Source organism: Symphalangus syndactylus, chromosome 4 (assembly GCF_028878055.3).
Source record: "Symphalangus syndactylus isolate Jambi chromosome 4, NHGRI_mSymSyn1-v2.1_pri, whole genome shotgun sequence".
NCBI lineage: Eukaryota > Metazoa > Chordata > Mammalia > Primates > Hylobatidae > Symphalangus > Symphalangus syndactylus.
Genome location: NC_072426.2, coordinates 20,636,724 through 20,780,902, shown reverse-complemented (window position 1 = coordinate 20,780,902; position 144,179 = coordinate 20,636,724). Strand labels below are relative to the sequence as shown.

Genomic DNA, 144,179 nt, shown 5'->3' with positions numbered 1-144,179 from the left:
TCCTAAAATAACCTGTCTTCCTATAATTAGAAGCCATTTAGAATGTCCACATTATAGTAATTTCCTAGGGCTGCCATAACAGATTGCCACAAGCTAGGTGGCTTAAAATAATGGAAATTTGTTCTCTCGTAGTTTTGGAGACCAGAAGTCTGAAATCAAAATGTCTTTGTCATGGCCACACTGCTTCTGAAGGCTCCAGGGGAGAATATGTTCCTTGCCACTTCCAGCTCCTGGTGGCTGCTGGCATGCCTTGACTTATGGCCCCATCACTCTAATTGCCAGAGTGATTCATGGTCACATTGCTTCCTCTTCTGTGTCTTTTCCTCTGTGTGTCTCTTTCTGTTCTACCTCTGCCTCTCTTTCTTATAAAGATACATATGCTTGATTTAGGACCCAGCCAGACTATGCAGGATACGTTCTTCCTCGTCAGATCCTTAACTTAATCACATGTTTTACAACTATTCACTCTTTCGTCATACAAGTTAATATTTCCTAATTCTGGGAATTCACACATGGACAAATATTTTGAGGGAGCGCCCTTTAACTTACTAGATACATTTTCCATTCAACTAAAATACTTGAACCCCTTTCTTCCTTCATTCATCTATCTATTCATTCAAAAATATTCATTTAAGGCTTGCTGTATGAAAGACATTGTTCTTTCAAGGTGTTAGGGAAAGAGCAATGAAGAGAAAAGATGACAACTCTGGCTTCATGGTATTCATTATAGTTGAAGAAGCCAAATAATATAAGAAATATGTAAATATATGGAATGTCATCTGGTGATCAATGCTCTGGAAAAAAATAATAAAGCAGAGAAGGGAGAGAAAATGCTGTGGGAGAGTATGGTTGATATTTTAACTGTGACAGTATGGGAAGGCCTTTATGAGAAATGACTGTGGTAGACTGAAAAACATCTTCCCCATAGGAAACAGGTTCAGCCTCAGAACATGTGAATGTTGACATATAGGCAAAGTTTCCTGATGTGATTAAGTTAAAGATTAAGAGACGAGGAGATTATTCTGTATTATCCAGGTAGGTGCTAAATGTTATGGTAGGTACCTTTGTAATAGAGAGGCGGAGATGATTTTATAGAGAGAGAAGAGGAGGCAATGTGACCATAGAGGCAGAGATTGGAATGATGAGGCCGCGAGTCCAGCTTCCACCAGCAGCTAGGAGAGGCAGGGAGCAGATTCCCTGTAGAGCCTCTAGAGGGAGTGTGGCCTTCCCAATACCTTGATTTGAGCCCAGTGAAACATTTCATTCTGCCCTCCAGAACTGTGAGAGAATGGAATTTCTATTGTTTTATGCCACCGAGTTTGTGGTAGTTTGTTATAGCAGCCATGGGAAAATAATACGATGATATTAACACAAATTCCTAAAGGAGGTGAGGGAGCAAGCCACGCATATGTATGAGGGATGGGAACCAGGCAGAGGAAGGCCTCATGTCCAATCCACATTGAGGTGGAAGTGAGTACCTGGCATGATTGAAGAGACATTAAGGCAGCCACTGAGACTCCCTGCTGTGAGCAGGATGAGGGCAGTAGGAGATAGGATCAGAAAGATCAGAGGAATTGAAGACCCAGTCAGATGTTCATTCTTACTTCTGTGAGGTGAGGAGTCACTAAAGGGTTTCATGTACAGGATGATAAGATCTGACCCTTGTTCTGAGCAGTTGTAGATTTCTATCAGAAGGAGGCAGAAACACTGTTTGTGGTATTGATAATAGACTATAGGGGGCTAAGGACAGTAACAGGAAACCAATCAGGAGGCTATTGATTAGGTTTAGTAGGCCACTTATGCTGAGTCTGAAGTTTATAGGAAAGGTCTGGATTGGAGATAAATACTTCTGAGTGTTATGACACTGGAAATGCGCTTTAAACTATTTCAGCATAGAGATAGGAAGTTATGTATGTCTTAATTCAATTTCACTCAAGAGACAGTTAATTTTCCTAATAGGGAATGCTTTATACCCATGAAGGGTAATAACATTTAATCAAAAGGCAACTATAAGTGGTTTAGCTATTATCCCTGATCAACACCAGAGGCTTTGTGAATGGATGTTAGAAGAGGATTTTCACTGGTGAAGTTAGTGGCTTTTTAATGAGAATAATGAAGATGCCTGTAAATTATATGTGGATTTAGTTGTATTCAACATATACAGATCTAACTATGTTAGACTTCCCCCACTGCTTATGTAGGATAATCAAGTCAGGAAAGCATTTTCCTCCTCATCTTTTAGAATGTCACTGAAGGCAGGATTCTAATGTAGTCACAGGTTAGAATATTCCAGCTGGCTGTTTCAAATATTAGGTTAACTGAATCCTGCTTCTAAAATATTTTTGGGCTAGAGAATTTTGTATGCAGGAAGTGGTTGCTTTATCACAAAACCCAGAGAACTGGGACTTTATCAAGCTGACAAAAGCAGGTTGTATAAGTGTTTTTGTGCCTGCTTATTAATAAGAGTTGGGCTTACAAATGGCAGTGTAAGTGGCAGAATTTAGTCTGTAATTTGCTTTTATTTAGAACCTGGCACAGTGATTGTAAGCAAATAGGAATCGTTCGTCTTCCTAATCCTCATCTTTCAGCAGCTTAGGTTCAACAGAATATTTACATTATGGTTTTAGAGCAGAAGTTCCCATGCTCAATATATACAAACTAATTTAATAGAAAGAGGCTCCTCTCTTCAGCTCAAACATGTAGGCTTAGAATTTATTTCCTTTCCCTTGCTACCTACATATTAACTAACATATAATCTATTATCTTTCACAGAGTCACTCTGGTCACCATCTAAATGATTTTTTAACCATATTTTGTGCAAAACTTCAAAAAAAGTGGATTCTTTCTTACTGTAAAGTATCCTTTATACTTTATGGCATGCAAAATATTAGAGCATGGATAAATTTTCCTCATGTCATACATGAAGCAATAACTGTCTAGAATAAATGAATATTATACTCAACATTCTATATTGATTTTATGATACCGTATAAAGAATAAATGTTCTGGAACACCTTTTATCCAGAAAAGTTTTTTTTAAGTTTTGTTACTTATTCATTTATTTTGAAACAATAATGAATTAAATAACAAATATAAAGTCCAGATATATAGAATTATTTTGAATAGTCTCAGATCCCGGAAGAGGTAAATGCTACCCATTCTCTAGTCTTTCTTGCTTTATACATTTGACTCTGAGATAAATGAATGAGGTTGTTGGGAGGATGTGAAAGTAGGCATTCTCTGCACTGTATTCTTACATGCAGAAACATTTCACTACTCATTTTTCACTCTAGCTTGGAGGGTCTTTCTAATTCTAGAAGTTTGCCTTGAGACTCTGTATTATTTGCCATGTGAGGAAACTTGGGTTATGGGTGGATAAATAACTTGCCCAGGTACATGTAGTTAGGAAGTAACAAAGTCAGAACTACAACAGAATTCTCTCTGAGTTGTGTATCTGTGCTCTTTTTATTGTCATACTACTTAAGTACAATAATCCTGAGAATTAGATAGAGAAGTTAATCATATTCATAATCCATACATGGAGAAAGTGAACTTTCTTCTTAAATGACAGAGCTCTTTAATAGTAGAATAGGCCTTTAACCAGACCTCTCTGGGTGGAATTCCCTTGTATGGACCTCTCAGAGGTCCAGTTTATGATGCATACTTTTGCTTTTCTTACCATGTCAAAGTAAGCATCCTGCAAAATTCTCCCTTTAATTCTCACTCCTGAATGCTTATAAATAAAATGACTTTTTAAATCTCTGATTAGATAGGAAAATCTCTATATCACTTTCTTACTCATTTTATTTTCTTATGCCTTGCAAATTTGAGAAAATCCATTAGACAAATACATTGAGTAAAGTCATTTTAATCCAGTTTCTTAAAAAATAATTTCTATTGAACAAAGAAGAGAATTGGCTCCATCAAACTTTTATTTCACTTTATCGTGAAACCTCTAAAAATGTTCCTAATTTCCTTAAGGAAATTGGCTTACAGATGGTTTACTTTTATATATATAAAATCACGAATAGCTAAGAAGATACAGTGGTTTCTTTTCTAGAGAGTAAAAGTAAACTCCATCTCATTTGTAGTGTACAAACATATAATCTACCATGGCATTTCACCAAATGCTCTTTTATGAATAAAAATAAAAACATTAGCCTAATTTTTCATAGTCAAAGATTAAGTCTCTTGCTTTTTGGCAATTTATATAAATTAATTCCGTTTGGTATTTTGTTGATGAAAAGAAGATGAAGCAGGAAAAGGGGAAGGAAAGAAGAAGGAGAAAGAGGAAAAGTACAAATAAAGGAGAAAGACAACTAGAAGGAAAAATAAATCTATAAATATATATATTTACATGTATTATATATACCTACATATGTATGCATAGGCAGGTACAATCTAGTAATATTTTAAACTAAACTAATGTGATATAAATTTGTATAGTTTATGTGTTATATCAATGTATGTGTGCATCTATATGTGTTAACACACTTTTGTATCCTGGGAAATATGGTTGTCTGAAAAGCATCTGTGATTGTGATAGGCAGAATTCTAAGAGGATCTCCAAGATTTCCGGCCTCTGTACTACCCCTTCTCCTTGAGTTTGGGAGCGACTTCTGAACATGATGGGATGTCACAGCTGTGATTAGGTCATGTGATATGGCAAAAGTGATATGATTTTGTGATGTAATTTAGGTCAAATTAGTTGATTTTGAGTTCATCCAAAAGAAGAATATCCTAGGTGAGCCTGATACAATCTTGTTAACGTTCTTAAAAATGGGTCTGGGTGCTGGGAGTGGTGGCTCCCGCCTGTAATCCCAGCACTGTGGGAGGCCGAGGTGGGCAGATCATCCGAGGTCAGGAGTTCGAGACCAGCCTGACCAACACGGAGAAACCCCGTCTCTACTAAAAATTAAAAAAAAAAAAAAATTAGCCAGGTGTGGTGGTGCGCACCTGTAATCCCAGGTACTCAGGAGGCTGAGGCAGGAGAATCTCTTGAACCCGGGAGGCGGAGGTTGCGGTGAGCCGAGATTGCACAACTGCACTCTAGCCTGGGCAACAAGAGTGAAACTCCGTCTCAAAAAAAAAAAAAAAAAAAAAAAAAAAAAAAGTCTGGGCTTTTTCTGGCTTTGATGAAGTAAGGTGCTGTATTGCGAGAGGGTCTGTGAGCAGATCACGTGGTCAGGAGCTGAGATCCAGTCCTGGCCAACATCCAGCAAGAGAGCAGGATCTCGGTCCAACAGCAGTATGGAATGGAACTTAATTCTGACAACCACTTAGGTTGGTGGAAAACTTCGAACTTTAGTAAGAAATGCAGCCCCACTGATATCTCATTTGCAGCCTGTGAGACCCTTAGCAGAGGACCCCGCTAAGTTGTGCCTGGTCTCCTGATTCACAGAAATGTTACAAAAAATTATGATTTTAAGCAACTACGTTTATGGTAACTTATTACACAGCAACAAAAAACAAATGTAATAATTTATTCAGAAGTTAGATATACCACTGATTCTAATAGAACCATACAGACACTTTCTAGAATCTAGGCTTAGGCAGATATATTCCTGGGGCTCTTTCAATTCTAAAACTTTGGGCTCAGGAGGTAAGTTTCATAAACTCAAATGCATTCACAGTTGACATTGTGACATGTAGTGTGAAGTGGTCCTACAGTAAGACAACAGGTCTACACTTGTACCATTGCTACCACCAGAGGCACACTTCCTGTCTAGTTACAGTATTTTAAAACAATCTTCAGACCAAATGAAATGACTAGAAACATTCTATGATCACATAAATTTTATGGCCTGGAGAGTGAGATTCTACTCTAGGATTACCCGTTTAGAAGAATGATTGAGAGATGACTCTTTATATTCTATCTCTCTAAAATAAAATTTAAAACAATATAGTTTTTTGTTCCAAGCAGTTAGGAAATCTGATATACAAATAAGTATCGAATGTATCCTGCATATGGTCACTGTCTAGTTATTGGGAATAAAGATTTGAATAGGTTCTATTCTTCTTCTTTTTAAATTTTTTTTTTTATTTTTCGAGATGGAGTTTTGCTCTTGTCGCCCAGGCTGGAGTACAATGGCGCGGTCTCGGCTCACTGCAACCTCTGCCTCCTGGGTTCAAGCTATTCTCCTGCCTCAGCCTCCCGAGGAGCTGGGATTACAGGCACCTGCCACCACGCCTGGCTAATTTTTTATTTTTAATAGAGATGGGGTTTCACCATGTTGACCATGAATAGGCTCTATTCTAAAGAAACTCACAATATACTAGGTGATAGAGATATTTAAATAAATAATGATTCAGAATAAATGAATGTATGAATTCAAATTCATACCTGTTGTAGAATCCTTTCTATTAGAGAGTAAGATGCTTTGTATTAGGCGTGAAAATAACTTTACATAAATAAAATAGGGCAATGAACCATGTTGTTTAAGGCTGAAATGCAAATGGTTACAAAATTTGTATAGGGAGACTGAAATTCTGAAAATCTATTTACCATTGAAATATTGATCAAGTTATTATAAATGGAAAACAATTGACTAACATCTAAAATTCATAGTTCATTAGCTGTGTTTCTCTCCGTAATTTCAGGGTAGCATCCAAAGAGTGTTAGTGAAGAATGAAATGATTATCTCAATTGGAATCGTGAAGACACTTTCCTTTGCTGAATTCAATTAGCTATTTTTTTCTATCTCCTAGCAACATTTTTATATTGTTTGAATTTATCCTAAACGAGCTAGTGTCTGTCATTTCTAGTATGCAAATGGTTTATTGAAGTTATTTTAATAGAATTAAATCATATTACAGATATCTAGCATTTTTGCCAGAATTCTCACTGATTTTGAGAAAGGGCTGACTTATCATAGAGATGTTGTTACATAGAGAGTGAAAACATATTTTAAAAAGTAGTTTGATCTGAAGTATTTAAGCATTATTGTAGCACTTCATTTATTTTCTAATGTTTAGTAAGTACTAAATTAATATGTGCACAGGACGGAGAGCTAGGCACAGTACATGATAATAATGCATGATTTTCCTCTTTAGTCTCAAATAATTTCTTTTACAGATTCTTGTTCATATATGCACTGTATCCCAAAGACCCTTTATGTTGATTATATTGTGAATGTATTATATATATTACTCTTCTAAGAGGATACTGTTGCCTTAAAATGCAGAAGAACCATTATTTCATTTTTAAAATATAGTCAGGCAATATGATTCTCTATGAAATAAACAGCTTGTACATTTAAAATGTATACAATTATTTTGTATATTTGATTTTCCATTTCTTGGTTTCTTTATTTGGGGTAAGTAGTAGAACTGCTTTGGAATTATTTTCTGGGCTTTATTGCTCAGATACATAATTTTTAGCACCCCCTTCTGTATTAAATGCTTTCTAAATGATTATAAAGAACTCCCAATATTTTACATTCCTTGAATGTAACTTCTCTTCAGCTATTGCCAATAATGATTAAAAAAAAGTGAAAGAAGACACTACAAAATGAAGAGAAAGGCAGAGAAGGGTAAAAATAAATGCAGAAACCAAAAAGAGGTAAATGAAAAACAGTAGTTTAAAGGAGGCCAAGAACAAGTTATGGTAATATAGGAAAAGAAACAGGAAATTGAAGCATGCCATTTATACACATAGTCATAGCACCCCAAGGATGCCTTATGTCTGTATTCTGGGTTTTGCTTAATGAGGTAATATGAGTAGAAATTACTGTCTAACCATAGTATAGACAGATATTCTTTAATAGTCTAAGTCCATGAGTTAGCCCTTGAATCAAATCTTTAAGTTAGATTTGTAAAAACTTGGGAGAGATAAGGAACAGAGTTGTTAGATAATTTAGATAAACACAAGCTTGGTTAAGGTATATGCATAAGTCTTTTACTAAGATAAATGTTATTCTTGAGCCAGAAACCCTATCACACCACTGCCTCTTGAGAGGACTTGAAGGTCATCCCAGTGTTTCTTTATTCCCTGCCACTAAACCCTCAGAACTTAGAGGCTGACAGTTGATGACTATTAAAGATCTGTGCCAAGAATGTAAGTACTGTTCATGACAATCCACTGAGGAACTGTTAACAATTCAGATGCTTGGGCCCCATCTAAACCAACTAAACCTCAGAAGTTCTGAGGATGAATCTAGGGCATCGGCATTTTAAAAAGCTTCTCATGTAATTCTATTCTTTGCCCATAATTGAGAATCAATTGCCCAAGGTGACCCCTGCCTCTCTACCTGCATTTCTTTAGTAACACCTGTCTCTGAAAAGATCACAGCTCCTTTTTTTAGAAATTATAATCTTAGAGAAGGCCCCCGATTAGAACACCTATCACATAGGTCTTTATAAATATATCAATTATTTGGGAAAAATTTTTCCAATGAATCTTTTTCAATCAAGCTGTTGATGGTGACAATTGAAATTGTGAGAATTTTTTTGGCAAAAATGATGGTCAACAATGATGAATATTTGAGTAGACACACTGAAAAATTATGAGATACAGCATGAGCCATTTATGTTCTCAATTTGTTGTTGTAAATGTGTAAAAAGTTTTTCTTCTTCATTAGCAATTGTAGTTTAGTGGCTCAGGCTTCTATAGAAGAAGCATATAATTTTTTAGAGCATGTCAGATAATTCTTATTAGATTACCTTTTAAGAATGCTTTCAACAGGATCATTTCTGTCAGCATACAAACGTGCTGTAATTTCTCCTATCTTAAAGCAAAGCTTTTTCTTGATTCCGCATCATTTATGTCTAGTAACACTCTCATTACTGTAACCCCTCTATAGCAAAACTTCTCTGAAGTTTTTCTAACTCTTCTTCCTGTCTATTTTCTCCTGAACCAACTCACTCTCTCACAACTCTGCTGAAACTGTTCTTACAGAGGTCACCAATGATTTAGTGTTAAATCCAATGACCCTCTAACTGACACATCAACATTTTTAGAGAGAATTGATCTGTATTTCCTCCTTGAAATATTTTCTTCACCTGGCTTCCAAGACTCAATACGTGCTTGCACTTTTTCTCTTACCTCATTAATCACCTTTTCAGTTTCCTTGCTTGTCCCTTTTCTTCAACCTCTGAATGTTGATATGCCTCAGGGCTCGGTACTAGGAGCCCTTCTGTTTGCCCTGTACATTCACACCTTGGTGATTGCATCCAGTGTCCTGGTTTTAAAAACTGTCTTCATTCTGGTGACACCCAAGTTTATCTTTCACACCTGAAGGTCTCCTCATTTAACACCAACAACTAGCTGTGTAATAGTTATGACAAGCATAGTACGTCCCAATCCAAACACTTGCTCTCCCCTCTACTCCTGAACCTAACTCTGCTTCAGTGCACTTTTTTCCCTTTAAATGGCAGTTTTATCCATTTAAAGAGTGGATGCCCAGGTTACCCAGGTAAAAAGAAAAAAAAAAAAAGCTTAGAGTCCTCCTTGATTTCTTCCTCTCTTTCACATCCCACAACCATTCTGTCGGCAAGTCATTTTTGCCTCTACATTATAAATATACCCAGAATATGACTACTTATTACCACCTGCACTTCTGAAATCCTGGTACAAGCCACCATATTCTCTTGCCCCACTATCCTCCTAAGTGATTTTTGTCTCTGCCCTTGCTTTCTGTCTATTCTTAGCCAAGCAAGGAAAGTATTTCTTGAAATCATCGATGAAACCACATCTTTCCTTAACATTTCACTCAGAGTAAAAGCCAATATTTACTAAATGGCTCACAAGGCTCTCATCTCTTATTCTCCACACATTCTTACCCACCCCCATAAGTTCTCACTGGCTCCTTGCTCTTCCTAGTCATACCTCAAGCCTCAAGGCTTTCCACTGCCTACTTCTTTTCCCTGTTTCACAAACATCTGCATGGTTTCAATCGTTGTTCAGTTCACCTTTCCAGTGAAGCCAACCCTGGAAATGATATTAAAGACTATAAACCTACTACTCTCCTCAATATTTTTCCCCTCTCCTGTGTTTTATTTCTCTCCACAGTAATCTCTGTTCTCTGGAATACACACATCTTATGTAACTTATTGTCTATTCTCCTAAGTTAGAATGTTAAGCTCCATAAAGACATGCGTCTTAATTGTATTCATGCTATATCCTTTGCACTTTGGATATTGCCTACCACTTATGAAATGAGTAATAAAATATTTGCTAATGGAGTACATCATTTATGTAGCACCATCACTGGATCACTAGATCCATAACACAGAAATTTTTATTACTTAATTAATCAGAGACTTTACATTGATTTTATATTAGAATTCTTAATCAAATGAAGTAAGATTAAATTCCAAGAACACACAGGTTTTTTTTTTTCTTAGCATTGTCTGCCTGCTGTAATTTCATAGAGACTCCATGTTACCTTCATGCTGTGTTTGCAGTTACACAAAAGTGTTAAGAGTTTACACAGAAATATGCCAACTGTAGCTTTAAAAAGAGTGTGCAATGTCTTTTGAAATCCATAACTCTCGTTTCCTGCTGTGCTTAATTTCAGGACCCAGAGCTATTATTAAATTTTAAAAAGTGTTTTTTCTTTTACCTGAAGACCATATTGTAACATATTTATTTATTTATTTTGTGTATGTGTGTGAAGAAAGTTCTAAAACTTTTTCATCAAGTCATACTCTGGGGATTCTGTTTCTGAGGATTTTTTACCTTGATTCCTGAACTTACCATCAATATGGGAACTAATTAAAAATATTTTTCAGATGGTATTTCCATCAAGCTCCCTAAAGTGACTAGAAGTTCCTAGTACTGTATATTAAGGGTTTTTATGATTCAGACATGGATGATCTAGTTATAATTTGGCTTCTGGGGGCAGTAGGTATAACTAGGAACAAGTTGGTCAATGTCGATTTGCCAGGTGTAAGGAAAACTCTTGTGTTGTTGCTGTTATCAGCATGTTCCCTGATTAGTTACTGCAGTGAGGCTGTATTTAGGTCATAAGGATGGTTTCATGGAGACATTTTTACCTGACTGTGTAAACTTACGCCACTTATTATTGTGTTCACGGGAGTAAGAGGTGGCAAGGTTGAAAGATGTCTTTCATTATAACTCCTGTTCCAGTTGCTCAAAATGTATCAAGTAACCATACGTTTCTTAAGAAACTTTTAATATATATTTTAAGTCTATAAACAGTTTCTGAATGATGAATCTGAAAATTTTTGTGAGTACTTTTTGTTCACAAATCACACACAAACAAATGTGTAAAGACTTGTAAATTTCCCAAATTTATCTACCAAGGGGAAAAAAGGAGAAGGTGACACTATGTTGCTATGTAGCACATGTTTACATGTACTATAATCTGTACAAAAATTAATGACCTGCCTAGCTTCCACTTTTAGCTTTATGAAGTGAGAGAGCAGAGTTATGAAGGTAACATTTTGCTAGCCTCTTCTGAATTATCTATATTTATTGATTCTTTTAACTCATGCTATCTTCTTGATGTCCAAAGATATCTTTCAGGTGCAATGACAGAGGGACCTAGTATAGCTTGATTGAGAGGGTTACCATGAAAATCCTAGCAATTTAACATATAATTCCACAGTGCTCAGTATTTGTAAATTATACTAAGGGATTATTTTGGGATTATTGGAACCTCACAGTAAGTAAGGTGTATTAGCTATGATGGTGCACATAGCTTTGTGCAATTGCAAATTGTCAGAATGGTTTTTATTCATAATATGTACTAACTACAAGGAGTACATTTTAAAAACTCGATCTCAGACAAGGGGGTCTGCCAAAATAAAAATGTACTAATAGGGGCCATTACTCTTCACATTTGAAGGCAAGTCTTGGGCAATGAAAGGAGACTATTGGCAGAGGCAAAAGAGAGTGTAGACTAGAGAAATTTCTGGTGAAAGTATAGGCACTTGAGAGCATATAGTGTAAATTTGTCCACAGTTTGTGGATGCAGCAAGCACACTTAAAGTTCTTCAGACAGTGAAGACACAGTCATGTAATATGCAACTGAAGGACATAGTGTTCCTGGAGTGAAATGGACACTAAAATGTGCAAAAAGTTAGAAAAGAAAATTTTGTCTGTTCTGCAGTTTTGTCCAGAATGTACTAGAAATGACAAGTATTGAGCAAATTTTCTAAACTGAAGTGGAAGCAATTGATGAGATGAGAATAGAATACTTAAAGATACACCAACGATTATCCAAGACTTTTTATATGCATAGTAAAACAACATGTACAAAATTGATTCATTATCTGCCAAATTAAAACCCATGAGATTTAACAAAAATAAAATTAAAGATGCATGCTTATTGTTACATTAACTTCAGTTGGAGAATCATATTTTAGAGATATTTATTGTTAAATTAACTTCAGTTGGAGAATCATATTTTAGAAGAGTCAGCCATAAGATGGAGGCTACATAAAACAAAAAATTTATAGCTCTGCATCGCAAGGGTTCTTATTAAAGCTCTAAAGAGACAGAGGGAGCTTGATGCACTGTATTCCAAATGAATTATCTATGATAACATTGATTTAAATGATTTATCATCCTCAGAAAGAAAAAGCATGTCTTCTGGGTGCATCTTCAAATTATTTATATAAATACACATTTAACGGAATGTCAACATTGTTTGATTACAGATGTGATGTATTTTCACTTTATAACATAAACTTGGCAACTCAAGTATCCTAAATTTCATTTTAATGACTCTAAAATTAATTTGATTTTCTTTATACTTTCTTGTATAACATGGATCAGTGTTTTTCCTTTTTAAAGACAAGATTTTCAGAATTTAATATTACCTAGGTCATAGTTTCTTTTATAACAGCAGAAAACAGCACAATATTCAATTAAACTGAAGTCCAGCACAAGAAAACTGCATTGTGATAAATTCCTCAGTTTCTAAACCATTTAGCTTTGGCTCTTTATGTAAGGTACAATATGGTGATCATAAAGTGTTTCCTTTATTTCAGAACACTCTGTTTTTCACTTCTACCTCTTAGAACTCGGGGGTCAACATCTACCCATCATCTCTCTCAATTTTTAAACCTGGATAATCATTTTAGAAATGGAATTTTAGTCCTTGGCACAGTGGTCATCTCTGCATTTCTTCCCATTCTTGTATTTATGCATTTATCTCTTTTTTTTCTGATCCAAAATGCCTGAACTGAATTAATTTTTCCTTTTGAATTGTTGCTTCCTCTTTACTTTTAAATTTTTATTTGCCTTACTGTCCTCTCTGTTATTTAGGTACAAAACTGTAAAGTTGCTTTGATTCCTGTTGTTTCCATGACCTTCCTCTCTAATTTGTGACCAAATTCATTAAGTATTATTAACTAAACCTCTGAAGGTCCTGTTACAACTCTCTCTGTCTCTAATCTCATTGGCTTTGCCCCTAGTTTGAGTTCCATGACTTTTCATCAAGCCTATTGTAATAGTTTCTAAATTGATCTCTTGTATTTACTTTTTCCCCATCTCCAATTCTTTTTATATCACCGGCTTACCATAGCAGTCATTACTTAAGTATTTCAGTTATTCTCTATATTTTTAAGAAGATGGCATTTATTAATTGAGGTATCAGGTAGCTATGTGTTTCTCCTAGAACCTATAAAAATTTCTCAACACTGATTACTTCTCAGCTCTTAATCTTCTTCACCTAAAATGTGAAACTTCCAAGCACAACTTTCATTCATCTTTAATTAATTTAGTAAAAATATATTTTTTCTGTATTACTAAATACAAAGATATAGTCTAGATGAACAGAATATATAGTTGGATACTTTCTTTGCCCCCAAGAAGCTTATAGCATTCCAGGGAGATTAAATGTATACTTAAGTACCTCTAAAAAATAAAAAATACTATGAATAGATTTCAAAGAAAATTTTATTACATTCAATTTATCTATTTAACAAATATTTATTGAATGCCTACCCTGTGCCTATCACAGGGTTAGGGTTAGGGTGCCTATCACTACGCTGAATGTTGAGGATGTAACAGCAAGCAAGGCAAAGATCTTACCCCAATGGAGCTAATATTTAAAAAGAGTTAAAAATAATACCCAGATTAATAAATAAATTCATACATAGTGTTTTGGAAGATGGACATAAATCATATGGCGGCAAATAAACTAGAATAAAGGAACAAAAAGTAACAATATAGTCAGGAAGGTCTTTTGGGAAGTGCTGTAAAGAAAGTGCTCTCAGAAGATAGGACTGCGTGACAGAGACCTAATGAAATGAGATAGCCGGCCACAGGAGGATATTAAGGAAGAGCATTCCAGGAAAAAGAGCAACAGTTGAAAGGGCCAAAGGGACAGTGAGCCTGGATACCCAAAGGAAATGACGAAGGCACATCCACAGGGAGATAAATGGATTGGAGGGTGGGTGTTAGAAGTCAAATTTGGAAGGCAGGCCCAAAAATAAAGAATATGTGACTTTATAGGCTACTATAAGGGACTTGGGGTTGGATGGCTTTTTAAAATATTGTATATATTTAAGGTATACAACATGATTTTTTAGATACACATAGTGAAATGTTTACTACAATCAAGGAAGTGAACATATCCATAAACTCACATAGTTTAATTTTGAAAGAATTATTCTAGGTGCTCTGTGAAAAAATTTCAAAAAGAAGTGGAATCCAGATTATCTGTGAGAAGGCTCTTGGTGAGATCTAGCCTACAGAAAATAGTTGCTTAGGCTCAGGTGATGGTTGAAAGATGAGAAATGTTCCATCCAATTCACAATTGCGTTTGTAAGACAGAGCTGATGACACTTGCTCAGAGTATATTGTATATGTGGTGTGATGGAAATAGAATAATCAAAAATAATGCCTGATTTTCCTGTCTTTTTAAAAAGAAGAATGAGAGAACGTCACTTGGGAGAAGAATAGTGAAAGTTCTGTTTTGCTCATGTTACATTTGAGATTTCTGTTAATATCCAAGTGTAGATGTAATATAGACAGTTGACTACATCAGAGGAGAGGTCAGTGTTGGACAAAATGGAGCTAACCAATTATAGATGACATAGAAACTTTTGAGACCAGATGAGATCACTTAGAAATGAAGGTAAGAATTGGAAGAGAAGAGGTTCAAACACCAAGACCAGGAGACACTGACACGTTGACATATGGATAAGGAACATCAAAAAAAGTACTGAAATGGCACTCATAGATCTGGGATCAGAGAAAGCTTTATGTAAGAGATGTCATTTAAACCATGACTAAAGTATGGGCAGAATTTTCACAGTAGTGCTGGCAGGAAGAAGTTGAGACACTAAGGAGCTGCACCAGCAAAATCACATGGGCAGCAGCGTGGCATTTGACAAATCATTTAACCACCAGCCAAATTGGAGTAACAATTCTCTAAAAAAGCTCAATACATTTCTTATTATCATTCCTTTGTTTGACATTATGCATCATGATAGTTTTTTTTCTAATGTTTTATTCCTTTTCTATTCAAAGTGTTATGGTGGAAGTAGATTAAAGCCTAGAAACTATGTTATTTCATTACAGTGGACGCAAGCTGCTATTTATTACCACTGACTTTTCACTTTCCAGAGAGGGTTCTTTGCATAGCCATGAAGTGACAGATGGCAATGGTGTACCAATTATAATTAAATAACAAGTGTATCTATAGAATGGAACTCAATATAAATTCATCAAGAAGCCCTGGATATTATCATAGAGGAACTTCCACAATTTTCTGTGCTTTTTATCTTCCAAATTTATAATAAACATACATTTCTCTTGGGATTCTATATAAATTAAGCATTATTCATGCCTGCAAAGCGTTTACCCTCTGGTACAAGGAATATGTAAAGCATATATGTTAACTGTTACGCAAAGCTGACTATGCTTTTAGTATTTTTACCTCTAGCTACTGATTTAATTTTCTAGTGTTCTAAAAGTTTTTAGTTGCTGACATCCTCTTGCCTTGAACAGGCTTACACAGGCAAACACAGGCTCAGAACAAAGTGTCAGTCTCCTGAGATTCTGTTTTCATTTCTCTGTCTAGTACTGCTGTTTCCCACTGAGTGTTGGCGAACACCTACACCTTCTTGTCTTATTTATTTATGTTTGTTTACTTGTTTATGTCATTTTTTGAGATAGGGTCTCGCGCTGTCACTCAGGCCGGAGTGCAGTGGCACCATCTCAGTTTACTGCAATCTCCACCTCCCGGGCTCAAGGGATTCTCCTGCTTCAGCCTCCAGAGGAGCTGGGACTACAGGAGCACACCACCACACCTGGCTAATTTTTGTATTTTTTTGTAGAGACAGGGTTTTGCCATGTTGCCCAGACTGGTCTCAAACTCCTGAATTCAGGTGATCTTCCAGCCGTGGCCTCCCAAAGTGCTGGAATTACAGGCATGATCCACCGTGCCTGGCCCACCTACTGCATTTTAACACTATCTCTAGCACACCTTTTTTCCCCAGTGAATATGGCTCTTTACACACTGCAAATTGCTGGTCAGATATCTGCTTTTCATATACGAATGGCTTGGAAACATTAAACTACCATTGTAACATCAAGTATATCCCCTCATTCTGTCTTGTTTTAACCACACTTGGAATTTCCCGAAACAGCTGTTGTCAATGGGTCTAAGTCTACACAGATGTCACTTATTTTATTACCATGTGTTAATGTAGCTACTGTCCCTCAGGAACAGCCCTGCCGCTGGGTTGGTTTTCCTTTACCTGTCCTGGTCCTGGGTCTTCTTCCTTCTCTCTTTATTGTTGGTTGTGCTGAGGCCCCAGGGTACCTTAATCAAAGCCCATCAAAACTTTGGCAATGATTATCAAAAAAGAAGTACAAAAGTGCTTAATTAAGAGGGGACTACCTGCGCTGAGGTTGTTCATGAAAATTTGGTGTGTTGTCTCTCTGAGTCCCGGAACATGGAGGGCATGAGGAGTGTAGTCATGCCTACTCTTCCTGACTCAGGAAAAGGGAAGCTTTGGATTATGCGGACGAGGGCTAAAGTCTTGTGGTGATGGGAATACTACTTTAGATTCTCCCTTTTGTTTTCAAATGAGATTTTCCTCTTCTGAGTGTGCTGTGAAACCTCACACTGTTGTTTGTTATACAGGGTCCACCAGGAATCAGCCATAAATAGAGTGGTGCCACATGATGTTAGCTCACCATCTGCTTGTTTCCTTCCTTCTTCCATGCCAAGAAGAAAGCCATGAAAATGGCTTATGTCAATCGCTTATGCTAGTTTACTTGATTATACGCAATTTGAATTGGCTATAAATATAATAGCAGTAAGCGTAATTTAATTCCAGCATCTAAGTACTTGCAGCAATATTGTGCTTTTACCACACTATCCCAACATGTACACGTAACACTCTATTTTCAGCTGATCTCAATGCCATCAATTGGATGCTCAAGCTTTTCAGTGTTGCCTGAGGCTCTGCTTCCTACTTCCTACTCCTGCTGTACCTGTTCTTGCATTTCACTGTTATCATAAAATTTGTGGAATGCGATGTCATTATTCCCACTCACTTCCACCATTCTCCAAGAGTTCTTCTCCCCACCCTTTCTTTCTTACTGGTTTTCCAAATAGATTTTTTTTACTTAACTCTTTGATGATTTCTGGAGGAAGCTCATGTTCTTTCTTCTTTCTTTTGTTATTGTCATTTCCCTGGGATCCTGTCTCCACAGGCAAAGCTCATCACATTCTCTAACATAAGGCACTGATGGAGAATGTAGCCCTGGAACTTGGAACTCCAAAGTTAGATAAGATTTCTGCAAATTGAGTTTAAAATGAAGACATTCTGGATGAAAGAAGTGGAAGAAGTACTGTGCTTGCTAGCAAAGCAGTCTCTTACTAGGAGGCACATTTTTTATTGTGGTAAAAACCACATAAACCTCAGATACCTTATTGAAAAAGTTATAAGTGTACAGTACAGTATTGTTAAGTATAAGCCGCAATGTTATACACTAGATATCTAGAACTTTTCATCTTGTGTGACTGGATCTCTATATCTGTATGCATTGAAGAGTACCCCGTTTCTACTTCTCCCAAGCCCCTGGCAACCACCATTTTACTTTGTTTCTATGAGTTTGACTACTTTAGATACCTCATATAAATAGAATCATGCAGTATTTGTCTTTCTGTGACTGGCTTATTTGACTTAATATAATGTCCTTAAGGTTCACACATGTAGCATATGATAGGATTACCTTTGTATAGCTGAATAATATTCCCTTTTATGTACACATAACATTTTCTTTATCCATCAATGGACATTTAGGTTACTCTGGACAAGAGCTACTCTACCTAAATCTTACTCAAAATTATTGCATATGAAATTGTCATTTTCATAGGTCAATGCATTCAAATATCCAGTAATTTAATATGATTCAATATATTATATTTACAGCAACTCAAATGACGAAACATTAGTATGAACTTAAAAGTAAAGTGCAAACCTAAAGCACAGTGTTCTCTGGCAAAGTTGATATCGCTTCCTCATTAGTCAACAATCTTTTAGTGAGCAAAGGCAGTAGTTCCCAAACTTTACTGCACTTTCGATTTATCAAAGGGGATCTATAAAACCAATGCCAAGGTTAGCAACCCAGAAAAAGTAAATCAGAGTGCCTGGAAATGGGTATTTTTTAGCATTCCAAGCTAATCCCAAAATGCATTACTGTTTGCAAACCATGTGACAAGGGAGTTTCTTTCTATAAGGCATTCTTTATATTCTATTAATGAATGTAGGATGAATAGTCATTTCATGTCATCAAATTGGATTATCTTATTATAAATTACATTATTCTTTCTTTGAATTCGCTGTTCTAGAAGGTGTATAGCTAGACATTTATTCACTTATTGTCAGAGAGGATGTAGTCAAAAGACATGCTCACATATTTGGCTCTGGGTCATCTTTTCCTGCCCCTGTAGCCCCTCACTTTCGTCCTGGGAAATAAGAACAACTGTAATAATAATAGATAATATGTTTTCAGTCCATGCTATATAATGCACCCAAATTAACCATTTAATATTCACAAATACTATGAAAGATATGATTACTGTACTCATTTTACAGATAAGAAGACTGGTCAAAGAGGCAAGGGGCAGTTAAGGTGGCGAAGCAATGATTATGACATGGCAATCTGGCCTTAGAGCATGAGCTGGTAACCACTATACTGTCCTGTCTTCTCATCGAATGACTATTTCTCCTCCTTCTCTTCCTTTTTCCTTCCTCCTCCTTCTCCTTTTCTTCCTCCACTTCCTCCTCCTTCTCCTTTTCTTCCTCTACTTCCTCCTCCTCCTACTTTTTGGTCTTCACCTAGCACAACATAAGATCTGCAACTGATGTCAACATCATATAACCTTATAAGTTTCCAAATCCAACCTTCTAATTTCCTCTCATTGCCATACATCATGGCATGAATTCCCTTAATCCAACAGATCATAGTATTCATATTCGTGTTTTGTAAATTTATTACACTTTTGCATTATTACATCATCAGTTTTAAGAAGCATTCAACATAGCATTTAAGGATTCTGGAGGCATGTTAGAACAAGATCCTAGTACTTTTCCTTACTTCATTTGACCATTTATGTTGACACAATGGCTTCAAATCACAAGCCACAGGGCTCCTACAATTACGACTTATCCACGGTAAATTGTTCCTTACAATACAGTTCATTCTTGGTCTTCTCATTTATGCTTCCACAGTCTGGAATCATTTCCTTTTCTTTTTTTTAAATTATACTTTAAGTTCTAGGGTACAAAGGACATGAAATCATCCTGTTTTATGGCTGCGTAGTATTCCGTGGTGTATATGTGCCACATTTTCTTAATCCAGTCCATCATTGATGGACATTTGGGTTGGTTCCAAGTCTTTGCTATTGTGAATAGTGCCGCTAATTTATTAGTTCCTCTTAGTGCAGAGCTGAGTTCAATTCCTGGATATCCTTGTTAACTTTGTGTCTCGTTGATCTGTCTAATGTTGACAGTGGGGTGTTAAAGTCTCCCATTATTATTGTGTGGGAGTCTAAGTCTCTTTGTAGGTCTCTGAGGACTTGCTTTATGAATCTGGGTGCTCCTGTATTGGGTGCATATATATTTAGGGTAGTTAGCTCTTCTTGTTGAATTGATCCCTTTACCATTATGTAATGGCCTTCTTTGTCTCTTCTGATCTTTATTGGTTTAAAGTCTGTTTTATCAGAGACTAGGATGGCAACCCCTGCCATTTTTGGTTTTCCATTTGCTTCGTAGATCTTCCTCCATCCCTTTATTTTGAGTCTATGTGTGTCTCTGCACGTGAGATGGGTCTCCTGAATACAGCACACTGATGGGTCTTGACTCTATCCAGTTTGCTGATTCTGTGTCTTTTAATTGGAGCATTTAGCCCATTTACATTTAAGGTTAATATTTTTATGTGTGAATTTGATCCTGTCATTATAATGTTAGCTGGTTATTTTGCTCGTTAGTTGATGCAGTTTCTTCCTAGCCTCGATGGTCTTTACAATTTGGCAAGTTTTGGCAGTGGCTGGTACTGGTTGTTCCTTTCCATGTTTAGTGCTTCCTTCAGGAGCTCTTGTAGGGCAGGCCTGGTGGTGACAAAATCTCTCAGCATTTGCTTGTCTGTAAAGGATTTTATTTCCCCTTCACTTATGAAGTTTAGTTTGGCTGGATATGAAATTCTGGGTTGAAAATTCTTTTCTTTAAGAATGTTGAATATTGGTCCCCACTCTGTTCTGGCTTGTAGAGTTTCTGCCGAGAGATCAGCTGTTAGTCTGATGGGCTTCCCTTTGTGGGCAACCCGACCTTTCTCTCTGGCTGCCCTTAACATTTTTTCCTTCATTTCAACTTTGGTGAATCTGACAATTATGTGTCTTGGAGTTGCACTTCTCGAGGAGTATCTTTGTGGCGTTCTCTGTATTTCCTGAATTTGAATTGTTGGCCTACCTTGCTAGGTTGGGGAAGTTCTCCTGGATAATATCCTGCAGAGTGTTTTCCAACTTGGTTCCAATCTCCCCATCACTTTCAGGTACACCAGTAAGACATAGATTTGTTCTTTTCACATAGTCCCATATTTCTTGGAGGCTTTGTTTGTTTCTTTTTATTCTTTTTTCTCTAAACTTCTCTTCTGGATTCTTTTCATTCATTTGGTCTTCCATCACTGATACCCTTTCTTCCAATTGATTGCATCAGCTACTGAAGCTTTTGCATGTGTCACGTAGTTCTCGTGCCATGGTTTTCAACTCCATCAGGTCATTTAAGGACTTCTCTATACTGGTTATTCTAGTTAGCCATTCGTCTAATCTTTTTTCAAGGTTTTTACCTTCTTTTCGATGAGTTTGAACTTCCTCCTTTAGCTTGGAGAAGTTTGATCTTCTGAAGCCTTCTTCTCTCAACTCATCAAAGTCATTCTCCATCCAGCTTTGTTCTGTTGCTGGCAAGGAGCTGCATTCCTTTGGAGGGGGAGAGGCGCTCTGATTTTTAGAATTTTCAGTTTTTCTGCTCTGTTTTTTCCCCGTCTTTGTGGTTTTATCTACCTTTGGTCTTTGATGATGGTGACATACAGATGGGGTTTTGGTGTGGTTGTCCTTTCTGTTTGTTAGTTTTCCTTCTAACAGACAGGACCCTCAGCTGCAAGTCTGTTTTGCTGGAGGTCCACTCCAGACTGTTTGCCTGGGTATCAGCAGCGGAGGCTGCAGAACAGCGAATATTGCTGAACAGCAAATGTTGCTGCCTGATTGTTCCTCTGGAAGCTTCGTCTCAGAGGGGCACCCAGCCATGTGAGTTGTCCATCTGCCTCTACTGGGGGGTGCCTCCCAATTAGGCTACTTGGGGTTCAGGGACCCCCTTGAGGAGGCAGTCTGTCCATTCTCAGATCTCAAACTCCATGCTGGGAGAACCACTACTCTCTTCAAAGCTGTCAGACAGGGACATTTAAGTCTGCAGAGGTTTCTGCCGCCTTTTGTTTGGCTATTCGCTGCCCCCAGAGGTGGAGTCTACAGAGACAGGCAGGCCTCCTTGAGCTGCAGTGTGCTCCACCCAGTTCAAAACCTCCAGCCCACTTTGTTTACGTACTCAAGCCTCAGCAATGGGGGGCACCCTCCCCCAGCCTCTCTGCCGCCTTGCAGTTCGATCTCAGACTGCTGTGCTAGCAATGAGCGAGGCTCCGTGGGTGTGAGACTCTCTGAGCCAGGCGTGGGATATAATCTCCTGGTGTGCCATTTGCTAAGACCATTGGAAAAGTGCAGTATTAGGGTGGGAGTGACCCGATTTTCCAGGTGCCATCTGTCACAGCTTCCCTTGGCTAGGAAAGGGAATTGCCTGACCCCTTGTGCTTCCCGGGTGAGGCAATGCCTCGCCCTGCTTTGGCTCATGCTCAGTGGGCTATACCCACTGTCCTGCCCCCTCTGTCCGACAAGCCCCAGTGAGATGAACCCGGTACATCAGTTGGAAATGCAGAAATCACCTGTCTTCTGCGTCGCTCACGCTGGGAGCTGTAGACTGGAGCTCTTCCTATTTGGCCATCTTGGAACCGCCCTGTCTTTTTCATATTCTTACAAAAACACACGTTTTCCAAACTTTGTTCTACATGTCAGCACAAAAGAGGTGAAACATCAGACTGCAAAGCAGTAAGACAAGGGATTTATTGGGATTTTAGGAATTGCAATTTGGGAGACACAGATTTGGCCAAAGGTCAAATTGAGTTCCAAATAGAGGGGAGGGTGTAGGGATTTATGAAAGAATGCTGAGGGTGTTTACATAAGTTATTTTGAAAGAATTATTGTTAATGGAGGTGGCTGTCTTAGTACACGAGTCCACAGTTCACTGGTTGTCACTGTTCAGGAGTTGTAGCACTAGTGAAATTCAGCTGTTTTCCAGGATATTGTGGTCACTGCCGTTTGGCTAAGTTTGAAAGGTTGAAGGCAAGTTCCTATTTTTCTCAGGTTTTTTTTTTTATTTTTATTTTTTGGTTGCAGGTTGATATGATTTGGCTCTGTGTCCCACCAAAATCTCATTTTCTAGCTCCCATAATTCCCATGTGTTGTGGGAGGGACCTGGTGATAGATGATTGTATCATGAGGATTGGTCTTTCCCATGCTGTTCTCATGATTGTGAATGGGTCTCATGAGATGTAATGGTTTAAAAATGGACGTTTCTTTGTTTTTTGCCTGCGACCATCCACGTAAGATGTTACTTGCTCCTCCTTGCCTTCTGCCATGATTGTGAGGCTTCCCCAGCCACATGGCACTGTGAGTACAATTAAACCTTTTTCTTTCATAAATTGCCCAGTCTTGGGTATGTCTTTATCAGTAGCATGAAAATGGACTAATACACAGGTTGTGCAAGTAGTTCTTTTTTCACGTGGGTTCCTGACTTCATTTTAGAGCTGTGAACCAAAGTGATGTCATTTCGTATATCACATCTCATGTACAAAACACTATTTGGTAAGGTTGTAAAGAAGGTTCCATGAAAAAGAGAACTGCATGACTGTGGTTGGCCTCCCTAAAATGGCCATGTGTTTATCTCTCAGAGTCTGTGACTATGTTCTTACATGACTATAGGGACTTTTCACATGTGATTAAAAGATGGATAAGATTATTGCAGATTATTTTTGTGGGCCCAGTGCAATTTACTAGGGTCCTTATAAGAGAGAAACAAAAGGATCTGGGTAAGAGGTATGACAATGGAAGTAGAGGGACAGGAAAGAGATTGGAAGATCCTGCTGGCTTGAAGATGGAGGATGAAGTCATGACTCAAGAAATGCAGAAAGCCTGTGGAAGATAGAAAAGGCTTCTAGATTCTTCCTTAGAACCTCCAGAGGGAATGTGACCCTGACATGAAAAGAGTCCTCTTTTTCATGGAACCTTCTTTACAATCTTGCCAAATAGTGTTTTGTACATAAGGCGACCTTTTCAGACTTTGGAACTGTAAAAGAACAAATCTGTATTGTTTCAAGCCACTAAGTCTGCAGTAATTTGTTATAGCAGCAATAGGGAACTAATGCACTGGCCAAATAAATTTCAGAAATGCTACATGCTTTCTTATCTTTTAGAAAATGTACAGTGTATATTAGCATAAAAATATTAATGCTTAATACTAAAACATTTAATAGAATTGCAGTAATTTTCCCCTGGGAAAGGAGCTTTCCTGGACAGAGAGCTTTGGTTGTGAATGACCTTAATTACTGGGCTACATTTTTGTTTATAACCTGCTCCACACTCAATAAATCCAAGGTGTTGTAAATTAGAAGACTGAGTTGTGAACAGTGTCTTGGCCATTGTTCTGGAAGGATACAGACTTACTTCATGACTCCTTTATTCAGTTGATGCATTTTAGTTACTGTATTTTCTCTGTGTTTTCTGCTCATACAAAATGGTAGCCCTGTAGATAATAGGTTTATGCTTATATTAATAATTGTTTGGAATGGCTGCTCATTTACAGATTAATGTGTTTTCCTAACAAGCTTGAGTAATATTTCATTTTATGACAGCAGGAGTTTAAAATTATAATGCATCTTTTAAAAAATCGCTATATTCTGAGAAATATTTTATAATGAACTCTATATTTTAGGATGAAACATGTTCTGATTCATCAATTATTAGAAACTTTGAGATTTTTTTTCAGTGCATTGTCAATGTAGTTTAGAATAACTGGCTTTTTTTCTTTTTGCATGGGTTTGGCACACGTTGATTAGAGAGAAAACCAACATAAAGGTCAAGTGACTTTTAATTAAATTAATTAATTGATTATTTTTTAAGTGATGGGGATCCGCTCAAGTGATCCTCCCACCTGAGCCTCTTGAGTGTCTGGTTCTACCCAAATTCAGTGACACAAACCTGTCAGGTGGCTCTTTAAAATGTTTTTGGAATAAATTTCTGGGTAGATAAGTATACATACCAGAAATTTAAGTGTATGTTACCATAATAATGTCAATAATTAATACCAAAACATCTAATAGAATTGCAATAATTTTCCCCTTGGAAAGCTGCTTTTGAGGACAGAGAGCTTTGGTTTGAATGAACTTAATTACTTGTAAAATTAAGAGTGTGGTAAAATGACCTTTCTATAGTCATTTTAGGGACGGTATAGTATACTGTGCTATATAGCAAAATAGTACAATAAATAGCATCTTTACTTACATTTGCAGTAAAATTTTTGAAATCTCTAAAATCATGCTGTGCTATTTTAGTGAAAGCAAAGAAAGTAAAAATATAGAAAAATATAACACAAAAATAAAATCTACCAATAATTAAATAAGGACAGTATAGTATACTGTACTGTCCCTAAAATATATAGTAGAATGACTTGCATAGTACAATAAGTTTTGAGATATTAAAATGCATTTTTCCTAATTTGTTGTTGGCTTCCCTTAAGGGACACACTAGAATTAAATTTGTTTCTCTGGCATTCCAAATATGTCTCACATTGAAGTATCACGTAATAGAACTGGAGATAGCACAAAAATAAAGGGGACTTCAATAATCTAGAAGAAGTAAGTGCTTATCCTATTTATTTTTAAAAATATTAAATTTCTAATTTAAGCCAGGCATGCAACTAAATGCTTCCTAGAAATAAATTTTGTCCCTGATTTCAGTGTGCTTACAATACAATTTTTCAAAATCTCCATTTTTTCCATCTCCTTGACTTACATATAAAACTCAGAGATTTGTGTTAATAAATTTTCACTATTAAAAATGGTGGCTGAGTACACTATGGAGTTTTTAGTCTTAAAGGGCTTCAGGTTCCCAGGATGATTCTCTTGATCCAGGTCAAGGTTCTAACAGTGATATTAAGTGTGCATTTTGAGATGGATAACCAAATAGAGACAATAACTCTATTTTTAAAACAGAACCATAACACCATTATCATATCTTTAAAAATTAACAGTAATTTATCAATTTATTCTAGATTTTCTAGTTTATTTGTGTAGAGGTGTTTATAGTATTCTCTGATCATAGTTTGTGTTTCTGTGGGATCGGTGGTGATATCCTTTCTTATTTTTTATTGCATCTATTTGATTCTTCTCTCTTTTCTTCTTTATTATTCTTGCTAGCGGTCTATCAATTTTGTTGATCTTTTCAAAAAACCAGCTCCTGGATTCATTGATTTTTTGAAGGTTTTTTTGTGTCTATATCTCCTTCAGTTCCGCTCTGATCTTAGTTACTTCTTGCTTTCTGCTAGCTTTTGAATGTGTTTGCTCTTGCTTCTCTAGTTCTTTTAATTGTGATGTTAGGGTGTCAATTTTAGATCTTTCCTGCTTTCTCTTGTGGGCATTTAGTGCTATAAATTTCCCTCTACACACTGCTTTAAATGTGTCCCAGAGATTCTGGTATGTTGTGTCTTTGTTTTCATTGGTTTCAAAGAACATCTTTACTTCTGCCTTCATTTCGTTATGTACCCAGTAGTCCACATACACCCTCCCAAGACTAAACCAGGGAGAAGTTGAATCCCTAAATACACCAATAACAGGCTTTGAAATTGAGGCAATAATGAATAGTCTACCAACCAAAAAATGTCCAGGACCAGACGGATTCACAGCCGAATTCTACCAGAGATACAAGGAGGAGCTGGTACCATTCCTTCTGAAACTATTCCAATCAATAGAAAAAGAGGGAATCCTCCCTAACTCATTTTATGCAGCCAGCATCATCCTGATACCAAAGCCTGACAGAGACACAACAAAAAAAGAGTATTTTAGACCAATATCCCTGATGAACAGAGATGCAAAAATCCTCAATAAAATACTGGCAAACTGAATCCAGCAGCACATCAAAAAGCTTATCCACCATGATCAAGTGGGCTTCGTTCCTGGGATACAAGGCTGGTTCAAGATACAAAAATCAATAAACATAATCCATCATATAAACAGAACCAAAGACAAAAACCACATGATTATCTCAATAGATGCAGAAAAGGCCGTTGACAAAATTCAACAGCCTTCATGCTAAAAACTCTCAATAAATGAGGTATTGATGGGACATATCTCAAAATAATAACAGCTATTTATGACAGACCCACAGCCAATATCATACTGAATGGGCAAAAACTGGAAGCATTCTCTTTGAAAACTGGCACAAGACAGGGATGCCCTCTCTCACCACTCCTATTCAACATAGTGTTGGAAGTTCTGGCCAGGGCAGTCAGGCAGGAGATAGAAATAAAGGGTACTCAATTAGGAAAAGAGGAAGTCAAATTGTCCCTGTTTGAAGATGACATGATTGTATATTTACAAAATCCCGTCGTCTCAGCCCAAAATCTCCTTAAGCTGATAAGCAACTTCAGCAAAGTCTCAGGATACAAAATCAATGTGCAAAAATCACAAGCATTCTTATACACCAATAACAGACAAACAGAGCCAAATCATGAGTGAACTCCCATTCACAATTGCTTCAAAGAGAATAAAATACCTGGGAATCCAACTTAAAAGAGATGTGAAGGACCTCTTCAAGGAGAACTACAAACCACTGCTCAACGAAATAAAAGAGAACACAAACAAATGGAATAACATTCCATGCTCATGGATAGGAAAATCAATATCATGAAAATGGCCATATTGTCCAAGGCAATATGTAGATTCCATGCCATCCCCATCAAAGTACCAATGACTTTCTTCACAGAATTGGAAAAACTACTTTAAAGTTCATATGGAACCAAAAAAGAGCCCGCATTGCCAAGACAATCCTAAGCCAAAAGAACAAAGCTCGAGGCATCACGCTGCCTGACTTCAAACTATGCTACAAGGCTACAGTAACCAAAACACCATGGTACTGGTACCAAAACAGAAATATAGACCAATGGAACAGAACAGAGCCCTCATAAATAATACCACACATCTTCAACCATCTGATCTTTGACAAACCTGACAAAAAGAAGAAATGGGGAAAGGATTCCCTATATAATAAATGGTGCTGGGAAAACTGGCTAGCCATATGTAGAAAGCTGAAACTGGATCCCTTCCTTACACCTTATAAAAAATTAATTCAAGGCGGATTAAAAGACTTGCATGTTAGACCTAAAACCATAAAAACCCTAGAAGAAAACCTAGGCAATACCGTTCAGGACATAGGCATGGGCAAGGACTTCATGTCTAAAACACCAAAAGCAATAGAAACAAAAGCCAAAATTGACAAATGGGATCTAATTAAACTAAAGAGCTTCTGCACAGCAAAAGAAACTACCATCAGAGTGAACAGGCAACCTACAGATTGGGAAAAAATGTTTGCAATCTACTGATCTGACAAAAGGCTAACATCAGAATCTACAAAGAACTCAAAAAAACTTACAAGAAAAATACAAACAACCCCATCAAAAAGTGGGCAAATGATATGAACAGACACTTCTCAAAAGAAGATATTTATGCAGCCAACAGACATATGAAAAAATGCTCATCATCCCTGGCCATCAGAGAAATGCAAATCAAAACCACAATGAGATACCATCTGACACCAGTTAGAATGGCAATCATTAAAAAGTCAGGAAACAACAGGTGCTGGAGAGGATGTGGAGAAATAGGAACACTTTTACACTGTTGGTGGGACTGTAAACTAGTTCAACCATTGTGGAAGACAGTGTGGCAATTCCTCAAGGATCTAGAACTAGAAATACCATTTGACCCAGCCATCCCATTACTGAGTATATACCCAAAGGATTATAAATCATGCTGCTATAAAGAGACATGCACACATATGTTTATTGTGGCACTATTCACAATAGCAAAGATTTGGAACCAACCCAAATGTCCATCAATGATAGACTGGATTAAGAAAATGTGGCACATATACACCAGGGAATACTATGCAGCCATAAAAAAGGATGAGTTCATGTCCTTTGTAGGGACATGGATGAAGCTGGAAACCATCATTCTCAGCAAACTATAGCAAGGACAAAAAAACAAACACCGCATGTTCTCACTCATAGGTGGGAATTGAACAATGAGAACACCCAGACACAGGAAGGGGAACACCACACACCAGGGCCTGTCCTGAGGTCAGGGGATAGGGGAGGGATAGCATTAGGAGATATACCTAATGTAGATGATGAGTTAATGGGTTCAGCACACCAACATGGCACATGTATACATATGTAACAAATCTGCAAGTTGTGCACATGTACACATGAACTTAAAGTATAATTAAAAGAAATTAACAGTAATTTATTACTGTCATCTAACATCCAGCCAATGTTCAATTTTCCCTATTGTCTACACATAGCCATTTTTACCCCAGTTGATATGTTTGAATCAGGATCAAAACCAAATCTGTCTACCTTAATTTGTTGGTAGGTCTTTTAAGTCTCTTTTAATTTTTAAATTTCTGCTCCCCCCATTCTTCTTGCAACTTGATTGTTGTAGAAAATAAGTCCTTTATTTTGTAGAATTTCCCCGATTCTGGCTTTGGCTGATTGCATTCCCGTGGCACCATTTAACACGTTCTTTTCTATACTTCTTTTAAACTGATATTTGGGTCCAGAGGCTCGATTAGATTAAGTTGATTATTTGACAAGACTACTTCAAAGGCAGCACTGTGAGCTTCCTATTATTAAGATATCATATCATAATGAATATACAGTCTGGTTATCTGTTTTTTTTGTGTGTTGTAAGATTGATCTGTGAGTTCAAGTGGTATTATCTTCACCCATTTATTATAAAGTTGTAAATTGTGGAGAATATGTTTCTGCAGTTAGGGCTTTCTGAATAAATTTTACCAAAATGTGTTTCCTGGCCTGAAAGCAAGCTTAGAAGGCAATTTATGACTGATCAGATAATGAAAACATTCCAAAGAGATTGACCTAACTCTGGCAGTAAGAGGCTCAGGGCTTTGTAGACATCTCTGAGTTGTGAAACTAGAGACACTGGGCTCATCTTTTTCCTCAGAGGTTTACTTTCATACCAAAGGGTTAGGGTAAGGATCCTTCCATCTGGTCTCCAAGTATACTCAGAAGGTGAGGAGGGAGAGTGATGTCTTTGCTTTGCTTTTTAGAAACAAAAGGAAGCCACATTTTGTTGTATGTCACTTGTAGAGTGACCCACCACTTTTATAGGGAATTTATTCCATCTGGCACTCACATGATACTCTGAAGGCATTCTGGATGTGGGGACCAATGCTGCAGTGTTACTTCACTTGTTGATCTTTTTGTGAGTGTAAAAAGAAATCTGCCTCTGATCTTAAAACCTTGTGCATGTATTCAGAAAACATTAATAGAGATGAATATTAAAAGCCTAACAATCACAAAGGAAACAATCAACAGATTGAAAAGGCAACCTATGGAACGGGAGAAAATATTTGCAGATGTTCTATCTGATAAGAGCTTAACATCTAAAATATATAAGAACTGCAAATAACTCATTAGCAAAGAAAAAAAATTCCAAAAATTGGCTAAAGACCTAAACAAATATTTCCTATAAGAAGACATGCAAATGATCAACAGTTATGTAGAAAACATGTTCAATATCACTAATAATCAGGGAAATGCAATTCAAAACCATGGAGCTATCACCTCACACCTATCAGAATGCCCACTAGCAAAAAGATAAAAGATAAAGTATTGGTAAACCTTTGGAGGAAAGGGAATCCCTGTAAGCTGTTGGTAGGAATGTAAACTGGTGAAGTCACCATGAAAAACACTATGGAAGTTCCTCAAAAAATCAAAAATACCATACTACCATATGGATCCAACATCCCACTTCTGGATCTATATCCAAAGGAAAGTATTATTATTATTTATTTTTTATTTCCATAGATTTTTTTGGGAAACAGGTGGCATTTAGTTACATGAATAACTTCTTTAGTGATGATTTGTGAGATTTTGGTGCACTCATCACCCGAGCAGTATATACTGAATCCAATTTGTAGTCTTTTATCCTTCATCCTCTTCCCACACTTTCCCCTTGAGTCCCCAAAGTCCATTATGTTGCTTTATGACTTTGCATCCTAATAGCTTAGCTCCCACTTATGAGTGAGAACATACAATATTTAGTTTTCCATTCCTGAGTTACTTCACTTAGAATAAGTCTCCAATCCCATCCAGGTTGCTGCGAATGCCTTTAATTCATTCTTGTTATGGCTGAGTAATATCCCATCATATATATATATATATACCACAGTTTCTTTAACCACTTGTTGATTGATGGGCATTTAGGTTGCTTCCACATTTTTGCAATTGTGAATTGTGCTGCTATAAACATACATGTGTAAGTATCTTTTTCCTATAGTGACTTCTTTTCCTCTGGGTGGATACCCAGCAGTGGGATTGATGGATCAAATGGTAATTCTACTTTTAGTCCCTTAAGGATCCTCCACACTGTTTTCCACAGTGGCTGCACCAGTTTACATTCCCACTAGCAGTGTAGAAGTGTTCCCCTTTCATCACATCCATGCCAGCATCTATTATTTTTAATTTTTTTTTATTCTGGCTATTTTTGCGGGAGTAAGGTAGTATTGCATTTTGGTTTTGATTTGCACTTTCCTGATCATCAGTGATGCTGAGCACCTTTTCATATGTTTGTTGGCCATTTGTATATCCTCTTTCAAGAATTGTCTATTCATGTCCCTAGCCAACCCTTTGATGTGATTTTTTTTCTTCCTGATTTGTGTGAGTTCATTGTAGATTCTGAACATTAATCCTTTGTCAGATGTATACATTTTGAAGATTTTCTTTCACTCTGTTGGTTTACTGTTTACTCTGCTGACTGTTCCTTTTGCCATGCAAAAGCTGTTTAGTTTAATTAAGTCCCACCTATTTATCTTTGTTTTTATTGTATTTGCTTTTGGGTTCTTGGTCATGAAATCCTTGCCTAAGCCCAATGTCTAGAAGGGTTTTTCTGACGTTGTCTTCTATAATTTTTAATAGTTTCTGGTGTTAGATTTAAGTCCTTGATCCATCTTGAGTTTTGTTTACAGTGAGAGATAAGGATGTAGTTTCATTCTCCCACATGTGGCTTGCCAATTATACCAGCACCATTTGTTGAATGGGGTGTCCTTTCCCCACTTTGTTCTTTGCTTTGTCAAAGACCAGTTGGCTGTAAATATTTAGGTTTATTTCTGGGATCTCTATTTTGTTCCACTGGTCTGTGTGCCTGTTTTTATACCAGTACCATGCTGTTTTGGTGACTATAGCCTTATAGTATAGTTTGAAATCAGGTAATGTGATGTCTCCAGATTTGTTCTTTTCACTTAATCTTGCTTTGGCTCTGTGGGTTCTTTTTTTGTTCTATATGAATTTTAAGATTGTTTTTTCTAGTTCTGTGAAGAATGATAGTGGTATTTTTATGAGGATTGCATTGAATTTGTAGATTGCTTTTGGCAATATGGTCCTTTTCACAATATTGATTCTACCCATCCGTGAGCATGGCATATGTTTCCATTTGGTTGTGTCATTTATGATTTTTTTTCAGCAGTGTTTTGTAGTTTTCCTTGTAGAGGTCCTTCCTTGGTTAGATATATTCCTAAGTATTTTATTTTATTTTTTTTGCAGGTATCGTAAAAGGAGTTGAGTTCTTGATTTGATTCTCAGCTTGGTCACTATGGGTGTATAGGAGAGTTACTGATTTGTGTATATTCATTTTGTATTCCGAAACACTGCTGAATTCATTTATCAATTCAAAGAGCTATTTAGAGGAATCTTTAGGGTTTTCCAGATATACAATCACATCATCAGCAAACAGTGACAATCTGACTTCCTCTTTACCAGTTTGGATGCTCTTTATTTCTTTCTCTTGTCTGCTCTGGCTAGGACTTCCAGTACTGTGTTGAATAGAAGTAGTAAGAGTGGGCATTCTTGTCTCAGAATAAATGCTTTCAACTTTTCCCCATTCAATATTATATTGGCTGTAGGTTTGTCATAGATGCCTTTTATTATATTGAGGTATGTCCCTTTTATGCTGATTTTGTGGAGGGTTTTAATTACAAAGGGATGCTGGATTTTGTCAAATGCTTTTTCTGCATCTCTTGAAATAATCATGTAATTTTTGTTTTTAATTCTGTTTATATGGTGTATCACATTTATTGACTTGAGTATGTTAAACTATCCCTGCATCTGTTGTATAAAACCCACTTTATCATGGTGGATTATCTTTTTGATATGTTGTTGGATTTGGTTAGCTAATTTTTTAAAGGATTTTTCATTTATGTATATCAGGGATATTGATCTGCAGTTTTCTTTTTTTGTTAGGTTTTTTCCTGGTTTGGGTATTAGGGGATACTGGCTTCATAGGATAATTTAGGGAGGATTCCCTCTTTGCCTATCTTGTGGAATAGTGTTAATAGAATTGATACCAATTCTTGGAATGTCTGGTAGAATTCAGCTCTAAATCAGTCTGGTCCTGGACTTTTTTTTGTTGGTGACTTTTTTGTTACCATTTCAATCTTACTGCTTATTATTGGTCTGTTCAGGGTATTTAATTCTTTATTTAAGCTAAGAGGGTTGTGTCTTTCCAGGAATTTATCCATCCTGGATTACATGTGTAAAGGTATTTATAGTAGCTTTGAATAATCTTTTGTATTTCTGGGAATAAAGTTATTTTAAATAACTAATATGCCATAATCAAGTGAGAATTCAAAAGTTTGATGCAAATCTTTTTAACAATCGATCTTATTAGTAGTAAAAAGAAAATGTAACATATGTTCTAAATATAGAATGGGGATGAGTGTTTAATAGAGCTGAATCCGCGTTTGCAAAAATAATGACAGTGAAAGAAATCTAACATTGATGGCTCCATCTTGTGTCTAACCTCACATGCTAACTGCCTTTGTTAACTATAAAACAAAGATGCAAACAGTCCCTTTCTGAAAATCACCTTCTTTTATTTCAGGGACTGAAACTGTCTTTGTGAGACTAATGAAAGACCAGAAGACTAGGATTATGGGAAAGGCCTAAATTCTAGGATGTAGTTAAACAGTAACCAGCCATTGCTCTCTAGCTTGACTCTCTATAATTCCCTAATGCTTAAGAGTCATGCAGCCAGAAATCACAGGATTTATAACTTCCATAATTCCTCCTAGAGATAACAATACATTGTCAAAACCCAAGCTTGGTCTTTGAGACATTTTGCAAACTTTTTAATTATGACTGACTCCACCAGGACTAATGACTCATATCAAGGAACTGACTCAAATGGTGACCCCCACCCGGGAACTGACAGCATGTCAGACAGTATGGACACTCCTGTGATTTCATTGCTAACCAATCAGCAGCACCTATTCCTAATTCATGCCTGTCAAATTATCCTTAAAAACCCTGGTTTTCAAGCTCTCAAAGAAGTGAATTTCAGAAATGTCTCCTCTTCTTCTTCTTGGCCAGCCCTGAGATAATTAGTTTCTTTGCTGCAAACCTTCTGTCCTCAGTGCATTGGCTGTTTCTGGACAGCAGGCAAGAAGAATCCATTGAGCTCTTACAAAATTCAACATTTATTCACAGTTTAAAGAAATCTGCAGAAGAATAATTGCAAAGGAAATACAAATTATGTTATGTCAATAACCAACTCCATGCTTAATCATAATCAATAAAAACTTTCTCACAAATGAACTGTATGTATATATGTCAACATTTCGACAATGCATACAGTCCAACTCAACAATTCTACCATGAGATTTCTTCTTAGAGAATTATTATATAGGATGCATGTATAACATATTATTTATAATTGTTAATATAAAGTAATAAACTAAAGTTTCTAAAGGTGAAATTAGTATGGTCAATTACTATTTATTACCACAGGCAAGTGCTATATAGCCATTAAAATTATGGTTGAGGGATCTAGTTAGAGTTGCTAGATTGAACACACCCATATTCTTTCAATTTTATGAAATGCTATTGAATGATAGTACAGAAATAAAGTTTGCAAACACAAGTACAAAGAGAAAGAGAGATGATGCATATGTGGGAAAGAGATTTCAATGTTTTTGAGGGAGAGAAAGCAGATGGAAGAGAGATAATTGACTAAATATAATGGATTGGGATATAATTTATTGTACCCAGAGAGGGTCTTTGGTTTAGTAGTGAGCATAAACACCTTGCAGAACCCCTAGGGAGTGACAGAAATTAGGTGAATAGTTGGAATTTAAAAGTTTGCATGCAGAGTGATTAGAACCCACTTCATTTCTTCCTTTGTTGTTAGAGGATATTATTTTCAAGCCAAATGGTAACCTGAAATAAAAAAATACCCTAGATACAATGGGGGTACAGGCATTAGGTAAATACACCCATTCCAAATTGGAGAAATTGGTCAAAATAAAGGGGTGATAGGCCCCATGCAGGTCTGAAATCCAGCAGCTCAGTCAAATCTTAAAGCTCCAAAATGATCTCCTTTTGACTCCATGACTCACATCTAGGTCATGTTGATGCAAGAGGTGGGCTCCCATGGCCTTGGACAGCTCTGCCCCTGTGGTTTTGCAAAGTAAAACCCACTCCTGGAACCAATGTACTGTATTAGTCTATTCTCAAACTGCTATACGGACATGCCCAAGAACGGGTAATTTATAAAGGAAAGAGGTTTAATTGACCCACATTTACACAGGGAGGGGGCAGACTCAGGAAACTTAGAATCATGGTGGAAGAGGAAGAAAATATGTCTTTCTTCTCATGGCAGCAGGAAGGGGAAGAATGAGTGCCCAGCGAAGGGGAAAGCACTTTATAAAACCATCAGATCTTGTGAGAACTCACTCTCATGAGAACAGGATAGGGAAACCACCCCCATGATTCAATTATCTCTACATGGTCCCTCCCAGGACTTGGGATTATGGGAACTACAATTCAAGATTAGATTTGGGCGGGAACACAGCCAAAGCATATCAGAGGCCAAAGAGCTTCTAGTCCAGATTAGAGCAGAAGGACAGAGAGCTTCACTAAGAAATGCTCCCGGAAAAAAGTCGAGCTGATGTTACATAATGTTAGGTGATCATTTTGGATATAAATATTAACAGATATGTAACTGATAGGATGGAGTGTGTGGAAAAAAATGCTAGGTATTATGCCAGGTAAAGTGTCTTTGTAATATGTAGTTAGGTATTTTTTTATTAATGTATAAAATAATTATTCTCTATTGTTTTGGAAGGTTTAAATATCCATGAAAACTTATTCAACTCCTTTTATTATAGAATTTCTGCTGGCTAAAATTTCAAATCTCCCCATTCCACATCCTTTTGCTTCTAGGTTGGGCTATATGAATCAAAACAATATGTCACTTTTGGGCCTAGATGAATGAAAAGGCAGGTAGGCCTTTCCTACCTTCTCTTTTTCCCTTCCTGTCAGAATTCAGAGGTCACAAACCCAAGGGAATGATGAAGTTATCAGATAGAAGAAATTATATGTAGAAAAGCCATCTGCCAGCTAATAATGTCTGCATTGCCCTGTTAAATAAAAGAAAAACGAACTGCTGTTGTCATAAGCTATTGCTGTGCTCTGTTGTTACAGCAGCTATCCTAGCTAATACCAAATGCAGCTTAGAGATTTTGTGTTAAATTGGGTTTGGTCTGTGATATGGTTTGACTTCGTATCTCCACCCAAATCCCATCTCGAATTGTAATCCCCACATGTCAAGGGAGGGCCCTGGTGGGAGGTGATTAGATCATGGGGCTGACCTCCTTTAATAGCAATTAAAGAATTGCTATTCTTTAATATATAGAGAGGAAAACCTCTCAATTTTTGTGTGAAAATAAACATTTGGATTAACATTTCTAAAGTATTGGATGATAAAAATAATAAACCCAGATTGAAACATGAAAAGATTGGAAGCATCTTGAATTCCACTTTGGGGTGTCTCACTAGGGATTTGACAGAAGTTTTATGAAAGCTGAGCATTCTCAGGAGCCAGAGGAGCAAGTGGAAAGGAATTGGGAATCCCAACTGCTGATGCAATATCCGTATTAATTCAAATGTAGAATACTGTCTTTTAAACTTTAAAATGTGGATATATTATTGCAAATATTTAAAAAGTTGATAGATAAATTCATCTCTGAGATCTTCCCCTCTTGAGCTCTAATTCTTGAAGATCTTTCATGTCACTTTCTAGAAAAGTGTCAGAATATTATCCGCTAATGAGGTGACTTTGAATATACACTAGGGTCCAATTTTATACTACATTTAGGTTACTAGCAAAGTCTTAGTCAAATATACATGTGTGAAACATATTGTAAATGGCTAGAGTAAAAGCACTCGAATATTTTAAGCAAGTGTAATTATTTTACATTTTGAGGATGCTTTATATTATTCAAAAAAGAAGGAACTCCAGAGCCTTATCTGCAAATTTTAGATGAGCAAAGTAAGTTTAATTAGAGCTAAAGCACCAATATTTAAAATTATTTATATAAAAGTATAATTAATACACTGTGCACATAAAAATATAATTATATGTGTATAATTGTCTATATATTTAAAAGATAGTACAGATTGGATTGCAAAAAAACCCCTGTAGATTGCTTGCAGCAATATGTTCACATTTTTAATTACCTAGTATTGGATAATAGAATGTATCTTGTTTTTATGACTCTGGAAAACCTTTCCTCATAATCTGTTTTATATTGTAGGACAATGATAAGGCATGTTATGTGAGAGACAGAAAGAGTAGGAGGTACCCTTAAATGAATAGCTTATCTTGGATGTTAAGGTCAAGATGTAGCTACAGAAACAAAAGTGGAGTTATAGATAGCACACTAGGAAAGTGAAAATTCTCATGAAGAACTCATTACTTTTTCTAAAATATTAAAATAATCTCTTTCAGACATTGATATTATTTAGTATCTGGTTTGTTTTGAATCCATGCCAAGATTTTTAGAGACATAATCTGTCTTATTTCTTGTTCTTTGCAATGTTTGACACTCTATTGTTCCTGAGAAGTAACATTAGGTTTTATTTTTATTGCCTTATTTGTTCCTTTGGAAGTATAACTCACTTTCTTATGACATATTGGATATTGAAACAACACCAAGAATGTACCTTACAAAATTTTATAATGTTTTTCTAAATCTAAAAACAATTTAATACTAAGTCTACATCTTCACATATTGCACAGGTACACGTTATTATTATTTTCTCAGATTTTTCTGTTCATTCCGCTTTGGAAAAATCTTGTTGGTTCATTAATTTTAAAATCCTTGACCATTATGTCATTAGTAGAATAAAATAGAAAATTGGTCTCCTAGGATTTTGATATTATCACAGATATATTTGTATTTTGTTTTTAAAATGTGACAGTAAGTCAATCATTATGACAGCTATGAAAATTTCAAAAGCTAGTACCTGACTCATTCTAAAATGAGACTTTCTTTTTATGACTTTTTGAAATAGTTAAATTGATAAAAGGAATCTAAATGTTATAAATAGTGGACACATTTTGGCTATAAAATACAGTTGATAATGTTAATAAGTTATTAAATAAATGAGTGTCTGTTAATAATTGAACCACTAGCTAACTTTTCTTAATTATAAAATGAAAGAAATATCTAAAGATGAAGAGCTAAGAATACAAAAAATATTAAAGATAAAATTTAAGAAAATCTTCAAGGCAAAAATCCTAGGGGAAAGAAACAAAGGTAAGATCTGGGACATCTAATGTGTCAATATGAAAATTATTAGAAATGGAGGCAGTAAAATATGTATTACAGGGGAGACTAGTCAGGACTTCTTGTTGTTTTCAGATGAGGGAAATCCAGCTTGATCAGTCTAGGCAAGACAGTTAATTTATTTACTTACCTAATTAACACTTGAGGGAGGCAGGGATGCAGCTGGGCCTCAGGAAAACCACACCAATGACTCTAACTCTGTCAAGCCTCTCTTTTTCCAACTTGCTTGTCAAAATCTTTATTCATAGCAACTACTCTATCTCAGATGAGTTCCTTCTATGAGGATGGAAGAAAGTCTGCTGATAGCTCTCAACTTATTCACCAAAAAGTGATTAAGATGAAATGTCACTATTCTCAAATTAAAAAGAAAAATTCTAAGGAAGCTTCCATACAGATCCAGCTTGGATCAGATGCACATTCCCAAACCACTTATATCTGGCCCTAGGTACGGGTAAAATGATGTAACTTAGCATGGAATAGGAGCTTACTCTCGGGCCACCAAAGAAGGATCAATGGATCTTCTATTGCAAACACAAATGTATAGTAGGGGAAAAGACATTTTTCTGAGAAAGGTGGGTGAAGTCATGGCTAGGGAGCTACAGTTATGTCTAGAAAAAAATCCTTCAAAATAACGAAGAACAAAGTGAGATGATAATGTAAAAATATTTATACTAACACCAAAAATATATGGCTTTTGGAAACAGGTATTCATTAAGACTATACAAGATAGTAAAGATTTGAATTTGAGGGAAAATAAGTCCATAGCAGATCATGAAATATTTATCAAACATTTTAAAATGTTTCCATTTTATTATTCAGACGTATGTATGTGTATATTTCTGTTTCAGAAGGATTTAGTGACAATAGATTTTTTGAGAAAGGGAGCCAAGTTGAAGTTAAATAGAAAAATAAGAACAACCTCATGTTGAAAGAACTCTGCAAATGTTACAGAATATTTTTAAGATCTTATCTGAATTATTTCTGTCAGTAAATGAAGGAGGAAGCTACTTCAAACTCCCCCAGACATTTCATTTCTTTCATCAAACCTATCTTCATACATGTGCCTTAATGTATATTAGAAATTGCCAAATAGAAAATTGCAGTCACAAACTCATTTTGATTTTTTATAGTTATCTTTTCCAAATGTTTGTATACAAGAACGTCACTATACACTGCTAAGATAAATGCATACAAGAAAAATATACATAAAAAATAAATAAAAGCTTAACATAAACTGGAAGAAGATGGATTTGTATAGGATAAGGAGGTCACTATTAGATAATACTCTATGAGTATCAGATTGTAACACTGCATTATTGAGTGGTTAAAACTGATGGTTTTATCTTTATTCTACATGAATGAGATGTAAACTGTGAATGTCATTGATGTTTATGCTATCAAAGGAGCTGCTGTCTTATGTTGTGTTGGTTCTTAGCTCTATATTTTGAGAGGTCTCATAGAATTGGAGCAATTCTCTGAACCTGCTTTCCATGGGGCTCTGCTTCACTGAGAAGGTTTGGTGTTTTAAATTACATGGAAGTTTTTATATGAGCTTTATATGCTTGATGGCAGAAAGCGGAAGAATCTTTGGATGTGATCTGGACAATCTTGCCACCAACATTGGGCTGAATAGTTGATGTGAGGTCAGTTTTCCTGCAGTATGACTGAGGGTTCATGCCATTTTGGTGAATCCAGACCATGTATTTTAGGGAAAGACCTAAGGTGTGGCTCTAAGTGCTCTCACCTAGCATGCGCTTTACACATCCAAGGAGGGTGAAGCTTTATTTTGTAATACTGCACCAAGAGGAATGCCTTGATTTGGCAAGCCATTGGTTATGGTCACTCCTTATACTAAGAAGAAAAAGTTTAGCCTTCTTTCTGATAAAAGCCAGAGTGTCCTACAGACATTCAAGATCTGAATAGCTGAAGAAGACAAGGTCAGAAAGTAACACAATATTAAGATGGTGATGGTACTCTGTTGTGTTTTACTTTTCAAAATATGGTAGGACCTTATGTGACTGAAGCTATCTCCCTTGATGAAACTAACATGCAAAAGACATTGGGTACATTTTTCATTATACTTTGCCAATCAAATTTCCCATCCTGATTTTCTTTGGTTAAAAATTCATTAATCAAAGTGTGTCATATTTCTCAGAAGGTGAATTTTTTACATTTCTGAGCTTAAAGCCAATAGAAAGCTGGCACTAATAATTTAAAAGTAAGCCAACTCTTTATGTCAGTGACTATTCAGATATTAAAGTCACATAATATATAGAGGACTTTGAAGAACTCTTTTTCTTCAGCAGGAATAGTTGTCCCATAGAGAATCCTCATTTATAACTAGTATCTCAAATCTTGTGGTTGTAAAAATGTTTCCTGTACAATTTTAAAATCAGGCCAGATTTATAGTTGCTGCAGCAGCAAGGCTGGATTTTTCTGGCATAATACATTTTATCAAATAATTGTTCCATATCTTTTACAACAATTATTACACTAGTTAAGTTTAGAATTTCTTTAAGCATGCTTGAGGTTATGTTTAATCACATTTAACCTAATTTGGGAAGGCAGTTCTACATTTAAATACATTTTATACAACATACAAATTTCCACATTAGATTATATAAGATTTGAGACAACTATAACCCAATACTGATCTAAATTCCCAAGCAAGAATATACTAAATATACACTTAATTGCTTGTAATTATTTAAGCATATTGAAAACTTAAAAAAACTGTGAATATCCTCGAACACTTGAAAAGAATTTTGTGTACATGTATATATGAAAATACATATATTTTCACATTTAAATGGGCCTATATGTCTAGAAAATCTTTATAAAAAAGGAGGACATATACATTGGTTATGTAGAAAATAGGTGCGTACTAGCTAAATATGTCAGTTCGTCCCCTGTGAATTCTGCATAGGCTGAAACCACACAGCACATTACATGTATCATGTACTTAAGCATTATTAATTTTTAAAACTTTCTTGGAAAACATTTGGGCAATAAAACTAAAAATTAATAACTTCTAAACCCATAAATTATTAAGACGTCCGTTTCTTGCTACATCATAGTAGCTTTTATCAAATCAACTATCACACTGAGACAACAAGAAAGGCTAGATTGAAAAACAAAGACAGAAAACCAGGACCTGCAAAGCCAAGGCCACAGAGAGAGCCTAGGCTGACCTTCTCTACTGTGGCTTCCCCTCTGTGTGTTTCCTGAGTGTGTCAGAGAAGCCAAGCAGAAAGTAGAGACTGAGTGGTTTTAAATGTCTCCTGGGAAAAATTATAATCAAGGAATAAAAAAGTCAGCTAGGCCAAAGCCCTGGAAAAAGGGTACCACAGAGAAGTGAAACCAACATTGTATAGACATCTGGTGCTGCAGGTCAGTTGTCTGAGTGGCCTCGGAGTGACCTAGTTCTCTCCCTTTTCTTGTTTGGAGTTCTCAGGAACAGCTGTAGATTGTGATGGGAATGCAACGTCTTGAGTTAGGGAGGAACTACTCTGGTACAGCCTTGGCTTTACTCCTCTTTTCCCTGGAAGCCAGATGTCTTTCAAAGCTTTGCCTGGTGAGTTACGTGCCCCTGATGTATATAATCTGGGGTGGGCTGCCTGTTGGGGTTCCTGAGCTGTGATGCAAGTGGGGCATGCTCAGTTGAGACTTCATGTGCCCTGGACAGCTTTGTTGAGGTGTGGAGGGATTGGTTTACAACAGATCCTAAGCTTCTTTTGTCTCTTGCTGCCCATCTGTGAGTAATAAATCTGTTTCACATAACTTGTTGTGTGTACGTTTTGTCTCACCAGACTCAGGCAAATGGTAATTAGTAAACCTGCTTTACAAAATTGACCTAGTGAGTAGAGGCTGGTCTGAAAGAACCATGGCTTATGGGCAAAGTAGGGGAAGCAAATAACCCCCAGGCTGGTACTGGGAGTTACTGCTCTACCCACTTTGCCAATAAGCATCAGCCTGGGCAAACAGGGGCTGGATGTGCAGCTGGATGTTTGAGCAGGAAAGAAGGGTGATAAGGTAGGCATAGGTCACCTCCCCCACCCAGATGTGTGAGCTGGTTGCTGATTGAGGCAGAGAGAGAGGAATGCAGAAACAGGGGAGCACTGCACAGGATCCCCTGGCTATTGGACACTTATGTGACTGTTCATTCCTTGCTAGAGAGCTGGGAAAGCGAGTACTCAGAAGAACCCTGAAAGGGAACTAACACATGTGCTATGTGGGCCTTCACAGAAAAAGAGACTCATTATCTAGAGGATAAATGTAGAGAAAGGCCAGAGGAATCTCATGCAGCCTAGTTGATTTTTTTTTTTTTTTTTTAATCAAGGGACATTGCAAATCCAAATGTCTCAGGAAGAATGGCACAGTTAGAAATGGGGCCAGTCAGCCTGAGAAATTAGGTCTTCAACTGGAGGTCAATGCCAATGTCCCTATAATCCTGTTAAAACAAGAGGAGAAAAGGAAGGAACTCAGACTTTTCTGGGGTTCTTGGATATTAGAGCCCACATAACAATACTTCCAGGTCCCCTTATGGGAAAAATTAAACCGATGACCTCAGGAGATTTGGGGACAAATACGTGACTCACAGTACTTATTTGCTTATGCTTGGGGTCCTTTGAGCCATTTCAGGTGCCAGTGACTGGTTCCCATAGCTGAGTACATGAGAGTTGTGAGACAAAGTAGCAAACATCATGCACCCCTTAAATATATACACCTACTATGTGCCCACAAACATAAAAAAATAAAAAGAAGCCATGTGTATTAGTCAAGATTCTCTAGAGGGACAGAACTAATAGGCGATATATATATATATATATATATCACCTATTTTACATATATATATCACCTATTTTATATATATATATATATATATATATATATATCGCCTATTATATATATATAGGAGTTTATTAAAGAGTATTAAAGTAATACAGTCACCAGGTCCCACAATAGGCTGTCTGCAAACTGAGGAGCAAGGAAGCCAGACTGACTCCCAGAGCTGAAGAACTTGAAGTCCCATGTTTGAGGGCAGGAAGCATTCAGCACAGGAGAAAGATGTAGGCTGGGAGGCTAAGCCAGTCTAGTCTTTTCACGTTCTTCTGCCTGCGTTTATCCTAGCCATGCTGGCAGCTGATTAGATTGTGTCCACCCAGATTAAGGCTGAGTCTGTCTTTTCCAGTTCACTGACTCAAATGTTAGTCTCAGCAACACCTTCACAGGTGGAATCAATACTTTGCATCCTTCAATCCAATCAAGTTGACACTCAGTAGTAACCGTCACACCATGTTTGCTCATTTCTGCTTTCCAGTGTGATTTCACAAAGCCCCTGACTCTGTGATGATGTGCAGCTCTCAGAAGGATGCTTTAAAGACAAAACAGGATAGACCACTCCCACCCCCATGCCTCTTGCCCTAGTCACTGTATTCCTTAGAAGATAAATAATGCTAGTCCTTTCCTTTTCTACACATAAGGTAATGTCTGACAGGGTTAGTGATTATGCCTCTGTAATCTATAGCCAGATGTACTCTTACACCCAAACCTTGATCTGATTCTGCTGTAATATAACTTCTGAATAAGTTTAATACAATTTTACATGTACTGAACCCTCACCATGTCTATATAAGCATTGGGCTAAATACTATGCCAAACAGTCTAAAAAAAACCCTCCACAGGGCTGCGCCCAGGCTATAGGCCTCGGTCTATAGTCCTCAATAAAACTTATAAATAAAACCCACTGTAACTCTTTAAAAGCTTTTTTTTTCTTTAGTTGACATACGCATTGACACTTTGGCTGCTTGTGGAACAGAATATCACTACATCATAGCCAAGAATTCGAGCCTAACGGTGGAATATGTCCACTTCAGCCTGCCACCCAAGTCCCAAGTTTATTCCACAAAAGCAGTACTGCAAGCTAAGTGGAAAATAGGATATTATTTTGCTAATTCAGGCCTTGCTACACACTACACTATCACAATGTAACAGCCCCTTTTGGCTGGTCAAAAAGGCCTTTGGGGCACGGAGACTAACAATGGACTGTCCAGGCTGAATGCCAGAGTCACTTGGGCAGGAGGCCAAAAAGGTATTCCAGAGACAGTGAAATAAATATTTTTAACCCTGGAGGTACTCACTAATTAAAAGGAGGCCCAATAGCTGGCAGGCATCTTTGGGTACTAGAGACAGTGTATACCCCACCTGGGTGTTCTGTTGGTCCCCTTAGTCGGGTGACCAGCAAAGCTACCAACTTTAAGTGAAACCCTTTGCAGCAGCAGGCTTTGGAAGCCATTCAATGAGCTGTGGCCCAGGCACTGACTTTAAAAGCTTTAAAGCCTGCTACCCTGATGAAATGACATGTGTGCATAACCACTCTGCATGTGGATTGGAGTCTGTGGCAACAGAAAACTGCCACTGGGGTGTACAAGCCTCTTGGAGTTTGGACATGTAAGTTGCCTGAGGCCGCCCCCAGATACACCTCTTTTGAATGACAACTCCTTGCTTGCCATTGGACACAAGGAGACTGAGAATCTTGTGATTGAACTGCCACAAAAGACACTGCAACTTGAACTGCCCATTCTCACCTGGGCACTCACAAACCTTGCCAATGAAATTGGACAGGCTCAATACAGCTCAATGATCAAATGGATAGGATACATTCAAAAGATTGGGCCTAGCAGCCAAGGGACCAGTAGGCTCCGTGAGCAAGTGACTAACTTGCCAGAAGGGACTAAGCAACGTGTAGAGGATGTTTTGGATCCTCCTATGGATACCTGGGGCCCAAGACTCAGACATGTGCCTACTGACAGTATGACATGGCTTGTTTACTGATGGCTGTGCCAAGTGGCAAGCAGGCAGGGTTCCCTGGGCTGTGGCAGCCATCTAGCCGGTGGATAGCTATCTCATGACTGATACTGGACATGGGCGTTTTGAACAATGGGCCAAACTACATGCAGTGGTGATAGCCACATAGACTTCCTCTACCACCCTATCTTGCTACATTTTCACTGACTCATCGGCTGTTGCCAACAACCTAGACATCTCGTCAGAAGAAAGGCAACAAAGTGGATGGATTATTAAAGGACAAGTATTATTACAATAACTTGCTGTCTGGAATGGGAAAGTATATATGTCACTCATGTGGAGGCTGGGACTAACATAGCTTCTCTTAAAAGGATCACATGTCATGTTTTTGATTACTCCATGGAACTTCACTCTGACCAAGGAATGGTTACTACCCAAGTAACACAACAATGTGTGCATTATCCTACAATACAATGGACTTTCCATACACTTTGTCATCCTCAGGCCAATAGAGCTGTTGAATGGTGGCGGAGCCAACTCACAAAACGACTGAAGAAATGACATCAAGATGGCCTGCTAATGGAGTGACAACCCCTTCTGACTAGAGCAATGTGGTCACTAAACACTGCACTCTAATCCAAGGGAAACATGGTACTGCAGCTCAAGTTGACAGAGCTTGGTGGACATGGAGGTGGACTAAGTAGCTGCCTGGAGGTTGACAGAGATGCAGAGCTTGGTGGAGGTGGAGGTGGACTAAGTAGCTGCCTGATTAGGCTGTGCCTGCAAAATCCCAATTCCAGTGTTCCCAACTATGATTTTTCGTCTTCCCCTTTAGAGTGCATGTCCTGGAGGGTGGTTTGCAGTTTAGGCCACCCTAGTACCCCAGGCAAGGCTCCCTAACTTCAATCTAAAGGTGATACTTCTCCTGGGTTCCTCTCCTCTATGGGATTCCACAGAGGTGGAGAACAAGACCAAGGAATACCAGGATGCTAGGGTTCCTCTGGAGGCAGGGAGTGTTTAATCCTTCCAGTATAGTGGATGTTATCAGACATGTCAAGTTAATACAGGATATAACCTCCCTTCCTAGGCTGGATGACAGAGGCCCAAAGGTCTGGGTCAAGCAACAGGAATAACGAGTGATCACAGAGGTATTAGCCTTGGGACTGGGGCAGACAGATGAGTTCAGTACACCAACTCAGCCCAACCCTTATGCAATAGGTAGGGGATACCTGAGATCCTGGGAGGGGTAGAGGGGTGGGGAACTAACGTGTTAATCTGCTTTTTCCACGAGGACAGGGTAGTACAGGCCTAGAAATATAATATCATTTTTAGGTTCTCCCAGACTGTGGCAATGTGGATAATCGATAAAGTGTTAGATCTTTCATTTGGGCCTCATTCTGTCACAGACCACAGTTACCTACCAGTGATAAAACCACAGCAGTATTCCTTAATGCCACACTGTATACTAACAAAACCTGAGCAGCCCTGGCTTATTGAATGAGGATCTGGTACCTGTTGCATGGGAGAGAGCAGAAGGTTCTCTGTTTTAACTTATAACTGACTGTGTGGCAAAATATCACAACTATAACTAAACAGAATCTTGGTGGGCTTGTGCTTTGATGCACTAAGCTCCTCTGATTACATAGATCAGAAATGTTCCAGTGGTAATGAAGAAAACAAGAACTGGACCAGTGCTAATCCTCTGCGTAGGAATTTCACGAACAATATTATATGAAGGAAATTGGGCTCATGCAACTATGCCATCAATGAGACTTGGCTGGGAAATGTCAATGCCTCTTTACCAGTGAGTGGCTCACTGAACAAAGCAACAAAGGGGTGCTGTGTGTGCCCAAGTGTTGCATCTCTCTCTGCAGGTGGCTGGGGATGGCCTAGATACAGGATGGACAATGCCATGCCTGTAAAGCTGGTAGCTGGTGGGATCCTGCACATTGGGTGTACTAGGGGTGCCCCTAGATATCACCCTGGGAAGGAGATGCTCCATTGGGCCAGTGGCCTTAAGCTTTTACACAGGCTTACTAGGAACCCACCAGGAGGTGGGATTGACTTTGGGTTCATGTCCTTTATTAGATCTTTGATGTCACACATGAGTTGGTACTCATGAAAAAGTAGTAAGAACCCTTCCTCTGACCATGCAGATATTGCCTTTCCACTGCCACTGTCTTGGAAGCCCTAGACATCCCCCAGATTCCTCAGGAAAGTTGTTTTAGACAATGGAATTCCTCAAGACTTTCTTTTAGCCCAATTGATAGGAGTGTATGTGATTGGCAATACCTACTGCTGTAGCTAGATAAACACCTTAGGTACAGTAGAGACATAAGTATAGGAGATCTGGAAGCAGGTCCACTGGCTACAAACAGTGGGGCTGTCTGATAATCCTTCTTTGCTTTTTTTTTATAATTATTGTTTTTATTTTATTTTCCTGTGAAAACCAGAAAACCTGCTAAACAAATTCTGAAAGAGCTATAACACTGTGACCATAATTCTTTTTTTTTTTATTATTACTATACTTTAGGTTTTAGGGTACATGTGCACAATGTGCAGGTTTGTTACATATATATCCATGTGCCATGTTGGTTTGCTGCACCCATTAACTCGTCATTTAGCATTAGGTATATCTCCTAATGCTCTCCCTGCCCCCTTCCCCCCCCCACAACATTCCCCGGAGTGTGATGTTCCCCTTCCTGTGTCCATGAGTTCTCATTGTTCAATTCCCACCTATGAGTGAGAACATGCAGTGTTTGGGTTTTTGTCCTTGCGATAGTTTACTGAGAATGATGTTTTCCAGTCTCATCCATGTCCCTACAAAGGACATGAACTCATCATTTTTTATGGCTGCATAGTATTCCATTACCTGAGACACTGGGATCCTGGATTAGGTCACTGCCTCAGGCAGGTCTGGCTGTCCTGCTAATGGTGTAGTCCTTTGGGATCCAGTAAAGGATTTTCTGTCTGTTACTCAACAGTGTTGCACTGAGTTTGGGTCAGTCAAGGTGCTACATTAGTCTAGCTAGATAAACCTCTTCCTCCAGGTCCAGAGAGGTTGGTGGGCATATGAAATTGACTGATTTTGCTACGAGAGATGTCTGGCTAGAGGGGTAGACCTTAGGACAATTCTCCAGGAGGCCTTGGACATACATAGTTATCCCCATTTCTTGCTTGTAGTTCTCACAAATAACTGTAGAATGTGCTGGGAATGCAACATCTTGAGTTAGGGAGGAACTGCTCTGGTACGGCCTGGGCTTTACTCCTCCTTCCTGTGGAAGTGAGATATCCTTCAAAGCTTTGCCCAGTGATCATGCGGCCCCTGGGTTATATAACCCAGAATAGGCTGCCAGCTGTGTTTCCTCAGCTGCAGTGCAAGTGGGGCATGCTCCGTCGAGACTTTATTCACTCTGGGCAGCTTTGTTGAGGATTAGGTGGTCAGCTCACAATGAATCATAAGCTTCTTTTGTCCCTTGCTGTGTATCTGTAAGTAAAAATCTCCTTCATATATTGTGTGTGTGAGTGTGTTCTATCTCAACAGACTCAGGCAAATAGTAATTAGTGAACCTGCTTCACAGATGCTTAGAAGCTAAAAGGTTAAGCAGCGATGTCAGCGCTATCAGGGGGCTGTGGAGACTGGAATTGAAGTTCAGAACCTTTCATGGGAGACAGGTCAGGTAAACATCCAAGCAAAGTGATAAAGGAAGAAAACAATACGAAACTCATTACCCTCTGTGGGCTGCTTTCAAGCTTTAACTTCAGGTCCTCCTGCTAGTTTTTACTTTTCAGAGTGTTTAAGTGGTTGTTTTTGGTTGTTGTTGTTTGTTTGTTTTTTGTAGTTTGTTCAGTTTTAGTTGTGAACAGTGCATTAGATAGATTCTAGTTGGCTTACTTCATCTTAGCAATCGTCGAAAACTTAGATATTTTATCTTTAAAATTACAAACCAATATGGATTACTACAAACATCTATTAGAGCATTGCTATCTTCAAATATGATTCCCTAGATTGGGTGTGATATTTCCGTATTTTAGAAAGTTCCCCTGCCCCAATAAATCTAAAATGTCAGGTTAAAACCTCTCATTTCTTCTTTATTTGCCTAGTTCAGCCAATTTGACTCTCAGTTGGATTTTGAGAATCTCAGTGATGTTTCAGTTTGGAGGTCGGTTCAGAATAGCTTTTTATTCTAATTTTAATACCTCTATTATCCTGATAAAAGTGTTGTTGATGAAATAATTTTGAATATCTCAATAAAAATCTCAAGTGCCTACCAAATATTCTTTATTTATAAAGAAATATATATAAGTTGAAAGTTATATATAAGTTGAAAGCTTATATATTTTATACATTTTATATATCACATAGTCTTTGAATGTGAAAAAAAATCAGTTAAAAGTATCAGTTGTATTTACAACAAAGATAGTAGCATGAGCCCCACCAGGGTCCTCTTAATCCCTGATTCCAAGTTCTCAGTGCAATGACCAATAGACGAGACAAATTAAAGAAGACCTACATCATGTCTGGGGGACAATGAAGTATACCTTCCACATACCAAATTGTCGAGCGTTTGTACTTGAGATAGTATTGATAACAACCCAGTGCACTGAGTCAACTTGCAACTCTTTCTCCAAACAGATATCATCATAACTGGCCCGTATTAGCAGAGGAAACCCTTCATATTTTGTAAGAAGATATTGAGCAACAGGGCAGTTGGTGGAGAGTATGGAAACATATAAATACAGTTAACAGGAAAAAACATTTTTAAATAATATCGAGATCTAATTCTGCATCTCAAAAGGGTCCCCTGAGTATATGGGGAGTTAATAGAATGATACTAGCTTCTGAGTATTTCCTTCTGAGGTGTCTCCATATTATTTATAAAGAAGGTGACAAGTACTCAGGGTAAACAACAAAACAAGAAAACCAGACCGTCCTCAGACTTTCCAATACTAAAAATCTGAGGGTGGTAAAACAACTGCTTCAGAATTTTGAGGAAAAAAGAAAATTTGTAACTTTAGCTTTTAATATAGCTAAGTTGTCTTTCACTTTGAAGGCAATAGACATATGTTCTTAGATGTTAAAAGATTCAGAACATATACCAACCTCCAACAAAATGGTTGTAAAAGAATTAAGTAGTTTCTTAGTTATAGAAATAGACTTTCTTTTGTCTTCAATCTTTAATCAGGGTTTTAGCACTGTGGTAGAACACATAAAAAGTAAAAGTACTTTCATATTCAAGTGAAATTCATAGACTTTGATAAAGTTTGTCTTCCATTTGTTTTAAACATCACAACTTATATTTTTTGGTCCCTAAATAATATCTTGATTATGGTTGACTATCTCTGCAATACAGTAGGTAAGTATTGCTTCTGGTTCGTATCTATCATGGGAGATTTAATGAATCACAAGGAGAAGATTTATTTTTAAGTGTTGACTTAAAAATGACTATGTCAGGGAATTAACAGGTGCATTAGCATCTTGATGTGGAAATCATTTCTGTTCTTTGTTTCCACTCATTGTTTCCAAGTTGTTTTTCTGTCATACCAAGGAGAGATTTCCTGAGGAAAAATAAAAGCCTTCTGATTGGATCGGGCTTACATGATGACTTATCATTTACATCTCTTCCAACTCAACAGGGAGAAAACGATTTTTTGTGTAGTGAGGTGGTGGCAGGCAAGAGAAGGAGTGTATACAGAGAGAGCATTCATTTTAATTCTGGTGCAGTGCACAGATGAGGAATATCCCACATGGAATCTCTTCCAGCCTCTGCTTAAACATATAATGATTTTATTTTCTTGTATGCCTGTTCCCTCTGCCTGTGGGAATAGGGAGAATGAAGAAAGATAATTGAGCTTATTCTTTCATTTGCAGCAAAACCCAAATATATACTTGAAGGGAAACAGGAATAGGTATTGTCGTCTTATATATAACTACTCTCATTCTCAGTACTTAGAAAAGGCATGGCTGCTTTTGCCATAAATATTTTAAAGTTTCAGCGAGGCTCAGGGAGACGCAGCCTTCCCTGGGATGCAAGTGGCAGTATTTGTTTGAAGGACAAAACTGCATCATGCTTTTCTTGTGTGTGATGTGTGTGCATGTGAATAATTTCAAATGATTTCAACAGTATAGTATATCTCATGTTTTATGGTTTCCCCAGTGAAAGGCTGACAATACCCTTAAGATATTTTCTTCAGCCTTCTTCACTGCAATTTCATTTTATAAACAATTATCCTCCTTTCACATTAAATAATTTTTCAATATATGAAGTTTCCAAATGTCTAACATGAGTTAACAAAAGTATAGCGTTTTTACCAGAAATAAATATAACTATATATGTCATTGGTACTCTAATTAATAGGATATTAAGGTAGTGTGTGTACTATAAACAGAGTAACTATAAAATATTTTGCGGCAAGTAAAATCTGGGGCATGCTAAATATTTAAATTCCTGTGAAGATCCAGGCCAAAGAATCAGGAAGATAATAAAAAGTATGAAGCTTGTCACATGGAAAATGCCTCAAAAATAATATGAAGTAATATTCTACCAAAGTCATGAAATTTTTTTTGGTCCCCAAACCTACCATCTCTGGAATACATGGCATAAATAAAATTCTGATAACAATTATCATAGTGAAGCACATAACTTTGATTTAAATAAGTGATCCATTGAATTAAGTTTATGTAACTGGAACTATTTCAGGATATATAGGTGTAAAAGTTAATGTTCCTGTCCTTAAAATAATTATAATTTTGATGGATAAATAAATTATAAATACACATGTCAAAAGTTAAACAATATTAGCTTCAAATAAGAGTTTAGGTAATCCCTGGAATAGATGACATTTTAGTAAAATAAATTACAAATATGATAGCTATTATAGGAGAGTTCAGAAGATGAAAGAATATCTTCTATTTAAGCAAGATTATCTTGAGGAGGTGAAATTAAAAATCAACCTTGTAAGTATATCCTTGAAGATGAGAACAGAGAAACATTCTAAGTAGAATATTAAAAATGAATCCATGTGGGTGATGTCAGAGTAAGGACCTCCAAAAATTTTCTCTTTCATTAAAGCAATAAAAACACTGGCAAAAAATGTTCAGTCAACTTTTTCAAAAAACACTCAAATTAAGAAAGACTTGCAGCAACCCAGGAAGTGTTTATTCAAGAAAAATGGCTGAATCTAAGTAAAAACAGCGAGCTTTGTATCATTTTAACTTGCTCTATCCTATCTCCTTGTACAGCTCCGCAGTAGCTTTGAAAACAAGGAGCCCACAATCATGGTGACAGCCAGCAGTCTGGCAGACACTGGGATAGAAATATAATGTTGGATATTCTACAAAGCCTCATTCCCAGAAAATTGTGATTATTTAAACTGTCTCTCAGTTCCTGGAAAACTCCACTTACAAGACTGCCTTTATTTTGACCTGATTTTGGAGCTTGGGTAGTATTAACAGCTTTATCCTCAGGGGCATTGGTTAAAAAAAGAAAAAAAAATCCATGGGCAAAGTTTAACATTATGGCTCTGTGAGACAGTAGATAACATTAGAGCCAAACTATAGAATTTGGCAATGATGAACTTAGGCAACGTAAGACATTTACAAGGTAAATCTTAAGACCGAGATGTTTATGAGGAGTTTGGAAAAGCTTTGACTTATTTCTAAAAATCTACATGGCTTGCTGCATGTGTGTACAGCTCTAGGTATGTCCAGAGTTGTGTGATTGCTCTGGAAAGAGCTGAGAAAGTCCTAAGCTCTCACTTCTAATTAACCTTGAGCCTTTGTGCAAACAAGAAGTAAAGGTGAGCTGAGTGTTTAAGATGTATCTCAATACACATGCTAAGCTCCTTGGCAAAGATTAGTTCCACACATTTAAAAACACCTTTTTCTAATCATTAGCTGACCAAAACACCAACCAAGCAGAAATTTCAGTGGTCATACTTTGTACCATATTTTAAAAATTAACTCAAAATGGAACTAACTAAAAAAATACTGGAGGCTGTAATGTTGCAGCTAAAACTATACAACTCTTAGAAGAAAATAAGCATAAATCATTTTGACATTGGTTAAAACAATGATTTCTTAGATATGACACCAAAAGCACAAGCAACCAAGAAATATATATATATATATATATATATATATATATATATATATATATATAGCAAATTGTTCTTTATAAAAATTAAAGCTTTTGTACTTCAAAGAACATTATCAAGAAAGTGGTAAAATCATCCACAGAATAGACAAAGTATTTGCAATCATAACTGGTAAGAGCTAAGTTTTAGAATATATAAGTAACTCTGAGAATGCAACAATAAGACAAATACCTTGGTGAAAAATGAGCAAAAGATTTGAATAGACATATCTTCAAAGAGATATACAAATATCTAATAAAAGCATTAAAAGATACTAAACATTATTAATCATTAGGGAAATGCAAATCCAAAGCACAATGAGATACCACTTCAAACACACTAGAATGTTATCATCAAAGCAGACAGATAATAGTAAGTGTTGGCATGGATTTGGGAGAAATTGGAATCCTCATATATTACTGGTGGAACTACAAAATGTTGTAGTTACGTATACTGAAGAGAATCATAAACACATGTCCACACAAAAAATTGTTCACAAATGTTTATAGCGTCATTATTCATGGTAGCAGTGTAGTGGAAATAGCACATATTTATCAGCTATCGAGCAGATAAACCAAATTATATTCATATAATATATCCATACAATGGAATATTATTCAGCCAAAAAGGTAATAAAATATTAATACATGCTATAACATTGATGAACTTGAAAACATTACATTAAGTGAAATAGGCCACAAAGAAAAGGTCATATATTATATGAATCCATGTATATGAAATGCCTAGAATAGGCAAATGTGTAGATATAGAAAATTGCTTCTGGGGCTCAGAATAGGGTAAAATGGGAAATGATTTAATGGCCATTGGGCTTCTTTTGGGGATTATAAAAATATATTGGTATTTGATAGTGTTGATGGCTGCAAAATATTGTGATCCTACTCAAACTCCACTGAGTTCTACACTTTAAATAGATGAATTTTATGGTATGTAAGTTATATCTCAAAAAATAATAAAATGAACGGAGATCAATATTTGAAATGACTGTATACAGAGCGCAGCAGAGTCTGTCCCAGAGAAATAAGAATTTAATAGAAAATTATAAAAGTTAACCATTTTAAGTCACTAGAGTGTCGCTAGAGAATAAGTGGGACATTGTACTTGCTTACATCTCCAGGGCAGTGGGGCAGAGATTCTGCGAGGGTGGAGGCAGGCAGTGAGAACAGACGGTGCTGAAGCTCTATGTAAGAGAGCTGACTTCACCTGAAACACCATGTGAAGACGTTTATCGTCTATAACAATGGAGATATTCGCGGTGAACACATAAAGGAGGTAGGTAATTCCATGATATTAATAGCAACAAGTGAAAATGTAGATCAAATAGAAGTTTATCAGAGTGAACTAGAGAAAGGGCATAAAAAAGCCCTCCTAGGGTTGGAGAATCCTCAAAAACTGACAAAACCTAGCTTTTCAAAGAAGCCTGACTTTAATCAGATCACATTTTGGAGCAATTTACGTCTCAGTGCTGTCAAAAACAATACAGCAATCAGCTAGCAATTAGTGGATACTAATAGCTGGGCATCATATCCATAGTGCTAGATCAGCCAGAAATGTAACAGGAAGATCACAGAAGGAGACAAAGTGAATGCTGATGAAAACCACAATCATCTCAGAAAGGTTCTGTGTATTCCCAAGGTGTGTTCTCTGAGGAGCAACATCAGAAGCTATATACTGTAGGGGAAATAGACATCAGTAGAATAGTTTTGTCAAGTCACCAACCAATGAAAAAGCAAACAGTCAAACAACACAAATCTCGCAAACATTTAATAAAGTTATAGTAAAGTTTCTCGCATTTAGCGGTTTTATGGCATGTTGTGATATCCCATCTCAAGTGAAAACAAGATGCTTCATTTTAAGCTGCTAGAATGGAAGCAAGCCTTGTTGGCATTTTTTGATTTTTGTAGGTATATGGACATGTAGTACTCATTAGGGTATGTGTTACCTTCTTAACTAGTAGTTCATAGGCTTTGAGAGGACTACAGAGAAAGATAAGTCCCTTTAGCTTGTTCCAGCTTTGGTATAAGTCGCACCACTTGGCTCGTATGAAACAGTAGAGTCAGTGTTATTCTAAGTGTCCATGACAAAACAGGATACTGAATGAAGCCTATGGAAATCTCTGATAAGAGAATCAGAGTACAGTTCCCTAGACTTTTCTGTAAAGCTATGCAGTTTTCTATAAATCACTTATTTTAAGAAATTTCTGGTTTGCAAATGGACCCTGATTGAGACTAAATGCTTAAAGATGAAACACAATGTGATGAGATGACTTGAGATGCCCATTACAAATTGGATATTATCTGATCCATCAAGCTATAAAATTGGTGTCCCAAGTGGCATTCCATTATCAAATGGAGATAGTACACATGAGGTTGGACTGGAGAACATTATATGATCAGTTGATTCACACCACAGTGTACCTTCTTCTGCTGCACCAACACATTCACTTCAACTTACACCTATAGACAGCTAAGGACACTCCCATAATGAATTGAATAAGAAAGAACAAATTAGAGTCTGGTTTATAGGTGATTTTATATTACATGTTGGCTCTTGCCATAAGGGCATTGCTATAATACTACAACTCCATTAAAGGGTGGTTATGAAGGACAGAGTAATTACCCCATAGGTAGAATTGGCTGTCTCCTTTGTCCATTCAGATTATCTGATGTTTGGATTTATGCTGCTTCACTAGTGGTATGACCAAATGGTCAGGGGCTTGGGAAGAATAGGACTGGAAGATTGATGGCAAAGTATGAGCAAAAGGGAAGAGGTATGTTGATGGCTGTCTCCAAATGGGAGAATACTTTTTCCCTAAAAATAGTTTATAAATGAGATTGACTGCAGATATGGCTCTAAATGATCAGGTGAACAAATACTTTGTGCATGTCAGTATCTTTTTCTACAACTCTATGCTTTCCCAATGGGCTCATGAAAGAGGGTGGCTATGGTGGCAGAGATTCAAGCCATGCATGGATTTTACAACTTGGACTTTCTCTACAATGACTACTGTCATTGCTGAAACATTACTTGACAACAGCAGAGAATAATGCCGAGCTCCAGATATAGAATCTGGAGGGACTATTCAGCCACCTTGGAGCAGGTCGATTACATGGAGTCCCTTCCATCATGGAGGAAGAAACAATTTATTTTTAATGTAATAATTGTATATAATTCTGCCCATCATGCTTCTACCAAGAACACCATTCTCTGGTTTGTTATGTATCCCATCTATTATGTATCCCATCTATGTTATGTATCCCATCTATTATTGCTTCTGATCAAATAATTTATTTTATTGTAACACACAAATGAAGTAGTAAGTTAGCTCTCAAGAGATTTAGTAATTTTACATGCAGAAGCAGTTGGCCTTGTAATATAGAGAAAAGAATAATTGAAGACATCTATATGCTAATGATTCTAAAATTTTTATCTCCAAAGACCTGAATAGACATTTCTTAAAAGAAAATATACAAATGGCCAATAAGTATATATAAAAAATGATCAACATCACTAATCATCAGGGAAATGCAAATTGAAACCATAATGAGATAGCATTTTACCCCAGTTAAAAGAGCTATTATCAAAAAGACAAAAAATAACAGAAGCCAGTGAGAATACAGAGAAAGCGGAACGCCTGTACACTTTGGTGAGAATGTAAAGTAGTATATCCACTATAGTAAGCATTATGGATGTTCCTCAGAAAACTAAAAAATAGAATTACCTTATGATTCAGCAATCCCACTGCTGGATATGTCTAAAATGAAAGAAATTGGTATATCAAAGAGCTATCTGTACTTCAATGTTTATTGCAGCACTATTCACAATAGCCAAGATATGGAATCAATTTAAGTGTCCACGAATGGATGAATAGGTAAAGAAAATGTGGTATATATACACAATGGACTATTATTCAGCCAGATAAATGGCACCCCGTCATTTGCAGTGGCATGGATGGAACTGAAGATCATTATGTTAAGTGAAATAATCCAGGCACAGAAAAACAAATATTACATGTTTGCATTCATATATGGGTGCAAAAAAAAAAAAGTGGATCTCATGGAGGTCGAGAGTGGAATGGTAGTTACCAGAGGCTGGAAATGGTAAGGGTGGGAATGAAGAGAAGTTTGGTAGTGGTACAAAAATACAGTAAAATAGAACAAATGCATTCTAGTATTCAATAGTACAGTAGGGAGATTATAGTTAGTAATATTTTATTGAATATTTAAAAAAAGCTAGAAGAGAAGAATTTGAACATTCCCAGAACAGAAAAAGATAAATATTTGAAATGATGGAAATCTAAATTGCCACAATTTGCTCATTACACATTGCATACATGTGTAAAAATATCACATGTGCCTGCAAAATATGTATGACCACTATATTTCAATAAAAATAGAAAAAATGCATATCTCCAGCCCAGATCATCTCCTTGATTCCAGACTCACATATTGAATTGCCTAGCTGATATCTAGATATCTAATGGCTTCTGCTATAGATTGAATATCGTTTTTTTAATCCCTATCAAGTGTCATATTGAAATTTGATCCCCAGTGTGATGGTGCTGGGTGTCGGGGCCCAGTGGGAGGTATTTGAGTCACGGGGGCAGATCCCTTATGAATAGATTAATGTCCTTCCTTGGGGGAGTGAATAACTTCTCACTCTATTAGTTCCTATAAAAGCTGGGTGTTAAAAGACCCTGGCACTTCCCTGCCTCCACCGCCCTTTTCCTTTTCTCTCTTGGTGCAATCTCTACTCGTGCCACTCCCCTTCGCCTTCTTCCATGAGTGGAAGCTGCCTGATGTGGCCCTCAGCTGATGTGGATGTCAAATCTCAAACTTTGTAGCCATCTAGAACCCTGAGTCAAATACACCTTTCAGTTTATTTGAGGAATACCCAGCCTCAGATATTCCTTTGTAGCAACACAAAACAGACAGCTTCTTAAAATTAGCAAGTTCAAAACCAGGCACTTGATTTTATACTCCCTTCCTCTTATAGTCTTTTCCATCTTAATCAGTGGAAACTCTTCTTTCAGTAGATTCAACCCAAAATCTTGGAGTTGTCCTTGACTTCCCTCTTTCTCTCATATACCACGTCTAAATCATCCTCAAAGCCTGTCAACTGTACCTTCAATAAATACCTTAATGCAGTCATTTACTGCTATTTCCTGTGGCCTACATTATTGAATAGCCTCCTAAATACTTTCTCTATTTTGATCTACGAAAGCCACCCCTCTGTCTCTAAATCTAATCTACATAGAACAACCAGATGAACCTTTAAAAATATGCTAGATCATGTAATTTCTATTTTGAAAATCTTGTAATGGCTTCCCATTTCCACTAGGTCCCACAAGATATAACATATTGTGCTTCTCTCTTTCTTGGTGCTTCTTTGACCTTCTTGAGTCACTGGTCTTGGTGTTTTTCAACAAGTCAAACTGCACACTTCAGAGTATTTGCATTTGCTTTTTCTCTGCATGGAATACTTTCGTACTACTTATATATTTTTCTTCGCTCTTTTAGGTTTCTGTTCAAATGCCTTTTAAAGAAGTATTCTCTGACCACTGCACCCTCCACCCAATCACTTTGTAACTTCATTTTTCTGTTTCTTTTTTATTCTTAAGTACTATAACCACAACCAGCTGACATGGCTGCTGTCTTCTTCTCCTCCCTCTTATTCATCTCCTCTTCCTTCCCCTTTTTTCTCTTCTTTCTTCTTCTATTGTTGTTGTTGTTATTTTGTTTATATCTCTCCACTAGAATGTAGGTTTTCCAAATATAGCTATCTTGTCTATTTCATTCTGCTGTATGCACAGTGCCTAGAATGCACGGGGTCCTAGCACAGGGATAGGTAATCAGTGAGCATTTGGGAAGTAAAATTAATTTTTCATCAGTGATGTGCTAAAACCTTGGATACACATCAGTTGATATAAGGGTGCTAAGAAAGTTTCTCTTTTTATAGGAGTAAAATGGCTAGGTGCAGTGGCTCACACCTGTAATCTCAACACTTTGGGAGGCCAAGGCAGGAGGATTGCTTGAGCTCAGGGGTTCAAGGCCAACCTGGGTAACATAGCAAGACCTCGTCTCTATAAAAATTACTTTTAAAGACTAAAAATTCTTCATCTAAAAATTGACTCCTGCCTGTTCTTTCCTCTGGAAACTTTGTCTTAGAGGGGCACCCACCAGTTACCAGCTGGAGCTCTCAAAAACAAGCAATGAGGAAAGGATTCCCTATTTAAAAAATAGTGTTGGGAAAAGTGGCTAGTCATATGCGGTAAACTAAAACTGGCCCCCTTCCTTACACCTTACACAAAAATTAACTCAAGATGAATTAAAGACTTAAATGTAAGACCTAAAATCGTAAAAACCCCAGAAGAACACCTAGAGAATACCATTCAGGACATAGGCATGGGCAAAGACTTCATGACTAAACCATCAAAAGCAATGGCAACAAAGCCAAAATTGACAAATGGGATCTAATTAAACTAAAAATCTACTGCACAGCAAAAGAAACTATCATCAGAGTGAACACGCAACCTACAGAATGGGAGAAAATTTTTACAGTCTATCCATCTGACAGAGGGCTAATAGCTAATATGCAGAAGCTACAAGAAACTTAAACAAATTTACAAGAAAAAACAACCCATCAAAAAGTGGGCAAAGGATATGAACAGACACTTCTCAACAGAAGACATTTATGTGGCCAACAAACATAATGAAAAAAAGATCATCATCACTGGTCATTAGAGAAATGCAAATCAAAACCACAATGAGATACCATCTCACGCCAGTTAGAATGGCGATCACAAAAAAGTCAGGAAACAATAGATGCTGGTGAGGCTGTGGAGAAATAGGAATGCATTTACACTGTTGGTGGGAATGTAAATTAGTTCAACCATTGTGGAAGACAGTGTGGCAATTCCTCAAGGATCTAGAACCAGAAATACCATTTGACCCAGCAATCCCATTACGGGGTATATACCCAAAAGATTATAAATCATACTACTGTAAAGACACATGCACATGTATGTTTATTGCCGCATTATTCTCAATAGCAAAGACTTGGAACCAACCCAAATGCCCACCAATGATACACTAGATAAAGAAAATGTGGCACATATATACCATGGAATACTATGCAGCCATAAAAAGGATGAGTTCATGTTCTTTGGAGGGACATGGATGAAGCTGGAAACCATCATTCTTAGCAAACTAACACAGGAACAGAAAACCAAACACTGCATGTTCTCACTCATAAGTGGGAGTTGAACAACGAGAACACATGGACACAGGGAGGGGAACATCACACATCAAGGCCTGTTGGGGGACAAGGGAAGGGATGGCATTAGGAGAAATACCTAATGTATATGATGGGTTGATGGGTGCACCAGACCACCACGGCACGTGTATACTTATGTAACAAAACTGCACATTCTGCACATGTATTCCAGAACTTGAAGTGTAGCTTAAAAAAAAGAATTCTAAAATTAATGCTTTGTCTAGCTGACATTTCTTATTCTCCGAAAGTCATAGGGTTTCTAACAATTTATATTCCAGGCATCTGCCCAGTGGCCCCCACATTTTATCTGCTGCTTTCATATATGTAAGTCTTTTATTATTATTATTATTATACTATAAGTTTTAGGGTACATGTGCACAATGTGCAGGTTTGTTACATATGTATACATGTGCCATGTTGGTGTGCTGCACCCATTAACTCGTCATTTAGCATTAGGTATATCTCCTAATGCTATCCCTCCCCCCTCCCCCCACCCCACATCAGTTCCCAGAGTGTGATGTTTCCCTTCCTGTGTCCATGAGTTCTCATTGTTCAATTCCCACCTATGAGTGAGAACATGCGGTGTTCGGTTCTTTGTCCTTGCGATAGTTTACTGAGAATGATGATTTCCAGTTTCATCCGTGTCCCTACAAAGGACATGAACTAATCATTTTTTATGGCTGCATAGTATTCCATGGTGTATATGTGCCACATTTTCTTAATCCAGTCTATCGTTGTTGGACATTTGGGTTGGTTCCAAGTCTTTGCTATTGTGAATAGTGCCGCAGTAAACATACGTGTGCATGTGTCTTTATAGCAGCATGATTTATAGTCCTTTAGGTATATACCCAGTAATGGGATGGCTGGGTCAAATGGTATTTCTAGTTCTAGATCCCTGAGGAATCGCCACACTGACTTCCACAATGGTTGAACTAGTTGACAGTCCCACCAACAGTGTAAAAGTGTTCCTATTTCTCCACATCCTCTCCAGCACCTGTTGTTTCCTGACTTTTTAGTGATGGCCATTCTAACTGGTGTGAGATGGTATCTCATTGTGGTTTTGATTTGCATTTCTCTGATGGCAAGTGATGAAGAGCATTTTTTCATGTGTTTTTTGGCTGCATAAATGTCTTAAGAATTGTCTGTTCATATCTTTGCCCACTTTTTGATGGGGTTGTTTGTTTTTTTCTTGTAAATTTGTTTGAGTTCATTGTAGATTCTGGATATCAGCCCTTTGTCAGATGAGTAGGTTGCGAAAATTTTCTCCCATTCTGTAGGTTGCCTGTTCACTCTGATGGTAGTTTCTTTTGCTGTGCAGAAGCTCTTTAGTTTAATTAGATCCAACAGCACATCAAAAAGCTTATCCACCATGTTCAAGTGGGCTTCATCCCTGGGATGCAAGGCTGGTTCAACATATGCAAATCAATAAATGTAATCCAGCATATAAACAGAACCAAAGACAAAAACCACATGATTATCTTAATAGATGCAGAAAAGGCCTTTGACAAAATTCAACAACCCTTCATGCTAAAAAGTCTCAATAAATTAGGTATTGATGGGATGTATCTCAAAATAATAAGAGCTATCTATGACAAACCCACAGCCAATATCATACTGAATGGGCAAAAACTGGAAGCATTCCCTTTGAAAACTGGCACAAGACAGGGATGCCCTCTCTCACCACTCCTATTCAACATAGTATTGAAAGTTCTGGCCAGGGCAATTAGACAGGAGAAGGAAATAAAGGGTATTCAATTAGGAAAAGAGGAAGTCAAATTGTCCCTGCTTGCAGATGACATGATTGTCCCAGCCCAAAATCTCCTTAAGCTGATAAGCAACTTCTGTAAAGTCTCAAGATACAAAATCAATGTACAAAAATAACAAGCATTCTTATACACCAATAATGGAAAAACAGAGAGCCAAATCATGAGTGAACTCCCATTCACAATTGCTTCAAAGAGAATAGAATACCTAGGAATCCAACTTACAAGGGATGTGAAGGACCTCTTCAAGGAGAACTACAAACCACTGCTCAATGCAATAAAAGAGGATACAAACGAATGGAAGAACATTCCATGCTCATGGGTTGGCAGAATCAATATCGTGAAAATGGCCATACTGCCTGAGGTAATTTATAGATTCAATGCCATCCCCATCAAGCTACCAATGACTTTCTTCACAGAATTGGAAAAAACTACTTTAAAGTTCATATGGAACCAAAAAGGAGCCTGCATTGCCAAGTCAATCCTAAGCCAAAAGAACAAAGCTGGAGGCATCACGCTACCTGACTTCAAACTATACTAAAAAGCTACAGTAACCAAAACAGCATGGTACTGGTACCAAAACAGAGATATAGATCAGTGGAACAGAACAGAGCCCTCAGGTATAATGCTGCATATTTACAACTATCTGATCTTTGAAAAACCTGATGAAAACAAGCAATGGGGAAAGGATTCCCTATTTATTAAATGGTGCTGGGAAAACTGGCTAGCCATATGTAGAAAGCTGAAACTGGATCCCTTCCTTACACCTTATACAAAAATTAATTCAAGATGGATTATAGACTTAAATGTTAGACCTAAAACCATAAAAACCCTAGAAGAAAACCTAGGCAATACCATTCAGGACACAGACATGGGCAAGGACTTCATGTCTAAAACACCAAAAGCAATGGCAACAAAAGCCAAAATTGACATATGTAAGTCTTAAACATCCTCTAGTCTCTTATCTCACTTTACTCTTTTCCCCACTATTTAGATTTTGTCAGCCTCACTGGATTTTTAAAAATCTTAAAATTCTACCCATTTTATTGGTTTCATAATTTCACCCATCTTTTGAATTTATTATTATTGTTTTTTATTTTTGTGGCTTCTTTTGGTAAGAAACATTCCCTAGTGCCCAGGAAACTTGAATATCTTTTTTCCCTAGATAAAAATTTGAAGATTCCTCATATATAACCCATGCAAGCTGAAAGTTAGTAAAATGTACCAGATATCATGTTTCATTTTGTTGAATATATGTAAGAGATTCATTTTAAATTGAATAAACTTAGTGAGGACTAGTCTGCAAAGGCATTGTTTCTCCAAAGTTATGGCATAATCTTATATATGAAAATACATTATGGAAAGCTTAGAAAAATATGCTAGACTAAAATCCATTTCATGCTGGATCAGAGAATATACAAGATAATCCTGGGCCATCTTTTAGTGCCAGAAAGTAGTAAAGTAATCCAAAAACAACACAATGGGTGTTTGTCAAAGGGAAACAGAAGCCAATTGAAAGCACTCCTAATGACCAAAACTGGAGCAATTAGATCAACAAAATAAATATGGTAGTACTAGATTGTAATACAAAGTAAAATAAATACCCATTAGTTCATACTATTATAAATAAATGAAGGAATAAAAAACAAATGGAAGACAAGAGACAAATCTCTTGTATAGAAGAATTCCATATAGTCTATGAACAGACTCTCCCTTCAAGAATGTGAGCATTACCCTCTTCTTCTTAAGTGTGAGCTGTGCTTAGTGACTTTCTTCCAAAGAGAATAATATGGAAAATGGGAAAGAAGGACAACTTTACGTTGGAGAAATCTAACAAACAGTACCTCACTTGATGAAGGTTAACATAATCAATAATAAGTCCATTTGAGAGTATGTACTCTTAATATGATATGATATGAGGCGAAGGACAGTTCTCTTTTATCTCACTCCTCAAAACTCAAAACCCAGTCTAATCATGAGAGAAACACCAAACAAATTCTTATTGAGGAGATACTCTACAGAGTATTCAACCAGTACTCCATAAAATCTCAAGGTCATCAAAAAAACAACAAAAATGAGAAACTGACACAGCTGTGAGAAGCCTAAGGTGACATGATAACTAAATATAATATCATGTCCTTTATGAAGTCCTCGAACAGAAAAAGGACATTAGTGAACAATGTAATGCAAGTATGGACTTTACTTAACAATAATGCTGCATTATTGGTTCATTAGCTGTGACACAGGTATTGCAGTAGTGTAAGATGTTAACAATAGTCAAAACTGTGTGTACTGTATATGAGTATCTTTGCAACTTATCTGTAAGTCTAAATTTATTTCTGTAAATCTAACTATGTACATCTATTATAACAATTTTATTTAAAAGTTGTGCATAAGGACGTGATAGTATGTCCGCTGACTTTGAGATACTTTATTTCTTTTTTTCTAGTAGGTCTCCTAAAGACTTTAGTTAGACTTAAATTCTTTTCAGAGTAAAAATAATATCTAAAAGAGTCTATCACTTTGCTAAACTTCATGAATATCTGTTGGTATTGCTCATGGTATTGTTTCACAGAATGTTTCTAAATGGCATGTTAAAGGATAGTGTGAGATGTTGTATTAGTGTGTTCTCACACTGCTATAAAGAAATACCTGAGACTGGGTAATTTATAAAGAAAAGAGGATTAATTGGCTCACAGTTCTGCAAGCTGTACAGGAATCATGGCATGACTTGCTTTTGGAGAAGCCTCTGGAAACTCAAAATCATAGCAGAAGGCAAAGTGAGAGCAAGCACATGTTACATGACTGGAGCAGGAACAAGATGCTACACACTTTTAAACAACCAGATCTCATGAGATCTCTATGATGAGAACAGCACCAAAGGGGCAATCTGCCCCCATGATCCAATCACTTCCTACCAGGTCCCACCTCGAACATTGGGGATTACAATTCAACGGGAGATTTGGGTGGAGACAAATCCAAACCATACCATTCTGTTCCTCATTCATACCAAATCTTATATCCTTCTCACGTTGCAAAATACAATTATATCTTCTCAACAGTCCCCCAAGTCTTAACTAATTTCAGCATTAACTCAAAAGTCCAAAGTTTCATATGAAAAAACACCAGTCCCTTCTGCCTATGAGTCTATAAAATAAAAAATAAATTAGTTACTTCCATAATTCAATGGGGATACAGGTATTGGGTAGATACTCCCATTCCAAAAGACAGAAATTGGCCAAAAGAAAGAGGCTAGAGGCCCCATGCAAGTCCAAAATCCAGCAGGGCTGTTGTTCAGAAAGCCCCAAAATATTCTCCTTTGACTTTATGTCTCACATCCAGAGCATGCTGATGCAAGAGGTGCACTTCAAAGACCTTGGGAAGCTCCCCCTCTCTGTGGCTGCTCTCATGGGCTAGTGTTGAGTGCCTGTGGCTTTTCCAGGCACGCAGTGCAAGCTGTCAGTGCCCCTACCATTCTGCAATGTGAAGAATGGTGTCCCTCTTCCCACAGCTCCACTAGGAAGTGCCCCAGTGAGGACTCCGTGTGGGCGCTCCAACCCCATATTTTCCCTCTGCACTGGCCTAGTAGAGGTTCTCCATGGGGACTCCATCCCTGCAGCAGGCTTCTGTCTGGACATCCAGCCTTTTCCATTTGCCCTCTGAAATCCAGGCAGAGGCTCTCAAGCTTCAACTTTTGCACTCTGAGCACCCTCAGGCTTAACACCAAGTGGAAATTGCCCAGCCTTATGGCTTGCACCCTCTGAAGCACTAGCCTGAGCTGTACCTGGGTACCTTTTAATCAGGGCCAGAGCTGGAGCAGCTAGGATGTGAGGAGCAGTGTCTGAGGCTTCACAGGGAAGTAGGACCCTCGTCTGGGCCCATTAAACCATTTCTTCCCCCTAGGCCTCTGGGCCTGTGATGGGAGGTGCTACCTCAAAGGTCTCTGAAGTGCCTTGGAGGCCTTTTTCCCATTGTCTTGGCTATCAGCATCTTGGTCCTATTTACTTAGGCAAACTACTTCAGCCAGCTTGAATTCCCCTTCCCAGCAAACATGGCCTTTCGTTTTCTACCAAATGGCCAGGCTACAAATATTCTATCCTTTTATACTCTGCTTCCCTTTTAAATATAAGTTTCTGGTCATTCTTTGTTCATGCATATGAGAATAGGTTGCTAGAAGCAACAAGGAAATATCTTGAATGCTTGACTGCATAGAAACTTCTTCCACCAGATATCCTAAATTATCACTCTGAAGTTCAAAGTTCCAAATATCCATAGAGTAGGAGCACAATGCTGCCAAGTTCTTGGCTAATGAATAACAAAAGTGTCCTTTGCTCTGGTTCTCAATAACTTCTCCATTTTCATCTGATACCTTCTCAGCTTGGTTTTCACTGTCCATATCACTATCAGCATTTTGGTCACAACAATTTAACAAGTCTCTAGGAAGTTTCAAATTTTTCCTCATCTTCCTATCTTCTTCTGAGTCCTCCACACTCTTTCAACCTATGCCTGTTACCCACTTCAAAAGTTGCGGTCACATTTTCAGGCACCTTTATAGGAATGCCCCATTCCTTGATTCCAATTTTCAGTATGAGTCCATTCTCACACTGCTATAAGAAATACCTGAGAATGGGTAATTTATAAAGAAAAGAGGATTAATTGGCTCACAGTTCCATAGGTTGAACAGGAAGTATGGCAAGACTTGCTCTTCGGGAGGTCTCAGGAAACTCAAAATTATGGCAGAAGGCAAAAGGAGAGTGAGCACGTCTTACATGACCAGAGAAGGAGCAAGAGGGGAGATTCCTACATAGTTTTAAACAACCAGATTTCAGGAGAACTGTGTCATGAGAATAGCACCAAAGGAGGAAATCTGCTCCCATGATCCAATCACCTCCTACCAGACCCCACCTCCAATATTGGGGATTACAATTTAACATGAGATTTGGATGGGGACACAGACCCAAACCATATCAGATGGCACATTGACACCAGGTGCCAAGACGTCAAGGGAAGGCACCTTCTCTCTCTACTCCTCAATGCCATCAGGTTACCTTCCGTTAATTCTGGCTGTGGAAACTTGAAAAAGATATAGAAACACATAGGATTTAGAAAAAGATAACCAATTCAATCCTTTTTCTTAAAGTAATTCCCTGCGATTCTTTGTGGTACATCAAATATGTTTACACATTTTTCTAGCTGTCATAAGCTGAAATCTGAGGTGGAATATCTATGTACCTATATGCACCATTCACCGTATCTAAGACCATCTGGAGTTAGTTCTAAACACTGTTTACTGCTTACTCTACTCATGAGAGAATTACCACTTTTACCTGTCCCATGTGTATTAAACTGTTTTTGCATTGCATAAATAAATACCTTAGACTGGATAATTTATAAGAGAGAGACAGCAGGGGGGAGGAGGCGGCACACATTTATAAATGACCAGATCTCATGAGAACTCATTTGCTATTACAAGATTAGCACCAAGGGGATTGTGCTAAACCATTCATGAGGAATCCTCCTCTATGATCCCATCACCTCCCACCAGGCATCACCTCCAACAATGGAGATTACATTTCAACATGTGATTTGGGAAGGGACAAAGATACAAACTTGATTACCATGTTTCTTCAGTACAGGCTTCTAGTACTTTTTGGTGTCCATCACACCTTTGAAACCTTTTAGCCTCATCACTGTATATGCCTTGTCAGAATTTATGTGGGTTAGACTAAATAACTTTTGCTAAGCAGATGCTGATGTACTTGTAAATTTAGGTTTCCACATCTGAATATAGAGATAAATCCCCAGAAGTTACTCTGTTCTGTGGCTAGAGATGTGTTCAGTTGAATATTTAAACCACTGATTTACATCAATTACAGATTTGATTTAAAGAAGGGTAAACTCACAAGCAGGTTTGCAATTCTGAAGCAAATCTCTTTCTGTGCTGGAGCAGTGCATTAACTTACAGTTTCCACAGTGCTGCTCTGTTCAATTGGTTGCTTCAATCAGGGTCTCTGCATGGGTTTCTGAAACAGAGTTTAATGTCAGGATGAGTGCATTACTTGTGATCCATTTTCTAATCTTCCTGACTACTAACCCATTTCCTCAGGTTAACTTCTTAAAGATTATGTCTCTCCCTGTGCAGGAGTATATCTGTCTGTGGGCAGCCATACAACACCCTGTGTGGTTTCTGAAATGGGAGGATGGTTGTGAAGGGTTCAGCTTCTCTGCCTGAAGGCATCCCTGTGGAATTACATCTTGCAAAAAACATGACTTTCTGAGGGTCTAGAATACATTTATGTGACACACATCAAAAGAATGATAGCAAGCATTGCATAACAACAGACAGGCATTCACACTGAGACTGTTAGATTGCTGAGGACACTGATTCATTTTTCACATCATCCTTTCAGAAATAATAGAATGAATATTTATAATTGCCAAAATGCTGTTATTTAGGAATTTAAATAAACAACTAGTATTTATTGTTAGCACCAGTACAGTTAGTGTTATAGCAAAACTATTTTACTTAATCCTTTCTACAATTAACAACTGTTAACATTCCTCATTTATAGATAGGAATCAATCTCAGCAAGGTTAGGTAGTGTGTCTGTGATCTCACTATTACGGGCAAATATGGGGATTGAACCCAGATACATTTTGACTCCACCCTTACTCTTTAGCTTTGCTTTATTAAAACAAAGTAGCCAGTAACAAACAAATGAGCAAACAAAAAACAAAATGGGAGGGTTAAGCCAGGTGTATTCAGATACCTTACGTGTTTGCAAATATTTCTCTTTCTATATAATTGTCAGATTAGAGGGTCATGAGTAAAATCTTTGATAGAGAGGAAGAAGGACAGAGAACGGAATGAGAAAGGAAATTCTAAAATAAATTCAGACTTACAAAATAGTTGTTTGCGTAACTCACACATTATAGTGTTAAAGGCAGTATTTTATTAATAAAATGTAAATTCATGAAGAAAACTGATGCTGGGAGAAAAGAGTACAGGAAAACAAAGACATTTAATGCTGAGAATCTAGGTTTAGGGTTCTAGTGCAAATCAAGAGCACTTTTAGGAAAATATCAAGATCTCAACACAACCCAGAAGATGGGCCAATTACAATAACTACGTAGGTAACTGCTGTAGGATTAAACCTGGAAAAAATAACCAAAACTAATATTGCTGGATAGTTCAAGCTGAAAACAAAGAACAACTGTGAATTTTTAGTGAGGAAAATACTTTGCAGCATAAGCAACAGAAGTTTCTGTTTAGCTGTCTGCAAAGAACTGATGTGAAATAACTTGTTTTTCATGGGCTATTGAGACTGAGATGGTTCTGAAAGTCATCTTCTCTGAGGGAGTCCTAATTTGGCTTATTCACAGAACATTTTAAATGGTTTTTGGACATGGATTACAAATGCAATCACCCCACCCTTATAACAATATCTAGGATTATCTTAGTACTACGTCTATTATTGAAAGTGTCTCATTTTTTTTTCTTTTGCTCTTTTAGGATGAGATTACAATATGGTATGAGATAGGGACATAAAATTTTCTTTCTTAAATTGTTGCCCATTAACTTAATTATCACTTGTTGAGTAATCTGTCTTTTCTCTACTGACATTTATCATACTTCCAAATACCATACATTGTACATATGTAGACATATTTCTATGTTTGGTGCCTTTGCCACGTCTATATTTATTGGGGCCAATGAAACACAGTTTTAATGATGACATTTTACAGGTGACTTTTACCATCCAACAGCGGAAGGCATCTTTTCACAATTGTATTTGTCTATTCCTAATAGTTTATTCTTTGTGATAAATTTCAAAATCATTTGTCATCATGTGCATACATTTTTTTAACATTCATGGTATTCAAAGCCAAAGATATTAAAATATATACAGTGAAAATTCCCCCTCCAGACTTGTTTGCCTGGTTTCCATGCCACCTGCCTCCTTCAAAAAAGCCCTAATATTTGCTTCATATGTATCCTTCCAGAATTTCATTTTTATGAAAAAAGGAACTACTTATCAAGGTATTTTTATGTAACAATATACTTAGGAATATCTTCATTTTAATGTATTGACAGCATCTTTATTCTTTTTTATTATTTGATTGTATTTTATGGATGTACTGTAATTTATATAACCAGTCTACTATTAGTGGACAGTTAATGTTTTGCCAAATTTCTGCTCTTACAAAGAATACTACAGTGAGAAAACTTGTACCTGCACAAATTAGCATAAGAACAAGTTTGTCAGTAGAACAATTTATCAGAAATAGTTGTTGGGTCAAAAAGTACAAGCATTTATAATTTTGATAGGTCTCACCAAATTGCTATATAAGGTCACACAAATTTATAATCTTCACAGCAATGTATGAGGATAGCTGTGCCTTGGCAACATTGTGTACTATCAAACTTCTGACTTTTTGCTAATCTGAACATGAAAAATGACATCATATTTATATTTTTCCTACTATGAGTGACACTAATCATCTGTTCACATGTCTAACAGTCATTATATTTCTTTTTTTTAAAGCAAACTGTCTATTTATCGTCTATGATCTTTTAAAAATCTAGTTCTTCGATTTTTATTGGAAAATTTTCTAGGAGCTCTGTATAAATATAAAAACAAAATACTCTGTGATATGAGTTAAAGATATCTTCCCCCAATTTATTATTTGGTTTTTGGCTTGACTTTTTTTCAGATTTTAAAATGTAATTAAATTACATCAGTCAATTTTATGGATTCTGAGTTTGACTCATTGCTAGAGAGGCCTTTTTTTTCTTTAGTTATAAAGAAATTTTGTTTATTTTTTATATTTTTATTATTTCATTTTAAAGTATATATTATTGATTCTTTTAGAATTATCCCCCTGTATGACTTGAAGTATAAGTTCAACATTTTTTTGCTTAATTTTCTATGAAATTAGGGGAAATATGAAATTATGAAATTCTCAATTCCCTTTTTTTTTTTTTACTGATTTTATATTCTACTTTGATTATATATTGAATTCCCACTTAGTCTATTTCTGGGCTTTCTATTCTAATTTCATTGGTGTAGCTACTTATATGAATTCCTACTACTTTTACTGTTGAGATTTTATAATACATTTGAGCATCTGGTAGTGTCTGTCCCCCATTGCTCTTTTTCCAGAGACTTTTCTATATTTTTTGCTTATTTTTCTGTATTTTATGATTATTTACTTCCAAAGAATCCTCTTTAATAAGCTTGAATCATAATAAAGTTATCGATTAGGAATAATGACATACTGTTGCTGTTGGAAGTTTCAGACAAGAGCTTGTTATATTCTTCCACTTGTTCAGGTATTCTACTGTATCCTTTAGTCGTATTTTAAACTTCTCTTCATAAAGGTTTTACACATTTATAGTTAAGTATCTTTCTTGGTAATTTATATTTTTATGGCTATTGGAAATTGAATGTTTTTTCTACATTAGACTCTAACTGATTATATAAATGACACTAGTCTCTGTATGTTAATTTTATACCTCACTATCTTACTGAATTCTCTTACAGTTTGTCATATTATCTGCTAATAGTGTTAGTTCTATCTCTTGTTCATTTTTTATAGCTTTAGTTTCTTTCATTTTACTTCCAGTAAATGTCAAATAATAGCAGTGGTATCTGGTATCTTTTTCTTTATTTAATTAGAAAATTTTCTAGTGTTTCTCCATAAAGAATAATACTGGGAATTGGGCTAAATCAAAGACATATTTTCATGTTGGAAAACAATCTATAACTTTTCACTGAGTTTAAAAAATAACAATTACAATATTGAGTGAAACTGAACTAATTTAACTATTAGTCTCGTAAATTAAATATTTGCATCATGAAATACAGCATACCTTCCTATTGGCTAAGTATTTTATGTTCTTCAGTAAAATTTTCTGGTTTATTTATTTGGAGGTTTCATTAGGATACCAGTAACCTCTTTGTCTTGATATCCATTATCTATACTTAAGACTTCGTTTTACTTGAATTTTAACCAGCTTTTGATACTCTTCTAAATTCTCTTTCTTAAAACATTCTTTTCTCTGATCTAAAAATGGCTTACTCTATTGGTTTTCTTCTAATGCCTCTGAGTACTACCATGAGTTTCTGCTTAGTTTTTTATATTTGTTTTCACTATGGTAAGTAGGATCTTTTCTACAATACTTTTTCAACTGTTTCTAGTGGACAGGTGCTAAAAGATCTGTGATCCTAGTGAAAGATTTTTTCTGATAGTTTTTTTGTTTGTTTCATTTTAGTCTTTCAATTGCAAATAATGTTAAACAATGCTTGAGACAATAAGCACATTACTATTAGTTCTTAAAGCGAGTAATTGCAGTGCTTTACCATCAAGTATAATGATGTTGCTGGCCTGTCATTATTATTCTCCTATTTTTTAAAAATATAATTTCTCTAATAATGGCATCTACTTCTAGACTTTCTGATATGGAAGATAATTACATCTTTTCTAATGGTGAGATAATCACATATTTCTGTTCTTTTTTTGGTATACTGTATATTTTCTTAACGTTATTTTTTTATTTTTTTGTTTCAATGGTTTTTTGGAGAACAGGCTGTGTTTGATTACATGAGTAAGTTCTTTAGTGGTGATTTCTGAGATTTTGGTGCACCCATCACCAGAGCAGTGTACACAGTACCCAACATATAGTCATTTGTCCCTCTCCACCTACCACCCTTTACCCCAAGTCCCCAAAGTCCAATCATATCATTCTTATGCCTTTGCATCCTAATAGCTTAGCTTTGACATATGAATGTTTGACATATGACATACAATGTTTGATTTTCCATTCCTGAGTTGCTTAGCTTAGAATAATAGTCTCCAATTCCCTCCAGGTTGCTGTGAATGCCAGGATTTCATTCCTTTTTATGGCTGAGTAGTATTCCATGGGGTGTGTGTGTGTGTGTGTGTGTGTGTCTGTATATCACATTTGCTTTATCCGCTCGTTGATTGATAGGCATTTGGGCTGGTTACATATTTTTGCAATTGCAAATTTTGCTGTTATTAACATGCATGTGCAAGTATCTTTTTTATATAATGACTTTTTTTCTTCTGGGTAACACCCAGGAGTGGGATTGCAGGATCAAATGGAAGATCTAGTTTTAGGAATCTCCACACTGTTTTCCATAGTGGTTATACTAGTTTACATTCCCACCAACAGTGTTCCCTGTTCGCTGCATCCACACCAACACTTATTATTTTTTGATTTTTTAAATTATGGCCATTCTTGCAGGAGTGAGGTGGTATCACATTGTGGTTTTGATTTGCATTTTCCTGATAATTAGTGATGTTGAGCATTTATCCATACGCTTGTTGGCCCTTTGTATGTCTTCTTTTGAGAATTGCCTATTCATGTCCTTAACCCACTTTTTGATAGGATTGTTTGTTTTTTTCTTGCTGATTTGAGTTCTTTATAGATTCTGGATATTAGTCCTTTTACGGATGTACAGATTGTGAAGACTTTCTCCCACTCTGTGGGTTGTCTGTTAATGGCTGATTATTTATTTTGCTGTGCAGAAGCTTTTAGTTTAATTAAGTGCCATCTACTTATCTTTGTTTTTGTTGCATTTGCTTTTGGGTTGTTGGTCATGAAGTCTTTGCCTAAGCCCATGTCTAGAAGGGTTTTTCCAACGTTATCTTTTAAAATCTTTACAGTTGCAGGTCTTAAATTTAAGTCTTTGATCCATCTTGAGTTGATTTTTGTATAAGAGATGAGGATTTAGTTTCATTCTTCTAGATGTGGCTTGCCATTTACCCAGCACCATTTGCTGAACAGGATGTCTTTTTTTCCCCCACTTTGTGTTTTTGTTAGCTTGGTTGAAGATCAGTTTGATGCAAGTATTTGGCTTTACTACTGGGTTCTCTATTCTGTTCCATTGGTATATGTGCCTATTTTTATACCAGTATTATGCTGTTTGGGTGGGTATGGCCTTATAGTATAGTTTGATGTTGGGTAATGTGATGCCTCCAGATTTACTCTTTTTGCTTAACCTTGCTTTAGCTATGTGGGATTTTTTTTTTTTTTTTGGTTCCATATAAATTTTAGAATTATTTTTCTAGTACTCTGAAGAGCAGTGGTAGAATTTTGATGGGAATTGCATTGAATTTGTAGATTGCTTCTGTAGTACGGTCATTTTCACAATACTGATTCTACCCATCCATGAGCATGGGATGTGTTTCCGTTTGTTTGTGTTGTCTATGACTTCTTTTAGCAGTGTTTTGTAATTTTGCTTGTAGAGGTCTTTCACTTTTTGGTTAAGTATATGTCTAAGTACTTTTTTTGCAGCTATTGTGAAAGGAGTTGGGCCCTTGATTTGATTCTCAGCTTGGTGGCTGTTGGTGTATAGCACAGCTATTGATTTGTGTATGTTAATTTTTTATCTTGAAACTTTGCTGAATTTATTTACCAGTTCTAGGAGCTTTTTGGAGGAGTCTTTAGGGTTTTGTATGTAAACTATCATATCATCAGCCAACAGCGACAGTTTGAGTTCTTCTTTATCAATTTGGATGCCCTTATTTTTTTTCTCTTGTCTGACTGCTCTGGCGAGGACTTCCAGTACTATGGTGAAAGTGAGCATCCTTGTCTTGTTCCAGTTCTCAGGGGGAATGTTTTCAACTTTTCCTCATTTAATATAATGTTGGCTGTGGGTTTGTCATAGACAGCTTTTATTACATTAAGTTATGGCTTTTCTATGCTGATTTTACTGAGCATTTTAATCATAAAGGTATACTGGATTTTTGTCAAATGCTTTTTCTGCATCTACTAAGATAATCACGTGATTTTTGTTTTTAATTCTGTTTATGTGGTGTATCACATTTATTTTGTTAAACCATCCCTGCATCCTTGTCATGAAACCCACTTGATCATGGTGGATTATCTTTTCGATATTCTGTTGGATTCAGTTGGCTAGTATTTTGTTGAGGATTTTTGCATCTATGTTAATCAGGGATATTGGTGTGTAGTTTTATTTTTTTGTTATGTCCTTCCCTGGTTTTGGTATTAGGGTGATACTGGCTTCATAGAATGATTTAGGGAGGATTCCCTCTTTCTCTATCTTTTTGAATAGTGTCAATAGTATTGGTACTGATTCTTCTTTGAATGTCTGATGGAATTCAGCTGTGAATCTGTCTGGTCCTGGACTTTTTTTGTTGGCATTTTTAAAATTATCATTTCAATTTCACTGTTATTGGTCTGCTGAGAGATTCTGTATCTTCCTGGTTTAATCTAGAAGGGTTGTATATTTCCAGGAATTTACCCATCTTCTCTAAGTTTTCTAGTTTATGCAAATAAAGGTGTTCATAGTAGTCTTGAATAATATTTTGTATTTCTGTGGTATCAGTAGTAATACATCCCATTTTGTTTCTAATTGAACTTCTTTGGACCTTCTCTCTTCTTTCTTGGTTAATCTCATTAATAGTCTATCAATTTTATCTATCTTTATAAAGAACCAACTTTTTGTTTCATTTATCTTTTGTAATTTTTTTATTTCAATTTCACTTAGTTCTGCTCTGATCATTATTTCTTTTCTTCTGCTAGGTTGGGGTTTGGATTGTTCTTGTTTCTCCAGTTCCCCAAGGTGTGTCTTTAGATTGTCTATTTGTGCTCTTTCAGACTTTTTAATGTCGACATTTAATGCTATGAACTTTCCTCTTAGCTTTTGCTGTATCCCAGAAGTTTTGATCGGTTGCGTCACTATTATCTTTCAGTTCAAAGAATTTTTTTCAATTCCCACCTTGATTTCATTGTTGACCCAATGATCACTCAGGAGCAGGTTATTTAATTTTCATGTATTTTCATGGTTTTGAGGGTTCTTTTTGGAGTTGAGTTCCAATTTTATTCTACTGTGGTCTGACAGAGTAATTGATATAATTTCGATTTTCTTAAAATTTTTGAGACTTGTTTTGTGGCCTACCATATGGTCTGTCTCAGAGATTTGTTTCATTTGCTGATGAATAGAATGTATATTCTTTAGTTGTTGGGTAGAATGTTCTGTAAATATCTGTTAAGTCCATTTGTTGTAGGGTATAGTTTAGGTCCATTGTTTCTCTGTTGACTTTCTGTCTTGATGACCTCTCCAGTGTTGTCAGTGGAGTATTTAACTTCCCCCTATTATTGTGCTGCCATCTATCTCAGTTCTTAGTTCTAGTAGTCATGGTTTTATAAACTTGGGAACTTCAGTGTTAGGTCCATATATATTTAGACTTGTGATATTTTCTTGTTCAACTAGTCCTTTTATCAGTATATAATATCCCTCTTTGTCTTTTTTTCTTTTTTTTAAGACGGAATCTCGCTGTGTCGCCCAGGCTGGAGTGCAGTGGTACGATCTCAGGTCACTGTAACCCCCGCCTCCAGGGTTCATGCCATTCTCCTGCCTCAGCCTCCTGAGTAGCTGGGACTACAGGCGCCTGCCACCACACCCAGCTAATTGTTTGTATTTTTAGTAGAGATGGCGTTTTACCATGTTAGCCACATTGGTCTTGATCTCCTGACCTCGTGATCTGCCTGTCTCGGCCTCCCAAAGCGCTGGGATTACAGGTGTGAGCCACCTCACCCGGCCCCCTCTTTCTTTTTTAACTGCTGTTGTTTTAAAGTTTGTTTTGTCTGGTATAAGAATAGCTACTCCTGCTTGCTTTTGGTGTCCATTTGCATGGGATATCTTTTTCCACCTCTTTCTTTTTTTTTTTTTTAGATGGAGTGTGTTGCTCTGTCACCAAGCTGGAGAGCAGTGGTGTGATCTCAGCTTACTACAAACTCTGCCTCCCAGATTCAAGTGATTTTCATGCCTCAGCCTCCTGAGTAGCTGGGATTACAGGCATGCACTACCACACCCAACTACTTTTTGTAATTTTTGTATTTGTTATTTTAGCTGGGATTACAGGCATGCACCACCACACCCAACTAATTTTTGTAATTTTTGTAGTTGTTATTTTAGCTGGGATTACAGGCATGCACCACCATACCCAACTAATTTTTGTAATTTTTGTGGTTGTTATTTTAGCTGGGATTACAGGCATGCACCACCATACCCAACTAATTTTTGTATTTTTGTAAATTTGGTAAAATTTTGTAATTTTAATATTTTTGTATTGTAGATGGGGTTTCACCGTGTTGGCCAGGATGGTCTCAATCTCCTGACCTCGTGATCTGCCCGCCACGGCCTCCCAAACTGTTGGGATTACAGGCGTGAGCCACTATGCCTGGCTTCCACCTCTTTACCTTAAGTTTATGTGAGTCCTTATGTGTTAGTTAAGTCTCCTGAAGACAGCAGAAACTTGGCTGTTGAATTCTTATCCATTCTGCCATTCTGTATCTTTTAAGTGGAACATTTAGGCCTTTTACATTCAATGTTAGTATTGAAATGTGAGGTACTATTGTATTCATCATGCTGTTTGTTGCTTGAATACCTTGTTGTTTTTTTTTTTCAGTGTGTTATTGTTGAATAGGTCCTGTGAGATTAATGCCTTAAGGAGGTTCTATTTTGGCATATTTTAAGGATTTGTTTCAAGATTTAGAGCTCTGTTTGGCAGTTCTTGTAGTGCTGGCTTGTTAGTGGCAAATTTTCTCAGCACTTTGTGTGGAAAAGACTGTATCTTTCCTTCATTTATGAAGCTGTTTCGCCGGATACAAAATTCTTGGCTGATAATTGTTTCGTTTAAGGAGGCTGAAGATAGGGCCCCAATTCCTGCTAGCTTATAGGGTTTCTGCTGAGAAACCTGCTGTTAAACTGACAAGTTTTCTTTACAGGTTATCTAGTGCTTTTCCCTCACAGCTCTTAAGATTCTTTCCGTTTTCTTGACTTTAGATAACCTGATGACTATGTGCCTAGGTGATGATCTTTCTGCAATGAATTTCCCAGGTGTTCTTTGAGCTTCTTGTATGTGGATGTCTGGATCTCTAGCAAGGCTAGGGAAGTTTTCCTTGATTATTTCCTCAAACATATTTTTCAAACTCTTAGATTTCTCTTCTTTCTTGGGAACACCAATTATTCTTAGGTTGACATTTAATATAGTCCCAATCTTCTTAGAGGCTTTGCTCAGTTTTAAAAATTATTGTTTCTTTGTCTTTGGTGGATTGGGTTAATTCAAAAACCTTGTCTTTGAGCCCTAAGGTTCTTTTTTTCTGTTTGTTCAATTCAATTGCTGAGACTTTCCAGTGCATTTTGCATTTCTCTAAGTATGACCTTGATTTCCAGAAGTTGTGATTGTTTTTTATTAATGCCATCCATTTCACTGAAGAATTTTTTTTTCATATTAGTATTATGTTTTTGATTTCTTTAGGTAGGACTTCACCTTTCTCTTGTGCCTCCTTGATTAGCTTAATAATCAGACTTCTGGATTCTTTTTCTGGCAACTCAGAGATTTTGTTTTGGTTTGGATCCATTGCTGGTGAGCTGATATGATCTTTTGTGCATGTTAAAGTACCTTGTTTTGTTATATTACCAGAATTGTTTTTTGAGTTCTTTCTCATTTGGGTTGACTATGTCAGAGGGAAGATCTGGGATTCAAGGGCTGCTGGTCAGATTCTTTTCTACCATGGGGTGCTCCCTTGATGTCATGTCCTTTCCCTTCCCCTAGGAGTGGGGCTTCCTGAAAGCCAAATGGTAGTGATTGTCTTTGTTCTTCTGGGTCTATCCACCCAGTGAATCTACTGGGCCCTGAGCTGGTACTGAGGAGTGTCTGCAAAGAGTCCTTTGATATGATCCATCTTCAGTTCTTGCAGCCATAGATACCAGCACCTGCTCCGGTGGAGCTAGCATGGGAGGGAAGTGGACTCTGTGAGGAGCTTTGGTTGTGTTTTTGTTTAGTGCACTGGTTTTGTGTTGGTTCAGCTGTGGCCCTATAATGAGGATATGAACTTGCCATAGGAATACTTGGTTAAGTATTGAGGTTTATCAGGTGTTGGGCAGGGCCGTAGAGCTCCCAAGAGATTATGACCTTTGTCTTCAGCTACCAGGGCAGGTAGAAAAAGAGCACCATGTGGGGACAGGGACAGGTGTGTTTAAGCTCTGCCTCTCCTTGGGCAGGGCTTGCTGTGCATGTTGTGAGGGATGGGGATGTGGTTCCCAGGCCAATGGAGTTATATTCGCCAGGTGATTATTCTGCTTCTGCTAAGTCATACAGGTCCCCAGGGAAGTGGGGAAAAGCTGGCAGTCACAGGACTCACCACACTCCCATGCAGCCCATAGTCCTAAAGGCCAGTCTCATTCCCATCGTGCCCCACCCCCTCCAACAGGACCGAGTCTATATTTCCACGCAGCTGGTAACCAGGGCTGAGAACTTGCCTCAGACCACAAGCCTCTCAGCTGAGAAAGCGAGCAGACTCACACGTTTTCAGCATCTCAGGGAGCCTCCAGCAGTGATCTAATTCCTTCCTTTGAAGGGTCTGTGGATTTTCTTGGCTTTCCTGGTCTGTTCCTGCAGTAGTTCTTGTAACAAAAGTTCACGATATGAGTCTCCACATGCTGCTCTCTCTATCCGAGCAGGAACTGCAAGCTAGTCCTGCCCTCTCTCTGCCATCTTAATCCCTGTATTCATATTTCTTTTTTAATTTCTCATGTTAATTAGATAAATTCTCTTAACAGATGCATTGCAGAAAACAATGTTGCTGAATTGTGGTAAATTTATTCTTTAATATATAGCTAAATTTTATTTGTAAACATATTATTTAGTATTTTAAAATTCATAACCTTTAAGGAAGGCTTATAATTTGTACTTTTGTGCTAATTAGTTGTGGTATTTGATTTTGTTATTTTGCAAATACTTAATTGGCACCCACTTTGCTGCAGTTATTATGCTGTGTATCAAGAGTACAGTGAATATCAAAACTAATGTGTTTCTGAGCTCACAGTGTAAGGTACAATTGGAACCATGGTACATTTTACAAAACGGTTTACAATGTCATAAAAGGACAAAATAAGAGAATTTGATGTAGTATGGAGTTTCTAAATGTTTAAGATGTCTTTTCTAAGGAAGTGACGAGTGAAAACTAAAAATTGAGTAGATGTTAATGTGTAAAAGGATTGAAGGGTCAGAAAGAACCCCATGATTACAGATTCTGTGGCGGGAGACACTAGGGCACATAGAATAAGAGAGAAGGTAGTGCATCTGTGGTGCAAGTGGCAAGCTCTGGCAACTCTTTCAGCTGTTACTTTTGATGTTTACCTCCATATCTATGAATCATGTGTTTATCTGGCTGCTTCATTATATTTTTGTTATCTATTAACTTTCCATTCTTCAAGATGAGTATTATTATATTCTCTACCACTCTATTACTCACATGCATAAATCCTGTCTCCTCGTGACTCCAAGTTGGTTATATCATAACACTGTTTGCATTATTTTTATTTTTACATATTTTGACTATATAGAATGAATTCAAAGAAGACCTGTGTTGCACAATATGATACGGTATAGTTTGAAAACTATACTTTTCTCCTGAATTAATAATTATCCTCATCTATATGTAGTGTGTCCTTTAGATCTCTTCCACTAGCTTAGATTGCCTCTCAATGTCTTTAAACACAGCAGTATTTTATTAATTTCACTTTCTTCCAGACATCTTTCCCAGGGACTCATGGCCTGATCCAATCAAGACCGGCCGTTTTCTAGCACTCCTGCAAGGCTATTTATTATCTTCTTTTGCCATTATCCATTTTGTTTGTCTCTTTTATGCATAGCAGATCTCTTGTTTTCTGAATCCCATATCTTCCTCTTTCTTGATCTCTCTGTTTCTTCCTTAGAACAGCTGCATGGAAGATCAGATTTTGGAGGTATTGTGTGTCTGAAAGTGTTTCCTATTCCGCTTTGCCATTTTTTGTATTAGTCAGGCCGCGATAGAATGCTAGGTTAGAAATATTCATCCCTATAGAATTTTAAAGGCAATATCATGTTGCTGTCGACATTCTGATTCATTATTCTTTTTATGGTACTTTTTTATTTTTCTTCTATGTCCCTTAAATTTTAAAATTTTATGGGGATGTACCTTACATTTTAAATTACTCTGAGAGTGTGTGAATTTATTTTTTCCATTGTGTTGAGTACTCAATGGATCATTTCAAAGTAAAAATTCATAATCCTACTTCCGGGAAATTTCTTTGATGATTCCCTTTCCCAAATTTGTTTATAGTACTCTGATTTGAATATTGGATCTACTGAAGTGAGCTTTAAAAATATTTTTACTACCTTTCTTCATTTTTAAAATTGTGATCTGCTTCCCAGCATATCATCTTCATTTATCTTCCAATCATTCTATTGTTTTCTCATTTCTGCCAACATGTTTATGATTTCTAAATGTTCTTTTTTCTCTAATATTCATTTATCAAAGCACTTTGCTTTTGTTTCATGGATGCGATATTTTAGAAACATTGTGTAGTCTGTTTTACTAAGTACTGTTTTCCTCTTTGCATATTTACTTGTTTATCTTGGCCTCAATTTCTTACATTGGAGGACTACCTCAGACACACACACACAAGCCTGAAGACTTGTGGCCCTAAATGAGGACACGCATTTCTTATGTGTGTCTGAGATAGCTTACTTTTTTACATTTGAGAGGACATGGAGCTGATTGACACATTCTATGCATGATTCTATGCCTAGACACATTCTATGCATAAATGGGCTTTGTAGACTTCATGGTAGGTTCTATCTGTCTCATTAGGTTTCTAGTAGAGAAATAAGGGTGACAGAATATTATTTGAGTGACTATTTTCTTATTCTTTCAAAGGAAGCTATATAGCTAGCATCATTCTAAATGGAGAGAAGATAGGCTAATTATTTGTGTATGACAGAAGCCCTAGAGAAGTAATGATTAATTCTCCTAAGGAACATAGTTTGAGAAGGATTACTTTGACCTCAATGTATCTTTATTAATAGAATGTTTTTCGTGGGCTGGTTAGATTTTCTGAAAAATAATTTTTCAATGAGTTATCTAGAGGTATAAAATGCCAACATTATGGCAGCTGGTATGTTTGGAAGTCATACCAGATGTTTCAATACTTCAGTGAGTAAAGGTTCACTGAGGCCCCTGTTTGCAGTAAGTGCTGGACTCTTACCCTCAACTGTTCTAGTGGTTCCCTGGCCAGAATTCTGTTATTTTCACTAGAAAAAATCCTCAATCCATAGTAAGAGAGATGAATGGGAGAGATTATTCTGCTCAGAATCAACATGAGTACTCAAGGGTGTAACTTGTTAGTTGCACTTTTAACTGATCCATTAGCCCTAATTTTATCCACACTTCCAGAGCTACATGATGCCATCCATCTTCAGGCTTCAGAAGTTTCTGCAGTGTAATGGAATTTACTCCAGTGCCTGCTTACAATTCGGTTTTCTGGGGTCTTCTAAGTTATTTACCACTCATTTGCTGCTAAACATCTCAGATTTTGTTTCTATTTTCTCCTCTTCCAGTCTCCTTTCTTTCTGGAATTTTGTGACAAAACAAAACAAAATACAACATATTTTACTGTTATTTCAAGGAGTTTAGAAAGAAGCAGAGGAAAATACATATGCTTAGTTCACTATTTATAACCAGAAGCCTGATTATTTTTTCTTTATATTACACTTTAATATTTTGCAGATATAAGATTGTCTCATTCTTCACTATTCCAGGAAAAACAAAGTATTTGCTTTTCTGTTTATTCCTTCCTGATAGACTTCAAAGAAATGAAAAGCATGTATTTATGGGAATGTTATTTGCAAGTACATTACATATTTATAAATATTTGTTAAAAATAATTTGTATAATATCATGATTTTATTTTCAAGAAAATAAGCCTCTGTTCCCCACTTTATATAAGTCTCCTTTTAAGACTTTGTAGTAAATATTTTAGTTATTTATATATGTTTCTTATATTTCTTGTTAAGATGGTTACAGATTATTTTAAATAACTTTGTAGATTTTTAAAATACAATATTTGGCTGGGTACAGTGGCTCATGGCTGTAATCCCAGCACTTTGGGAGGCAGAGGCGGCTGGATCACTTGAGCCTAGGAGTTTAAGACTAGCCTGGGCAGCATGGCAAAGCCTTATCTCTACAAATAATAAAAAAAAAAATTATCCAGGCATGGTAGTGCATGCCTGTAGTTCCGTCTACTGGGGAGGCTGAGATGGGAGGATCACTGAGCCCAGTGGTGGAGACTGCAATGAGCTGCGATGGAGCTGCTGCACTCCAGCCTGGGTGACAGAGTGAGACCCTGTCTCAAAAAAAAAAAAAAAAAAAAAAAAAAAAAGACTCCCTTTTACACAATATTGTATTTCCATTTGATTTCCTGAGATTATTCAGTGTATAAATTTTAGTTTGTGAACATTTATTTTGTAACCAGGGAGCTACCTGTATTTTTTCCTTCTGATAAATTTTACTGAATATTGCTCTTGTACCTTAAAAAGACAAATAGTATTGGGAAATAATTTTCTCACTCTTTACAATGACTATTCTTATTTTTGAAACTCTAAAGCAGTCTCATTAATTTCTGCTTTCTTTTATTTGTCTTTTCTGGAAGCATTAACAGCTTCTTTTCTATTGTCTTACAATATTACTTTAGTTTGAAAGTTTTCTTGTGAAGTAATGCATGCAATTTTATATTTGTGTGCAACCCCGACTTTATAAGAAATATTTCTGTGAATAATGTAATCATTTTCATAACTTTATAAATCATCTGCAATTATTTGTATTAGTTTTTTTTTTACCCATTATTTATAGGAACAGTTTTTGCTTTTTAAGTAACTGAAATTACTTACTTGAACTTTCATTATTACATTTTAAAATTACTCTGTTCAGTAGGTATCTCACACTGGTGGCCACAAGGCTGCATTCCACCCACGGACATATTTTGTTTAGAAATTTTGTTATGTCTGTGAATAGTCTTTAAGATGCAATGTAACTATGTACGAATTGATTATAACTCTAGAAATTCAGCACCTATTATTTTATACCTGACCAATTTCACACACCTTACGCAGATAATTGTCCTTTTAAGCTCTAATTTAGGAAATTCAATTTTATTTGTGATTATCTCATATTTAGGCTAATGGTTGTTTCATATTTAGGGGAAAGAAAAACTTTAAATTTGTTCATGAGAATCAAAGAATAATTTTCAAAATTGTTTATATGCAGTATGATAAGAGGCAAATACTATGTACTAGGTACAAAATAGTTAACCTGATATTGTTTTCTTTAAATAACTGCATTGGATCATAATTATGATTGTTACTTTTTTTTTCTTTTTTTTAAATTATACTTTAAGTTCTCGGGTATATGTGCAGAACATGCAGTTTTGTTACATATGTATACCCGTGCCATGGTGGTCTGGTGCACCCATCAACCTGTCACCTACATTAGGTATGTCTCCTAATGTTATCCCTTCCCTAGCCCCCCACCCACCGACAGGCCCTGGTGTGTGATGTTCCCCTCCCTGTGTCCATGTGTTCTCATTGTTCAACTCCCACTTATGAGTGAGAACATGTGGTGTTTGGTTTTCCATTCTTGTGATAGTTTGCTGAGAATGATGGTTTCCAGCTTAATCCATGTCCCTTCAAAGGACATGAACTCATCCGTTTTTATGGCTGCATAGTATTCCATGGTGTATATGTGCCACATTTTCTTTATCCAGTCTGCCACTGGTGGACATTTTGGTTGGTTCCAAGTCTTTGCTATTGTGAATAGTGCCGCAATAAACATACATGTGTATGTATCTTTATAGTAGACTCTGTCTCCAAAAAATAAAAATAAAATAAAATAAAACAATAGCCAAATTCTACCAGGGATATTGTTTTATTTTATTTTATTTTTATTTTTATTTTTTGGAGACAGAGTCTTACTCTGTTGCCCAAGCTGGAGTGCAGTGGTGTGATCTCGGCTCACTGCAACCTCCACCTCCCGGGTTCAAGCGATTCTTGTCCTTCACCCTCCTGAGTTGCTGGGATTACAGGCACATGCCACTGTGCCTGGCTAATTTTTTTTTTTTGTAGTTTTAGTAAAAAAGGGGTTTCACCATGTTGGCCAGGCTGGTCTCAAACTCCTGGCCTCAAGTGATCTGCCTGCTTCAGCCTCCCGAAGTGCTGGGATTACAGGAGTGAGCCACCACGCCTGGCCATGATATTGTTTTAATACCTCTAAGTTTTTGTCTAACTAAGCAAGATGAAAGAATTGAGCTAATAAATTCAGTGATATTCTAATTAGCAAGCTGTAGAAGTAAATATATCAATAGAAAATATGCCCTCTACTGCAGAGCTAACTAATATAGGGGGAGCTGCCACACTTTTTCTGTAAAGGACCAGATGGTAAATATTTTAAATTTTCCAGTTGTATTGTCTATATTGCAGCTACTCAACTGTGTTGTAGTATAAAAGAAGCCATAGACAATATGTAAATTAATGTGCATGGCTGTGTTTCAATACAACTGTTTTTTTTGTGTGTGTGTGTGGTTGTTTCTTTGTGTTGTTTTAAAACAAGTGTTAAGTTGGATTTGGCCTGTGGGTCATATTTTGCCAACTTTTCGGATACAGCAATTTAGCAGGTCTCACTTATACAGACAGAAGTTGGGGAAAACTCTAAGGATGGCCTGGTAATAATACGGACGGGAGACAGGAAAATACTGGGTAGAAGAGGGCAGTTCTCCAGCAAAGGCCCCACTCTCAAGCCTGAAGACTTGTGGCCCTAAATGAGGACAGGCATTTCTGTTTTCACACCCCAAAAGTTGCCTTTTGGCCCGCTACACCCCCATTCTTCCCCCATACAAACCTGAAACCTTAGCGGGCACAAACAGAAGCGGCTGAACGTCGGGACCAGCAGACCAAGCCACTGCGGAACAATGCAGCAGAAAAAGAGAGAAGAGTAGGGACTGGACGTGAGGGGAGTTCAGCAGCGGGCAGGCGGAGAAGAGTCCTGCCGCTGGGCGGCCCAACTCCAGGGAAAGACCACCTTGCCGCTCCATCCCTCAATTCCAGCTCCGCATCCATCTCACAGAGAGCCACCTCCACCACTCAATAAAACTTTGCATTCATCCTTCCAGCCCACTTGTGATCCGATTCTTCTGGTACACTGGGGAAGGACTCAGGATATAGTAGGCTGTCACACTGGCCCCCTGCCCTTGCGATAAGGCAAAGGGTCCATTGAGCTGGTTAACACACAAACCATCTGCAGACCGCAAGTCTGAAAGAGTTTGGTAACACACGCCCACTCGGGCTTAGGGAATCGCAGACACCCACTCCTAGACACTGTCTGGGGTCGGAGCCCAAAAGCGCTCCCGCAGGCCTCTGCGCCTGCTCCTCTGCATGCTGCCCCTAGGGGTTTGAGCTGCTGGACGACCAAGCTGGCGATACCCACCCTTGCCGCACTTCCTGCGAGGGGAATCAGGGAAGTCTCTCCTTTCAGAACCTCGTCATGAGAGTTGCATGACGGCTTTGTCCTTCAGTTATCTCACTGACGGAGTAACTGAGAATGGGGAGATCAGTCAAGATATGGTCTTTCATATGTACATGCATTCAGTCTTTTTCTACATACTACACCCAATTTTTTTCTTTATGTTTCTGGTATGAGAGTGACAATGATTTTCATCTAGTTCAATGAGTCTAGCTAAATGAGGAGTAAATTGAAGTAATTATGATTAGAGAATGAAGTTCATCTATTTTATTTTCATATTGGAATTTGTCCTCGTGATGATGCTTACTATCTTCTGTTTGACATGCCGGATCAGATGTGCACATTTTTCTGCGTTACATGTCTCACAGGAGGCTGAATTGTATGGCTATAATCCATAGTCCTGTGAGCCCACTGGCTGCTGACTGTCTTTACCCATAAAGGAGGAAGGAGTAAGCTCCTTTGGAGATAAAAGAGGGAGAAGAAGACAATTAAGGTGTTTATTCCCTCGGCTCCTTCCCTTTTTTGAAGGTTACAACATTTTCTGATAGTTCTTTCAGGGTTTTTAGGCTCCCTCCCCTCACATTTTCAGGAATCTGGAACTAGCTCCTGGATGTTGCATCCGCCCTGTGGTTTCTCTGTATCTTGACGTTTTCTTTGTAAATAGACTATTTTTAAAACTCTTCTCAAATTAGCTATCTTTTGTGTGCAATTTGTTTCCTGCCAAGACTCTAAATAATAGAGTTCACAAACAGATGATCAATACCTTGGTGGCCTAAGGAAATGGAAAATATTTATAGAAAAAAATGTTCATTATATTGATTAATTTTTTTTTTTCTTTTTCTGAGATGGAGTCTCACTGTGTCACCAGGCTGGAGGGCAGTGGCATGATCTTGGCTCACTGCAACCTCTGTGTCCCGGGTTCAAGCGATTCTCCTGCCTCAGCCTCCCGAATAGCTGGTACTACAGGCGTGTGCCGCCACACCCAGATAATTTTTGTACTTTTAGTATTTTAGGGTTTCACCATTTTGGCCAGAACAGTCTTGATCTGTTGACCTCATGATCTGCCCGCCTCAGCCTCTCTAAGTGCTGGGATTACAGGTGTGAGCCACCGTGCCTGGCCTATGTTGCTTAATTATTTTACTTAGTTAAATTTTGTCTTCTTTAAATTTTTATTTTTGTAATCTATAGAGAGTTATATTAAAGCATTACCTATAACAAATATATTTATATCGCTTTCTTTTTTTTATGTAACGTTATTTAATTGGCCTTAAAATTTGTAGACTTTAGTTTCATTTATGTAAAATGACCTTCCCTTTTCCGTTCAGTAGTTTTTCATCTTTAATATCTCACTCTTATTTAAATGTAGCTGATCCAGCATTTGCTTACATTAGATTGATAACATTTTGCCTTTTCTTTCATTTTTATCACATATAAAATATTTATTCTTATTATTTAAGTAATCTAATTTCATAACCAAGTGGAGAAAACACTAAATATAATTTTAAAGGAGCTCACAATAATCTCAACTTCATAGCCAGCTACTGTTGGTATTTTCATATTTGGCATATTCTGGATGAGTAAGATGAAATAGTTGGTAAAAGCAAAATGTAATAAAAATAAAATATCCATTTCTAAATTTTATTTTATCTTAAAACTTATAAAGTGCATTAAAAGACAGTAGTTTTGTATGTACACCAAATACTTTTCTATATGGAACCATAAAAATAGGATGATGACGATGATGATACTCCCTTTCTGAACACTTTTCATTTTCTCCCTCTGCCTGTGAAATTAAATGTCAAAAAATGTGCTTTCAGGTAGTCTTTGTAATAATCCCCTGCCTCCTTTTAAGGAGCCGATTCACAGGACCTGTATTTCAGCAATTCTTATTTATTAGGAATGGAGAGGGATTTGGAAGTTTGGATGTTTAACAATAACTCACGGTGCTTTAGGTGCATGTGGCCTTTGGACCACTGTTTCAGGAAAATTGTCTTGATGTAACCAGCAAGGCCCTCAGAGCCACTTCTGACTGTTTCTAGCACTCACTCTCAAAGGAACCCTCTCTACTGGCTTCACTTCAGCCATACTTAACTATTTGAAGTCTCTGAATGTTGCCAGGTTTGTTTATGCCCTATAACTTTGTTAGTAGTGCTCTCTTGAGCTTGTCTATCTGTAACGTCAGTTTATTTATTGACTCTTATCTCCCATCCTATTTCCAGTCATTGTGAGATACAGTGTGTCAGGGAAAGGCTGTCTCATAAGCCATCTTACTGATGCTACCTTACTCTTACTAGTATGAACATCCACTGTCCTCTAAGACACTATGAGGACAAACTCCAACATGGCCCATGCTCATTTAATTTAGCCACTGGTACATTTTTGTGGTTCCATAGTCACCATTATCAGTGGACCTCCTACCTTTACGGTGCACTAATCTGTGCACTCCTCCTGTGCTATCCAAGTCTGTGTTCTTAGAATTGCAAATGAGTGATCAGCCCTGAATCCTCAGTCTCCTTTCTGAATATCTCTTCTACCTTCAAATCTTAACTAAACTTGGCTATCTCCTGAAGACTGCATTCTCAAAATGAAGTATTCTGAGATAACAGTTTGGGTCAACAGCTTCTTTGCAAGCTGCATTTTTTGGAAACGATTATTTTTTCTTTCTTTGCTAGAAAGAGCCACTACTACATTGAGGCTAGCACCATTGTAATTTACCATCTTGCTATTCCCTCACCACTGCCATGTGGTTTTCTTCCCATCATTAACTAAAGACATTAGACTCCTTATTGTAAACCAAAAAGTGACTGAGGAATATCTCAATCGATTTAGAGGTTTATTTTGTCAATATTAAGGACATGCCCAGGAAAAAGAAACACAAGTCAGTGTAGGATCTGTGTCCTATGCTTTTGTCAAAGAGGCTCGTGAGACCTTCGATATTTAAAGGGAAAGAACATGTGAGAAAGAAAAAAGAAAAAAAATGAAGGGAGGGTAGACAATGAGGCAAGTGGTTATTTTCTTGTGAGGTTCTGATAAGTGCTCAGTGAATCTACATTTGACAAGTGAAAAGAAGTGGGTAGAAGGAAAGTCGATTATGCGTTAATCTTGTTTTCAGTAAATCTAGATTTTTTACCTAATACAAGTAACCATGTAAAATTAGAGTCATGGCTTCGGGAACAAAAGGAAGGTAGTTTTTGTATGACTAAGTTACCAAGATTAACTTTTCCCTTTGGCATAGTAAGTTTGGGGTCCTGAGACTTTATTTTCCTTTTACATTATCAATCAGGATATCTATTATGCATTACTCTGGCTTCACGAAACTAGGTCTAATACAAACACATGCAGAATTTGTTATTATTAGGCATGGTAGGTAACAATCTCTTCATATTAATAAGAGTACAAAAATATTCACCTGCATGTTTGTTTCAATTTATCTCAGTAAGCTTCTAGAGTTTAGTTCTGCCTAGTCATTAATATAATTGCAAATGTATAATTAACATAATTGCAAATGTAAAATTAATATAATTGCAAAATATTTTATATACTGTGGTTACATAGTGTTCATATTCTGTGGTTACATATTCTCAATATAAAGTGTATATATAGTATATATATCATATATGCAAATATATAAATGAATATAAAATATCTATGTATATAATCTATTTATATATCAAGTATTAATATTAAGTAGGCTATTCCCTATCCTACTTTGGATGTTCAACTGTTTTCAGAAAGGGGCCACAATATCTATTAGAACTTGTTCCCAGATTTCTTCTTTTCCCACAGAGCCCTGACAGATGAGAAGCAGGAATTTTTTGTTGAAGAGCTTTCATCCTTTAGTCATAGAATCATGGAATTATTCTGTAGCATTTTTTCCTTTTCTTCCAAGTGTTCAAGTAATAAGAAAGACAGCAGGATCTTTTATTTCAGAACAAACATGAAGTTATTTAAGATTATGTTTTTGAATAGTCAAAAGATTACTATGGAGACTAAAGAGCGCTTTCAACCTAGAAAAATGACTTTGAATTAAGAAAAAAATACCTTAAACACTTGTCCTAGATAAGAGCCAGTGTGAATCGCCTAAGCACTGACTATGTGATTTTTCAGAGTGCTATTTTGCAAAGTCATCCCACAGCCAGATTTCTAAACATAGACCTTGTAAATCAGAGGGAAAAATCCAGAAGACATTTTTGTACACTAGGGTCAGATGAAAATTTCCACTCTGTAGTACTTTGTCCTCTAAACAACTTTATCTGCCCTTTATTTTAAATTTTGGAGAATGGGGGTGGAGGATTAATTAAGAAAGTCAAACATTTATATAAACATTAAGTAATCAAATTGTTATTATTTGTCTTGACATCTGGTATCTCCCATATTCCATCTTCATAAGATGTACTCTCCTCTCTTTTTTTCCCGACATTATTGAACATGCTTCATAAGGTCAAGATCACAAAACGTTTTTCTTCCTTGGGAAAGTGACTATCTAGAAAGCAGCTGAGGTTAGGGGCTGCAGTTAACTATTGCAGTCAGTTATGGAATTTTTTTTTTTTTTTTTTTTTTTTTTGAGACGGAGTCTCGCTCTGTAGCCCAGGCTGGAGTGCAGTGGCGCAATCTCGGCTCACTGCAAGCTCCACCTCCCGGGTTCACGCCATTCTCCTGCCTCAGCCTCTCCAAGTAGCTGGGACTACAGGCGCCCGCCACCACGCCCGGCTAATTTTTTTTTTGTATTTTTAGTAGAGACGGGGTTTCACCGTGGTCTCGATCTCCTGACCTCGTGATCCGCCCGCCTCGGCCTCCCAAAGTGCTGGGATTACAAGCGTGAGCCACCGCGCCCGGCCCAGTTATGGAATTTTAGGAATAAGAGCCAAAGCATAGAGCACGAGATTAAAGAAAGAATACATTTTAAAAAACTCCATAGTATCACTAGCCTCTAACACAAGCTGCTCCCACATTAACTACTGAAAGGCAATACAAGCAATTGCAGTTATCTGGCGGAAGGAAAATTACTTGCAGCTACTTTCAGCTACAGGCATGTTCTTAGCTAGGCATACTACATTGGAAATACATGGTGAGTTTTGTCAATCCACATGTAGTGAAAGCTTAAGTGATTATTTAAGTAGCTGTAGCAAAGGAGTGTAAAACTAGCATTTATTGAATACAGAATTATAGATTTGGGCGAGTAGTGAAACAATAATCGGCAAGTTTCCATTCTATAAACAGGCTCTTCTTGCAGAGTGACACTTAATTCAAAAGAATGTCTTCTACACTGTCTTGCACAGACATAATTATAAAAGATTCTTAGTGGTAGAGAACATTTACCAAATAAATATATGTTTAATAACTACTCAGAATAAAATGTTTCTATGATTTCATAGTTTTAATCTTCCATGATATGCAATTCTAATGATTACTGCTTAAAAGAGGGTTTGCATTTGGGTGAAAAACTATGAATCAATCTGTTATTCTGTATTTTAAAATAGATCGAATTTCTGTTTTCAGGAAAGGAAACTTTTATGTTCTTATGTACTAAGTATGCAGGGATTTAAGTTTATATTTACTTTTTTTCTGCATCAATAATCTATGTTTCAAAGTCTTATTTGTGTAACACAGTGTAAAAAACATACTGAATTAAATTCTCCCCTGAGTGAAAAACAATTTAGATTGGTGGTTATGTCATTTGACAATTGAAGTCTACATCTAAGAAGAAAAAGAAAATGTTAAAACAATGTTTAAAAAAAATTAAAACAACAACAAACTTACAAACTTCCAAAAGAGTACTTTTTAATGAAGTGGATATCTTTGTCTGAAAAAAAAAACAATAAGAACCAATTTTGTAGACAAAATAACTTGTTTTTCATTTTTCATCTGCCATGTTTTTGCCATGTACCTAATTTTTGAGGGGGAGGGATTTTTTTTTTATAAAATAGAAATAATAATATATACCTAAATTTTCATGATGGGTGATATTGTATTTTTTGCTTTTTATTGCATGTATAACAATTTGAAACAGGAAATGTTTAATAAGTAACACGCTCATCAAATGTCATACTTTTATGGATAGGCACAATTTTAGGTTCAAGGTTTGGTTTACATACTTAACAAATAATCAAGAAGCATTTGCACATCACATTTAGTCAAATCTGTTAGAACTGACTTTCTATAATTCATGGAAAAACTAATGCTTCTTTGTGTTGCCTAATATGCCTTCTTATAAATGGATCACACTGCTCTGACAGAAAGTTGATGAGAACACTCTTTTGAAGACTGTACAAACCAGCATAAATAAGATGCATGCAATAAGTATGACACATGGATATATATCTGAAATGTCATTCATATATCAGGCTCCATTTGTATTATGTTAAATTCATTGTGTCAAGAATATGCATAATATGCATATGTAGGATTCATAATCACTCAAATGTAGATTATTATGGAATAAAATGTAGATTTATTCAACTGAAAAATAATGAACTATGATAAAAAGCAAAAACAAAACCCAGAACAAGTCAAAGGCAAAAAGGCAATCTTTCCTTCATTATATTTGCAAAGGAAATATCTGTATGACACCTCAACAAAGTTGGTCCAGTACTTTTCTCAAGTGATGAGACACTTGGTCCACTTAATATCAGGAGTCTACAAATTAATAATCTTAAACAGATCTTCAAGAGACTACATGATTTATATATTCCTCAATTATATTAGCAGTAAGAAACATCTCGTGTCATATTTACTCATTGTAATCATGCAATAAAAAAGTTGATAGTGCCTATTTGCATCCATATGACTCAAATAATTTGAGTATCTTTTTCTCTATATTTTCTTCCTTTGTTTAATATATTAGAGCTCCTTGCGGATATAAGAGAAACAATAATAATAATATTGCACTTGTTGCCCATCCTTCATCCATATTGTGTTATTTTATTTTAGTGATATAAATTTAAACAGGTTAATAAAAAATAGTCTCCTGAATATACTTTGAAACGAATACATAACTTTTATATTTTGTTATTGTGAAATTTAACACACATGCCAAAAATGCAACCCCTCAACAAATGGTCACATTTATTATTATAAAATGAGCATCTTTGTAACTACCACTGTTGGCATCTATGGCCTGTCTAAGAGCAGGCTGCTGGCTGCAGTGGGGGAGGCTCTGCCGGGGCTGCATGATCCAGGGAGCAAGCAGGAGCTGGGAACAGGTGGAAGCCCTGTCCCCTTCCAGGTTGGAGGGGTGAGAGCCCCACCCTCCCAGGCACAGCTGCAACCACCCAGCCATGGCTTCAGACCTAGGCATCTCTGCATTCTCGGAGGCCCAGGAAGCCTTCCTGCCCCTGCAGACACAGAAGTACCTACTCCTGCTGCCTGGCCTCTACCCACTCCCAGTGCCTACTCCAGTTTCAGAGCAAAGTTGTGACTGAGCCTGGGCACTGTCACAACCCAGCCAGGTGTGCATATGCTGAGGGCAGTGCTGACACGCCAGTTCCCTGCCACCTTGGCTGCCTCCAGACTTTGGGCGTCTATAAGCACAAGAGGGAGCCTGTGGGGACCTTAAGGGCAGCTCAGTATGGGCCTGCAGACACCCCTTAACATGGACTGGGTGCTGTGGGCACTGTGGATGGCAGGTTAATGGCAGCAGGAGGCAGACAGGTTCCTGGGCAGAAAGGGGAAGGTATAGTGTGAAATCCTACCTTCAGGCCAGTGATGGCCTGAGGCCTGGGGGCTGGGCTGCCAGTTTTGTGGACTGGAGTGAGAACTTACGGTGCTTTTTCCAGCCTGCCCGTGGCCACTCATGGACCAATCAGCATGCACTTCCTCCCCTCTGAGGCCCATAAAGACTCCAGAGTCCCCTAGACTTGAGCAGCAAATGGGACAAACTGCCTGTGGAGAGGAGCTACCCACTGCAGGTCTGCTCTGTCTCTTTTGTCACTCAGTAAAGCACCTCTTCACCTTGCTCACCCTCCACTTGTCCAGATGTCTCATTTTTCTTGGACATGGTACAAGAACTCAGGACTCGCTGAATGGTGGGGCCGAAAGAGCTGTAGTACAAACAAGGCTGAAACACGTCCCCTACTTGCCACATTGCAGGTGACAAGAAGAAGAGCTGAGGCCCTTTGGGGAGCCAAGACCTAGGAGCTCCCTGAGCCAGGGCTGTGACACCCTCTTTGGGGCTCTGTGGTTCCTGGTGTCCCCAAGCTTCCAGGTGCCACTGCCTTCCCTGGTGCCTGCAGTGGAAGCCACTTGCAGTACGCCTGGTCCAGCCACAGCCTTACAGGGAGCCAGCACCCATGTCGATGCCTGGAGCTGCCTGCCCCGCTGCAGCCAACATGCCCGGCTCTGCGTCGTGGCCAGACCCCATGCTCACTGGCCCACACACCCCTCACTGCTGCGCACCTGGCTCGCCCGTGGCAGGTATGGTATGTGGGCTGGTGGCACCAGCCTAGTGCAGCCTGCCAGGTAGAGTGGGTGGAATGAGCCCAGTGGGCCCAAGTAAAACTTGGGTAAAGGCACCACTGGCCAGGGAGGTTTCTGGCTGAAGAAGTGACACCCCAAGGATCCCGTGACGTCACTCTGGTCAAGAGATTGAACATTATCAGTACTCCAGAGGCTGGCTTCTCATAGTCCCCATCCCCAACCCTATGTCTCCTTCCTTCCCCTTAATTACTATCCTGATTTTTATGTAATCACTTCTTTTATTTTCTTAATTCATGACATGTTCTTTGGAAGAGCTTCTACAGAAATTTTAATCTCGCCGATTTAGGTCATGTTTGTAAATGAAATCATAAGTGCCTAAATATTATTTTGTATATGGGCTCTTTCACTCAGTGTTACCCTTACATGATCATATCATGCATGTGGCTGCAGTTCATACTGCATTGTATAAATATATAAATTAATTTCACATTTTACTATTATTTGGGTTGTTTCTATTTTATAACTATTGTGAACAATTTCATTATGAACACTCTTCTAAATAGTTTTTAGTGTCCTGCTGAACAAATAAATATATAATTTTTATTTATTTATACAATGTAGTATAGAAGTGGAATTGCTTGGTCATAGGGAATGCACAGTTTAAACTTGTTAAACTTTAGTAAATAATGCCAAGTTTTTTCCCCAACAGTTGTCCTATCATCAGTATATATGAGTTCCTGTAGCTTCAATACTTGACAGCAGTTGGTATTATTGGTCTTTTTTATTGTATCTATTTAGTGGGCAGTGGTTGCTTCTCCCTGCGGTTTTAATGTGCGTTTTTTAAATTTCTCTTGAGATGGTTGCATTTTCATATTTATGAGCTATTAATATCCCTTTATATAAAGTGCCTGTTCAAGTCTTCTCTCTCTCTCTCTCTCTCTCTTTTAATGGAAAATCTGTCTCATGTTTTTCTTATTGATTTGTACTTCTTTACAAAATCTGGATACAAACTCCTTGTCAGTTACAGGGTTACAAATTTTTCCTGATATGTGGCTTGTCTTTTCATTATCTCAGTTGTTCTTTTTAAAAGTTCATAATTTGAATGTGGCCAAATGGGAAAGGTTTTCCCTTCATTGTTAGTGTGCTTTGTGTCCTATTTAAGAAATCTTTCTCTAGAATGATGACATGAAGATATTTGCTTATATTATCTTCTAAAAGCAGTATGTTCTAGGCTTCACATAAGAGTCTATATGCTTCACATAAGAGTCTATAACGTGTGTGGAATTTATTGTTGAGTGACTGATGTCATACAGGAGCCAATTCTCTTTTTATCTAGACAGATTTCTAAATGTCTAAGCACAAGTTTTTGAAAACAGTCTACTTTTTCTTCCTCCACTGCTCAGCTGTGCCATCTTTGCTTTAAATCACGTATCATTATATGTGTGGGTATTCTCACTAGGTTTGAAAATTTTGTGTATTCTTGAATCCATGGCCATAGTTAATTACTCTAGCATTTTTTCTTTGTAAAATTGAACTTAACTTTTACTTTATTTTTGATTCAGGGAGTACATGTACATGTTTCTTACATGGATATAATACATACTGGTGGGGATTGGGCTTCTAGTGTTCCCATTATCCAGACAGTAAACATTGTACATACTAGAAAATTTTCCAGCTCTCACCCCACTTCTACACTCCTTAATTTTGGAGTCCCCAGTTCTACTATTTCCATCTTTATGTCCATATGCACCCATTGGTTAGTTCTCCATTTTTGGTATTTACCCAGTAGGATACTAAGGACTATATAGAGGAGTGTTCATAATGGAATTTTTCACAAGTCATAAAATAGAAACAACTCAAATAATCAATGGGAGAATGTGAAAATAATTTTTATATATTTATAGAACGCAGTATGGATGACCTGCAGCCACATCATTGTATGATCGTATAAACCTAACACTGAGTGAAAGATACTACACAGAAAATAATATGTATGCACTATATGATTTCATTGATGCACACTACACAAATTCTACATTTTCGTTACTAGAATATGAAACAACATTGACTTTTAATTTATTTTTATTTATTTATTTTTTAATTTTCATGAATTTTGGGTACAAGTGCAGTTGTTTTACAAGATATATTGGGTAGTGGTGAAATCTGGGCTTTTAACGTAGATTGCACCCAACAGGTACAATGGAATAATGTACATTTTACCCAATAGGTAGTATTTCAGTTCTCAACCCCCTCTCATCCTCCCATCTTTTGGAATCTTCAGCATCTATTATTCCACTCTATATGTCTGTGTGCACCCATTGTTTAGATCCAAATTATAAGTGAGAAGAGGCAACTTTTGACTTTCTGCTTCTTAGTCATTTCTCTAAGAATGATGACCAGCTCCATCCATGTTGCTGCAAATGACAAGATTTTATTGTTTTTTTTTTTAATTTCCAACTTTTATTTTAAGTTGTGGGGTACATGTGCAGGATGTGCAGGTTTGTTACATAGGTAAATGTGTGCCATTGTTGTTTGCTGCACAGGTCATTCCATCACCTACATATTAAATGCAGCTTCCATTAGCTATTTTTCCTGATGCTCTCCCTTCTCCCATTCCCACCCTGTGACAGGCCCCAGTGTGTGTTGTTCCTCCTATGTGTCCATGTGTTCTCATTATTAACTCCCATTTATAAGTGAGAACACTTGGTATTTGGTTTTCTGTTTGTGCATTAGTTTGCTGAAGATAATGGCTTCCAGCTCCATCCATGTCCCTGCAAAGGACATGATCACATTTCCTTTTATGGTTGCATGGTATTTCATAGTGTATATGTACCACATTTTCTTTATCCAATCTACAATTGATGGGCATTTAGGTTGATCCCATGTCTTTTCTATTGTGAGTAGTGCCACAATAAATATATGCATGCATGTATCTTTATAATAGAATAATTTATATTCCTTTGTGTATATACTCAGGAATGGTATTGCTGGGTTAAATGGTATTTCTGCCTCTAGGTCTTTGAGAAATCGCAACACTGTCTTCTACAATGGTTGAACTAATGGTTTTTTCCTTGTAAATTTGTTTAAGTTATTTATAGAGGCTGGTTATTAGACCTTGGACAGATGGATAAATTGCAAAAATTTTCTTTCATTCTGTAGGTTTTCTGTTTACTCTGTTGACAGTTTCTTTTGCTGTGCAGAAGCTCTTTAGTTTAATTAGATCTCATTTGTCAATTTTTGCTTTCGTTGCAATTGCTTCCACTGTCTTCACCATGAAATCTTTGCCCATGCCTATGCCCTGAATGGTATTGCCATTCATTTCTTCTAGATTTTTATAGTTTTTGGTTTTACATTTAAGTCTTTAATCCATTTTGAGTTTATTTTTGTATATGATATAATAAAGGGGTCCAGTTTCAATTTTCTGCATATGGCTAGCCAGTTCTCCCAACACCACATATTAAACAGGGAATCTTTTTCCCATTGCTTGTTTTTGTTAGGTTTGTTGAAGATCAGAGAGCTGTAGGTATATAGTCTTATTTCTGGGTTCTCTATTCTGTTCCCATTGGTCTATGTGTCTGTTTTTGTATGGGTGCCATGCTGTTTTGATTATTGCAGCCCTGTAGTATAGTTTGAAGTTGGGTAGTATAATGCCTCCAGCTTTGTTCTTTTTGCTTAGGATTGCCTTGGCTGTTTGGAGTCTTTTTTGGTAACATATGAATTTTAAAATAGTGTGTTTCTAATTCTGTGAAGAATGTCAATGGTAGTTTAATGGGAATAGCATTGAACCTATAAATTTTGGTGGGCTCTATGGCCATTTTCACAATGCCGATTCTTCCTATCCATGAGCATGGAATGTTTTTTCATTTGTTTGTATCCGCTCTGATTTCCTTGACCAGTGGTTTGTAGTTCTCCTTGAAGAGGTCCTTCACTTTCCTTGTTAGCTGTATTCCTAGGTATTTTATTCTTTTTATGGCAGTTGTGAATGGGTTTTCATTCATGATTTGGCTCTCAGCTTGATTGTTGTTGGTATATAGGAATGCTAGCAATTTTTGCACATTGATTTTGTATCCTGAAACGTTGCTGAAGTTTCTTACCAGCTTAAGGAGCTTTTGGGGACCTGGTGTGGAAACTCACACCTGTAATCCCAGCACTTTTGGAGGCGGGGGTAAGTGCATCACTTGAAGTCAAGAGTTTGAGATCAGCCTGGCCAACATGATGAAACTGAGTCTCTACAAAAATTGCAAAAATTAGCCAGGTGTGGTGGGTCACGCTTGTAATCCCAGCTACTTGGGAGGCTGATGTGGGAGGATCACTTGAACCCAGGAGACAGAGGTTGCAGTGAGCCAAGTTCATGCCACTGCATTTCAGCCTGGGCGACAGAATGAGACTCCATCTGAAAAAAAAAAAAAGAGAGAGAGAGAGAAGCTGTTGGGCTGAGATAATGGGGTTTTCTAGATATAGGGTCATGTCATCTGTAGACAAGGATAGTTTGACTTCCTCTCTTCCTATTTAAATACACTTTCTTTCCTTCTTTTAACTGATTTTCCTGGCCGGAACTTTCAATGCTATGTTGAATAGGAGTGGTGAAAGAGGACATCCTTGTCTTGTGCTGGTTTTCAAGGAGGAATGCTTCTAGCTTTTGCTCATTCAATATGATATTGGCTGTGGGTTTTTCATAAATGGCTCTTATTATTTTGAGGTATGTTTATCAGGGGAACCCACCTCCAATATTTCAACATAGATTCTTTCTATTTTCCATAAGTGTTGGCTGGCTGAGAAATAAAGAGACACAGTACAAAGAGAGGAATTTTATGGCTGGGCCGTGGGGAGTGATATCACATATTGGTAGGACCATGATGCCCACCTGAGCCTCAAACCAGCAAGTTTTTTATTAAGAGTTTCAAAAGGTGAGGGGATGTAATAACAGAGAGTAGGTACAAAGATCACATGCTTCAAAGGGCAAAAAGCAGAACTGCTGATAAGGGTCCAACAAAGATCACAAGGCAAAGGGCAAAAGCAGAACTACTGATAAGGGTCTATGTTCAGTGGTGCATGTATTGTCTTGATAAACATCTTAAATAACAGAAAACAGGGTTCAAGAGCAGAGAACCAGTCTGACCACAAATTTACCAGAGTGGAGTCTTCCCCCACCCTAGTAAGCCTGAGAGTACTGCTGGAGACCAGGGCGTGTCTCAGTCCCTATCTCAACAGCATAAGACAGACATTCCCAGAGTGGCTGTTTATAGACCTGCCCCCAGGAATGCATTCCTTTCCCAGGGTATTAATATTAATATTCCTTGCTAGGAAAAGAATTTAGTGATATCTCTCCTACTTGTACTCCGTTTATAGGCTCTCTGCAAGAAGAAAAATATGGCTCTTTTTGCCCAACTCTGCAGGCAGTCAGACCTTATGGTTGTCTTCCCTTGTTCCCTAAAAAATTGCTGTTATTCTGTTCTTTTTCAAGGTGCACTGATTTCATATTGTTCAAACACACATGCTTTACAATCAATTTGTACAGTTAACACAATTATCACAGTGATCCTGAGGTGACATACATCCTCAGCTTACAAAGGTAACAGGATTAAGAGATTAAAGTAAAGACAGGCATAAGAAATTGTAAAAGTATTATTTGGGAACTGATACATGTCCATGAAATCTTCACAATTTATGTTCCTCTGCCGTGGCTCCAGCCGGTCCCTCCATTCGGGGTCCCTGACTTCCCACAAGATATGTTTCTTTAGTATGTAGTTTATTGAGAGTTTTTAACATGAAGAGATCTTGAATTTTATGGAAGGCCTTTTCTGCATCTATTGAGATACTCATATGGTTTTGTCTGTAATTCAGTTTATGTAATGAATCACATTTATTGATTTGCAGATGTTGAACCAACTTTGAATACCAAGGAAGAAGCCAACTTGATCGTGGTGAGTAAGCTTTTTGATGTGCTGCTGGATTCAGTCTGCCAGTATTTTGTTGAGAATTTTTGTATCAATGTTCATCAAGAATTTTGGCCTGAAATTTTCTTTTTTTGGTTGTATCTCTGCCAGGTTTTGGTATCAGGATGGTGCTGCCCTCATAGAATGAGTTAGGGGGGAGTACGTTCTTTTAAATTTTTTTGGTTAGTTTCAGTAGAAATGGTACCAACTCCTATTTGTACCTCTGGTAGAATTCAGCTGTGAATCCATCTGGTTCTGAGCTTTTTTTTGGTTGGTAGGCTATTAATTATTGCCTCAATTTCAGAGCTCATTATTGGTCTATTCAGGGATATAATTTCTTCCTTTTTCAGTCTTGGGAGGGTGTAGGTTTGCAGGAATTTATCCATTTCTTCTAGATTTTTCTAGTTTATGTGCATAGAGGTGTTTATAGTGTTCTCTGATGGTTGCTTGTATTTCTATGGGGTTAGAGGTGATGTTACCCCTATCATTTCTGATTCTTTATTCTTTTTATAACTGATTAGTATTCAACTATACATACAATTAGTATATATTTACACAACATTTAAAAAACCTATCATCCTCTGATGGACACTTAGTTTGATTCTGTGACTTTGCTATTGTAAATATTGTTTGCTGCAATAAACATATGAGTCCACGTGACTTTTTGATAAAATTCTGTTCCTTTGGGAAGACACTCAGTAGTGGAATTGCTGGGTTAAATGGTAGTTATATTTTCATTCCTTTGATAAATATCCAAGCTGTTTACAACAGAGGTTGTACTAGTTTACATTCTTCCCAGCAGCATATAAGCCTTTACTTTTCCAACATTCTCTCCAACATCTGTTGTTTTTTGACTTTTTCATAATATCCATTCCAACTGGTGTGAGATGGTATCTCACTGTGGTATTAATTTGAATTGTCTGATAATAAGTAATGTTGAGATTTTTTATGTTTGTCAGCTGCTTGTATGTCTTCTTTGGAAAATGTCTATTCATGTTTTATTCCCACTTTAAAACAGGGTTATTTAGCTTTTGTTATTAAGTTGTTTGAATTCCTTTTAGATTCTGGATATTAGACCTTTGTCAGATGCATAGTTTGCAAATATTTCCTCCCTTTAAATTATTCTCTTCTTTATGTTATCTGTTTACTCTATTGATTATTTATTTTGCTATGCAGAAGCTTTTTGGTTTAAGTCCTATTTGTCCATTTTTGTTTTTGTTGTATTTCTTTTTGAGGACTTAGTCATAAATTCTTTCCATGGACTAATGTCCAAAAGAGTTTTTCCTTGGCTTTCTTCTAGGATTTTTATAATTTCAGGTCTTATGTTTAAGTCTTTAATACATCTTGAGTTAATTTTGGTATACAGTGAGAGATAGAGGTCCAGTTTCATTCTTCCGCATTTGGGTAGCCAGTTTTCCCAGCACCATTCATTGAATAGGATGTCCTTCCCCCATTGTTTCTTTTTGTTGAGTTTTTGAAAATCAGTTGGTTGTAGGTATGTCTTTATTTCTCAGCTTTGCAGTCTGTTCCATTTATCTATGTGGCTGTTTTTTGTACCAGTACCATGCTGTTTTTTGTTACCATAGCCTTATAGTATAGCTTGAAGTCAGGTGATGTGAGGCTTCTAGCTTTGTTCTTTTTGCTTAGGATTGCTTTGGCTATTCAAGCTCTTTTTTGGTTCCATATGAATTTTAGAATTTTTTTTCTAATTATGTGAAAAGTTATGTTAGTAATTTGACAGGAATTGTGTTCAATCTGTAGATTGCTTTGGGCAGTATGGTCATTTTAACAACGTTGGTTTTTCCTATTCATGAGAATGGAATATTTTTCCTTTTGTTTTTGTCTTCTACAATTAATTTCATCGGTATTTGTTGTTCACCCTGTAGATATTGTTCACCTCCTTAGTTAAATGTATTCCTAGGTGTGTGTGTGTGCGTATGTGTGTATGTATGGCTATTGTAAACACAATGAATTCTTGATTTGGTTCTCAGCTTGAACATTGTCTATGTATAGAAATGCAACTAGTATTTGTATGGTGGTTTTGTATCCTGCAACTTTACTTTGATGATCTTTTGAATTTCTGTGATATATGTTGTAATGTCACTTTTATCATTTTTAATTGTGCTCACTTGAAACTTCTCTTTTTATCTTGGTTAATCTAGCTACTTGTCCGTCATTTATCCTTTATATTTGAAGCAAGAGAGAATATTATTTATATTTTCTTGAAAAATCTTAAAATAGGTTTATTCATTTTGTCAAGAAGTGTCTTTTGGCTTTATTTATTCTCTAGAGTGTATTTATTTTCTATTCACTATATTCTGTATTTGTCTTTACTATTTTCTTCTTTTTTATATTTAATGTATCTTTTTACTAAATTTTTTGAAGTGAATGACAAGATCATTAATTTGAAGGCTTTCTTATTTTCTGACACATGTATTTTAAACTACACATTTTTATATAATAACATTTATATAAAATATGTAAAATTATTTTGATCATTAGATTTATTTTTTCTAGTTTTCATTATTATTATATCTATGACTCATGATTAAACTATAATTCTTAATTTTCCAAAAGATTGGTATCATCTAATAATTTTATTATTATTAATTTCTAATTTAATTTTATTGTGAGGACATAAACTGTGATTCTAATCCTTTGAACATTCTCAAAGACTTGCTTTAATTCTCAACAAATTGTTCAACATTTAAATATATTTCATATGTGCTTGAAAATAATGCAGTTTCTGTAATTTTCCAACTATGTTCTGTATAGCCTTTAAGCAGTTTTGGAAATCTTTTGTTCAAATATTCTAAAGATTTACTGAGTTATAGTCTTTTCATTTTATGAGTTACAGATAGAAGCATATTAAAAATTCCCAGTTAGACTGTTGATTTAGTTTTTACCTTACAGTCTGTCAGTTTTCAATTGTGAATTACACACCACACACATAAAACCATATATATATTATATTTGTGTCATTTAATTCATGTATAGAAATTTCGAATTTAAAACTCCTGTATTTTCACTGTGAATGGAATCTGTAATGATTTTAATTATCTCTATTTACCACTGATATTCCTTTTCCTTAAAGTGCCTTTTTGTTTTTCAAATATTGCTATAGCTGAACCACCTTTATTTTAGTTAATACTTGCATGGTATATCTTCTTTATTCTTCAGTTTACTTATGTTTTACATGTGTTTCTTACACATAGAATGGAGCTTTATTTCCAGAATATAACATTATTTGTAAAATTCACCTAATTGTCCAATTACTTTCAGTGTGATTGCTAATATTAGTAATTAGTGAAATACTAATGTTTACCATGTTAGTGAATACTTTATACTTCTCCTGACAGTTCTATAATCCATGTTCATAATGTTCTTAACTTCCTTTAGGATGATTCTGTATTTTTTATTATTAACTTGCTTTGCTTTGTCATTTGTAAACTATAAGTTACTTTGTTATTATTTTAGTGCTAATTCAGATTCCATGCCCTTGGTTAATTAAAATCTAATGTTCATTGTCAATACTTTCCCTTTTTCAGCCAACACTAAAACCTTATAATGTTTTAGTTTTATTTACTACTTTTATGATTTTTAACTTATTTTTAATAATATGTATACTCTTTGTTATTAATATGCTATTATAAATATTATGATTATTTTATCTGGTCAGTATTTATTTATGTTTATCACACATTTACGAATTTTTGGTTTCTTTTTATTCTTTCCTGAGTCTTTAACCTTCCATAACATTTATGATTTGTTTCAGATGAAAAATGTCTTTATTATAAAATTTCTTTCAGTGCAATGTCTGCAGTATAATATTTTGTTTTTGAGTTTTTGAACAGAACATTTCTTTCTTTCACTTTCTTTTTTAAGACTTATTTTTATTAGTATAGCATTTTTTTCTGGTGATGTTTTCTTTCACTGCTAAGAATGTGTCATACCACTGTCTTTGGCTTCCATTTTTCATATAGAAGTGACTTGTAAGTTACTCTTTGTAGACTATCTCCTTTTTTCTGGTTAGTTTGACTGCTTTGTCTTTGGTTTTCTGTACTTTTATTATCATATTTCTAAGTGTAAATTTCTTGAACCTGGAGGTTAAGTTGAATTTCTTGAATATGCTTGCCAAATGTGTAGCTTGATGTCTTTTATTAAATTGAGAAAAATTTTAGCCACAACTCTGTCCATTTATTCTACTCTATTTCTTGCTTTCCTCTTTTCTTGAGATGCCAATTACATGTATGTTGTATCTTTTTACCATGTGTCTCTTTCTTTATTTCATCTTTTCTGCTTCTTCGTGCTTTTACTTCTACTTATTTTCTTCTAACTTTATTGTTTAGTTTCATAATTAACTCATCAATGCTATGATCTCACTACAACCTTCCTAATTTCAGTTACTATGTTTTTCATTTCTATATTTTTGGCTCCTTTCCCACAGTGCTCTAATTCCAGCTGTGTGCTTTAATTTTCTGTCTAATTTTTGTCTCCCTAATGTAGTGATAACCTTATGTTAAAATCTGTATCTGATTATTTTTATTTCTGGAGCTACTGCTTCCACTGTTAGTTGTTTTGCTGATTTTATATCATGTTGCTTATTATATTTATGTCTCTTTTAATTTTTCATTTTGTACTGAATAGTTTGTTTGAATAGGATTAGGAAGATTTCCTAGATAAAAACAGTATCATTTTGCTCCAGGAAGGATTTTGTTTGTTTGGCACTGACACCACTAACAATGCAGCCTTTTGCCATTATAACTACACATAGTGGGTGGGTTCCTAGACACTCCACTCTTCATAGGCCCTGTGCTTCAACTTTTGTGGCTTAGATCCATGAAACTCAAAGATGCTGCCCAATTTATCACTTGGTTTCTCATATCAATAAATAAAAATGTCAGGCCTCTTTCTTGGTCTCCTGTTTCTCACCACAGTGTCAGTCCTTTGACAACTTCTGGCAAATTCTATTAAATGTCTAGGTTTTCTAATTTTCATTATTGGCTATTTTGGTCCAAATTATCTAAGTTTTCTGTTATCTTAAGTCAATGTCTTATATACTTTATAATTCAACCTAGATATCTATGTGTTTCGATTATCTATTAGAGAAGCTGCATAGAACTGAAGTTAAGATTATAGCCTATGGATCTTGATTGCCTGGGTTCAAATCATACTCTGAGACTTCCTGGCTCTTTAGACTTGAGAAATAACTTCATGTCTCTGTGCCTCAGTTTCCTCCTCTGTAAAGAAGGGACAAAACTGTATTTCATTTCTTAATATTAATATTTATGAAGCATTAAAAACCATTTGACTTACATGACTTAAAGTACCACAGAATATTATAAAGTTAATACTTGATCTGTGATGACTGCAACATGTTATTTTATGCATCTTTCCTTCTTAATATTTCTTTTTTGGCCAAACTTCTTTCAAGTTTTGTAACTAAATCTTGCCTTCTATAACCAAAAAAAGACTCACAAAGATGTTTTTCTAAAAGTCAACAAAATGGCTGGAATTTTTATGGCTGGTACTACACCTGAACATATAGATACATATGTGTATATGTATGTGTGTGTGTGTGTGTGTGTGTGTATGCTATTAGATATATATAAAATAACATTATATATAATGCTATATAGATGTGTGTATATATTGGAATATATATACATATATAATGTAAACATGTATGTGTGTATGCTATTAGATATATAATAGCATTATATGTAATGCTATATAGATATGTGTATCTATTGGAATATATATACATATATAATGTAAACATATGTATATATGTATATACAATATATACATATGTATATATATTCCAATAGATACACATATCTATATAGCACATATATATGTATATGTGTACGTATATGTGTTTATATATTCCAATAGTTTTCCCTTTCTGTTATATATAAAATCATATAATGCTAGAGTTAAGAGTTAGAGGGGACATTTCAATTCAGTGACTCCAAAACACTTCTTCAGCTATGTCAGGATCCTGTGGATGATTTTCTGAAAATCGGTCTGGAAGCAGGTCATTGAGGACATTAAGATGTATTAAATCTGGAAGAGTTTTCAAGAATTGAACTCTAATAAATATTGTTTCCATTCTGCTAAACCAGACTGCCTTCCCACCTTAATCCATTATGACTTATATTGTTTTAAAGTTTAGATACCAGTTATTTTTAGAAGCAAAATACACATACTTTTTTGTTGAGAAGATAGTGTATTGTCATTATCGTGCTATCGTAGTTTAGTATTTTAAACCTCTGTGTTTAAATTATTCTCACTTCAGTGTCAAAATGTGGGAAAAGTTTATTCTGATTAGGGTCTTCTATTTAACTTTGTAGAATGAAAAAGGCCTTGAATGAATTACTTACTTCTTCCCATGCTCCACAAAAATAAAACCCCACAAGGAATTACTTGATCAATTTTGAATTCTATAAACAACATTCCTATGTACACATTTTAAATACAAGAGCATAAAAATGATAGTGTGTTCATTAAGAATGTATTTATTTTTGGCTTAAGTCCTACTTCTTATTACCTTAAAAGCTGATCATGGTTTTCAAATCAGGTTTAGGGAAACACAGTAAAAGAACAAAAGTAAATGTATGAATTTTACTCACATCGTATGTCAATTCCCTTAAGCTAGGTTAGAGTTTCTTGAGACAATGTAGCAGAAGCATTTTTTTTCCTCCCACACTAAGAATGCATTTAATGAAAGAACAGTCTCACTAGCTTTTCCTGATTGGTCTTGTTCTGCCTGACTTCTTCAGTGCTTTCATATCAGGTAGTATTTATCCTTCAGGGCACTTATCACAGTTGCAGCTGCTCTGCATAATTATTTGCTGTCTTTTCCAAAAGACATTAAACATTAAGAGGATGGAAACCTAATCTTATTTGACCGCCACTTATCCTCGGGACCAGTCAAGTGTCCGCATATGGTATGTGCTCAATAAATAGTAATACAATTATTTTTTTAAAGCAAGTGCTTGAATGAAATGCACTGGCTCTCCTACATCAGAAAATCTGTATTTGTCTGAAAGAGAGTTATTAGCTAAAGTTCAGGTAAATTATTATATATCCAGTATGTTTTTACTTCCCGATAGATATTTCTTTTTTTTTTTTTTTTTTTTATACTTTAGGGTTTTAGGGTACATGTGCACAATGTGCAGATTTGTTACATATGTATCCATGTGCCATGTTGATTTCCTGCACCCATTAACTCGTCATTTAGCATTAGGTGTATCTCCTAATGCTGTCCCTCCCCCCTCCCCCCACCCCACAACAGTCCCTGGAGTGTGATGTTCCCCTTCCTGTGTCCATGGGTTCTCATTGTTCAATTCCCACCTATGAGTGAGAACATGCGGTGTTTGGTTTTTTGTCCTTGCGATAGTTTACTGAGAATGATGTTTTCCAGTTTCATCCATGTCCCTACAAAGGACACGAACTCATCATTTTTTATGGCTGCATAGTATTCCATGGTGTATATGTGCCACATTTTCTTAATCCAGTCTATCGTTGTTGGACATTTGGGTTGTAAAGAGCTTCTGCACAGCAAAAGAAACTATCATCAGAGTGAACAGACAACCTACAGAATGGGAGAAAATTTTTGCAACCTACTCATCTGACAAAGGGCTAATATCCAGAATCTACAATCAACTCAAACAAATTTACAAGAAAAAAACAAACAACCCCATCAAAAAGTGGGCAGAGGACATGAACAGACACTTCTCAAAAGAAGACATTTATGCAGCCAAAAAACACATGAAGAAATGCTCATCATCACTGGCCATCAGAGAAATGCAAATCAAAACCACAGTGAGATACCATCTCACACCAGTTAGAATGGCCATCATTAAAAAATCTGGAAACAACAGGTGCTGGAGAGGATGTGGAGAAATAGGAACACTTTTACACTGTTGGTGGGACTGTAAACTAGTTCAACCATTGTGGAAGTCAGTGTGGCGATTCCTCAGGGATCTCGAACTAGAAATACCATTTGACCCAGCCATCCCATTACTGGGTATATACCCAAAGGACTATAAATCATGCTGCTATAAAGACACATGCACACGTATGTTTATTGCGGCACTATTCCCGATAGATATTTCTAATGAATAAAAGCCAGCATTTAAACTTATCTTTAAATCACAAAGTCTTTGGCCTTCTTGTTTATTTATTTTTAAAACCAGTGCATATCTGAGATCTTTTACCATGTTGTTGGTGATAATTATAAAGCAAAATTGGAGTAAAGACAAGGGTCATAATGATTTGGGCTAAAAAGCATACCACATCACGTATTGAATAAACATAGCAATCAAACTGATAGATAAATTGGCAGTTCAGTAACATTTATATGCATTGTAACGAACCCAAACTTGTCCTCTCTGCTGATTGTCTCATTTGTCATTTTTGAAATAAAAAATGTAAATTTCGATGCTTATAATTAGCCATTAAAGTTGAATAATTAAATCTTCTACTATAACGGAGTTTTTCTATGGAGACAGGGTAATGACATTGCTCCATGATTAAAGATAAGAGTTTCATCTAACTTAAGACGTTTGTCATTCCTTTTTGGGGCTACTGAATATAGCAAGTTTCATTCACTTAATTATATTCACATCTGCAGCAAGAGATAAGTTTCAGAGAATATTTATGCATGCATATACAAGACAGATATATACACACACATCCATACACACGTCTATTAAACATATATTTTGGAAGAGTAAAAACTGTCAATTTACTAAACTCAGTTATGTGGCAGATGACAAAGCTACACTTCCAAAGTTCTACTGCTAAAAGGCTAATTATACTTCTTGATGAATTTTTATCCCCCTGTGGTGAAAAGAATCATCATGGTCTGTATCAGTGGCCCTTTGTGCTCAGCAAGGTTCTAAGTGTTTCATATTCGTTAACTCATAATTTCACAGCTGGTGAAGTAGGTGTTATCATTATCTCTACTTAACGGCCTGAAGAAAGGCAGGAGTGAAGAGGTGAAATAATTTATCCAAGATCACAAAATAAGAAAGCAGTGAAGCCAAGATTCGAATCCAGGCAGTTGGCTCCAAGTCCATTACTCTTATCTACCAGATCACTGAACATGACTCTGCCCCATGCCGCCCTACCAAATGACCTCTTCTTACTGCTTTCCCAAGGCACTTTGTGTCTCTCTCAGATTACTTATCATAACCCTCCCAGTCATCACCACTACTAGATTGCAATTTCCTGGGAATAAGAAAGTTCTACATTTTAATGTCTAAAATATTTTTATACATTTAAAAGTAACTGAAATATAGAGGTAATAAGATGTTAAATGTCCACACCCCTACCACATTTGTCAATTTTAGTGCTGAAGTGTTTAATAAGATAAATTCAATACTACAGATAAATGAAGTTCTTCATTTTCAACTTCCCAGGCTCATTCTCTGGCTTCTTTTCTTCTTCCCTAGAAACAAACACTATTATGAATTTCATCTCAATTTTTTCCAATCTATTTTTAAAAGTTTTAACACAACTTACATATATATGCATTATGTGTGTGTGTATGTGCATACACACACTTTGACTTAGCATTATGTGTATATTTATCTCTTTCTTTAGTATGAAACATTTGTTCTGTCAGTAGCATTTCATTGTATGAATGTATTGCAATTTATTGATCCATTCTATTGCTGGTTATATTTGGGTTATTTCCAGTTTTCTACTATTGATGGGAATGTAAATTGGCATAATCGCTTTGAAAACTGCTGGGCTGTAATATAATCTGCCAAACTAATCTACTAAAGCAAAACACATAATACCCTGTAGACCAGGAATTTCACTTTCAGGCGAACGCCCAACATAAATGTGTATACATGAGTACCAGAATATATGCACAAGAATGTTCAATAGCACATTATTTATAATAGCTAACATTATATATTTTTTCAGTTCTAGGCTGTTGATATATGGATACAGTTCTTTCATTTTAACTGCTTTAGATATTTTCATCGTGTGACTATTGAGATGTTGTTGCTGTTACTATAAACAGTATTACGATGTCTGATGATACACTTCTACAGAATTTCTCTAAGGTATACATATACACAGAAGCTAAATGTCTTGATGTTTTTAAATTAGCATAGTTGGAATAGTCTTGAATATTCACAAATCACTGTGAAAAACAGTTTATCCTGATTTATTTTTATCAGACACTGTCAGAATTCTTGCATTCTACATGTTTAATAACATTGGGAATTGTCAGGATTGCTTTTGTAAGTATAATATATTCTGTGAGTGAAATTGACTGTTCTTGCTTTAACTTGTGTTTTCCTAATTATTAGTAAAGTTGGGTAGCTGAATATATATATTATTTTTGGTGAGGGAGGGGGCATGTGGTGTATCTCTGTTAGGAATCTCTTAACACATATCTCAATTGGATTACTGTTTTGGATGTGAAAAAGTTCTTCATGTATTTTTGTATGTACATTCTGCCTATTATACATATAAACATATTTTCTAAGACTGTCTTGCCTTTATACTTGGTTCATGGGGTCTTTTACAAGATAGAAAAATTTTGTTCTAATGATGTCATATATTTTAATTATTTTTCTTCTTTCATGTGATGTGTTTGGTATCATCACTAAATATCCTTTTCTATCCCAATATAATTAAAAACTTCCCCTGTATTATTTCTTACAGTTTTAAAGTCTTGTTTTCCAATTTAGGTCTTTAACCTATTTGAATTTAATTTTCCAAGTATAGCGATTTTTTGTGTGTGTGTGTGTAATTCAGAATGTCATTTGTTCCAACAACATTTATCAAACACTCCATTTTATCTGATTTGATTCAGATAGTAATCTTGGCTATATGCCAAGATAATACACACAATGTATTTTCCTCCTTTTCTAGAAAATGAAAAACCCCTGTGAGAGGTTTTGCTGTGAAATGGAGCAAAGGAATGAGGAAATACCTGGACTGAAGTGTAGAGCCAAGCCATGCCTATTCTAGCTCCAAAAAAATCTTGACTATTATAACTTGTCCATGGCCACAGTGCCAAGACACTCTAGAAGGCATGTACACAAACTGAAGGCATGTCTCCATTGTCCAAGATACCATCTTCTATATAAACAACTAGCTACCTCCCTTGCTTGTCTTCCATTTTGCATTTTGACTTGCTTTCTCATTTTCACTCCCACATTCTATTACATTACAGTTTTAATATTTATCACATAATAATAAGATAAACATAATGTTAGATTCAAGGCTGGTTGGTCCAGCAGCTAATGAACGCATCAAGGATCCAGTTTATTTAATGTTGCTCTGAAATCCACTGAGTGTCATTTTTAAGGCTGATTCTCTTTGTGGTCATAAGGTGGCTGCCTGTTTTGATCATGTTTGCTCCAATAAAAGAAGAAGAAAATTTATTCTTTGCTTAATAGGCAGAAGAGTTTTCAGTCACTTAAACTAGTGACTTAAGCAGGATGATTGTGCTCTTAACCAACAGGGGACATTTGGAAATGTTTGGGAACATTTTGGTTGTTATATCTGAGGAAGGTGTTAATGACATTTGGTGTGTAGAGGCCAGGGGTCCTACTAAAAATCTTAAAATGCAAAGGATATCTCCCTATAACAAAGAATTATCTGATTCAAAGTATCAATAGTGCTGAAGGTAAGAAACTAGGTTATACAAATCACATCAGTCTCTCTGTAAAGAGTGCTGACGTTTTCCCATTGTTCATCAAAGTAAATTGTTGTTCATGCAATGCAGTGTAAGCCACTGCATGATCTAGTCTCTATTGGCCTCTCCACTTCATCCTTTGTCACTCTCTACTTTGCTCCGTATTTCAGACACAAAGCCCTTTACAATCTTCTCCTCAGGGACGTCTCCTCTAACTACCCTATCCACTGCCACCATTCTCCTATACTTCAGTGCCTTATTTGTTTCCTTACTAGCAAATCACAGTTTGTAACTGTATACTTATATGTTTGTGACTTATTAATTTTTCCTCCTCTACATCTAATTATATTTAAAAATTCTGAAGTATGACTGTTTTCTTGGCCTCATAACAACTTTATTGTAACTAAAACATAGTAGATCCATGATAATCTTCTTTTGATATATGCATGTATATAAGGACACATAAACATACCTCCACATACTATTTAAATATGCATATATAGGCAAATAATTTTGTAAATATATAAATAACATTTCTGAATAGTGAGATTACTAACAACATTTTTTTAACTTTTTGCTTATAGGTATTTTCTAATTTTTCTACCACAACCATGTTATTTTTGTACTGAGAAAAAACAAATGCGAAAAAAAGAACAATTTCTCAAATTATTTTGGCCTAAAGTCTTAAAATAAATATAGTGCATAGTAACTTTACAGATTCAAGAAGCTTTAAAATATCCTCTAATATCTGGCTGGAATTGGGCCCATGAAACTATCTGAAATAGCAGATTATGGAAACATTTGTGGTTGTTTAGTACTCAGTGGAAATACTTTCTCTTTTGGTAATGAGCAGACTGCTGTCTTGTTGTTGTTTACATGTACTTTTCGTGAAATTATACATAAGTACATATCAGTACATGTTTTCTCACAATCATGCACTTTATCTTTTAAAATCACAAAAAGAATGTATTTTTATTATATACATAATCTAATTATGTTACTAAAAATGAATGACACATTGGTATCAGTTTAAACCAGATTTTAGAAAATTCAATGATTGCTTTTCTAAGGTAAACAGTGTTAGCATATATCATCATTGGGAACAATTTTATATGTTCACTGAAGTGACACTTACTTTTTAAAAAATACAATTTACAAACTAAAGCAAAGAAAACTGTGTGGAGCACAGTGTTAAGAACTAGAGGGACAAAAAGAGGAAAAGTCCAAATGTTTGTAATAGTAAAGGGACTTCTACAGAGCTATACACACTTGATCTGGGACTTACTGAGTCAGGGGTACAGGGTAGGATGAGAGTAGCTCAAACACTGCGAGGGAGGCAGTGATATTGAAAGCAAACATAGTCTATTTAGAGGCTTGTATTAAAGTAATTATAACCTGGAGTCCATCGTGACTTAGACAAGCTCTTGGATACAGATGTGTTTCAGAATTCAGATCTTTTTCAGATTTCAGAAACACAGTAAGGCACACATACTCTATAACACTCAATGGGATCTGATAATGTACCCTGTAATCAAATGAATTAATTTTTCCAATAAAATAAATAAATATTTACACTATGTGGAATAAACATAGACTAAATACACTCTAAAGTCAGTCCAAGTCAGGCTTTGCTGTCAAATGTGTTCACGTCAGGTCAGGATTTGTTATAAAAGCAACTACAAACAAACATTCAAATTTGTAGCTTTGGAATTGTAGAGAAGGTGTTGTCAGCCTTATGTAACATTTATTGATAAATTATTATGTGCTATGTAAGTACCTTACATGTTTTAACAGTGGACGAGTAACAAGACCACTAAGTCAATACAGCTAGAAGGTCACACAGCTAGAAAGTGATGGGGCAGGGATTTGAATTGAGGCAATTTTTGATATATTACCTCTCTCACAGTATACTCTAGCCACTTATCTGTAGCTGCATGAAGGATTGAATGAAGGACAGGTTGGAAATGAGGCCAAAGAGATAGGATGCCGAAAAACTTTAAGAGTGAGGAGAGGGACACAGTAGAAATTAAATATCCAATGGTTATCCTCAATGAGGTTTTTCTAATCTATGGATTATCAGTTATTTTCAAACTATTTTCATTTTTGATGTGCAATGCAAATATTTCTTGGAAGATATATCTGCAGAACAAATAAGCGAGCAAGCAAGCAAGCAGTATTTGACCGTTAATCCTTATTATTCTTAAATGAATTTCACTTAACGATTCTTAAATCCTAATCCTTCCACACCCAAAGGAAGCAGTTTAAATCACCTTCATGAAACTAAAGTTTCCCAGTGTCCAAAAACAGCTTTTGAAAACGTAAAATGCCCTTGAACAACCGGTGCACTTTTGCCAAGAATATAAGGCAACCTTGGCGGCTCAAGGCGCTGGTGCTCCCACTTGGTTATTTTTCCACACTCGAAAAGCCATCTCAAGTTTCTGAGAGTTGGAAGCTGCTTCTTCTTCTACACTACTTGTAAGGAGATGCAAAACCAATCAATGCTTGCCCTGGAAAGCTGTTTACTAGCTTCTTCCATAATTCAGGGTGGCAAGCTGTCTGACTCCTCAGGCTAAGATGTGGTATAATGGAAAGATGCAGGATCCAGAAAGAGAGGAAGCCTGATTTCTAACCCCAGGAAAGTCCTTACAGAGTGAGAAGACTAAGCTCTCATTTCTCTTCTCTCACCACAAGGTCCTCAGCTTTTGAGTGAGAGACTTGTCTAGCGGTATGTTTTGGGTTTTTTGTTTGTAGTGTTTATTATAATTATTTGATCATAGTATCTTCTATATTGTAAACATTATAAATATAGAAAATGTAGAAAATCCAGGTTTTGTCATTGTCAGGAATATAATATTTTTCATCCATTCACATAACAAATATTTCTTGAGTAGCTACTTTTAGGCAAGGCTAGATGTTACAAAAAACAGATAAAAATGTACAGAGTTTCTTTCCTTGTGGAAATCTAACCTAGTGAGAGCCATAGATGATTAAATAGATAATGACAATAGAGGGTAATCTGTACTGTGATGACTCCTGTGGGAGTGAGGAGGAGGCACCTAACTCAGAATCAGAGCAAGGTTTTTTTAACAGAGTGAAAAAAACATTATTTAAAACCCAAAGTGCCTTTGTTCTCCACTGTCTTCTGTTTGAAGCAGAGTAGTTAAGTAGTGGGAAGTTAAATCACTTTAGTATATGATTCTCATCTATCTTGCAACAGAGATCGATAAATAAAGAATAAAAGGAAAAGAAAGCTTTGACTAGGTCTCCTGTGCTAGCAAAGACTCCTGTCTGGAGTGGATGGTCCTTTATTTTAGCAGGCAAGAGTGAACTGGGTAGCAGGAGCTAATGTTCTGCATAATAATGTGAAAAGCATTGAAATGCAGAAATTTTGCAGAAGAAAGATTCCTGCACAGCTTGGCAGAAAATGAGCACCGTATTCTTAAAGAAAGATGGTTAAGTCTTAAAGCCTCATATTTCAGTAACTTTAAAGCTTATCTTTTACTTCAATACTTAATGAAGGCTGCTACATATTCAAAGATAAATACAAATGAAGTCACCTTGGGGTGCTCTGATCTGAACATGTCCCCCAAAATTCATGTGTTGGAAACTTAATCACCAATGCCAACGGTGTTGGGAGGTGGTGGGGACTTTGAAGAGATGTTTAGGTCATGAGAGCTCTGCCTTCATTAATGGAGTAATATCAATATAAAAAAATGGTTTTCAGGAGGGAGTTTTCTCACTCCTCTGCTCCTCTGCCATGTATGGGCATAGCATTTATCCTCTTTTCCCTTTCTGCCTTCTGACATGTGAGGACACAGCAAGTATGCCCTCACTAGATGGTGGAGCCTTGGTCCTGGACTTCTTAGCTTCCAGAACTGTAAGAAATAAATTTCTGTTGCCTATAAATTACCCAGTCTCAGATACTCTGTTATAGTAGCACAAGACAAACTAAGACATAGGGAAAATCAAAGAAAAGGAATAGGCATAGAAATTTGTGGTGGCCAGGGAAGAGAAGGTGAGAAACAGCAGTAGGAGTTGAAAAATGACTGAAGTCATGGGCTCAGCAAGGGTACACGCTTGTAATCCCAGCACTTCGGGAGGCCGGGGCGGGCGGATCACGAGGTCAGGAGATCGAGACCACGGTGAAACCCCGTCTCTACTAAAAATACAAAAAATTAGCCGGGCGCGGTGGCGGGCGCCTGTAGTCCCAGCTACTCGGAGAGGCTGAGGCAGGAGAATGGCGTGAACCCGGGAGGCGGAGCTTGCAGTGAGCCGAGATTGCGCCACTGCACTCCAGCCTGGGCGACAGAGCGAGACTCCGTCTCACAAAAAAAAAAAAAAAAAAAATGACTGAAGTCATGGGTTCAGCAAGGGTAGTGGTTCCGGGTCAGAAGGCATCTGGTATATTTAAGTGCCTAGTGCATCACAGAACTCTTGATTAGGTCACTGGACTTCCTTTAGAGTGTGGGATAAGAACATGAACAAGTATAATTTAAATCTTTCAGAGAATAGGCAGCCCAACTAGTGTCAGGGTTACATTATTATAGAGAAATATGAACACAGAAAACTTGACAGTCAGACATAAGATCCCAGGGGAGACTGGATTCTGCCTAATGTCAATCTTCCTTTTCTCTACCTCAAAATGATTCACAGAATAGAAGAAAATGACTGTGTTCACAGAAAAAACAAATCAAAGGAATAATTACTTTTTTATCTTCCATAAAATTATAAGTATCGGATTCTTAAACTGACTTAATGTATATTAGGTATTGTTTTATATTATATTTGTTTTCTTTCAGTTTATAGTCTAGAACTCTTTTTTTTCCTCATAAGGCAAGCAAGATCATATAAATTAAGTCATCTGTTGGCATAGGCCGAACCAAGATGGCTTGGTGCTGAAGTCACCTTACGCTGAGGCCCTAGGTTGAGGCTAAGGTACTTGTACTTTCCTCTACATCATGTTCCTTATGGGAATGTAGGTCAAGGAGGACAGGCACAACGTCTACATTGCTTCCCAGCTATGAGTATCCTCAATTCTCAGCACAGTGTCTGTCACATAGAATACTTTTGTTCATGTCTGTATAAAAGTAAGACAGACATTTATGTAATGAATATGAACTCTCACACGTGTACTTGTGGTTATGGTTTTACTATGAGTATGCCCTCTATTTGAGATTTTTTTCTCTTATAATGATGAAGTTTCATCGATATATTTAATATATATTCTTTATCACACAGATTTACTAATATATTGTGAAGGAGTGAGGCTGAGGTGCTGGGGTCACCTAAGATCAGGAATTTGAACAAAGCTAACTGGCCTTGCTGATACAGGAACCAATAAGCTTGTTTTTTGAGCAAGTGACCTTAGCAGCAATACAATGAAGTATTTTGAACTATATAGCAAGATAAGTAGTAAATACTGAAATGCAGTGACTAATGGTTTCAGAATTACAGTTCAGCAGTTATTAATTTTTTATGATGATTCTACTATGCTTTATGCCCCCAATTGACACTGCATATAAAAGTACGTGTTAAGACTGAAACTGTCAGTATCTTCACACCTAGTTGTCCAAAAAACTTTTACTGGTTAATATATACCTTAAAATTAAGAGTGTAAACTGTGAGGTGGCTAATCTTGCTAGTTTTATCTTAGATAATTTAAAAATCCTGATGATAGATTTTTATTTTCATTTTTAAAGACATGTTTTTTCCTCAAGGTCTAAATGGGTATTTACATAATTTACAAATATAAATTATTAAATCATTGCTGGTTGTGGATGTTCAGCCAAACATCAATGCATTGCTTTTTGACTTTTCTCAGCAGACCATCTCCACGTGAGTCTTTTCACCTCTTTTTTCCCAGTACTTTGGGCTTATAAAGCACCACAACACCAAATAAGGCCATAATGGAAAAGCATTTTGACATTTTAAAATGTGTTTTGACAGATCAGGTATTGCTTTTGAAGTGAACTTGAGAAACTTATGAATTTTTTATGGTTAACTGCATGCAACATGGTCTGACTACCAAAGATAAACATACTTGTAGAAAAAACACTAGGTAGATGGAAGGGAAACAAAAAATAAAATGCATAGATATTTATAATCAGTTCAGAACACTTTAAGTTACTCCCAGTGTCATTGTAGCAGGGCAGATACTTGATAAAAATATATAAGAAATGCAGAATCACCTGGATAATAAAACTGTAAATAATCTAATATGGCTTTCAAATTAGCACCAACCATATTATATAGCCTACATCAATTAAATGGATATAAATGTTGCCAGGCATCTCATCTGCTTTAATATTTGATATTGTATGAATATAGCTGTGTACTTATGAATCAAAGTGAATAAATAAATGTAGATAAAATTAAGAAATTGCAATTGATGTGACTAGCAAACCTGATGTTTCTAAAGCTGACTACTTGATTATTCTTATTTCTCTGGCTCCCATGCTTCTGCATCTGTTGGTGTTTCTTGGTGAGTGGCTAGTGCACACGATGCACATACCTGTTTTTTCAATTGCTCCGTCTCTTCTCTGTTTCCAGACCTATCCCCCACAGCAACACATCTTCCTCAGTAGATTCTCAACTATTTTCAGTCAAGACTTGATTTAACCAGTACATAGGGAGAACAGAGAAGTGGGTTTAAGATTTTGACTTAACAGAACTATCCGAGACTTTTAGGATAAATAGTTGTTTTCAAAAATGCCATAGAGGAAAATAAACAAACAAAAATGTTATCTTCTATTTTTATAACTCTCCCAACCTACCTGTACTTTTTTTTTAGAATGATACATTTTCCTAATTGGACAGATTTTCCTTGAGAGCAAAATCCTGTTTCATTCCATTTTGCATCTCCTTGCTTAACGAAGAGGCTGCCTCAGAGTAGGAGCTCCCTCCATAAATGTTAAATGAATGATGGGTGGGGAGATGAATGGATGGATGGATGGATGAGTGGATCCGTGTATGGAAAGGGGGCTTCAGAAGCATTAGGAGACTGCCTGAGTTTCCACAAAGCGATGTGAAGCTGATCTGAATGTTTTCTTTTGCCTTACTTGCTCTTAGCTAAACAATTGCATTCCTTCCTCTTTTCTTGTCATGTATTAACAAACACAATCTAGCAACACTAGAGCAAAAACAAAAATTTCATTGCTGTTTTAGTTACCTATTGCTATATAACACACCACTTTAAAAGTTAGTGGCTTACAACAATTTATTAATATTTCTTACAGATACTTGGGTTGGCTTTGGGTCACGCTCAACTGTGGTCTTCTTTGGGATCTCTCCTGCGGTTGCAGTCAGACAAATGGTGGTTGGGATTTGAGTCATCTGAAGCCTTGGCTTCACCTGGATATTCAAGACATTTTCACACAGCTGGCAGTGAACTGGAGCACTTACATAGGGATTCTTCATGAGGTTTACGTGTCTCACTGCACCAAACTGGGGTTTGAAAAAAGGAAAGAAAGGAAAGAAGCAGCTGTCACACTTGTTAAGGACCGTGCCTGGAATTGGATCCAGGGCTCATGCATTTTCAAGGAAGTAAAGACATACGCTCCATACATCGCCGTGTGCTGCCTCCTATTGGAGCACATATGATTGGTATTGTCCTTTCACCTACCAGGAGTCCACCTAAGACTGTAAACTGCTGCTCCCTGTTGATTGCTTAGCTCCTATTAGAATGTCAGGTAGGTAATAGATAATCAGTAAATAACTCATTAAATTAAAAATGCTTATTAGAAAAATGATAGGCAGCAGAAAATATACTAGATGTGGGAATAGTCTGATAGTTCCCCTATTTCTCTTGTATTTCTTGGAGGGTAGCTAAAAGGCATGATGAAAAAGAGGGAAAAAGCCTCTTTCGTTGGCACGTACAGTCCAATATGGCAAATGGAAAATAACAACACACAAACAAATACCGAATTTGGAATTGCTAAATATGAAAATCTGTAGGACCAGCTATATAGAGAATAATGGAGGAGGGCCTTATTTCAGATAGTGTTGTCAGAAAAGGCTTTTCTGGGCAGGAGATCTTTAAGCTGAGAGATGAAACAGGAGAAGAAGTTAGCCATGTGAAAAACTGGAAGCGTATGCATCCATTTCAAAGTAAATGGAAAGAAGCCAAGGCAAGATGGATAGTTCCAAGAAATGCAAGAAGTCAGTGTGGCTGGAAAAAGTGTATTAGAAACAGGAAATGAAAGGGTAGCCAGACCATGGTCAGATTGTGTCATGCTTTGTAGGATGAAGAGAAATAAGAATTTTATTCTAAATGCAATCAGAAGCCAATTAAAAACTTGTAAGTGGGAATAATTTACGCTTTTAAAATGTCATTCTGGCTGTTTTGTGGAGAATGGTTTTGAAAAGGCAAGAGAGAAAGTAATGAGAAGAGTTACAACACTTTTATGATTGCCCATGGGAGAGATGACAGTGATTTGGAGGGAGTGAAAGTAGATATATTTTTGGGGGAGAATAAATAAGACTTGAGAATGAATTAGGGAGGAGTAAGATAATTCCTCAGCTTTTGCCTGGAGCACTAAGATAGACATAGTGCCTTTCACTAAGGTAGGACACACCCAGGGAGAAATACATAGGAGAATAGCAAGGGTTCCTTTTTGATGTACCAAATTTGAGGTATTTATGTGATAGCCAAGAGATATCCAGTAATCACTTGGACATACAAACCTGGAATTTGTGAAAGAGGAAACACAAGGAGTCCACAGCATATGCATAATATTTGAATCTTATCCATATGCATTGATGAGATTCCCTGGGGACCAAGATTCTAGATGAAAAGAGAAGGAGGCATAGGGCTAAGCTTTGAGGCAAAGAGGATTTAGAAGTTAAGACAAAGAGAAGCCAAAATAAACAAACACAACTGAGAAGGAGCAATCAGAAACTTAACAGCGAATCAGAATAGTGTGGTGCTCTAGATGCTGTGAATGGGAGAGCTTCAAGAAGGAATATGCTTTTATTTGGTCAAGAGTTGGGGAGAGAGTTCCTGGGAGATGCAGACACAGACATACATACACTTTGGGTGAATTTGACAGTAGATGCAATAATGCATTGGAAAATAACAGAGTGCAGGTGGGAAAGGGATGATAGTACAGAAGGGAGAAAGTGAACACCTATATATAAACATCCTTTTTGTTATTGCTGTCTTTGCGTTTCTACCAAAGATTTGTTTTTATTTGTTGACATCATTTATTGTAATTTCATACAAGACCCAAAGAAAATTATTTTTTAAAATGCTGTAAGATAACTTCAATATTTCAATGAAAAACAGATTCCAAACAGTTATATTGTTTGAAAATCAGAAAGAATCATGTGATTTAACAACTTTTTATTTTATTTTTTTCTCTTTATTATACTTTGAGTTCTGAGGTACATGTGCGGAACATGCAGTTTTGCTACATAGGTATACACGTGACATGGCTGGCTGCACCCATCAACCCATCACCTACGTTAGGTATTTCTCCTACTGTTATCCCTCCCCTAGCCCCACACCCCCCAACAAGTCCTGGTGTGTGATGTTCCCCTCCCTATGTCCATGTGTTCTCATATTTCAACTCACACTTATGAGCGAGGACATGCAGTGTTTGGTTTTCTGTTCTTGTGATAGTTTGCTGAGAATGATGGTTTCCAGCTTCATTCATGTCCCTGCAAAGGACATGAACTCATCCTTTTTATGGCTGCATAGTATTCCATGGTGTATATGTGCCACATTTTCTTTACCAAGTCTATTACTGATGGACATTTGGATTGGTACCAAGTCTCTGCCATTGCGAATAGTGACACAATAAACATATGTGTGCATGCGTCTTTATAGTAGAATGATTTATAATACTTCGGGTATATACCCAGTAATGGGATTGCTGGGTCAAATGGTATTTCTAGTTCTAGACCCTTGAGGAATGGCCACCCAGTCTTCCACAATTGTTGAGCTAATTTACACTCCCGCCAACAGTGTAAAAGCTTCCCTATTTCTCCACATCCTCTCTAGCATCGGTTGTTTCCTGACTTTTTAATGATCGCCATTCTAACTGGCATGAGATGGTATCTCATTGTGGTTTTGATAGGCAGCTCTCTGATGACCAGTGATGATGAGCATTTTTTCATGTGTCTGTTGGCTGCATAAATGTCTTCTTTTGAGAAGTGTCTGTTCATATCCTTTGCCCACTTTTTGATGGGGTTGTTTGTTTTTTTCTTGAAAATTTGTTTAAGTTCTTTGTAGATTCTGGATATTAGCCCTTTGCCAGATGGGTAGATTGCAAAAATTTTCTCCCATTCTATAGGTTGCCTGTTCACTCTGATGATGGTTTCTTTTGCTGTGCAGAAGCTTTTTAGTTTAATTGGATCCCATTTGTCAATTTTGACTTTTGTTGCCATTGCTTTTGGTGGTTTAGACATGAAGTCTTTGCCCGTGCCTATGTCCTGAATGGTATTGCCCAGGTTTTCTTCTAGGATTTCTATGGTCCTGGGTCTTACATTTAAGTCTTTGATCCATCTCGAGTTGATTTCTGTATAAGGTGTAAGGAAGGGACCCAGTTTCAGTTTTCTGCATATGACTAGCCAGTTTTCCCAACAACATTTATTAAATAGGGAATCTTTTCCTCATTGCTTGTTTGTGTAAAGTTCGTCAAAGATCAGATGGCTGTAGAAGTGTGGTGTTATTTCTGAGGCCTCTGTTCTGTTCCATTCATCTGTGTATCTGTTTTGGTACTAGTACCATGCTGTTTTGGTTACTGTAGCCTTATAGTATAGTTTGAAGTCACGTAGTGTTATGCCTCCAGCTTTGTTCCTCTTGCCCAGGATTGTCTTGGCTATGCAGGCTGTTTTTTGGTTCCGTATGAAGTTTAAAGTAGTTTTTTTCCAATTCTGTGAAGAAAGCCATTGGCAGCTTGATGGGGATAGCATTGAATCTATAAATTACTTTGGGCAGTATGGCCATTTTCATGATATTGATGCTTCCTATACATGAGCATGGAATGTTTTTCCATTTGTTTGTGACTTATTTCCCTGAGCAGCAGTTTGTAGTTGTCTTTGAAGAGGTCCTTCACATCCCTTATAAGTTGTATTCCTAGGTATTTTATTCTCTTTGTAGCAATTGTGAATGTGAGTTCACTCATGATTTAGCTCTTTGTTTGTCTGTTACTGGTGTATAGAAATGCGATTTTTGCACATTGATTTTGTATCCCGAGACTCTGCTGAAGTTGCTTATCAGTGTAAAGAGATTTTGGGCTGAGACGATGGGGTTTTCTAAATATACAATCATGTCATCTGCACACACAGACAATTTGACTTCCTCTCTTCCTATTTGAATATGCTTTATTCCTTTCTCTTGCCTGATTGCCCTGGCCAGAACTTCCAATACTATGTTGAACAGGAGTGGTGAAAGAGGGCATCCTTGTCGTGTGCTGGTTTTCAGAGGGAATGCTACCACTTTTTGCCCATGCAGTATGATATTGGCTGTGGGTTTTTCATAAATAGCTCTTATTAATTTGAGATACGTTCCATTGATACCTAGTTTATTGAGAGTTTTTAGCATGAAGGGGTATTAAGTTTTGTTGTAGGCCTTTTCTGCATCTACTGAGATAATCATGTGGTTTTTGTCTTTGGTTCTGTTTATGTGATGGATTACGTTTATTGATTTGCATATGTTGAACCAGCCTTGCATCCCAGGGATGAAGCCGACTTGATTGTGGTGGATAAGGTTTTTGATGTGCTGCTGGATTCGGTTTGCCAGTATTTTATTCAGGATTTTTGCATCGATTTTCATCAGGGATATTGGCCTGGAATTTTCTTTTTTCGTTGTGTCTCTGCCAGGTTTGGTATCGGGATGATGTTGGCCTCATAAAATGAGTTGGGAAGGATTCCCTCTTCTTCTATTGTTTGGAATAGTTTCAGAAGGAATGGTACCAGCTCCTCTTTGTACCTCTGGTAGAATTCGCCTGTGAATCCATCTGGTCCTGGACTTTTTTTAGTTGGTAATTGCTGCCTCAATTTCAGAACTTGTTATTGGTTTATTCAGGGATTTGAGTTCTTCCTGGTTTAGACTCGGGAAGGTGTATGTGTCCAGGAATTTATCCATTTCTTCTAGATTTTCTAGTTTATTTACATAGAGGTGTCTATAGTATTCTCTGATGGTAGTTCATATTTCTGTGGGATCAGTGGTGATATCCTCCATATCATTTGTTATTATATCTATTTGATTCCTCTTTCTTTTCTTTATTCGTCTGGCTAGTGGTCTGTCTATTTTGTTGATCTTTTCAAAAAACCAGCTCCTGCATTCATTGATTTTTTTAAGGGTTTTTCGTGTCTTTATCTCCTTCAGTTCTGCTCTGATATTAGTTATTTCTAGTGTTTTGCGAGATTTTGAATTTGTTTGCTCTTGCTTCTCTAGTTCAATTTTGATGTTAGGGTGTCAATTTTAGATCTTTCCTGCTTTCCCTTGTGGGTATTTAATGCTATAAATTTCCCTCTACACACTGCTTTAAATATGTCCCAGAGGTTCTGGTATGTTGTGTCTTTGTTCTCATTGGTTTCAAAGAACATCTTTATTTCTGCCGTCATTTCGTTATGTACCCAGTAGTCATGCAGGAGCAGGTTGTTCAGTTTACATATCATTGTGCAGCTTTGAGTGAGTTTCTTAATCCTGAGTTCTAATTTGATTGCCCTGTGGTGTGACAGACTGTTTGTTATGATTTCTGTTCTTTTACATTTGCTGAGGAGTGTTTCACTTCCAATTATATTGTTGATTTTAGAATAAGTGCAGTGAGGTGCTGAGAAGACTGTATATTCTGTTGATTTGGGGTGGAGAGTCCTACAGAAGTCTATTAGGTCTGCTTGGTCCAGAACTGACTTCAAGTACTGAATATCCTTGTTAATTTTCTGTCTGTTTGATCTGTCTAATATTGACAATGGGGTGTTAAAGTCTCCCACTATTATTGTGTGGGACTCCAGGTCTCTTTGTAGTCTCTAAGAACTTGCTTTATGAATCTGGGTACTCCTGTATTGGATGCATATGTATTTATGATAGTTAGCTCTTTTTGTTGCATTGATCCCTTTACCATTATATAATGCCCTTCTTTGTCTCTTTTGATCTTTGTTGGTTTGAAGTCTGTTTTATCAGAGATTAGGATTGCAGCTCCTACTTTTTATGCTTTCCATTTGCTTGGTAAATATTCCTCCATCCCTTTATTTTGAGCCTATGTGTGTCTTTGCACATGAGATGTGTCTCCTGAATACAGCATGCTAATGGGTCTTTACTCTTTATCCAATTTGCCAATCTGTGTCTTTTAATTGAGGCATTTAGTCTTTTTACATTTAAGGTTAATATTGTTATGTGTGAATTTGATCCTGTCATTATGATGCTAGCTGCTTGTTTTGCCTGTTACTTGATGCAGTTTCTTCACAGTGTTGATGTCCTTTACAATTTGGTATGTTTTTGCAGTGGCTAGTACTGGTTGTTCCTTTCCACGTTTAGTGCTTCCTTCAGGAGCTCTCATAAGGCAGGCCTGGTGGTGGAAAAATCTCTCAGCATTTGCTTGTCTGTAAAGGATTTTATTTCTCCTTCACTGATGAAGCCTAGTTTGGCTGGATATGAAATTCTGGGTTGAAAATTCTTTTCTTTAAGAATATTAAGTATTGGCCACCACTCTTTTCTGGCTTGCAGGGTTTCTGCAGAGAGATCTGCTGTTAGCCTGATGGGCTTCCCTTTGAACCCTTTTTCAAGGTTCTTAGCTTCCTTACATTGGGTTAGAACATGCTCCTTTAGCTCGGAGGAGTTTGTTATTACCCACCTTCTGAAGCCTACTTCTGTCAATTCGTCAAACTCATTCTCTGTCCGGTTGTGTTCCCTTGCTGGTGAGGAGTTGTGGTCCTTTGGAGGAGAAGCGGTATTCTGGTTTTTGGAATTTTCAGCCTTTTTGTGCTGGTTTCTCTCCATCTTTGTGGATGTATCTACCTTTGGTCTTTGATATTGGTGACTTTCAGATGGGATCTTTGAGTGGATGTGCTATTCCTTTCTGTTTATTAGTTTTCCTTCTGACAGCCCCCTCTGCTGAAGGTCTGCTGTAATTTGCTGTAGGTCTACTCCTGACCCTGTTTGCCTGGGCATCACCAGTGGAGGCTGCAGAACAACAAAGATTGCTGCCTGATCTTTCCTCTGGAAGCTTCGTCCCAGAGGGGCACCTGCCAGATGCCAGCCAGAGCTCTCCTGTATGAGGTGTCTGTGGGCCCCTCCTGGGAGATGCCTCCCAGTCAGGATACACGGGGGTCAGGGACCCGCTTGAGCAAGCAGTCTGACCTTTAGCAGAGCTCAAACTCTGTGCTGGGAGGTCCACTGCTCTCTCCAGAGCTGTCAGGCCGGGAAGTTTAAGTCTGCTGAAGCTGCGCCCACAGTGGCCCCTTTCCCCAGGTGCTCTGCCCCAGGGAGATGGAGGTTTTATCTGTAAGTTCCTGACTGGGGATGCTGCCTTTTTTTCAGAGATGCCCTACCCATAGAAGAGAAATCTGGCAGTCTGGCCACAGCAGCTTTGCTGAGCTGCAGTGGGATCCAACCAGTTCCAACTTCCCAGCGGCTTCGTTTACACTATGAGCTTATAAAACCTCCTACTCAAGCCTCAGCAATGGTGGACGCCCCTCCCCCAACCAAGCTCAAATGTCCTGGGTAGATCTCAGACTGCTGCTGTGCTGGCAGTGAGAATTTCAAGCCAGTGGATTTTAGTTTCCTGGGCTCTGTGGGGTTGGGACCTGCCAAGCCAGACCACTTGGCTCCCTGGCTTCAGCACCCCTTTCCAGGGGAGTGAACGGTTCTGTCTCACTGGCGATCCAGGTGCCACTGGGGTATGGAAAAATGAACTCCAGCAGCTAGTTCAGTGCCAGCCCAAATGGCCACCCAGTTTTATGCTTGAAACCCAGGGCCCTGGTGGGGTAGGCACTGGAGGGAATCTCCTGGTTTGCGAGTTGTGAAGACTGTGGGATAAGCACAGTATCTGTGCTGGAGTTCCTCAGGCTCAGTTCCTCATGGCTTCCCTTGGGTAGGGGAGAAAAATCCCCGGACCCCTTGCACATCCCGGAAGAGGCGATGCCCCGCCCTGCTTCACCTCGCCATGCTTCACCTCGCCCTGCTTCACCTCGCCCTGCTTCACCTCGCCCTGCGTGGGCTTCACCCACTGTCCAACCAGTCCCAATGAGATGAACTGGGTACCTCAGTTGGAAGTGCAGAAATCACCCACCTTCTGCGTTGATCTCACTGGTAGCTGCAGACTGGAGCTGTCCCTGTTTGGCCATTTTGCCACAGGATCATCAAAGATTTTATACGCATACACATACACAAATGTAAAATCTAGTTTATCTTCTTTTACACAAGACACTTGAATTTTGATTATTTTATACTTAGCAATATAGCTCGAAACTTTTTTATATTAGCTTATACAGAGTTTTGTTGTTGTTGTTGTTGTTTCAGCTACATAGTGAAGCATTCCATTGTATGACTCCACTATACTTTAGCCATTTGGGGTATATCTTATATTATTATACATGATGCTGCAATTATATTTTGGAGTTGCCATATTAAAATGCATTGCTCTTCCTTGACATTTGTCCTAATCAGCATTTCTAACAGCAGTGTATAAATGTAACTGTTTCTTCACAATTTAGTCCACTTTGTTCATTATCAAGCTTTTGTATTTTTCAAATCTAATAAATTAAAAATGGTATCCCAGCATAGTTTATATATATATGTGTATATACATATACGTGTATATATGTATATACATATATATACATATATGTGTATACATGTATATACATACACGTGTATATATGTATATACATACACGTGTATATATGTATATACATATATGTGTATATATGTATATACATATATACACATATACATATATACACCCATATATACACATACATACACATATGCACACATATATACATATATTTGTGTATATATATAATTAATAAAATTAGCATAACAAAATTAAACATTTTAGGATGAAAAATAAAGTGAAATTTAATACATTTACAATGTTGTGGAATTACTACTTTTATTAAGTTTCAAACATTTTTATCACCCCAAAAGAAAACTTCATACTTATTAATTAGTCAACTGTCATTTTCACCTCTCCTCAGCTCCTAGCAATCGTCAGTCTGCTTTCAGTCTCCATGGATCTATCCAATCTAGATATTTCCTATAAATGCAATTATACAAAATAGTTTTTGTTTGGCTTTCTACACTTAGCAAAATGTTTTGAGATCCATCCACATTGTGGCATATATCAGTATTTCATTCCTTTTTATGACTGTTTAACATCCCATTTTATGTATATACCACAATTTCTTTATGCATTGATTCATTTATGAAGAGTTGAATTTTGTTCACCTTTTGCCTATTATGAACTTTTGCTGCTACAGACATTTGTGTATAAATAGTTGAGTACCTGTTTTCAATTTTTCGGGTATATATGTAGGAGTGAAATTGCTGAATCCTAAAGTAATTCAATATTTAGCTTTTTGAGGAAATGCCAAACTGTTTTCCATGACAACTAGATCATTTTGCTTTCCAACCAGCAATGTCTGAGGGTTCAAAATTCTTCACATCCTTGACAATACTTAGTCCTTTTCCCTCTTTTTTTAAAAAAATTATAGCCATTATGGAAAACAGTATGGAGTTTCTTCAAATAATTAAAAATAGAACTTCCATATAATCCAAAAATTTCACTACTGAGTATATATCCAAGGGAAATGAAACCAGTATGTTGAAGAGATATCTGCACTCCCATGTTTATTGCAGCACTGTTAACAATAGTCAAAATGTGGACTCAACCTGTGTCCAACAATGAATGAATGAATAAAAATATGTGGCATATATGCAATAGAATACCATTCAGCCTTAAAAAAGAGTAAAATCCTGTCATTTGCAACAACTTAGATAAATCTGAAGATCATTACTTCAAGTAAAATAAGCCAGACACAGAAAGATAATACTGCATGTTCTCACTCACTTGTGGATTCTAAAGGAGCTGATCTCATAGAAGTAGAAAGCAGAAGAGTGATTACCAGAGACTGGAGAGGGGAGGCTGAAGGGGTATATATGAAAAGAATGGTCAAGCGGTAAAAGTTACAACAGAAAAAAGGAATAAATTCTGGGGTCCTGTTGCACAGTTGCGTGACTACAATCAACAGAAAGGTACTGTATATCTCAAAACAACTAGAAAAGAAGATTTTTTTATGCTCCCACCACAAATAAATAATAAATGTTTGAGGTGATGGATATGCTAATTATCTTGATTTGATCATTACACAATATATACATGTGTTGAAACATCACGTTATACCCTATAAATATGTACAATTATGTGTCAATTAAAAAATAAAAATAAGTGAATATATATTACTGAAAGAATGTTGATTAAACTGGCCCCTTTAACAAAATGAATTTCCATCTTTTTTTTGTTCAAGCCAGCCAACTTAGATGGCTGTAGAAATTATTGCTTCCTCTCACAGGACACACTTGGCATTTCCCTATCTATTTCCCTTTCCTTCCTATATTTGCTATTTTGTGTTCAGTGACACCTAGATCTCTTTATTTTTTCATTCCCTACTATTCTGCCATTTTTTTTTCATCCCAAGCATACTGTGCAATTCTATCCAATCATCTACCCTCACTTTAGAGGGTTCATTCTACTTCCACTTCAGAATATTCATTCTCAAATGTGAAAATGTGAGGACTGTTAAGAAAATAACTATGGTCTCTCATAAACTTTAGTCCTTAGGTTGAAAATTTTTTAACATAATGGTAAAGTGCAAGTATTCTTAATTTATGTGGTCACACAGCACTAACGGAACTGTTGCTCAAAAACAGAATGGAAATTATTTGGCCATCCAAAAAAGGTTATGCTATTTAACAGTTGAAAAAGTTATTGGTTTATGGATATTCACAGCCTCTTCTCTTTCATACTTTTGCATGACTCACCAGCTGAGCATTCTCTCTTCTTTTCCTAGTGCTTACTTTGCAGACTATAATGTTTATTTACATGTGTCAAAGTACTTTCACATTTGGTTAGTTTGGGGATGTGGGCAAGAGATACTAAATGGGAGGAGGAAATATTTGCCTGTGAAATGGTTAAGATTCAGTTATCTGAGAAAAAATAAAGAAGAGGAAATAAAGAAAAGAGGAAAGGGAGAGGGAAAAAAAGAAAAGAATCATTATATGGGCAGGAGCTTAGAGAAGGGTTAATAGTAAAAATTTAGAGACAGAGGCTGAAGGATGTGAGCAATATTGAAAGCTAGAGAAACAGGAGAGAGAATTTTCAGAAAGCATTATTTTGGATTACAAATGAGATTGATTTCAAGGTCCTTTTGACATGTCAAAAAAGGTTGAATGTATTTTAAATTCTTTCAGTTGCTATGTTTCTTATGCTAAATGCAACATCCCATGGAAGGTGAAATATAAAAAGTCCCAGCTTATTTTTAGGTTGCTTTTATTTTGTTGCCTTTTTGAGGTAATTATTTAAATGAAAATACAATATTAACATAAAATTCTGGTAGATAATCTACAAATCCTGAAAACATATTTGCTAACCCCAGTTTGAGAAGTTTATGGATTTTCACACTCAGTGCTCATGACAGAGCTAATTTAGGCCCAACTTTGTGAAATATAAAAACTGTTGAAGGAAAAATAGTACAGTTCTCCCATAAAATGTTAATGCATTTTACTTCATTTTTTTTCTGTTATTTCACAAGGCACCTTATATTTCTCTGTAAAGTCTGCATGAAAAATAGAAGAGGTAGGGAAGTAGCCTTCCGTAGTGAGTTAGGGTTCTCAGAAACACAGGGGCTCTGAATTCCAAACATAAGTGGAAGTATGTTTGTAAGATAAGTCTTCAGAAATAAAAGGTCAATATCTATCGTGATGAATAAAAATGATCTATTCTTTAAAAAGATTATTCTCTGTCCTAATATTATATATTTTTTCTTCTTATATTTTCTCTGCTTCCTGTCATTGTAAATATTTAAGAAAATTTAAATACCAAATGATTTCTCTTTATGGTTCATCTTTTTTTCTGCAAGAACCTCAATTTTGTTTGTTTTTTTGTTTGTGTGCGTCTATGTATATATAATATTTCAGTTAAAAAAATCAAATAAAAACAAGCAAATAGAGTGAACAAAATGTGAAAAGCCCTTGTCCTACACTGGCAAATATTTACCCTTCAAGACGAAATTTTTCTTAATAACTTCCTTGCCCTTCAAAAGTTATGAAAATATCCATTCCTGTTTATTTTTAATGGGTGAAAAAAGAATAAAGATAGTGCTTGCCAATTAGAGTGTATGTTGAATCCGACTTATCTCAAATAACCACTTGTGACTGCTATGTTTTTTCATTACTCACCTATCTTCTCCTTATGAAACAAATAGTACTTTATTTTTCCAATTTGTAAAAGTGTGTTTGTTGCCAAGACTTCTGAACATATGACTAGTTCTAATCCATCAAAAACATAATATCTAGTAGCAAATCATATTATTCATAGCATTAAATCAGCTGTCTTTATAACATGAGTTCTACGTTCCCAGCATTAATAGACAAGCCTGTTTTTTGCTTGCCGTCGAAGTGCCGATTTGGTATTACCCAAATGAAACAACTTCATAGAGCCATACAGTGTTTACTCAGTTTGACAATGCCCTGAAGACCATTTCCTTCATTCATTTTCTTTGTTCACTCTTTTTAGTATATATTTATTGAACCCTCTGTATTCCACTTGGCAAAGAAATAAATACATTGAATTTTCTACAGAAAAGTTTGTCAACATTCAAAGTTTAACAATAACATAACACTTAAATAACAAAGCTGGCAATTGTCACATGACAATTTTTTATGCGTGTCTAATACATTTTGGCATATTCTTAGAGGATTGTGAATGAGAATGGTCAAGGAAGCCCTCAGATTAAAGGTACAACTTGAACTGGAAACTTGTAACAGGTGCAAGAAATCAATCTTAAGAGACAAAAGAATATTCCAAGAAAGGGAAGAGAGAAAAGAACATTCCAAGAAAGGGACCTAAGCAAAAATGCCATGGTAGGTAACAGTGGGTAAATGCCTCTTAATGCATAATTCACTTGGCAGTATTAGAGGGATCAAACAGGCAATGCAAGAGTGCTACCATAGTAGCTTTAATTTACAAAGTATGAAAGAGCCTAACATTAAAACAATCTACATATATTCCTATTTCTAAATTAATTGAATAGATAAGAAACATTCCTTATTTAAAATAGTGAAATCTTTAATTTCCTTTGGAATGTACATTGTATTGAAATTTAAATGGAATTTGTTTGCTGTGACATTGTACCGATTGGATTATGGAAGGGCTATGGAGCATTCTCTGACTGTTGGTTCATCTGCATCTAAAAGATGAACAATACTTCCTAGGTATGACTATTGCAAAATCCAAATCACATTGTTTCTCTTAAAATTTCTAGAGTAGACATTCTTCTGAAGCTAGAGTAAATTAGGCATTTTCCAAGATGGCTCTGTCTAAAAACAAGTCCACAAAGAATCCTGTTGCTTACATTGGATGAAAATACACTGGGCAATAAGTTAAAAAAAAAAAAAACTTTTCTATAATAAAATTCACTTTAAAATTTTGACGGAAAAAGCAGTTGCTAATTTCATTGGAGTATAATTTATTATTACTAATGTCAAATAAAAATGTTGTGACAAATCTTTGCTTGTTTTATAAGTGATTTATTTTCACACCCTTCCACTTACAACTGCAACCTTAAAATAAACTGAGAATACTAACGGCATGTTAATTACTGAAGAATTATATAACTATGGTATCAGTCCATAATGAAGTATAATAATCTTCAGCCAAACCTAACTTTAAAATTTTAAATGACTAAAGACTAAATTAAACATACTTTTAAACCATTGCATCATTAATTGGATATTAACAGGAGCCTAATCTTCAAGGTATTTAAAAATTACTGGCCACACAATGACGTTTGGATTGTATCTTACACAAATTATTTATGCAAAATTAATACAGTTCAGATAATTCAGATCTAAACTTGAAATACATTTCATATCTTAGTTTTCTTTTTCAAATGCACTAGGGCTAATTGTGGGATCTACTGATAGTAAAGTTTTTCCTTTAAAATTTAACCAGAATAAGATATTAGACTATACTCAGTAAAATTTATCACCATCAGAACACACTGAGAATCTATCTTCATAACACGCTTTATTAGTTGTTGTGCACAGCAAGTTAGACAGACATAATCTGTCCCTGAGGAATTTACAATCCAACACTGATAATGCTGACACAGGTGCTGCCAAGGTAATTCAGGCAAAGAAATCAGCATTAAACAGATAGATAAACAGGTGAATTTAAATATAGCTAATAATAAATAACTCTAAATGCAATAATTTGTGCTCTGATACTTCGAATATGTTTTCTTTCAAATAACTCACTAGTCTGTCAATACTTGTGTCACAGGAACATATATGAAGGTACAATGGCATAATAAAGACTGGTCAATGAAGTTGCATGCTTGGGTGGGAGAACAACAGAAAAGAGCAAAAAAACCGCAGTGGTGGGAAATTTCAAGAAAGAAAAGGAATTGGCTCAATGTGTCTCAGTGTCAAAAACTGGACTAAGAATGTGAATTTGCTCTTTGGATCCAAATAGAAGGAATATTTAAAGCAAGTATTGATCTCCTCTCAGTTCACCCCTGTGTGTCATGTGCTTGAAATAATTCACTAAAATAGTAAAAGAGAAACAAAAACCTCCACGAATTGAATGTAAAAGGGATGAATTACTCCAGCAACCTGATCAGTAATTCCTAGTTTCTGTTGCTGGGATCAGAAAAATTTATCATGATCTTAGAGTAAAGGAATATCTGTAATATTTACCTTGTTCTTTGTTGAAAATAGTCTTCATAAGAAAACAACAAGTATTTATGTGCTTTGCTTTTGTTTGGTTGTTCTACATCTTTTTCCCAAACAATGTAATTCTACATGGTTGAGGAAAACAAGCATATGTTCAGACAAAGCTAAATAAATATATACATTTTGACTGGGGGGAGGACGCTTTGGCATGGTACACAGTGTTTAAGGTGACTGAGTTGTGATGACAGTGGGGAGCTATTGAATCTGCTCTACTGTGCCCTATTTTCTTCGTGGAAGCCAAATCTGATTCTAGAAGAGAGAAAATGAAGCTAGGTTGCAAGCACTGCAGAAGTAACCTGGCAGGATTTTATTCATCTGGTTTAAAGAAAACACTAAAGTCTGAATAAGATTTTTTTTTCAGAACAACAAAAAAATTCTCTTTCAAATGTATAAAAGATCAGACTTCTAAAAAATGTACTCAATGTCCTTATTAAATAAAGCTATTTTCGAATATAAAGTTGACATAGTGGCATATTTAATATTTTTAAAAATATTTAGCCAAAGGTTCAATGTTTCAAAAAATTAGGTTAACACTGCTTTTTATTTGTATAAATTTATGAGGTACAGGTGTACTTTTGTTTCTTGGATATAATGTGTAGTGGTGAAATCAGGGATTCAAGTGTATTCATCACCAGAATAACCTACTTTGAATTCATCAGGTAATTTCTCATCATCCGACTCCTCCTATCCTCTCACTCTTTGAGTATTCATTGTTTATCATTCCATACTTCATATTAATGTGTACATATCACTTAGCTCCTACTTATAAGTGAGAACATGTGGTATTTGTCTTTCTGTGTCTGAGTTGTTTCACTTAAGATAATGGCCTTAAGTTCCGTCCATGTTGCTGCAAATGACATTATTTCATTCTTTTTATGGCTGCATAGTATTATATGGTGTATATATACCATATTTTCTTTATCCAATCATCCATTGATGAACACTTAGAGTGATTACATATCTTTGCTATTGTGAACAGTGCTGTGAATAAACATACAAGTGCAGGTATCTTTTTGATATAATGATTTCTTTTCCTTTGGATAGATACCCAGTTGTGAGGTTAGTGGATCAAATAATAGCTCTATTTTTAGTTCTTTGAGAAATCTACATCCTGTTTTTCATAGAGGTTGTACTGATTTATGTTCCCACCAACAGTGTGTAAGCATTCCTTTTTCTCTGCATCCTCACCAGCATCTGTTATTTGAATTTGTGTATATTAAGTATACTGTTTTGTATTCCTATATTAATCACAGATTAATAAATATGAAATAATACAAAAGAAAAATTAAGAAAAAAGGCAAAAAGTAATCAAGTATATTTTGAATATGATCTATTATTATAGGGAAAGTCTTGAGAAAGAGAGAAACATTTTAATTAATCAAAAGTGACAGAAAGGAAATTCTCACAAACAAATTTTTTAACAATTTGGAGTGCTGGATTTTTCTTTTTTTTTTATTATTATACTTTAGGTTTTGGGGTACATGTGCACAATGTGCAGGTTTGTTACATATGTATCCATGTGCCGTGTTGGTTTTCTGCACCCATTAACTCGTCATTTAGCATTAGGTATATCTCCTAATGCTGTCCCTCCCCCCTCCCTCCACCCCACAACAGTCCCCGGAGTGTGATGTTCCCCTTCCTGTGTCCATGAGTTCTCATTGTTCAATTCCCACCTATGAGTGAGAACATGCAGTGTTTGGTTTTTTGTTCTTGTGATAGTTTACTGAGAATGATGTTTTCCAGTTTCATCCATGTCCCTACAAAGGACATGAACTCATCATTTTTTATGGCTGCGTAGTATTCCATGGTGTATGTGTGCCACATTTTCTTAATCCAGTCTATCGTTGTTGGACATTTGGGTTGGTTCCAAGTCTTTGCTATTGTGAATAGTGCCACAACAAACATACGTGTGCATGTGTCTTTATAGCAGCATGATTTATAATCCTTTGGGTATATACCCAGTAATGGGATGGCTGGGTCAAATGATATTTCTAGTTCTAGATCCCTGAGGAATCGCCACACTGACTTCCACAATGGTTGAACTAGTTGACAGTCCCACCAACAGTGTAAAAGTGTTCCTATTTCTCCACATCCTCTCTAGCACCTGTTGTTTCCTGACTTTTGAATGATTGCCATTCTAACTGGTGTGAGATGGTATCTCATTGTGGTTTTGATTTGCATTTCTCTGATGGCCAGTGATGATGAGCATTTTTTCATGTGTTTTTTGGCTGCATAAATGTCTTCTTTTGAGAAGTGTCTGTTCATGTCCTTTGCCCACTTTTTGATGGGGTTGTTTGTTTTTTTCTTGTAAATTTGTTTGAGTTCATTGTAGATTCTGGATATTAGCCCTTTGTCAGATGAGTAGGTTGCAAAAATTTTTTCCCATTCTGTAGGTTTCCTGTTCACTCTGATGGTAGTTTCTTTTGCTGTGCAGAAGCTCTTTAGTTTAATTAGATCCCATTTGTCAATTTTGGCTTTTGTTGCCATTGCTTTTGGTGTTTTAGACATGAAGTCCTTGCCCACCCCTATGTCCTGAATGGTATTGCCTAGGCTTTCTTCTAGGGTTTTTATGGTTTTAGGTCTAACATGTAAATGGATTTTTCTACATCTTAAAGAGCAGAAGCATTGAACAAATATTTCAAATTATCATCCTCTGGCAGGATTTCTCTAACTTAAAAACAAAAACCATTCCCACAGAAAGGAAAATATTTTTCTTTATTTCTAAATATATTGGAAATCCTGCTCCTCTAAATATGTCAGAGAAAATGGTAAAATAGAAAGAAATCCTTGATTGAAGGAATTTCTTCTAAAATGAAAGCAAGGACATGAAGAAAATCTTCATAGACAGATACATAGACATATACGTAGACTAAATGGAATGAAAAAGAAAGATTATAATTATGACTAGTATAAGAGATAGGAAGTTAAGGATAGGACCACTCCAGAAGTTAAACTTTTTTTTTCTGAAACAAATCAGTGGCTTAGAAAAATTAGAACAGTTACATATTGAAAGACATACAGAGACATAAGTGTTCCACACAAATGTTAACAGTGTCTGGAAATTTGGGAGATCTTGATTCAGACAAACCAAATAGTACAAAAGAGTTTCTTAAAAATCTGGGGAAATTGATTATGTGCTTGATATTATTTGGTATTAAGGAATTATTGCTAATTTTGTTATGAATGATAACGACATTGTTTTTACACAAGAAATCGTTCATACTTTTTGGAGATACACACTGAAGTATGTAGAGGCAAATGATGATAGCTGTGATTTGCTTTAAAATAAATTCAACATTGAAAAGAGAAAATAAAATAAGGGATAGATGAAGCAATCTAGGGCAAATCTTAATTATTAATAGGAACTTGCGTGTGTGAAAGTTGATTGGACTTTTCTCTCAATGTGTGTTTGAAATTTTTTGTTATACAAATGTTAATATTTTATGATGATAAAAATAATATACATATGTTTTAGAAATTTTGGAAAATACAGTAAATTATAAGTAAAATAAAATTCAGCTATGGTTCTACCATCAGAAATAATTTATCTTAAAGGTTTGAGATATTTATGTTCTAGAAGCTATTGATAGAGAATTTTTATTATTATTCAGTTTTAATCATAGTAAATATATATGGTGAATTATATAATGATGTCTTGATCCTTTCATTTTTATTTTGTGTTTTAACTCCTTTCTAAAAGAGTCTCATAAAATACATTTAATGTTAAGACTAATCATATTATATATAAACATTTTAAATTTCAGGTTTCATAAGTAACATTTGAAAGTTGTTCATGACACTTAAAAATCTACCTATCTTTTTGTTAAGTTTATTAATATTCTGTTCTTAATTCACAACAAGAGCGTCTGCTGTGTTATTTTGTTCACATTGTGTATATATATTCTACATCAGAAAAACATGATGAGTTCAGTAGAAAGCTTTTTCTAAATAATTCCTGGTACGAAGTTGGTGTACGGTGAGTCACACATTGCTGAGAATTCAGTGAACACAAGCTACTTAATTTCTGTTGATTTTAAGAAGTGAAGACATGTATATGCCAGTCCAGAACTCCTAGGGTGAAATGAAGATGAAACCTTCCCTGACCATCAGTAAGTAATTTTTACTTACTGAGAGATGGAGAAAGACTAATTCAGGGATGGCAAAATGCAGATTATTATTTGACACACATTATTGCCCCTCTCAGTAATTCTTTGATGCACAAAAAATAACCTTGACTGTAAGTTGCCTGCTTCTCTATCAAAATTGAAACATTGATGGAATAGTATTACTTACCCATCATATTTGCTTATTACTAGATGGTGAGTTCCTTGACGGTAAAGACAGTATCTTTTATTTCTGAAAGGCAAATAAGTAGGCACTCAAAATGTAACTAAAATATAGATAGAGAAATTATTTTCTTAAAAGTTTATTATGTGGTCATTAAGAATGTCTAAATTAAGATGCAGACTTAAGATTTCATAAGAATAGAGAAATATAATTCAAAGCAGAAAAAATTATTAACTACTTTTAAGAAAAAAAGTCAGATGAGAAGATAGATGCTCTGATGATATCTCCATTCCATCTTACATCCTTTCTATTTCTGAGGCTTCAATTCCTATCTTTCCTTCAAGAGCCAGGTAAAATTAATCTGCTCCAAATATATATATATATAATCTCTTTGGTTCAACTATCACTATGTTTCATCTAAACATACTAAGACCTTTTTTTTTTCTTCTCGTCTCAAAACTTAAGCATCTTGGTTTTATGGCTATAATTTTATTTATATTTATTTTGGTTTTACTTAAATTGCTTAAAGCGTAATACAAACTATGTATTTATGTGTTGAATGCCTATATGAGTAAATGGATAAACATCATAATGTACTCTACTATTAATCAAAGCAAGCATAGGATAATAAAAGAGATTCTTATTAAATAAAAAAGGAATGAACTACCTATTGTCATGGCAGCATTATTAAACTCTTTAGGAGACTGGTATAAAATGACCAGCTGGATTTTTCTTTTGCCCTAGAATTATTACCAAGGCCCAAAGCTGGAGACCAAAGGAAGTATTACAATTCTGAGAATTACTTGAGATTAGGGCCAGCCACCTCTTCAAAAAGAATTATTGAGAGGGTCCAGCTCAGAGAATAAATTCAACCATGTATGATATTCAAAATATTTACTAACCGGTTTGGCACAACACTGACTAATTCAACTGGATGCCAATCGGAAAAAACCAATGTGGCTCTAAAAGCTAATACTATTTTCACTTTTACCCTCTGATAATGTTAGAAGACCAGGAGAGCAGCTCTGTAAAATGCAGTTCCTTCTCATCAGGGAGGTTGCTTTCCCAAATGGAAGATTGGCAATGATATGCTCATTGACTTGGAAATGTCGTGATCTTCCCTGGTGCTATTGGAGGAACATCAAAAAGAAAGGTAGACTGCCTGTAGAAAGGGGACAGGCACTGTTCCTCCTTAATTTACAGATTACTAAGAGAAACAGAAGATAGATTTTTCACCTTCTCATATGTCCAAGATCTGCCAAGGGTCTAGCAAGCTTGTCCAACCCATGACCTGTGGGTCACATGCGGCCCAGGATGGCTTTGAATGCAGCCCAACACAAAATCATAAATTTTCTTAAAACATTATGAGATTTTTATTTTTATTTTTATTTTTGTAGCTCATCAGCTATCATTAATGTTAGTGTATTTTATGTGTAGCCCAAGACAATTCTTCTTCTTGCAATGTGGCCCAGGGAAGCTAAAAAATTGGACACCTCTGGGGTGGGGAAGGGAGGTGGAAGGGTGGAAGGGGGATGGAGAATACAGTATTACTAGTACTGCCACCATGTGGTTACAAATAGTCATACACACCAGAGGGAGCCAGTGGGATGTCATCCATTTGAGACCAAGGGAACACCTTGGGCTTAAACAAACTACACATAAATGAACCTCCTTTGCAGTAGGACAAGTTGGCCCTTCACCTGTCCAAGTCAAATACCAGAAAAGTAATGCTAACTTTGTCAGAGACCTCTACTTCCTACTGCTTCAACCCTCTTTTAGGCTTTTGGTGTTAATATCTTTACTATCTCCTATCCTTGCCCCCTCAGTTGACCTTTTTTTCCCCCATCATTACGTCCTGCATTTTAGCAGCCTAAGAAGTGTTACCTTTTTATGCTCTTTTACACCTTATTCCCAGCAAAGGATCCTTTTTCTTGTTCCTTCCTCTCAGTGCCTCATTCTCTATTAATTCCTTATAGCACATCTTTTTTTTTTACATTATATTAAATAAAAAATTTCGTCCAGTTTGAAAGAGCTCCATCAATTCATAACTTCGCAATCAGAGAATGAGTTGAAGTTCAGCAACCCTCCTTTCTTCCTGAGAATCTTGCTACAGTAAAATCCCACACAACCATATGTGGCAGGCAAGTAAAAAATGCTGTAAAAGAAGATAAAATGAAAGGCATGAAAATAACCCTCATAAAAAACTTAAAACCCACAGAAACAGCATGCAATGTGAAATTGCTGCAGAATTTATGTGTAGTTAAAAGAAACAAATAGGTTTTTCATCCAATCAACTATTTGGCAATCTGACCATTAGAGTAATTGTTTTTTGGTGTACTGATTTCAGCAAATTAATTTCCATGGAATTGACCTTGAGCATTGCCCCAAATTCAGAGGATAAAGTTAGTAAAAGAGAAAAAAAAAGTGCATGGTAGAAGGTCATGTCTCTTTCACTCCATTCCAAGATGGCAAATGAATTTTGGGGAAGGAACGAAAGCATATTAAATCAGACAAGGTAATGATGTTTAAAATAAGGAGGACCAACTCTCAGCAACTAAAATGGGTTTGTTTAACTACTGAAAGAGATGGAAAAGTCATGAAATATGTTGAGATGTCATTAAAGGAAACATTATTTAGCTGCGTCATGAGGCTCAGAAGGCTCAGTTGAAAGCAATGATTGAAAAATGATTCAACCTATAAATTACCTTGGGCAGTATGGCTATTTTCACGATATTGATTCTTCCAACCCATGAGCATGGAATGTTCTTCCATTTGTTTGTATCCTCTTTTATTTCATTGAGCAGTGGTTTGTAGTTCTCCTTGAAGAGGTCCTTCACATCCCTTGTAAGTTGGATTCCTAGGTATTTTATTCTCTTTGAAGCAACTGTGAATGGGAGTTCACTCATGATTTGGCTCTCTGTTTGTCTGTGATTGGTGTACAAGAATGCTTGTGATTTTTGTACATTGATTTTGTATCCTGAGACTTTGCTGAAGTTGCTAATCAGCTTAAGGAGATTTTGGGCTGAGACAGTGGGGTTTTCTAGATATACAATCATGTCATCTGCAAACAGGGACAATTTGACTTCCTCTTTTCCTAATTGAATACCCTTTATTTCCTTCTCCTGCCTGATTGCCCTGGCCAGAACTTCCAGCACTATGTTGAATAGGAGTGGTGAGAGAGGGCATACTGCCCAAAGTAATTTATAGATTCCATGCCATCCCCATCAAGCTACCAATGACTTTCTTCACAGAATTGGAAAAAACTACTTTAAAGTTCATATGGAACCAAAAAAGAGCCCGCATCGCCAAGTCAATCCTAAGCCAAAAGAACAAAGCTGGAGGCATCACGCTACCTGACTTCAAACTATACTACAAGGCTACAGTAACCAAAACAGCATGGTACTGGTACCACAACAGAGACATAGATCAATGGAACAGAACAGAACCCTCAGAAATAATGCCACGTATCTACAACTATCTGATCTTTGACAAACCTGACAAAAACAAGAAATGGGGAAAGGATTCCCTATTTAATAAATGGTGCTGGGAAAACTGGCTAGCCATATGTAGAAAGCTGAAACTGGATCCCTTCCTTACACCTTATACAAAAATTAATTCAAGATGGATTAAAGACCTAAATGTTAGACCTAAAACCATTAAAATCCTACAAGAAAACCTAGGCAATACCATTCAGGACATAGCCATGGGCAAGGACTTCATGTCTAAAACACCAAAAGCAATGGCAACAAAAGCCAAAATTGACAAATGGGATCTCATTAAACTAAAGAGCTTCTGCACAGCAAAAGAAACTACCATCAGAGTGAACAGACAACCTACAGAATGGGAGAAAATTTTTGCAACCTACTCATCTGACAAAGGGCTAATATCCAGAATCTACAAAGAACTCAAACAAATTTACAAGAAAAAAACAACCCCATCAAAAAGTGGGCAAAGGACATGAACAGACACTTCTCAAAAGAAGACATTTATGCAGCCAAAAAAACATATGAAAAAATGCTCATCATCACTGGCCATCAGAGAAATGCAAATCAAAACCACAGTGAGATACCATCTCACACCAGTTAGAATGGCCATCATTCAAAAGTCAGGAAACAACAGGTGCTGGAGAGGATGTGGAGAAATAGGAACACTTTTACACTGTTGGTGGGACTGTCAACTAGTTCAACCATTGTGGAAGTCAGTGTGGCGATTCCTCAGGGATCTAGAACTAGAAATACCATTTGACCCAGCCATCCCATTACTGGGTATATACCCAAAGGACTATAAATCATGCTGCTATAAAGACACATGCACACGTATGTTTCTTGCGGCACTATTCACAATAGCAAAGAATCGGAACCAACCCAAATGTCCAACAACGATAGACTGGATTAAGAAAATGTGGCACATATACACCATGGAATACTATGCAGCCATAAAAAATGATGAGTTCATGTCCTTTGTAGGGACATGGATGAAACTGGAAGTCATCATTCTCAGTGAACTATTGCAAGGACAAAAAACCAAACACCGCATGTTCTCACTCATAGGTGGGAACTGAACAATAAGAACTCATGGACACAGGAAGGGGATCATCACACTCCGGGGACTGTTGTGGGGTGGGGGGAGGGGGGAGGGACAGCATTAGGAGATATACCTAATGCTAAATGACAAGTTAATGGGTGCAGCAAACCAATATGGCACATGGATACATATGTAACAAACCTGCACATTGTGCACATGTACCCTAAAACCTTAAGTATAATAATTAAAAAAAAAGAGAATGAACTACAAATATAAAAAAAAAAGAAAAAAGAAAAATGATTCAAACTTTTACTTTTGTATCCACAAAAGCTAAGATTTCTCTATAATCAAAGAAATCATTTGGAAATGGAAGCAAATGTAATTTGATGAAGTTTAGTAGAGCAAAATGCAATAATTTGTAAAAAAAAAAATTCATTCTTTTATTTACTAAATTTTCCTATCTTAATATGGTATCATATTTC

At 36.5% G+C, this 144,179-nt stretch overlaps 1 protein-coding gene and 1 non-coding gene across 2 annotated transcripts; one reads left to right on the top strand and one right to left on the bottom strand.

Annotated features, from left to right (window-relative positions):
• Positions 1-47,749: 47,749 nt before the first annotated feature.
• On the bottom strand, positions 47,750-47,809 carry LOC129481436 (U7 small nuclear RNA). The gene has a single exon (XR_008657428.1). It is a non-coding gene; the product is annotated as a U7 small nuclear RNA (small nuclear RNA).
• Positions 47,810-48,675: 866 nt separating this feature from the next.
• LOC134736450 (uncharacterized) lies at positions 48,676-128,905 on the top strand. Its single transcript, XM_063637854.1, has 5 exons — positions 48,676-48,806; positions 48,899-48,997; positions 127,411-128,035; positions 128,075-128,674; positions 128,825-128,905. The coding sequence occupies exons 1-3, from the start codon at positions 48,769-48,771 to the stop codon at positions 127,595-127,597; spliced, it is 324 nt and encodes a 107-aa protein (XP_063493924.1). The 5' UTR covers positions 48,676-48,768; the 3' UTR covers positions 127,598-128,035; positions 128,075-128,674; positions 128,825-128,905.
• Positions 128,906-144,179: the final 15,274 nt, after the last annotated feature.

Bases quoted from the DNA above. Each gene is read 5' to 3' on its own strand.
- LOC134736450 (XM_063637854.1), top strand. From the start codon at position 48,769: ATGAATCATAAGCTTCTTTTGTCCCTTGCTGTGTATCT. The intron at 48,807-48,898 runs GTAAGTAAAAAT...CCTGCTTCACAG, and splicing joins TTGTCCCTTGCTGTGTATCT to ATGCTTAGAAGCTAAAAGGT. The intron at 48,998-127,410 runs GTAAACATCCAA...CCTTTTTTTCAG, and splicing joins TTTCATGGGAGACAGGTCAG to AGATGCCCTACCCATAGAAG.